Source organism: Nyctereutes procyonoides, unplaced genomic scaffold (genome assembly GCF_905146905.1).
Source record: "Nyctereutes procyonoides isolate TBG_1078 unplaced genomic scaffold, NYPRO_anot_genome, whole genome shotgun sequence".
Lineage (NCBI taxonomy): Eukaryota > Metazoa > Chordata > Mammalia > Carnivora > Canidae > Nyctereutes > Nyctereutes procyonoides.
Genome location: NW_026575140.1, coordinates 36,933,177 through 37,077,355, shown reverse-complemented (window position 1 = coordinate 37,077,355; position 144,179 = coordinate 36,933,177). Strand labels below are relative to the sequence as shown.

Below are 144,179 nucleotides of genomic sequence, written 5' to 3'. Positions count from 1 at the left end.
TGTGTTTATGTATATTTATGCGTGTATGTGTGTGTGTGAGAAAGATTTTTATTTCATTTTATAACAAGATTAGTTTGTCTATCCAATAATCAGCCAGATTACAGGTTGCAGTTAGATGACTGAGATGCCAGAAAGACACCCCAGTCTAGGAATGGTTATGTTAATGGTTGGATACACACGTGTCCTCGATGTGACCTCATTATACAGAAAGTATTAAACGGATGTTTTTGCCACATTGAGAAAATGAGGGAATGGGCTTAAATTCCAGCAAAATAAATTTGGGGCAAATAGAAGAAGCAACTTTTCCTACACTGAGAAATGCTCACCCCTGGATCAAATTGCTAGAAAATGTTACACAAGGTCTCCTGAATAACGACAGCGGCTTGCATTTTTTGAGCAACTTACACGTGCCCAGTAGATGCTATATGCTTTTTGTCCATGGCCTCAGTTACTTTTCTAAACTGTGGGTGGATATAGTCCCCAATTTAGAGACTAAAAAAGACACAGAGATTGAATAACTTCCCCAGCTCTTACATGTTAGAGTTGAGATTTGACTTTTGAGTCTCTTCACTCGTAATTGATTTTAATTGTAAAAAATAGCTGGATATTCGCTCTTTTAAATAGTTCTACATAAATTTGTTAATGGTATTGACTTTCTTTCCCAGACCTCTGGTTGATCTATGGAAATAAATTAGATTTCTAAGTTCCTCTGGTTTAAAGTAAAAATAAAAATCCATTCGATGTTACCAATCTTCAGTATGGGGCTAAATACACAGTTTCTTCTTTAATTGGCAGTTTTCAAAAGGCTATGTGCCAGAGGGATAAAGAATAAACCTTCTTGTCCAACTAGTTCTAGTTTAGCTGAAACCAAGCACTGGTGATTTACTTTCCCAAACTAAATGAATCTTAAAGAAGTGACAATTAAAAGGTGTCCTATTTAACTGCTAGGCGGATGCCAAAATAAATCAGGCAGACATATCTGCTTTCATTTTGTGCTTGAGAGCAAACCCTTGTTGTTTTGACAGTAACTGTTTTTTTGTTTTACTGAGAATGACAGTAGGAAAAACGCCTAGAATAAAAACAGGTTTCATTGAAATCAACCTTCAGAGCTTTGAAAGCTTTTAAAAGGTGTTTAAATTCAAGGGAAATGTGAGCAATGGTGCCTGAAAGATTAGGGGGAAAAAAACTAAACAGATCTAAATGGCTTTTAGTGACCGGTCCTCAGTATTTTTGTGAAAATATGAATCATCACCGCCTCTCTTGTGTTTCTACTTTGTGTCACTCATTTTCTAATTCCCATCTCTAAATCTTTATGCAGCCCTTGAGAAGAAACAGTGCGATCCCCTTTTTACAGCCTAGGAAACCAACTCAGTGATGTTATGGAGCAGCTATCAATGAACAGAGCCAAAGAGCTAAACCAGGGGCTGGCGCAGTGCCCGGGATTCAATTCCCAAGTCCCTCCTGTAATCCGTGGGTGCTTCTGTCTGCAGGGCGTCTTCGATGTCCAAATGCCCATGCACCCGCTATGAAACACTTGGTGTCTTTCTGTATCCAGTTCTAAGTAGCGAGTGTTATATTAGAAAAACCACACCACGTGGTACCCTGACTGATGTACTACAGAAATTGATTCTTAAGTGAAATGACTGTTAGTTGTTTCAAAACAAAGGAGAAATTCAGTTTTATTCTCAAGAACGGTAATGGCTCTGACCCAATCCAATGAATATTTAATTTCAAAACAAAACCCTAGCATTCACTTTATCTTCCAAGGTATGGAGATCTGAAGAGGGAAGCTTTTTGAACAGGGTTTCTGTTCATCCTTTGCTGGAGAATATTAATGATTGCCAAGTAGAAAACGTCCAAATATTCTTGCGAGATGGCAGCCTCCGGTGATTTGGGCCTTTAATCTTCTGAACACCTCTCACCACTTCTGTCACTCAGCTGGGGTCACAGCCTGGAGTGGTGAACAAGCAGGAGGGGTCGGAGATGGAATCCATGGCAGTCCGGCCTGGGATACTATCTACAGGAAAGTGGTAAACTCCTCTTCTTCACAGTCTACTTTTAGTACTTCTACTGTGCCTCCCCATTGGAATGGGGGGAACCCTGAAATCCATCCCATTTCAGATCAGAGGTCACCGACACTCACCTATACCTCAGGACCATGAGCTCAAGAATGTAGGAACTTAATTATTAAAGGAAAGTTGTCTCCTCTTTACCTGTCTTGTCCCCCTCATCAAAAGAGAAAAAGAAAGATGATCCATGCTCACACAGTCCAATGTGCATCCTTTGGGTATAAAGCAGCATCTTAGCATAAACTAAAAAGAAAGGAAACCTTACTCAAAGGAGCCTACTTTCATCAGAAGGGAGGTAGATAATACCAAAGGCAAACAGGTAGATATTCATATTAGTGGTTTTTTTTTTCCCTCTCTGTTGTGCACTAAACTAAGGCAATACCAGGGAAGTAGAGTATTTGACCAAATCTTCACCCTTTGCTTATCATTTGTCCCTCTTCTCACATAAATGGAGCATACTGTCTTTACTGATGAGTCAATACAGAGCAGTTTCCAGAGAGTGGACTCTGAATTCCAAAAGTCTTGGTTTTTGGAATTCTTGGGCTGCACGACTTGCCCGTTGTTTGACCTCAGACAAGTCACTTAAATTCTAAAATTCAGCTTGCTCGCATGTAAAATTGAAACAATAATATCTACCTCATTGGGCTGTTATGAGAAATAAATTTGATAATTCCATACCTGGAACATAGTAAATGCTCAGTGCACATTACCTATTATTACTATCAAAGACAGTCTGATAGCTATTGTGTATTTTTGTACCTAATTCTTTGACTTTATCCTTTATCCTTTCACATCCGTTCTCCCAGCACAGCAACTCTGCTAAGTGTGCAGAATGGCAGTGAGTGATTATTATCTCTATTTTATTGTCAAAGAAAGGCAAAGAAGCATACACATACCTCTTTGAAATTTTTTCACTGGCGAAATTTAAAGCAAAATGTACCATGGATTTATTCATGTAACAAGGAGTTATTAAACACCTGCTGTGTGCCAGGTCCTGTGATAAGCACTGGAGATTCAGAAATTTCTCTTTTAAATGCATACATGACTGTCCTTGCTTCCAGAAGCTCAAAATCTGATGGGGAAAACAGGTTAATAGATGAGTGAATTATACTAGGATTAGTACTGGAATGAAGGCATATGCTAACATTATGGCACAAGGCTATAAAAGTATTGATGGTTGAGTTGGGTCTTAGGAAATGAGTAGGAAGGAGTTCATCAGAGGCAGTGGCAGCAGAGAGGAGGTGTTGGTGGAACTGGCCAGGCCAATGAATATGGTGTGCCTGGAGTGGCTATAAATGAAGAGAGAAAATGACTCATTATTGAAGCTGTTGAATAACACAGAAAAAAAAATGTATAGTTCCTCAACTCATATTTCAAAGCTAGAATAATAAAACATCAAAAAGTAGTACAAATTATAGCCTAATCTTTCTAATGAATAATCAAATTCCTAAATTAAATATTAGCAAATTAAACACGGCTGTAAACCATGACTAAATAAAGTCGATTCTTGGAATGCAATTAATAGGTCAGGAGAGACCGTCTCATCTTAGTGGATGCCAAAAAGGCATCTGATAAAATTCATTATCCTCTTCAGTCAGAAGCTGAATTAAAGAATTCCCTTCACATGGGAAAGAACATCTATGTCAAACCAGCAGTCAGTATGAAATGTAACAGTGAAACTTGAAGGCATTCCATTAAAACTAAATGGAGGTCAAAACTGTCAGCTGTCACTTTTCTTAACATTATTCTGAAATTTGAGGCAGTGCATGCAGCTAATATAAGAAAAACTCAAGTACTTAATATGAGAAAATAATCAGTATTTACAGATTATATTTTCTAATGAGAAATATCTATCAGAAGCTGAAAGAACTAATAAGAGAATTAAGATGATTAGTTTAAAAACAAGTATGTGAAAATAAATATTTTCTATATTGCTATAAATAACATTTTAGGACACTTAATGTTATAAATAGATTCTGTTAATTATAGCAACAAAAATAAAATACCCAAGAATAAATTTAATACTGAAGATGCAAGATCTAGATTCAAAACTTTACAAAATTACAGAACTTTGTCAAAGGGCAGAAAGTAAACAAGTTGAGGAAAGAAGGTTCAACGTTCTAAAAACATCACTTCTCCCTGATTACAGATGGTCCCGATTTATGATGGTTCAACTTACAATTTTTCCACTTACTGGGGTGTGAAAGCAGTACACATTCAGTAGAAACTATACTCCAAGGTTTATTTTTTTCTAAGGTTTATTTATTTATTTTAGAGCATGAAAGAGTGAAGAGCAGAGGGAAAGAATCTGCAAACAGATTCTGAATCTGAAAGCACACAAGCCCAACCCAGGGCTCAGTATCACGACCCATGGGATCATGACCTAAAGGAAAACCAAGAGTCAGGTGCTTAACCAACTGAATCACCCAGGTGCCCCATTTGAGGTTTGATCTTTTTTCCTGGGCTAGGGATATGTGGTAAGATACTGTCTCGTGACATTGGGCGGCTCCCAGTCAGCCACACAGTCACAAGGACAAACAACAAATACAATTATAACCATCCTGTTTTTCATGTTCAGTATGGTATTTAATAAATTCACATGATATTGAACATTTTATTATAAAATAGGCCTTGTGGTAGTTGATTTTGCCCAACTGTAGGCTAATGTAAGTATTTGAGCACATGTAAGGTAGGCAAGGCTAAGCTATGATATTCAGTGGTTTAAGTGTATTAAAGGCATTTTTGACTTAGGATTTTTTTTAAGATTTTATTTATTTATTTATTCATAGAGGCACACAGAGAGAGAGAGAGGCAGAGACACAGGCAGAGGGAGAAACAGGCTCCATGCAGGGAGCTCGCTGTGGGACTCGATCCCGGGTCTCCAGGATCACACCCTGGGCTGCAGGCGGCACCAAACCGCTGCACCACCGGGGCTGCCCCGACTTAGGATATTTTCAACTTAAAATGAGTTTATCAGGACATAATCCCACTGTGAGTGCAGAAGATCTGTAATTTATAACAGCGCAATTCCAATCATCTCAATTCTATATCTCCAATCACATATTCATGTTCAATCATATTCTAATGCATATCTAAAGAGAAAAGCTAATGAGAATATTCAAAAAAGTTAATTTAGCAAGAAGAAATTTATACTATCAAGATCTCAAAACATAAAGAGAATGAATATACTTTAAAATTACTGTTAAAGGGCAAAAAATAGAATGATCAATGAAACAATATACAGAGGCCCCAGAAATTATAATCAATGTGTAATTGAAAGTATTCAGGTCAGTAGGGCTAAAGACTATTCAAATACATGGAAATGGAGTAATAAAGACTGCTAAAAAAAAGTTAGATTCCTACCTCACACCATACTGCTAATGAATTTCCATATAAATGAAATATCAAATGTATATAGACATGAAAATGTATGGGAAAACATTAATATTTATATAGGGGTAAAAAGGCCACCATAAGTATGCAGAAAATACATATTTATGAAAATATGGATAGATTTAACTTCATGAAAATTTATGTTTATGTAAGAAATGCCATAAAGAACATTAAAGGCCTTAGAAAATTAGAAAAATATTTATTGCATACATTATAAACAGACCTTTACTATTCTGAATATACAGAAAGTTCCTAAAAGTTTATAGAAAAAAGTTTATAGAAACATTAGTAAACAATATGAACAAATTATTCCTAAAGGAGAAATTCTGAGGGCTCATAAACAATAGCTAGATATAGAGAGCAACTAAATGTTTCACCAATAGAGAACCCATTAACTGGATGGTGGTATTATGCAGTATTCTTTGAAAAATAATATGTCTAAATAATTTATATGAAAAAATTGCAAAGATACATAAGATTGGATTTGGTTCCTGTTTCTATTAATAAAAGAAGTATGCATGTAGGTGCTTATGTATCCATAGAAAAGTTTTATTATGGTATTCAGAAAACTGCTCATTCATTTAATAAATATCTATTGAGTGCCTGCTATGTTCCAGGCATTGTTCTATATGCGGGGGAAGCCAAGTCCTTACCCTCATCCAGCAATGTTAGGCACATGCTAACCCAGACTGAGGGGCAGGGGGGAATTGTAGGGAGCTTGAGGGGAAGAAGTCAAACTTCTCATCTAGACCTAATTGCACTTTTTGAAATGTTATGTTACTATACACTTTGTGTTTCCAATATTGCTATGGCCAAAAAGTATTTTTTAAATACATAGATAAATTAAGACAAGATAATTTCTGCCTATCAAATTAGCAGTGATTAAAAAGGTGATTATCCCCATCTTGGTAAGGATAGAAGGAAACAGGCATCCTTAAATACTTTGAGTGTCTGATTCAAAGATATTTTTAAATCAAAATCTATTAAAAGGTGCATGATGTTCAACGTGGTGACTCTAAGACTAAAACTGGAATTTATAAGGTGGAAATGCCCATGGCAGTGAACAAATGGATATTAAGATGTTATTCACTTATATAATGAGAAATACTGGAAATCTAAAGTACCAATGCTCTGAGGCGGTCTAAATGTTATATATGTCAAATGGGATGTTGTTCCCAAAAGTTCAGTGATAAGCTCCTTGAAGACAGGAGCCATATTTCTCATGTTTAGCTTCAACATCAAAAAGTAAAAGTTTATAAGTATGGACTATACAGTCATTAAAATAATGTTGTAGAACCTGTATTTTATCCCAAGGTTTCCTATGCCACTTTTTTTATTAACAATTCAGTATAGCAGAGTGTAAAATCATCTATACATTATGATTCTAATTTGGTTATATAAATATATGCATTCACATACATTCATTAAAAAACCTGCAAAAACTCAGGTAGTAGGATTACATATGACTTCCATTTTATCCTTTGTGCTTAAAGTTTTCAATTTTACATTTTCCCTATGATGATTATCATTACCTATTTAAGCATAAAATTTTTTAAGAAACAAGGAGCCATTAGACAAAATATTTTAAATGCAGGCATCATTGTAATGCGTAATATTTGTTGAGGATTTTTTTGTTTCTTGTTTGTTTTAAAGAGGGAGAGGGGCAGGGTGAGAGGGAGAAAGAGAATCTTAAGCAGACTCCATGCCCATTGTGGAGCTTGATCTCACAACTCTAAGATTATGACCTGAGCTGGAATCAAAATAATATCTTAACCAGCTGAGCCACCCAGGAGCCCCATTTGTTGAGTTTTTAATTTGTGCCAGATACCATGTGAACTGCTTTACTTAAATCAGTTCGTTATCCTTACTACAGCTCTGTGAGTTTTAAACTCCTATACTTTGCATTTTACAAATAAAGGCAGTAAGTTTAGAAAGAAAGCACCTAGATCACAGAAGCAGCTATTGGAAGAGCTGAGATTCACACCCAGAGTCTAACTCCAGACTTGTTTCTTAATTACACCAGAATGACTCTTCACTTAGCATCAATACAGAAATTACCCACTGGATTTCTCAGAGGTGACTTGGTAATGTTGGACAGTATAGAGAAAAGGGTTTGGAATCAACACAGCTGACTCAAACACAAGCAATTTTTCACTCTGCACTTCAAACCACCCTAATGAAGTAGTTGCTAGAGATCTATTGATCCCCTTCTCAAAGCTGATCTTTGGATGAGGTTTGAATGACTCACGATCTTCTTTTGAATAGGCTCGAAGAGGCCAGAAGAAACACCCAGCAGCCTGCCCTGCATGCATGCTTCAAAAAGGTGAGAACAGTCTGGGGAGGGCTGGGCCAATGTGCATATTGCATAGCCAGTGGGTGCTATGACCGACAGCAGCCACAAAATTCCACTGTGAAACACCAAAGACATTTTAGAGATGGCAGCAGTGAGTGAGTTGGAAGAGGGCCTAGAGGTTCCTATTCCCACGTAGCCATAATCTGCCTTTCTTCTCATGGCTATCCTAGGCCCGTGATCACCACCCGGGTCTCTTTGCCTCAGAAAGCCATGCCATGATCAAGGGAAACCATCTAAATTAATCTATGAAACCCATAATTTAGGATTTATAACTTCTAACCACACTATTCTCTTTATTTAGCAGGTGCTCCTTATTTTAGTAAATATAAAAATTAAAAACATAGTAAATATTAAATATGGAAACATAAAGCTTTCCTAAGTTTGCTTCTAATGCTGCTCTCTCTGCCACCCTGTTTTGCCATTAGTTGTTTTTTTTTTAATATGACAGTAATTTTAACATTACAGAGAAAACAAACTATTGACCATGCCCTTCCATCTTTGTTCCTTTCCTGGAGAAAACCAGTTATTCATTCAGCCTACTCTTCTAGAGTCTTCTAGGTATTTCCCCTCACAAGAGTTGACTACAGAAATACTTAGTTTTATCTCCTAGGTGTTTGCTTTTTAAATATATAAACATTATGCTATGCCTGTAATTTGTTTATCTTCACTGAACCGTGAACTTGGAATATCACCTTTCATCTACATATAGATGACTCTAGATAAATGCATATGCACATGTGTGTATATGAAACAGGCACAGTGTTCCTATGGTAAAGCGCACAAGGCTTCAGTGTACAATTCACATCCCAGCTGCTCAGTTCCGTCACCTAGTAGCTCTGCGACGTTGGGTGAGTTAACATCTCTGAACTACCATATTCTCATCCATAAAACAGAGATGAGAATATCATTGTAATGAGGAATAAATGAGCTGGCATCTGCAAAGTGCCTAACATATGTAAACTCTGGATTCATGTCTGTTAAGTATTAATGAAGCGTCTGAGGTCCACAGCTGGTGAGGAGCAGAGGTAGATTTGCTCTCGCAGGTCTGCCTGGCTGCTGGTGCTCCTTACGGTCCCTTAAAATCCTCTCTTAGAAGCAGGAGTGGTCACCAAGCCCATCCTTCCCATGGGAAGCAGAGAAGTGATTTGAAAGTCAACTGTGAAATGAGCCAGTGTGACCTCTCCTTCCCTCCTTCCAAGGCTCTACCCGAACCACCCCATATGGCTGGGTTCTCAGCCTCACCCTTTCTTACAGCCCCAGTGGGCTTCTCCATTGCAAGGAAGAGTAGGGTGGGTGTGGTTATCCCAGTCCTTCTCCTGTAGAGTCAGTTATCCTCAACTGGCAAGGTAAGAAGTGCTATGTGATCCACCATCTCATCCTCCCCGCGCCCCCCCCCCAGCCTTTACAGGAGAACTCAGACAATTCCACTTTGAGCACATATGTCCATCTGTCCCTTCTTCTCCATCCCACTACCACTGCAGGATATGCCTTCTAAATGGTCACCTTGTCTTTCCTTCTAAACTTAACAATGTCTAATAAATATTAAGCATGGCTCTGCCCATTTACTCCATTCTTCTAAGGACTTCCATGGTTCCATGTTACCTGTAGAAGTAAGTCCCAATGAATCGAATACTTCTACCCAGGCTTTCAAACAGACAGGGAAGAATTAAAATTACAATGAGTGGCAAGATTTCTGGAATTTTGTCATGAAGTTATACCCTGAGCAGTTGCTGAGTCTCCTCCTTAAATGTCCTGGAAGCCTCCTGAAAGTTTGCACCACCCTACTCAGCCCTGAGCCAGTTCTGACCACGAGGCAATTTATTAGCAGTTGCATTCCTATCGGCAGGTGGGGTTTGGAGCTGGCTTTGCTGCCCCAGTCACAATGGATCTCGTCCACCCCTGCCTGGTTGGATCCTGGCAGTGGGCACCCAAGCCCAATAGTCAGGTTTTAGTTACAATATCTGATGCCTATCCCAGTGCTGCAAGGAGACTGGAGTCCTGCCACAGTGCCAGCCAACAGGCCTACTTGGGCTTCTGACATACTCACCCAAGCCAAGCCCTTGACCCCACCAGGGAGACTGGATCCTATCCTGTTTGTCAGAATGGAGGACTGCTTAATGTCTCCCCTTAGTACCCCAGAAATTCCCCTCTGACTCATGACTGAGCTGGGACAGACCACGCTGTCCCCTTCCCCTTGACATGGTTATTTGACCTTGGCCACCAGCACCCTCTGGCTCCTCACCCTCAAACATCTAGCCCAGGAGTCTGTCCCTTGGCCAGCTCATTATTATCTCTACCAGTCATGTGTCCCCACTTTCCCCAGGTCCTTCCTCAGTCCTCCTTATGACCAGGTCTTTTTCCTAGACACTGGTATTTGGGGTGGGGGCTAGCCGATCCACATTGTTATTTTGTTTTCACACAGCCCTATGAGATGAGTATTCTTCACTAGCATTTTATAAAGGCAGATACCAAAATTCAGGGGCAGGAAACACCTCTCCAGATAAATAGTGCAGCCAGGATTCGAACCCCAACCCACAGACAACAAATCCTTTGCTCTTTGTCTACTCTGTGCTTTCTGGGGAAAGTGAGAGTGAGGTGACTGTTCTCCCCCTTCCCGGGACCCACCTGGCTTTCAGAAGGCTCCTTGGCCATGGTTGGCTATGATATCTTTCTCCAATTCTTTCCCATTTACCTGAGCAGAAGATGGGAAGAGCTTAGCTAGTATCTGTTACATTGATGTGTGAGATTCACTGCTAACGATGCCGTGTTCTCTCAGTGGAAACATCTGGCTTATGGATCATGAGAAAAAGGTTTTATCAAACTCCACATGAGTTTACTGAAAAAATCATATTCTAAAAAGCCATCCGTGCTCTGCACTGACAGTGTTTTAGGTGGAACAAGGATAGCATTTTGCAAATGCTGCTATAATTTGCAAACCAAGTGCTGCACTGGAAACCGTCATCTCAAGAAACATGTGCTTTAGCAGATTCATTCTCCGGTAAAAGAAAAGTGACATTGCCAGAGGCATGAAGAAAGTGGCCAATGGAAGTACCTCTGTAATTGTGCCAGATTCAAGTTAATTTCATTGTGGATGCTAGCATTAGCCCGAGGAATAGTAAGGAGTGTGGCAGTGGGGATTTGTGGGGTTGAAAACTGAAGTAGGGAGTCTATTGAGAAAGCAAGCGACAGTTTTGAGAAGAGCCTCAAGATCACAGAAAAAAGCCAGGAGAAAGAGTCAGACTCCAAAATGGGGGTGAACAGAGGACAGCATGTAGACAGAAACAGCTGTCAAAGTCCGAGTACAAAGTGTAGGGTTCAGAATCAGGGGCATTAGGCAGCTAGCACAAGTGAGGACAGGGCAGTGACCCTGAGGGAGCATTAGCCGGCATCTGTGACCCACTTGCAGGAGGTGGTTGCTCAGTACATTAGTGGATCAGTGGGATATATATTTTCATGGCTGGTTTAGATGATGTGAGTGAGTGTCTTTGCTTTCCTAAGAGACAGTAAACCCCTTGAGAGCAGGAACCATGGCCATGCTGATTCCATTTCCCTATACCTCATTCAGTGCCCAGCGCATAGTAGGGGAACAGCAAAGGATGAGAAAAAGGCACAGGCCCAAAGTAGGAGTCCTGGAGTTGATGTGCAACTCTGTGTCTGTGTAGCTGGCTAGCCTTGGGTGAATTTCTTTACTTCTCTGAGCCCCCAGTTTCTAAGTTAAGAGGTTAGATGATAAATGTAATATATTTCCATGTTTTACAATATTCCAAGTCTATACATAAATAAATTAGTGAATAATAAAGGCTGTTTGGACAGGGTTACGACTATTCTTCCTGACAAGGCAGTATCAAAATAGGACTTCTCTACAAGTGCTCTGAATATCAAATGAAGAAGGACATGACCCTCCCCTTGAAAGAGTGCAAGGGCAATTTACACGTTTAATGCAATCCCTATCAAAATACCATGGACTTTCTTCAGAGAGTTGGAACAAATTATTTTAAGATTTGTGTGGAATCAGAAAAGACCCCAAATAGCCAGAGGAATATTGAAAAAGAAAACCATAGCTGGGGCATCACAATGCCAGATTTCAGGTTGTACTACAAAGCTGTGGTCATCAAGACAGTGTGGTACTGGCACAAAAACAGACACATAGATCAGTGGAACAGAATAGAGAATCCGGAAGTGGACCCTCAACTTTATGGTTAAGTAATATTCGACAAAGCAGGAAAGACTATCCACTGGAAAAAAAAAGTCTCTTCAATAAATGGTGCTGGGAAAATTGGACTTCCACATGCAGAAGGATTAAACTAGACCACTCTCTTGCACCATACACAAAGATAAACTCAAAATGGATGAAAGATCTAAATGTGAGATAAGATTCCATCAAAATCCTAGAGGAGAACTCAGGCAACACCCTTTTTGAACTTGGCCACAATAACTTCTTGCAAGATACAACCATGAAGGCAAGAGAAACAAAAGCAAAAATGAACTATTGGGACTTATCAAGATAAGAAGCTTCTGCACAGCAAAGTATACAGTCAACAAAACTCAAAGACAACCTACAGAATGGGAGAAGATATTATTTGCAAATGACATATCAGATAAAGGGCTAGTGTCCAAGATCTATAAAGAACTTATTAAACTCAACAGCAAAGAAACAATCTAATCATGAAATGGGCAAAAGACATGAACAGAAATCTCACAGAGGAAGACCTAGACATGGCCAACAAGCACATGAGGAAATGCTCTGCATCACTTGCCATCAGGGAAATACAAATCAAAACCACAATGAGATACCACCTCACACCAGTTAGAATGGGGAAAATTAACAAGGCAGGAAACAACAAATGTTGGAGAGGATGTGGAGAAAGGGGAACCCTCCTGCACTGTTGGTGGGAATGTGAACTGGTGCAGCCACTGTGGAAAACTGTGTGGAGGTTCCTCAAAGAGTTAAAAATAGACCTGCCCTACGACCCAGCAATTGCACTGCTGGGGATTTACCCCAAAGATACAGATGCAGTGAAAGGACAGGACACCTGCACCCCGATGTTTATAGCAGCAATGTCCACAATAGCCAAACTGTGGAAGGAGCCTCGGTGTCCATTGAAAGATGAATGGATAAAGAAGATGTGGTCTATGTATACAATGGAATATTACTCAGCCATTAGAAACGACAAATACCCACCATTTGCTTCGATGTGGATGGAACTGGAGGGTGTTATGCTGAGTGAAGTAAGTCAATCGGAGAAGGACAAACATTATATAGTCTCATTCATTTGGGGAATATAAAAAATAGTGACAGGGAATAAAGGAGAAAGGAGAAAAAATGAGTGGGAAATATCAGAAAGGGAGACAGAACATGAGAGACTCCTAACTCCGGGAAATGAACTAGGGGTGGTGGAAGGGGAGGTGGGGGGGGTGACTGCGTGACGGGCACTGAAGGGGGGCACTTGATGGGATGAGCACTGGGTGTTATTCCATATGTTGGCAAATTGAACACCAATAAAAAATAAAATTATAAAAATAAATAAATAAAAATAAAAATGATAAAAAAAAAAAGAGCACAAGGGTGAAGAAAGATCAAGGTATGGTAGCTGAGGAATTCCAACCCAGTGTCACGAGTACTGTCCTAAAGATAGTGCTGTGGGGCCAGAAAGGAAGTGGCTTCTCTTCTCAGGATAGTCCAGGAAGGCTTGGTAAAGGAGATGACATTGGAAGTGGATCCTGAAAATAGGAACATGAGCTCCCCAGACAGGTCTAAAGAGAAAGTTCCTCCAGACACAAGGAATGACATGTACCAAGTAGCACAAGTCAGGAAATTTAGAGTTTAATCTATGAACACCCAGGATTTGACCCAGAAGATAATGCATTTTCTCATAAAAGGAAAGGAAGGGAGAGGTAAGAAAATATCCTTTGAGGCTGGGGATACATTTGTTTCTGTCTTACCTAGTTGTTGAGTAACACTCAAGAGCTAATACAGAAAGCCATGAACAGCATGACAGTGGATTTCAGTTCACGTTTAGTCTTTATGGAAAAAATCCAGGAACTAAGGAAGCACTTAAGTGACCACTGTTTTCCTTCTTTATGTTCATGACTTTGCTATTGACTCTTCACGAAGGAAACGCTGATACGTCGGCCCTCAGTGTAGCGGATGGAGTTTGTTTTTGTTGCTTGCTTTTTCTATCCTGTTTAAAGCATCTGAGAAGAGGAGGCAGAGAGTTAAAGAGAAATAAGTGATATTTTTCATATACTTTGTGTGTTGGAAATAAAAAGAAAGCCATAGGTCACACACACACACACACACACACACACACACACAAACTCACACCCAGTGTGAGTTCCAGGAGAGACTTGGAAACCACTCAAACTAAAATTTCCTAATATGAGCATTTCTTCTTTCTTTTGTGCATCCTCTCCTGCTGCCTCCTTCTTACCCACCCTCATTTCTGAGATTGGAAATAGGGGACTGGAATTTGTTTTGTCTTGTTTTGTTTTGTTTCCAGCTATACTGGGGCTGGGAAACACAAATTACAGGTGAACTTTGGAAAAAGACAAATACCATATGACTTCACTCATGTGGAATTTAAGAAACAAAACAGATGAATGTAGGGAAAGGGAAGAAAAAATAAAACAGAGAGGGGAACAAAACATAAGAGACACTGAACTGGAGGAAACAATCTGAGGGTTGCTAAAGGGGAGGAGAGTGGGGGGATAGGGTAAATGGTGGATGGGCATTAAAGAGGGCCATGATGTAATGAGCACTGAGTGTTATATGCAACTGATGAGTCACTAAATTCTACCTCTGAAGGCAGCCTGGGTGGCTCAGCGGTTTAGTGCCACCTTCAGCCCAGGGCCTGAACCTGAAGACCCAGGATCGAGTCCCATGTCAGGCTCCCTGCATGGAGCCTGCTTCTCCCTCTGCCTGTGTCTCTGCCTCTGTGTGTGTATCTCTCATGAGTAAATGAATAAAAAATTTTTTAAATAAATAAATTCTACCTCTGAAACTAATAAAAATAAATAAATAAAGATGAGAAGGTTGAGGCCCAGATAAAGGGAATTACTCTCTCAAGGCCTCAGAGCTAGTGAGTGGCAGGGGTGGGAGTAAAGCCTCAGTCCCTCCACTTTCTTGGCTCAAGGCAATGATCCTCCTAACTTCTCCAAGCTATAGTAGGAGCATCTACATGCTCCCATCAGCCTTTCACAAAGCAGGACACAAGATATGGGCAGGATATGTCCAGAGACTGGGAACTGTACCACTGTGTGACAATTTCCAGACCATTGGCTGGAATCCTGCTCTAGAAAGATTCAAGGGTATTGCTGCCTATCACATGGCTCTTGTTCTTTGCCTTCAGCGCCAACAGAGACTTCCAGGTGTTCACCTGCAGAGCCTTTGGTTTATTGTCATTCCCTGGGACTTTAAAAGTTAGGGTAAGAGGGGCACCTGGGTGACTCAGTGGTTGAGCATCTGCTTTTGGCTCGGGTGTTGATCCCAGGGTCCTGAAGTCGAGTCCCACATTGGGCTCCCTGCAGGGAGCCTGCTTCTCCTTTTGCCTGTGTCTCTGCCTCTCTCCCTGTGTCTCTCATGAATAAATAAATAACATATTTTTTAAAAGTTAGGGAAAGAAATGAGAGAGAGGGAAAGAAAAAAAAAAACCCGACTCCAGTTTTCCATCAACAGAGGAGAACTGAGGTTTGGTGTAAAGCCCTTGGCTAAGATCCTACCTTTATTATATAATTATTATTATTATTATTATTATTATTATTATTATTATTATTATTTTAATGGTAACAGCTAGCATTTATTGATTCTGTCCTTGGCGCCAGGTGCTATGCAGGTGATTTATCCACACAAAACCCCAGGAAGGTTTCATCATCTCTGTTTTGTTTGTGAAGAAGTGAATGGACCATGGGCTTCTTAAACCCCTCAGCCAGAGTTAGACAGTGACAACTCGGCTGCTTTCAGGATTTGAGTACAGATCACTCCGACTCCAAACCTTATTTTTAAGAGTTGTGTGACCTTGAGCGATGCAGGTTCCTCATCTGTGACACGGTGGGTAATAATAAAAATTCATGTTGTGGAAAGACTCACAGAACAAATAAATCAAAATAAATAAAATAACTCCTACCTATCAGGGTTGCTGTCGAAATTAAATGAGTTGATAGGGGAAAGTGCTTTGTAAACTGCCATACACCATACAAATTTTATCATTATTATTATTTCAAAAAATATGGCTGTTCCCATACAATAAAGCAGTCCTGTGGCATATATTTATGACAACATGCCTGAGAAACAATTTCCATTCTGATGGGTTGCCTCCCTATCATGTTATTAAAAGGTTAAGGAAAATGAACAACGGAGGATTAAGATTAGATCTTTCACACATGAAACCACAAAATCAATAGAGCCCCCATAATCCATCCGGTGATAGGAAGAAATATACCTGAGGCACCTGGAACTATTACTCAGAGAAATGTCAACAGGTATTGACAAGAAGTCTGGCAAGACAGCCCTGGCTGCGGCTTGGCAGCTGCCTCCCTCACTCTAGCGCCCTCCTGGCAACCTGACACTCAGACTCTGCTTTCCAGAAGGGCCAGCAGTGAGGGCTCTGGGGCAGAGGGATGATTTCCTTTCTCCCAAAGTTCTGCAGAGTTGATTTTTCTGCAACTGGATCAGAGCTTGGGGAAAATGACAGCCTAAGAAGCACCGTGGGGACCATGTGATTACACCTTTTTGCGGTCCATGTGAAGCCTAGTTTCTGCGACCTGCTGTGATCATCCTTATGCTCTGATGGTCATTATCACTGTCATCCTTATTCAGTAGTTAGAGGACACCAATGTTCTTCCGGGACACCTGTGGGATTGGGGCCACGGCTGGAAACTCAGAGCGAAGAGTTCTCCTCTGAAGGTTTCTTCTTTCTGCTCAGCTGGAAAGGGATGCCTGCAGACCCAAGAGAGGACAGAGTTCTGGTGAGTGTTCTGGTCAGGCTTTCTGTCTAAAGTCTGAGATTTGGCTAAGTGGCCAATCAAAGTCTGGCCCTGGGGTGCCCTAGGTTAGAATGACCTGTTGATTGACCCACATGGTTGTTTGATTTCACATCCACATGAGCCCCTCGCCCCATCCCAGTCGTGGATAGGGCACTGTAGATGGTAATTTAGTAAGAGTTCCAGTGGGAACAGCAGCAGATACTGAATGCCTCCTGTATGTCAAGCACAGGCATAGGAAGTTTGTACATATTACCTCTAGTCCTTCCAACTCCCATACAAGTACTGTCCTCTCTACTTTATAATGGGGAGGGTCAGAGAGGCAAAGAAACCTGCCCACAGTCACCTAACTAATGAGTGACAGAACTGAGATTCCAGCTTAGACTGTGGTTCCTACAACACCCACCCTCTGCCCACTCTTTGGCACTGCGTCTCAAAAGTAAAATTCCTCAAAACAGAAGCAAGTGCTGCGATTGGGTCCCAAACATTGGGCAGAGCTGACCTCTCACCAAAGGGACAGCAAAGTATAGGTGCTCATGGGTGGTGGAAGTAATGGGAGCAGATACCAAAAAGAGCAGAGGATCTGAACAGATTGGAGAGGGCTGGGACGCTTCTCCAGGGCTTGGAAAGAAGCCCTGCCAGCAAGATCCGTATGGGGAGGACAGGCCAGACTTGGGGGGGCCCATTTAGTATACCTTGGAGCCCACTGCAAGCTGTCCTCACAGCCTCTGAAAACACAGGCTGTCAGATATAGGGGTGTAAGACAACCTAGCCACTCTCTCTGCAAGCATCTGAACACCAGACAGCTGGTGGCCTGCCTCTTTAAGTCTTTGGGAGCCGGGCTCCAGGCCTCACCTACTTCCAGGTTTCTATGGGAATCCAGGTGACTCTGCTTGAATGCCTGGATGCTTGGGCTTGCCCCGCCTCAGTGAGTCTGCCTGGATCTGAAAAGTCCAGGTGCCCTGTCCATAGGACGTGGTGTACGTATTGTGCAGATGAGAACTGAGCCTCAGATGGGACACACATGGTGGCATGCAAGTGGCAAGAATGAGTCCTGAGTCCCATTCTCTAGTGTGACTCCCAGAACTTTCCCTCCCAGTCCATTCTGCCTCATAGAAGAATCTCAAAGCTGGCACCAGCCTCTAGGCATCAAGTGGAACTCCACATCTTAAAGGGTCACCCCTCTGTTTCACACTTTTCTAGAGAAGTCCTTGGAGTTCAGGGTCAGAGTCTAGACAGGAGAGGCCTGGGGCCTAAAATAAACCCCTATACTTGATATAGAAGCTGAATAATAATAATGACTAATGTTTATAAAACGTACTCATCATGAACCATGAGTTGTTCTCAATGTCTTATGTAATGTTAACTCATAATCTCCAGAAGGGCCCTAGGAGGTAAATGCAATTAGCCCCACTTCCCAGATAGGAAAACTGAAGATAAGCATCCCTGATACAGAAGCCCACTGCTATAGACTGAATGTCTGTCCCCCACCCCCCAAAAGTAATACACTGACAGCTAATCCTCAGTGTGATGGTATTTGGAGCTGGTGCCTTTGGGGCATGATTAGGTCATGAGGGTGGAGCCTTCAGGAATGAGATTAGTGCCCTTATAAAGGAGACCCCAGAGTGCTCCCTCATCCTTCCACCATGTGAGGACCCAGAAAGCTAGAATATGGCAGTGTTTGATCCAGGAAAGGGGCCCTCATCAGACACTGAATCTGCTAACACTTGACCTCAGACTTCCAGCCTCCAGAACTGTGAGAAATAAATTTCTAGTTTTTATCAGCCACCCAGTCTATGGTATCTTAGTGATAGCAGCCTGAATTGACCAAGAATCCCCCCTCCCCACACTTCTGCACCATGCAGCACTGCTGCAGAGTCTGTGTATCCCAGTGCCTCATGGTGCCCCTCTCAGGAGACGAGGAATGCCCTCATACCTGGCTTATGGGTGGAGACTGTGATGTCAATGGCCGGGGTCATGAGAGCCTCTGAACAGGAGCAATTGCACACCTCAATGAATGTAGTTATTCAAATGTGGGTCCAGAGCTAATAGACTTGTGTACTTAGGATACATAGAAACTTGCAAAGCAGTATCTTGAATAATAGTCAAAACTGTCTATCCACATTCACATAGGACTTCTAAAATATCTCATGTGTACATCAAACCAACATAAAAAAATTTTTCTTGGGTTAGTCAGTCAGTATGACTTAGACACCCAGATGATTCAGCCTTAACATCGACTCTGTGGTTTATCAACCCTGTGCAGGAAGCCAAACTCACGAGGCCAGAGTTTTCCTCTTCAGTAAATGCTGCAAAGTTGCATACTGGCTGCACATTGACAGATGTTAATAGTCCCCTTGTGAAAACAGGGCTATTATTTTGCTTTTGCCCCTCTGGGTGCCAAAATTTTCACATCAATAGGCAGATATAGTAGCCCATCCAAGTCAAATATATAGCTGGAAAGATGTATAAGTTGGAAATTATGAAATTAACAATATGAGCAATAGCAATATTAATAGTTAATATTTATCAAAGTCCTGTTATATATGGCACTGCACTAAGCACCTTGGAAATCCTGAGCAGAAAAGTGACATAACTTGACATGAGGCCACTTACTCAGTGAGTAGAAGAGGCAGACATTCTGGCTGCAGAACTTGTTCTCTTAACATGTATAGAAGGAGAGCCTAGAGTCACATTCTTTTTCTACCACACGGTTAAGCCAAAAACATGTAGAACGACCGATGGGGCTGGTAGGCTGTGGTTCTGATGTCAGAGCTGACATCTTCTTCAGCTAAGGGTACAGGCTCTGTCCAGGTAGGACCAGGTATCCTGCTTTAGTTTGCTTTTAATCTGTTGAACCACTTCAGAATGTCCCTGCTCTTCTCTCTCATGCCTTGTCTTAAAATTGGCATCATTTCCATGCGTTGGGGTCTTTGAACCTTTGAAGCAATATCTTGGCCTTTACACCTGCCAATTCTCAAAGCCCATTCTAAGTCCTGATCCCAAATGAAACTAGAGGTGGTATTTCCCTGTGGGTGGTGCTACAATGGTATATCTAAGCCTCTAATCAAAAGGCTCTGCCTATCTCTGTGAGCTGTATTTTTTTAGCAGCAGAAGTTAAAGAAAGGTGCTTCTAGACTCTTTTAGGGAGAAAGAGTCTATTCCTCATTATAAGACTTTTGTTAAAAAAAAACCCATTTCATGTTTTTTTAAAAGATTTTATTATTGAGAGAGAGCAAGTGAGAGAAGGAGAGAGAGAGAGCATGAGTGGGCAGGACAGGGGGGAGAGGGACAGAAGGAGAAACAGACTTCCTGTTGGGCAGGGATTCCAATGCAGGGCTCGATCCCAGAACCCCAGGATCATGACCTGAGCCGAAGGCAGAAGCTTATGAGCCACGCAGGCATCCCAAAAGCCCACCACCTCATTAAACAATGCCACTTCCTAAATAGTAGTAGCTGGTCTCCAAAGACGGTTCCCAATGAACCACCCCTCCCTATATTCATACCCTTGTATAGCTCCCCCAGCACTGAATCTGGGCTGGCCCTATGGCTCACGTTAGTGGGTAGAATGTGATGGGAGTGGTACTATAGCTAGCTTCAGGCTAGAGCCCGAAGAGGGTCTGGGAGCTTCTGCTTTTATGCTCTTGAGAGCCCTGAACTGCCATGTAAGAAGTCTGGCCAGGCTGTGGAGAGGCCTTGCAGAATGGCCACCTGGGAAGGAAGAGGCCCTGGGGAGGACCAAGGCCATAATCACACTGTCCCAGCCAGACCTGAGCTGTCCAGCTTCCCAGCTGAGTCAACAAATGTCCAAGTGGTCATCTCGACCACTCCTGTTGTGCCACCTTCAAATTCTTGACCTCCAGAATTGTAAGTAATAGTAAAGTAACTGATGTTTTAAGCCACTAGTGTTGGGATTGCTCTTTGTGGCAACACCAGAGAGCAGAAATGCTGTGTGCTACTATGTAGCATCAGCAGCTCAAAAGTCTGTCCATTCAGTCACTTTGCCCGTTGGTTTGGGGCTTCCAAGCACAGGGGAATTTCCCAGAGTTCCCTCCCCACCCCCAGTCACCCTGCCCCCCCAGTGTCATCAGGGAAGTGTATTTTACTACTTAAAGATATTCAAGCCATCATTTTTGATATAGGCATAATTACCTGTGTTTATTTCCTCTATGAAACCAGAAGCTCCATGTGAGCAAGGAGCCACAAGTTCTGTTTATCTCTGTGTACCCTGTTTTAGCACAGTAGGCACCGAAATATATACATATTTGAATGAATACATGAATTGGTGTGACATTCAGAGTAGCCGAGGCATACAGATTTAAAAATCATTCATTTGCCAGGCTCAGGAGTTTAAACTGATCTGCTAGTAAGTGAATGAACAGATGAACAGGGTGGCTTAAATTTCTTATTTGCCACAGTTAATCCACAATATCAATGCAACTACATAATCCATCGAGTTGTTGAAAGTCCCCCAGGTAATTAGTTTCTTGGCACTTTGCCAGATGGAATCCCATTTCCCCTCCTCACACATTTCTAGCATTCCTAGAAGTATCTGACGCAGAAAATGAGCGCTCAACATTTTATTTTTAAAGAATTGCCTGTACTTTAATATCACAAAAATGGGCAGCTCTGAGCTGAACTCGAGGTGTTTCCTTGCCCGTGCCAATGATGTCAATGAGCAAAATGAGGTCAGTAAAATATCCTAAGACTGTGGGAACCAAAAAAGCATTTAATAGAAAATATAGTGTACTGTGCCCCAATATTAAACAGGTAATTATATATAGACATTGAGAACCACAGGGTGGCCTGTGACTCATCTGCCTTGACAGCATGTGAATCCTAAACACACCATTGCTTCATGGTCCATGTCTGAAAAGTTTTCCCCATTTGGGGGACCCCACTAAAAGCATGTTTTTCACTACAGTCATGGCCCACCTGTCTTCTACTGTTTCTTCTTTACCCCTTCTCCTCACACGTACTGTGTGGTCCTCTCTGATCAGCACTCTGGTCAGTGACCGAGAGCCAAGCAGCAAGCCTACTCCAGGCCCTTGATCCCTAGCACCAAATCAGATTGCACCTAAATCTGGTCTCCCAATTGTATTTGGCAATTGCATCCCAAATGACAGAGGCAAAGCCTGCAAAGTCACCTCTCAGCAAGCTGGCCGACCCTCACCTTGGAGCTCTGCGGGCCCCTTCTGCCTACCTGCTCTCTACAGTGCTGGTCATCATCATCAGTGCTGCTCTCTTGTTTTGCCGAACTGCGTGATGTGCACTTAGTATCCCGTATCTATTCTTCCCCACTTAAAGCCAGAGGAAGTTTGTATCTATACCATAGACTATATTCATGTACATACACAACAGGAGAAGCAGGGCATCTGCATGTCTCCAGGGAGAAATACACATCCATCCTCACATAGAAAGATGTACAGGATAGAGGACACAGAATTCTCATGTCTGTCAGCACAAAGGACAGATGAAACCCTGAAACATACAGTGAGCCTCCTCTGCTAAGGAGACACTGTCTTTCTGCTCTCCTCCCCGCTCCCCCCCAAACTGTCTGCTGTATCCTAACATTAGCTACTTGCATGGCTGTTGGGAACCTGAGACTCTTTCAGTGAATGTTTGTCGATTCCTTGGGGTAGGGAACGGAGATTGTGAGGACGGTGTATTGGTGTATTCGTTTGGGTAGTGCTAGCCACCGGAACAGGAAAACCCTGGAATGTCAGCAGCTGGAACACAAGGGAGGATTGTTCCTTACAGAGGCATGCTGTAATGAGCAGGGAGTGCGAGTGCGGAGGATTCTGCTCCATGCAGTCACGCAGGAGCCCAGGCTGCCAGTTCGTCTGCCCTGTGAACATGGGCTTCCAAGGTCGCCCTGGCATCAACATTCAGCAGGGCAGATGCAGGGAAGAGAGAAGGTCAGGTGTGAGGCCTAGAAAAATCATGGGAGTGGGGGTGCCAGGAAGTGCAGGGTAGCTGGGTGCAAGGGAAGGTGTGGGGCAATCCCTGGAGGGCTATTCTCTTTGCCACAAAATGAGGAGACTCTTCATTTTGCTGGCCATCTTTCTTTCCATCTTATTCTTCCCATTGTAAATAAAGCCATCTTCTTTTCTCCTTTGGGTTATTTTTCCCCAGTTAGTCCTCTGGAGGCCTCGCTGCCCACTCAACTCACTCACACTTCTTTCTGGTCCAGGTTTGAACCATAGTGGTGCCCATACCCTGCCATGGAGAAGGAGCTCCAGCCCACATGACCTCCTGGAGCAAAGTGGTCATCACACAATTCTGCCGTGGGCTCTTTTAAATCAAGCCCCCAAGCCTAAGGAAAAGCCTGCAGTGAAAATCCTGGAGACCGACCAGGGGATCCCAGAAATGATTAGGACTCTGAAACAGTAAGATGAGATAAAGCTTCCCTCCCCGCCTCCCTGGGGTCCAGGGAAGGTGAGCCCGGAAGATGAGGAAGTCGTATGAAGGGGGATAAGCGTGGGCACTTTAATCCACAGGACCGTGAGTGACTAAGGAGGAAGTGGGTGACGTGGGAGCAGTGCTGCTCTGAGCAGCTACCAAGCTCTGCCCTGGGGCCTTCATTTACTTTCCTTAACACAAAACCACAATCTCAGTCATAATGACCCCACCACGTGCAGAGCAGCATCCTTTACAAAGCCCTTTACAAATAGTGTGTTATTTACTTCTCTCCCCAATAGAAGGCAGATGGTAGGTGCACGCCCTCCTCTCCAACTCTGCTGGCACTGCCCCGGCTCAGGCCTCCAGCTCTCTCAGTGGGCTGTCTCTCCGCCGGGCTCTCTGCTCCAGGCCTCTCCCTCTCACTCACCTTCCCAAACTGCAGCAAGAGCAGTCTCCTTCCCCTCCCATCCCGGAACCCTCCAGTAGCTGCCCTGGCACTTAGGATACAAATCCGGCCCTCCGTGATACGACTCCTGCCTGCCTCTGGTTTTTTTCTTCCTACGACTGAGGCTGAACTCTGAGCTCCCGCAACACCAAGTGGCTTACGGTTCCCCAAACCCTTGTATCTTGAGTTTTCTGGCCTCTCTCCCTATGAGAGCACCTGCCCTCCCCTTGGGTCCTTTGGTTTGCTGCCTCCTCCTCACCCCTGATGGGCCAGTTCAGACATCACATCCAAGAAACCTTTCCCAGGGACCACATGCACGTGCACACACACACTCAGATGCACACACTCTCACCCTTCCATGCATGCATACACTTGGCTGTGCCCAGATTATACATGCAGGGCTCTGCTACCTACCACTGCACTTATCGCCCTAGCGCCCTGATGTATTACTGTGTCTGTTTCTCTCACCAAGTTGTCAGCTCTTATGTGGAAGGTTTATTACATATTCATCTTTAGACCCAAGCACCTAGCATTGTGCCTGCCATGTAGTAGGCTTGCAATAAATGATTATTGAAGCATTATTTCAACAAGCCTGCATTTTAAACTAGGGAAACTACTGCTCAGAAGGCTTAAGGGATTTGTCCAGAATCTAAACTAATAAATGGGAGAAATGAAATGCTAATCTAGGTCTGTCTGCTGCCTCTAACACTTCCAACTACTCCACACTGCCTTCCAGAGGGAACCCACAACTCCGTGAGCTGAAAAAGTTATGTCTCTGGAGAGAATTTTTCCTTTTTGTTTTGTTTTGTTGTTACCCCCTTTGAATCTTAGATTTTTTTTTTAATCTGAGGAGAGCTATGGGCTATTTCCTCAGAAGAAATGTGCATACATACACTCGAAATTTTGTGTGAAACATGAGTATAATCAGTCAGAATAGGGTAGCTGTTGCTGCAGTAACATATAAGCCACAAGCTGTCAATGACATAATACAACAAAAGTTTAATTCTCCATCGTAAAGTTCTCTGTGAGCCAGCAGGGGCTCTTCTCCATCCATTGAGTCAGGGCTAGAGGCTCCCTCCACCATAAGACACTTATCTCAACACACGCTTCCAAACCACAAGGATGAAGGAGGAGAGAAACAAAGGAGGCACAGTGGTTTTTAACTGCTTTAATGTGAAAATGGTGTGTGTTTGTGGTAGACGCAAAATACCCACAAATTCCTTCCAACCTTGGATGCACATCCCTTTTCAAAGTGACTCTACCTTTCCTCCTGTCAACAGGTATGATCTGTGTCTCTCTCTCTTGAATGTGGATCTGGCCATTGCTTTGGTGAGTGGGACATTAAGAAACAATTCATGCAGAAGCTTAAAAGGCACTGTGCCTTGGAGCCTATCTTTTCTTGCTGTTCTTTGGAACCATGAGATCACCATGAAGAAGCCTGAGTTAGTCTATTTGGAGACATATCCATGGCCCATAGATCCCATAGCTTCAGTCAACAGCCAGCACCAGTAAACAGACAGAGTGAATCCTCAAGCAGGTAAGGCCATCCTGTATCAGCCAGCCCCCTGCCAACCCACCAGCTGGCTGAGGTTACAGCAAGACCGGTAGAACCACCCAGCTTAGCCCAGACCTACTTGATGACCCAAAGAATTTTGAGCTAGTAAATGACCATTGTTTTAAGCTACTGAGTTTAGGATTATTTGTTATGCAGCAAAAGCAAACTAATAACAAAAACAGGTACTGGGGGTAGAGTAATGCCATAACAAAACCTAAAATCTGTGGAATTGATTTATGGAAATGGAAGACAGAAAATCAGTTATCGAAGATGGGAAAAAGCAATGATCTGTTAATGGACCCATAGACCTGAAACTGGATTTCTTCATAAAATTTAAAGGCCTGGGGACACATCATCCTTTTTGAAAGCTTTCTCTTGGTGAGACAAGAGAGCTACGGCCAGAGAGTGGTGAGGTGCGGTCATTGTGCTGGGCCTAGATCCATGCTGGAACTTCCTAAGAGGAGGGTAAAGTCTTGGAATTATAAACAGAAGAATTTGGGAGTCAGGGGAAAAAATAAATATTTGCTACCTTGGAATCAGTAATGGAACACTATCCCAGAGGCATGAAAGGTGACACTTGTTTTTAGCCTATTGTCAAGATCAAACAAGATGATGTATGGGAAAAACTGTTAGAATGCTAAGACCTGCCCATGAAAAACATGTTTTATCACCACAACCTGAAGGCACCATCCTCCTGGCCTGATCTCAGGTGAGCGGCACCTGAAACCACTAGGGGGCGCCGTGAGGTGGGAATTCCAGAAGACCTGTTGGAGCCAGCTAGGAACCAAAGAACCCCAGGAGAGTCACTTGGAAGGCTTTCTGGAGAAAGTGACATGAGTATGAAACATAAATAATGAGTCCTGTTTAGCCAAGTAGCACACAGTCTGGGGAAAAGGAACAGCATGCACCAAAAAAAAAAAAAAAATCTGGCAAGAGAGAGCACATGAGTCATTTAAGTCACTGCTCTCTAAAATGTGCAAGTTTCTCTGTGAGTCCAGCAGGTTGAGGAGGTGGAAGGGGAGCCTTATCTTGTAAGGATGTGGCTTCTCTTAAATGCAGGCAGGCACGGGAGAAGACATGGATCTTTCTTGAAATGCAATTTTCTGCTTGTTTACAAATGATTAACTACCACAATCAATCGTGGCAAAGTTCAGGTCACTGCATCCATTGGGACAAGAGTGAGATAGTGCCTTGTGCTCGGGGTAATGATAACTGGGATGCACATAGGAGGGTCTGACAGCAGAGTTTGTGTTCTGTGTTCTGGACCCAATTAATGTGAAGGCATGGCCGCCCTCTGGGGCTTTCCATCTGTCCCCCCCGCTGATCTTCCTCATCTGCATTCCCAGCCCCAGCTGGGCTCCTCTGGCAGGTGTGGTGGGATGGGGAGCAGGCTGGCACTCAAGAGTACTCCCCCCTGTGTCAGGAGGTAGGTTAAAGCCTTAATGTTTTATACATTCAAACCCCAAAACCTCATAAAGTAGATATTAATGGATTATCATCTCCACTTTTCAGATTAGAAGACAGATTGGGTACCTTGTGTAAGGAAGTCAAATGCACTTTCTCCCAGCCCATCCTCAGGCTCCCTCCTGTCTCCCCCCACCTCGAGTCCCCTCGTCTACACCTGCAATATTAATAGCAACGGGAGGGTCATCCACCACATTTATAAAGCCCCATATGGGCTGCGGATGCCAGGTCCGTGCAGGTTGGACTTTAATCTGTTGATTCTGGGCAGTCAGTGATGGTTTTCAGGGAGCTGTGTTTGGGAGCCTTGGCCATTTGCACATTGCCTTCGAGTTTGTGCTGTGCTGCTCGCAACCCCACTCCAGGGCTCCTTGCCACAGGCAGGCCAGGCTCACAGTGTCCACCCTGCAACCACAAAGGTGAAGACACCCATCCTCCTTCGGCTTGCGGGTCCTCTGGGAATCATTCCTAGAGGTGTTGAGGTGCACTTTTGCTTGGATTCGGCCATGGCAAGAGAGCTTTAGGGGACATTTTTCTTTAATCCCATTTAAGGGGGAGGCTACAGAGAAATGACCAGGCAATCAGTGTGTTTATTCAGAATAATGAAAAGTGGAAGGTGAAACTCCCTTCTAGGCTTAAATCAAACAGTTTGGTCCACCATACATGAATGGCACCTGCCTTTGCCATGTTCAGCCTTAGAGGGAGGACAGTGAGTCCCCCCTACCCGTGACATGGGAGAGGTGATAGGTGAAGAGCAGTGGTGTTTATGGAACTCTTTTCAGATTGCTACCACTCATGCTTGTATGGGGGTTACTAGCAAATGTGGGAGACACACGTGAAATCTAGCAGTACCAGCCACATGCTTCACTTCCCAGAGAGGTCAGGGATGCTCTCTGTTTCCCCCTAGCTACAGTGAAGTTCCACGTAAGTTATATAGGAACACCACCGCATATTTGGATAATTATTCTCTTATAGCTAGCATTTTTATAATGCCTACTTGTGAAACATTTTCATATCTAGTATCCCATCTGACTCTCTCAACTCTGCCAAGTAAGCATGGTCCTCCGCATTTTACAGATGAGGAAAGAGAGTCAGAGAGAGCCAATAAAAATATATCAGTTTACTCATAGAGAGAGCACATAGAATATGCCAGGCACTCTTCAAAGCGTTTTAGGGGCACCTGGGTGGCTCAATCAGTTAAGCATCTGCCTTTGGCTCAGATCGTGATCCCAGGGTCCTGGGATGGAGCCCTGCATCAGGATCTCTTGCTCAGTGGAGAGCCTGCTTCTCTCTCTCCCTCTGTGCACTCTCTCTCTCAAGCAAATAAATAAAATCTTTAAAAAAAAAGAAAATTAAAAAAACAAAGTGTTTTAAATCTTGAAATTTATTTAAATTTCACAACAACCTGTGAGTTGGGTACTATTAGTCTTCTTGTTTTATAGATGGGGTAAGTCAAGCTCGGAGAGGTTAATGATTTGCCATGGGCCACACAGCTAGTGAAACATACCAAGAGAACTGGAACTCAGGTAGATAGGTTCTAGGGCTCTACGGCCTCTCGTCAAGTTGCTCAAAGTCACAGAGCTAGAAAGAGACAAAATGCAAAGCTTGGCTGGACTTCCCACCCTGCCTTCCACATCGCAGTAACAGCTCACATATCTGAGTGTTTAACATGGGCCCCTTCGACTCACTTTACCTCTGTTATTCTAGTTAAGCCTCACCGCTTTGCATTTGAGGAAACTGAGGCTTCGATGTAAAGTAACTTGCCCAGGTCAGCTGAGGTGGCTCAGCGGTTTAGTGCCGCTTTCAGCCCAGGGCGTGATCCTGGAGACCCGGGATCGAGTCCCATGTCAGGCTCCCTGCATGGAGCCTGCTTCTGCCTCTGCCTGTGTCTCTGCCTCTCTCTCTCTCTCTCTCTCTGTGTCTTATGAATAAATAAATAAAATCTTAAAAAAATAAAATAAAGTAACTTGCCAAAGGTGACAAAGTGAGCAAGTGGCAGAGAAAGGATTTGGACCCAGGCAGTCTGGACCTTGAGCCCCTCATCCTCACTAATAGCTTGTCCTCTTGGCTGCCTCTTCCTTGTGTAGAACTTTCCATTGTTCTCCCTGGTGTCCAGAGTCATAGGTAAGTTTCTGTCCGTACAAAGTCTAAGGGGTTTCCGGTCACTGTTGATTTTTTGTTTACTTTGCTGACCTGTTTGCTCTATGGGGACAGAAGCTGACAGCAGTGCTCCCTGCGTGGACCTTTCATGAACCTAGGAGCCTCGGCAGAAGCTCGGTCTCATACTGAAAATGAAGACATCTTGGCTGCAGGGGTGGAGGGCACTGGCAGAGCTGATTCTTCTCTGTGCTGCTCTGGGCTGCCTCAGTTTACCTGGCTCCAGGTAAGTGACGGTTACACATGATTCCCCAGTCAATCATGTGACAGGGAGTATAAAGCCACAGAGTGCTGACCGCCTCTTTGTCGAGTGCCTATTGAATAAGGAACATCTCTTGAAGCAGTTTGCATGCATTTGATAAAATATCAACAACTCCCTTGAAATTATTGTGGAACCAAGCATCTGACTTCAACAAAAGTGCCCAGAAGAAACTGACATGTTTGAATGTATTTTGTCACGCTGAGAAGAATAGGATACTTGTTCTGTGTTCTGAACAAAGCCCCGGTGTGATTCTTTATGCAAAAGAAGGTTTGTTGTGTATGGAAAAAAGAGCCAATTCACATCAATGATTTTAATTTATGGGAGGGACTCAATCTATCTGCTCATCAACCCAAATTCTTTGGGTTCTCAGGTGCTCTTGCTCACCCACTGGCGTTCTCTCTCTCTCTTTCATACACACGTACACACACACTCCATATGTTCTCAGCAGATAAATGCTAATTGATTTATTTCATCATTTTGTTAACAGGATATAGAACAGGCTAAAGAAATTATCTGAGTGAAAGGTCAAACTTGAGCTTCAGTGAGACAAGTGCCAGTGACTTGGCAGTTGGGGGATCTTCTCTACATGAAAAGCCCCTACCATGAATGCTGAAGCACTCAGGTGTCCCAGGCCACCTTGTGAGCAACCCTCTGGGAGGAAGGACTGTTAGTGCTATTCCTTTTGTTCATTCCATAAATGTTTCCTGAGCACAACCTCCCACTTACCGTGAGGAGCACCAGTACCCATTGGACACACGCCTTGGTCTCAGCTCTGTTTAGCACTCAGCTGCCACTGGGCACTGTCCCTAAGACCAGGACGGTGAGTGCTCACTACGCATTGTGCACTCAACAAATAGTAACTATTATGATTGTCAAGAATCTCAACTTGGCCCCAAGAAGAACCAAGGTTACCAAGGCCTTCCTTAGGTGCACGCACTCTGTATACACAGAGAAGGGTTATGGACCCGAGGAAATGTGTCTGGAATGGAGGGTTGAAGGGACTCATAGCAACCCTGCCCACAGCAGTGACCCCTGCATGATACAGAGATGAGTAAGCCACAGAGAGCTCGTGTTCTCATGGAGAAAGCCAGCACATGAGCACACTCTATGTGTACTGTTGCAAGAGAAGATACAGGGACAGGTGGGAACCAAGAGAGGGAGTGACCAGCTCTATTGGGCATGCAGGGTATGTGGGAAGGCTTCTAGAAGATGGGGTACTCGCACTGAATCTTTATATATGAATAGGTGTTGTCAAACGGCCAAGGCAGTAGAGGGAGCTCCAGGCAGAGGAAGCACCACAGACAAAGGCATGGAAGTAGGACAAACGTGGTGTGTCCCTGAAGCTTCAAATCTATTTCAGGAGGCCTTGAGCACAGGCCACAGTGGAGTGCCACCAAAGTGGGAGTGAGCAGGGTCAGAGCAGAGAGGACCAAGAACACTAGGGTGCTGGCTAAGGAGCTTGACTCTTACCCTCCCAGGCAATAGGGAGCCATTGAAGGGTTCTAAGCCAAGGAGCAACATGATCATATTTATGTATTAGAAGGTTCACTCTGACGTAGGAAGCGGAGGTAGGGGAGGGTAAGTAGAGGCCCTGTTCAACCCTCCAGCCATGTCCAGAGGTGGATATTAATCTCATACTTAACACGGTATAGAGTAGCAAAATGATCCTCAAAGAGAGGAGGAGATTCACTCATGCTCTGTCAGTCTCAAACCAGGTGTGGTGCTCGGCCCCTCCCCGTGATTTCCACTGGGCACCCCTGCAAGCAGCAGGTATGGAAGAACAGGCTTCGGTTCTGAAACAGGAGAAGCTGAGACCTCCCTCCTGTTAGCTGAGAACGGTTTCTTGTCTTGAGTTCCTCTTATAATCTAGCCAGATGAAATCATCACACTGTCACCAGACCGGTGGTTTATTTATTGCCACTCTGTGCCAGGCACTGAGCTACATGAGCTCTCATCCCTCACGGCTATCTGGGGTACGTGCTGTTGTTTACAGTGTAACCGAGAGGAAAAGAAACTAAGATTGAGAGATAATGTCATTGTCACAAGGCCACTTACTTCATATGTAACAGAATATGGATTCAGATCCAAGACTTTTTCTGGTTCCAGAGCTCCCGTGTAACCCTGCACCATTCTACCCCTCAAGTGCATTATCCCCTCTCGTTGTGTATCTGACCTACTGGACCTCCATGCCCTTTCTCTGTCCCTGGGCCACACATTTGTTGCCTTGAGATGTTGCTTTAAATTTCACGCCTACAATGGCAACTGACAGAGAAAGGAGAAATTGAAAATCTGCCACCCAGAGGCTGCCCCTTCTAGCAAAGAGAAAGGATGCTGGTTGCAGAGGGGATGCAGCTGCCTAACAAATTGTGTGTGACAAGAAAGTTGTTGTGTCAGGGCATTTCTACAGAAAGCCAAAATATATTGACATACCGCATCTATATAAGCTGATGGCTTGCAATTTACTGCTGACCTAATCCTGCCTTACTCGGTGGATCCATCTTTATTTTGATCAGAAACTCCTGTTAGAAAGAGAGTAAGAGACAGGGACCCAGTGAAATATGTCCTGATGTTGGCAGTAGCATTCCACACACCTCGAGGAAAGGCACATCCCTGCCATTCCTTATGTAGAGGGATATGTTCCAAGAACCTGTAGCAGGGTGTTTATTGTAGTATTATTTGCAATGGAAAAACAGTGGGAAAATATAAATGTCCTTCAAAAAAGAAAAAGAGTAAATCGAATGCAATTTATGTCCCTTTACCTAGATAAAGATCTCTTTATGAACCAACGAGCATTGGGCTCAGACATAGAGATTGACAAAAGCATTTTACACAATGATATGTACAGTAAGAGTAAAGCATACAAAAACAGTGTTCTATGTCGCACATATGGATAGATACATAAAAATATTTAAAGGATTCAAGGATGTGTGTAAATTCCTAACAATAGTTCCCTATGAAAAGGAGGAGAAGGAAACAAAACTGGGACTGGTATCACAAGCAGATGTGAAATGTATAGGGTTATTCATTTTTATTTAAAAAAAGAAAGACTAGAGGCACCTGGGTGGCTCAGTTGGTTAAGCATCCAACTCTTGATTTTGGCTCAGGTCATGATCTCAGGGTTGTGGGATGGAGCCCCTGCATTGGGTTCAGCTCATCAGAGTCTGCTCAGGATTTTCCCTTTCCCTCTCCCTCTGCCACTCCTCTGCTCATGCTCTCTCTTTCTCTCTCCAATAAATGAATGAATGAATGAGAGAGACTTGAAGGAAATATACCAAAATGTTAATAATTGCCAATCCTGTGTTGTGAGTACATGAGTGTTTATTACTTTATTTTCTGTACTTCTCTGGGCATGTTTAAGTTTTCAACATTAAAAACATACAGAGGATTTTTTTTAATTTATGATAGTCACACACACACACACACACAGAGAGAGAGAGAGAGAGAGGCAGAGACACAGGCAGAGGGAGAAGCAGGCTCCATGTACTGGGAGCCCGACGTGGGATTCGATCCCGGGTCTCCAGGATCACGCCCTGGGCCAAAGGCAGGCGCCAAACCGCTGCGCCACCCAGGGATCCCCATACAGAGGATTTTTTTAAGAAAGATTTTATTTATTTATTCATGAGAGACACACAGAGAGATAGGGGCAGAGACACAGGCAGAGGGAGAAGCAGGCTCCATGCAGGGAGCCCGATGTGGGACTCGGTCCCAGGACTCCAGGATCATACCTTGGGCTGAAGGCAGGCTCTAAACCGTTGAGCCACCCAGGGATCCCCCATACAGAGGATTTTGAATGACAGAGTCAATTCAGCGAGTCAAAAGTCCATCTAGTTTATTTCTGTAAAAATCCATAGGCGTGAGAGCCATTAGCTATATCCCTACACAGAGGCCAGGATTTAAAGATGCGACTTAGTGCCAGCCTTTCTTTTTTTTTTTTTTTTATAAATTAATTTTTATTGGTGTTCAATTTACCAACATACAGAATAACACCCAGTGCTCATCCCGTCAAGTGTCCCCCTCCGTGCCCGTCACCCATTCACCCCCACCCCCCGCCCTCCTCCCCTTCCACCACCCCTAGTTCGTTTCCCAGAGTTAGGAGTCTTTATGTTCTGTGTCCCTCTGCCAGCCTTTCTTTCAGATTTGCGTTTTGTGGGGCTAACAAACCACACACATCCCAACTGCTGTAATTTACAAACAACTATTTACGCAGCTGATTACTTCATTATATTGCCACCTCCGTAATGAAAATGGGGCACAAAAATGAGACATCCGGTGGCTCTAACTACTTTTTACCAAGTTCCTTCTGTAAACGATCATCTTGCCTATTAACAGGCTTTCAAATCTTAGAGAGGAAAATAATTGTGACTCTGAATAGTGTGTGTGTGTGTGTGTGTGTGTGTGTGTGTGCACTCCTGTTACTTACCACCCCGTCTCAATCGTGGCCCAGAATTGGGTTGATCATTGCTGAAAACACAATGTAACTGTTTCTGAGTTGAAACAGGAAGAAGGTACCCTGCCGAGCTGTCAAATATATACTTAGGAGAAGCCGAATCACAGACAGTATTGTTTTGTCAAGCCTGGGCAAATTAGTAGATAAGAGCACATTCTGAGCCCCCCCACTGGTGTTCAGCATCCTGCCTCAAGTAACCATTTTAAAGCATCCACCTGTGGTTTCCAGGAGAGTCTTTGACCTTTCGTTAAAGATCCAACTTTACTAGGCAATTGATTTTTGCTGGTCTCTGGGGCGGTTGTGGAGATGGATTTCACTGTAGTTAATATTATACTCTTTTTAGGACTTTTGCCAAGTGAGAATGTATTGTTAATGACCTTGTCTGGAGTGATGTACTATGTATTTGAGTCAGTGGAAGCTCTGTGATGCTCTCCCTAATGACTCAATCTTGGACACAAGGAGGGAAGAAGCGTTGCACAGAGAAGGAGGGCACCGGTGGAGTGGATGCTGGCCTGGTTCCCGGTTTGGGGAAACGGTTGCAGAGGTTCTAGAGCCCAACAGACCTCAGCTAAGACCCCCAGACCACCACGAACCAGCTGTATGACTCTCGGGCATTTCCCTCATCTGTCCAAGAGGCAGTGTCTTCTCACATTGCTGTGGGGACTCCGTGAGATAGCACAGGTCAAACTCCGTGCTCGGGTCTTGACACGTCCTGGGTGCTCAGCAAATCTGTTTTCTTTCTCATCTCTCATGCCTTGGAAAGGAACACAGATGACAAAGATCTTACAGTGTTATATGCTCTCCGATGGAAGAAAAGCAAAATCCTAATAATACACCCATCATGTTACACGTGGGGAAACTGGAGGCCTAGACAGATTCAGTGACACGTTCATTTATTCATTCTACGGAATGACCCACTGAGTGCCAGGAACTCAACAAAAAGGGTTCCCTTACTTTCTGGGCGTATTTCAGGTCTCACATCACTTGACTGCTCCGCAGATGTGACACTGTCTGCCTGTCTCCCCACCACCCACCCTGGCCTCACCTATGCTCCCACCCACTGCCCTCTGCTGCCTGTGCTCAGGACACCAACCTTTCTTGGTCTGCGGGTGGTAGTGATGTTCCGCAAGGACTTACCCTTGGCCTTTGTCTCCTCTCAAGAACAGTCTCATCTTCTTCCATAGCTTTGCACGATCAGATCCATATCTCTGGTGAAAATCTCTCTTCTGAGTGTGAACCCCACGTAGGAACCAATTGCTGAATACTCTATACAGGTGTTCCATGAGCACCTGGAACTCAGCATGTCCCAACCACATCTTCCCCGACAAGCCCTTTTGCTCCTAAACGGGAAACAAGCATCGGCTCGAACCCCGTCCTTTCTAATGCCTTCCTATTCCACCTGGGCAGTGCCTCATATACCTGTCCTCCCCAAGTGCTCTCCTCCAGATGCTGCCATGGTTCAAGCTCACATCACTCGTTGGTGCTACTGCCAAGAGGCTCTTACCTGCTTGCCCCACATCCAGGCTCTCCCCACCCCTGCCCAGGCTCCATACTGTAGCCCCTAAAAAGCAAAGCTCTGGCCATGGGGCCTGCATGCTTAAAAACCTTGCCTAATGGATAAAGTCCCAAAGAGCTAAGATAGGAGATCTGGTTCTCTTTTCCCATTCTAAAACAAACTGAGACTTCCAGAAGGCAGAGTCCGTGTTCTCTATGTCCCTGTGTGCCCTGTAGCTCAGTACCCTGAATGTTGTTTGTTCTCAGCCAATGTTTCATGGACTCTTAACATGATAGGATGCCTTAAAGACCATCTAGTCCAGGGGTGTCTGGATGGTGCAGTTGATATGCATCCAACTCTTGATTTGGGCTCAGGTCATGATCTCTGGGTAGTGGGATCAAGCCTGGCATTGGCTCTGTACTGGGCATGGAACCTGCTTAAGAGTTGCTCTCTCTGTCTTCCTCTGCCCCTCTCCCCTTCAAAAAAAAATAAAAAACAAAACAAAAAACAAAATACCATCTAGTTCAAACCTCTCCTTTCCTTCGGCATAACACAAGACCTGAAGAGAGGGGGGATTTGCTTAAAGTCCTCTATCCAGCTGTGGTTGTATTACCTGCATATCTATAGCAGTTTAGAGTTTATAAAGTGCTTTCATATGTACTTTCTTAGTTAATCATAGAAAAAACCTTGTGGGATAGCTGTAGTTCTCCCATTATATAGATGAGAAAAAGTGGAGCTCACACAGGTAGAAAAAGCACCCCAAGATCCCCCAACTGCTGATCTTCTGCTCTGAGCTCAGTACTCTTTCAACCATAGCTAGCCAAAATATAAGGCACTTATGGCTGTTCAGTAACTGTTTGCTGGATGACTTAACCTATACTTGAATGATAAACTACTAGCCTCACATAATTGAGCAAATATATATTTACTGAGTGGGTGGGAGGGATGGTTGCATGTATACTTAATTCCCTTCTGACACTTGACTCTGTTTTCTCATGATGATCTTGTAGAAGTGAAAGGCCACAATCTCTTGAGTCAAACGCAGTCAATGAGAGCCTTGCCAAGAGCAGACTAACACGGAGTGTGGATGTCATGCTGATGCCTATTGATTGTGAACTCTCCAGCTGGTCCTCCTGGACCATGTGTGATCCCTGTCAGAAGAAAAGGGTAAGTACTCTGGCCTGGGGGGAGCTGTAAGCTTCAAGAAGTCCTAGCTCTCAACAAGATTGGCTGGGGCAGTGCTGGCACATGGTAGGACCTCGATAAATATTGGCTTATTTAATTCATAAATTCTGTTCCTCTGTGCTTCCAAGTAGTAGATCCTTTCTTCGACCTTCCAGTTATTTTCCTAGCATATCTCTCCTGGCTCTTGTTAACAGCTTCCTTCTCAGACTTACTGCCTCCAACTTTGCTATTTCAATGCATCTTCATTGTGCAACCAGAGGAGCTATAAAAAATGCAAGTCTGGCCTGTCTTTTCCCAGCTTGAAACCATTTGAAGTCTACACATGGCCCTTAGGCTCAAATCCAGACTCATGACATTCATGGCCTCCAGAACATAGACCTGGCTGACATCTCTATAAAACGTCCCCTGCTCCAGCACACAGAACACTTGTCTCTCTCTGACCACTTCTCATGCCCTCTCTGCCTTTATTCATGCTGTTTCCTCGGGCTGGAGTGACCTTCCCCATGTCCATCACTGGCTAACACATACTCATGATTTGAAATTCTTATAGGCCACCTCTCTGAGCCTCTCCTTGACTTCTCAGCCATATGCTCAGTTAGATAGGCAATCTCTGAGCTGTAATAGCTCTGTATTCTTCCTGTCACTTACTTTCCCTTAATTATTTACCTTTATGTTAAATGGTGAGCTGTTAAAAGTTTATTCAGTTCTGTATAGAATTCGGTGTAGTTAAATTTCTGGAACATAATGGGTGCTCCATAAATGTATATTGTTTGACTTCATGATATTTTATGACACCTCTGTAAGAAAGGGAAGACAGTTGTGACACTTTCTGTGAGGCAGATGAGTAAAACAGACTCAGAACGGGTGGTTTGTCACATTCACCTGGTAGCAAATAACAGGCCTTGAACTCAGCCTTCTGGCTTCTTGCATGGTGTTTTCCCATAAAACAACCTCACAACAACAAATAAACCACATGGTCTTTGCAGTATTTGTTATTCAGATTCCCTTGTCCTAAGAGAGCTGACCCAGGATCCCAGCTGTGGGCAGAGCAGGTATGTCAGAGAAGAGAGAACAATTGCCATTTCCCCAACTCCTCAGGACATCAAAGCATCCATGGGCTAAGACCCTAATGAGGTTGTGAAAGTGAGCCCAGGACAGTTAACTGGAGCTTTGTGAAGATTCGAGCTGGATCATTCCATTCCCAAAGTGAGCTTTATTGCTGAAGTTATCAACATCGATCCAATTATCTGTATAATTGCTTCATCTGCCCCATAAACCAGGAAGACTCAGTGTGAGTCAGCCAGCCAGCCAGCCAGAGCTCTTCACTCGGAGCTTGTTACGTGCTTGCCCTCAGTGGACATCATCACTCTCTGCAGGGTCACTGGCTGGAAGTATCAAAACCTTCCAACTGGCATTTCGAGATGTCTCTTTTCATCATTTCCATGTTCCTCAAACCCATCTTGTCTTTGGTGCCTGGGGCTGGTCATCTAGCATATTCTTTGCAGACCTCATCTCTGTCCTGCCAGTCTCAGCCTTCCAAGAAGACCCTCTGGAAGTGCAAAAGAGCATGGGTGAATTGTTGTCTGTATTTGGGGGTGGGGCAGGATTTCCAGACACTATCCAACATGGTTAGCTAACAACATGGTTGGTTACCATGGCATTCTTCAAAGGGGCTGCTACCTTGGTTTGTATCCTTTTGTTGCACCAGATTCTTACAACTAAGATTTGGAAGCCATCAACTCTGATTGCTTTCCCCTGGGAATTATTTCTCATTGCCTCGTAGTAAAATGCTGAACCTAACCTAACTGAGGTCTGGGAGACCCCGCGTTACCTGTCCCTGGCTATATCTCCCTCCACCCGTGGCCATCTGCCCTCTTGTACCCTTCTCTCCAGCCATGATTAATTTCTTTTTGCATTCTGAAACAAGGCACACTCTAGTCTCTCAGGTTTGGTATAGCAGTTTTCTCCAGATTATTCTTCTCTACCCTCCTCATGCCACCTCTTCCTGTTTACCTGACATCTCTACTCATCTTTGCATCTCTGAGTTTGCATCAGGGATGCCCCTAACAGTTTAAGGAGCAGTCTGTCCTTCCTCAATCATGGCAGCCATCACACTGTGTTGTCACTGGCTGGTGCTTACCAACACCACCACCACCATCTGTGACAACCTCTTTGAGAGCATGCTAGACACCAGGACTATGATTAAAACCAAATAAATAAGCAGTTACGGAATGAACAGGTCCCAGGGTGAAAGGTACAGCATAGGCAATATAATCAAGGATATTATAATAGCGTTGCATGGTGACAGATGGTAGCTACACTTGTGGAGAGCATGATGTATAGAGTTGTGGAATTACTGTGTTATACGCTTGAAACTAATGTAACATTGTCAACTATACTTCAGTAAAAAAGAAAATACAAACAAGCATAAACACCTACCTTTTCAACATTGGGTGGCTCAATTAATGTTCTAGAAATTCAGTATTTTTGGAATAAACAAACAGGAAGTTAGAGAAATATTGGCTGCTAAAAATTATTAATAATAATAAAGAAAAAGAAGTATAAGAAATTGTGTGCCAGCTACGTACCAGACAACATAATTTGATTTCACATATAAATCATATATGTAATTGAAACTCCGTAAACTGTATGTTTAGGTAATTCATTGCCCCTACTCTATAGATTTAACAAAATGAGATCACAGAGGCTAAGTAACTTGCCAACATCACATAACTACAAAGTATCAGAGTCAGGTGCCCCTGCTTTTTCATTTATAAGATACTAAGTAAACAAGAACACTTGAATCAACCCACTGGAGTAATCAAGCTGAGAGACTGTGGTTTTGTATTATTGAACTGGCTACAGTCTACTCACCCTATTGAACTGGTCTACTCCCCTTTGACTCTGAAGCCGGGGTTTTACTCCCATTCAGCAAATCTTTATTGATCACTGGAGCTGCAGAGATCAAAGGCAAGGTCTCTGCCCTCAGAGAGCTCACAGTCTAGTTCAAATAGGCAAGCCAACAGCCAATTGCAACATGGACCCCGGAGTGTACCCCTCAGTTCCTGAGGTCCCCGAGGCTCTGCCCCTGGTTCACCTTGCTCCTCTCTGCCATAGTACAGACATGCCTCCTTGCTCCGGCCCTCTCAGTTCTATGGGGAACCGTGTAACTTCTCTGACAAGGAAGTTGAAGACTGTGTTACCAGCAGACCATGCAGAAGCCAAGTGCGATGTGAAGGCTTTGTGTGTGCACAGACAGGTATAAAGGGATGCAGGAGTGGGAGGGGAAATCTAGCAAATGAAGTGATGAGACCTAATGATGGGGGGGACTGGCCATAGCTTAGTGCTCAAGGTCAGGGTCATATGTCAGGCTGGGAGGCCTCCTTGTCCTCCTTGATCTCTCTTTACATGTATTATTTCACAAAAACAGCCCTATAGAGTAGGTGTTAATATTATCTCCACTGAATGAATTAAGAAATTGAGACTTGGGAAAGTTACTTGCCCAACATCATACAGCAGGTAAGTAGAAGAGCTCCGGTGAGAAATTTGGGATGCAAATTACATTCACTGACCTGAAGGACACCAAAAGTACGTGTGCTGGAATCAGGAATCCTGAGTCAAGTCTCATTTTGACTTTGTGACCTAGGAGAAGTCACTTAATCTTTCTGCATGTTGGTCCTCTCAACAAAAATTGAAAGTGATGTTAGTACTTTATAAGCGTGCTCTAAGCATTAAGTGGCACAATGGATATGAATATTCTTTTCAGCGCTGCCTCTCTCAGAGGCTTGGGGCTCAGTACAGCTTGGAGAACCTACAATGGTTACACAGGTGGTTAGATCATTTATCTCTGAACAGTTTTTGCAGAGATAGTTCTTGACTTTTGCATTTCTGCATAACCAAGTATAGCATAGCCCCTAATATGTGATATAGTCAGTAAAAATTTTTGGTTAAAGGAAGTAAAGGAGAAAAAGGACAGATGGATGGACAGAGGGAAGGAAATAAATAATCATCTGCTGCAGAACTAAGTCAACACTTGTCTTTCCAACTCATTCATCTTATGAATTCAAGCAAACCTATGCCTATTTCTCAAAGTCTGCCACAAAACTCCGAGTATTTTGACCCAAACTATCTAGATGGTTGTTGCAACTCTCTACAGTCACTTTACTCATGTGAACTGTGCTTCAGGATTTTTCAGGAAAGAGAGATTTTTAGAGGAATTTCTAGGGTTTATTGCAAATGCAGGATTCTATGTAATAAATCTGAAAGACTTTTACGGTGTGTCCATGGACTCATTATGGCCAGTGTTCCATGATTCTGACCAGAGTCATAATGGTTATTCAGGCAGGCTTTAGTTTAAGTGCCTTGTAAGAAGTGTTTGAAGACCAGATTGATATTCTTCTGCTGTTAATATTGGTTATAAATGATCAGACACACCTAAAGAAACAGGGTCACCTGTCTTACAGGCTTTATCCCCCAAGAACATGCAAATAAGAAAGGGAGTCAAGTCAGGGGGGTAAGACATTTAAAGGAAGCAAAAGCGCTGCAAATCTTGAATATATAGTCCAAATACTTTTAAAGCTTAAAAATAATCCAAATGGCTATGGTGTTGAAGGTGGTGTTGCTCAGTGGGAAGAATTTGTGATTAGAAATCCATAGTTTCCAATCCTGTTGCAAATATTTACCAGCCATGGGCATTTGGCCTACCCAAACAGTAATTAGAGGAATGACTCTTATCTAGCAGTTACCATGAGCCACTACCATTCCATTTATTCATTTAAACCCCCCAACAGGGGATCCCTGGGTGGCGCAGCGGTTTAGCGCCTGCCTTTGGCCCAGGGCGCGATCCTGGCAACCCGGGATCGAATCCCACGTCGGGCTCCCGATGCATGGAGCCAGCTTCTCCCTCTGCCTGTGTCTCTGCCTCTCTCTCTCTCTCTGACTATCATAAATACATAAAAAAATAAAATAAAATAAATAAAATAAACCCCCCAACAAAGGGGGGTTTAAGAATGGATGACCTCCCTATTTTACCAATGAGCAAACTGAGGCAGGGAGGTCAGGTAACCTGTGGAAGGTCACACAGGTAGCACTGTGCAGGACCCTGCAGGACCCTAGCCAGCCTCAGGGAGAGAAGTCTAGACTTCCCTCCTGTCTGGCCACTTTGATCCTGCCCACACACTTTCCCTTTCCCCATCCTTAATAATCTCCCCTCCAAGTGCATTGGGAAATGCAATACTGGCTTCTTGGGGGGAAGAATGTTAATGCCCTACTGACCCACCCTGATACATGAGGACTAATCAAAGTGGCATGAAAGACCCAGGAGCATGTCTGGCCATAGTTGGTGCTCATCCCATGTTTGTTCCCCTCTTGGCAGCCATGTGACTATAGGTAACACTCTTTCTCCTTACAGGGAGGTGTGTAAACCGCAGACTTCTCTGCAATGGGGACAATGACTGTGGAGACCAGTCTGATGAAGCAAACTGTAGGAGGATTTATAAAAAATGTCAGCACGAAATGGAACAGTACTGGGCAATCGGCCGTCTGGCCAGTGGGTAAGTCACTGTCTTTCTGCTGTATAGATAGGAAGGCACAAAATCAAATGTCAGTCTGCAGGAGAAGAAGGGAGCTGATTTTGGCAGAGTTGCTCCTTTCTTCCTTTCTGAAAAAAGATTGTGGTGTAAGTGGATGCTTGTAGCCGCTCTCTGAAGAAGGCTCCAGGGAGCTCCAGGGAGCTCCAGGGACATGTCTTCAGGAGAGGTACAGGCCACATGGAGGGCTGGGCTAGGAACACTAGGGACAGAGCTGTGTGGAGACCATCCAGGCTTCACGCTGGGGCTGGGCGAGGGGGAATGTTTATTTAACACCTGTTATGTGACTATGTTAGGTGCTTTCTAAGCATCACCTCCAAATCCTATTGACAGCTTTCAGGGGAGGTTTTAATCTGCTTCTGTATATCTAGGCCCCAGCATAGGGCCTGGCCCAGAGGTTAGGCTCCTAAGTTGTTAGTGAAGAAATGGATTTCCAAGATGGGTCTGCAGTCTGTATTTCAAGCTTCTGGGGATCTCTGAGTTGCTCTAATCCTCTAGTGAGATCAAAAGGGACCAAGCTAGCCTGGTGTTTTCCCTGATTTCCTGCCTCATTCTGCAGCTTCTTAGTTTCCAAGAGGAAGGGTGAGAGCCTCCCCTCACATGTACTAGAAGTCATCGTATATGATGCAAGTATGGGGAGAACAGTAACCCTGAGTGGAATTCACTATCTTCCTAAACAAAAATCAAATCTCACTCCTTAAAGGTTGTCATCAGAGAGAGAGATACTCCTCATATGGGGAAGACCTGCTTTCAGGACCACTTCTAAACCAGTGACTATAATCTCCACCTCCTCAATAAGGAAACTGAGGCCTAGAAAAGTTAAGAGAGTTCCTAGGTTCACATGACTAAGAGGTCAACAGAGTGGATATTCCAAGCCAGCCAGACTGGACCACGTAGGAGGAGATGGAAGGACAGATGGAAGGCCCTGGGACCTTGCGGGAGGCACGTTTGTAGGCGGGGCTTCGGTTTTGTCATCTGTAGCAGGAAGTCAATAATATCCTTCCCTCAAGTTCTATAAGGATCAAATAAGCTACTGTGGTTGTAGCAGACAAGCAAAGAGAGGCAGCTTGTGTGGTGGGGAGGATGCAGGCTGGCAGTAAGACCTTGGGCAGGTCAGTTACCCTCTGTGCCTTGCCCTCCTCCTCTGTGAAATGAGCACCATCATCATAATCGATATGTCTTTTTTTAATAATCGATATGTCTTAATGATTAATCCTTATAAGGATTAAATGAGCCAATATTTGTAAGTCGATTACAACAGCTGCCTCCACAAAGTAAGCACATCATTGTACTGGTTCATAAAAATAAACGTATAGACATTGTTATGATGCATGAAACTCTGTCACAGGGAAGAGAGCCTGAGATGATTCTGTTAGGAACAGAACTGAGGCCAGTGTGCAGAAGCTGAGGGAACACAGAACTCCTTCCAACCACACACACAAAAAAGAGCTTTCAGTAGCAGTCAGAGCTGGGCAGGATGGAGGCCTGCCTTGGGAGGCAGTGAGAAATAAAGCTACAGCCTGGATTTTCATCCATTCTAGATAGACATGATGATATCTGCTGCCCGGGGCTTGGCGGGACGTTATATACGGTGATCCGTACACAGAGCCACCCACTGCTGGTCTGTTTTCCAGTTAGCTCCTAGGTAAATGATAATCGTTCAGTGTCTTGTGATGGAGATCACGGAGGATTGAAGAAGGAAACCACCACCCTCGAGGGCACACAGTCTAGTGGGACAAATAATACCAAACATTTATCACAGACTGAGCAGTGTTTGAACACAGTGGGTATATGTAATCCTCACACCATGAAGCAGGAATTGTCCTTGTGCCCATTTTACAGATGATGAGACCAAGGTACAGAGAGGCTAGCTGGTTTGCCCGAGGTCACATTACTAGTAAATGGCAGAAAAGGGATTTGACTCCAGGTGTCTGGCCCTGTTCTGGTCTGTTCATGTTCTTAGCTATTTTGTTAAGCCATTCTCCTAAGCTAACGGTAAAGTACAGAGTGATAACTCCTTGAGGGGGCAAGCACAGCAAGTGTTGGACGTCCAAGGCAACAACAGAGCTCAATCTTCAAAGACAAGAAAGAGATAAAACAGTGAGTGGCTGCAAAGACGTTCTGGGTACAGGGAACAGCACTTCTGCAAAAGAGAAGGAACAGAGCACACTGGTGGAAGATTAAGCATCTCCAAATGGCTGGGACTAGGGTATGTGATCGTGGTCGGGAAGGGCCAGAGGTGAAGCTGGAAAGCTGGTTTGGACCAGGTACTGGGGACCTTGAATGTATAGGAGACAAGTATCTTGAAGGTATAGGAGACAGATCTCCTCCACCGAGGATTTGGTTTCATCATGAGGGTCTACCAGTCAAGATTACATAAACCGATGACCCTAACCTCTCCCCCCTCTCCATGCCTTCCCTGCAGGGTAAATCTGTTCACCAACAGTTTTGAGGGCCCAGTACTCGATCACAGGTATTACGCCGGAGGATGCTCCCCCCATTACATACTGAACACGAGATTTAGGAAGCCCTACAATGTGGAAAGCTACACCCCACAGGTATGTGACGGCCAGGAGGCCACTGCTGGGGCAAGGGAGGGAGCGTGTTCTAAGGAGCCAGCTGGCCGGGAGTCGAGGCTCTGCCCTGCAGCCTGCTAGCTGATGAGCGTGGATGTATCACTTCTTCTCCTTGAGCTTCCATCCTTTATATGTAAAATGGACAATTCCTTCCTCTGGGCATTGTGGTGAGGCCGGCGTGCCACGTACAGTAACAGCAAGAGTTGCAGCAGCAGAATTATTTGAGCAACAGCATCAGAGCTGCTGGAAGACAGAAGTAGAGCTTCGGATTCAGAGACTCACAGACTGGGTGACTGTGCAGGATAGCACCCGAGTAACCCTACATGCTCTGAGCCTCAGTTTCTCAGTCTTTACATTGAGGGTTGGAAGTGTTCTGCGAGGATCAGTGAGACCACGTGTAGAAATGCGTAACACATGCAGCAAGCCCCTGGCTTCATGGTGAGTCCTCAGGAAATGTAAACCACTTTCTTGTTGCTGCCAGTCCCCATCTATTAGAACCAGCATTCTGCGAAGCCTCTTAAATCCAGACTGGCTCTGTCAATATAAGCCTGTGCTGCTATGAACATGCAGCACTTCAACGCAATATGCACAGAGAGTGGGGTTCGGGACACAGAACACACATACACACTGGAGATCCAAAGGAAGGACGTGAGTTCCAGCCTTACTTTGGGCTGAGATCCTTCTCCATGCTGGGCCTCCTCCTCCTCCTCTTCTCCCCACCCATACTTGGTGGCAAAAAAAAAAAAAAAAAAAAGCCCAGGGATGAGCACAGCCTGCCCTACAGTACCCACTGCCATTCCCCTCCTTGGCCTCTACTTTCGAGAGAGGATCTCAGCGCAGCCATTTATCATCACAGTTGAAATAGCCCCTGACCCTGCAGGACATACATCATAGGTCTTCCCTCTGCAGAGCCAGTGGTTTCGGAGTGTCGAGTCAGGCACTGTGTGTGTTTTATACACATAGATTCAATCTTCAGAACAAGCCTAATGGGAGGAACAATCATCATCTCTGTTCTACACATGAAGAAATTGAGGCATACAGAGGTTAAATTGGTCATCCAAGGTTGCTCAACTGGAAAACAGTGGTGACGTGTTCCACTTCAGGCCACCTTACCCCAGGCCACACTGGGAATCACTTCTCCCTTCCTCAGCAGCTGAGTGTTACGGGAACTGCAGGCAACCGGCAGCTGACGTGTATGAGTGGAGACCCTTGGGGACTGGTCCCTCCAAGGCCATCCCACCAAGGCCATTTGGGAGCCCCCCTGTGCACAGAAAAATGCACACTGATTTTTGAGCAAGCAGCTCTTCTAAGTTCTCTGGAAGGCACTTTCCTTCCATGCCATTTCATCCCTGCTGCACCCCCTTTGACCAGGCCTCGTCCACTATCAGCTGCTCTTCCCTGATAGCCTCCACACTGGCCTGTCTCTCTGACCCTAGATCCATTCCTTCCAGTGCAACCTCTGTGTTATCCCAAAATGATCTTTTGGAGGCTCAGCTATGTCTATGTTGGTTCATCTTTGGATTAAGTCCACATTTCAGAGCCTCTAGTAATGCAGAAACCTCAACATTTTTTTTGCCAGCACACACCCTCACAACACCTGTCCCTTCCTCTCACTGTTGCGTCTTCTGGGTCAACCACACTAGAATCCCTGAACTTTGCAGAATGCGTCCTCTTCTTTCCTATGTGACTTTGCCTAAGCCGAGTCCCCAGGCCAGAGTATTCTGCATTTCTACCAGCTGAAACCCAAATCAAGCACCCACCTCTGAGTATCTCCCACAATCTCTCTCTCCTACTGGATTGGGAGCCGTAGGGCTGGGGCCCCAGTTGGCCTTCAGGTTTCTGTATCCAGAGCCTCTAGTTGGAGAGCCTTACACACAGGAAGAGTACAGTGGAGATCTGTTGACTTGTATTGAACTGATGTGAGTCAAATGAAATGAGACATTCTCTTTTTTCCTCCTTTAGACCCAAGGCAAATACAAATTTGCACTGACAGCATATGAGTCGTACTCAGATTTCGAACATAACATCACAAAGACAGAAAGAAGCACGTCCAGTTTCAGCTTCGGTTTTAAAATACCTGAAATATTTGAATTTGGCATTAGCATGGCAAGTGATAATGGCAAACATTTTATTAGCAGAATCAAGCGATTCTCTCACACCGTAAGTACCCTCTACTGCTCTCTAATGTACGTATTTTTATTATGTATGTATTTTTCCATTTGAATTTTCATGCCTAGATGTGTCTGTGTTCCCCATTACTACTAAGCCTCATAACCAGGTATATTTCTGTGGTCTTGAAAATCTCACACACACAAAAAAAGCATGGTCTTATATGGACTTACTTTTTAGAAAGACCAGGCTGAGGCATATAGTTACTTTCTTCTTCTATATTTATGTTCTCTCCCTTTCTAGTGAGCTTTATCCCATGGTTTTCTTTTTTTTTTTTTTAAAGATTTTTTTAAACAAAGATTTATTTAAGAGAGAGAAAGAACACACAGAGGGGCAGAAGGAGGGGGACAAGTAGACTCCACAATGAGCCCGGAGCTCCATCCTATGACCTGAGATCATGACCTGAGCTCAATTGACTGAGCCACCCAGGCGCCCCCACCCCATCATGGTTTTCATTAAGCTTGAGATTGTAGCTTTTACAGACCAAATCATCTCTGGAGGTATTTCACCTCCAGCAGTTTAACTTTTATCCTAAATATTCAGCTGAAGTCCCCCTCCAGAATGTCACCCAAGACCTCTTCTCCGACCTCTTAGGGCATCTGGTAGAGTCAGCCACACCATCACACACCTGTTCCCCCTGCTTGCCTGCTGCTCCTCATCACTTCCCTTTCTGGGTTCTAATCTCCTCTCCTGCTCTTTATTTAATTTGAGGCCATCTTTTCTTCTTCTTACCCTTCAGCCATACCAGGTGACCTCTTCTGTTCACCCCACACCATCACAAGGGCAAACTGCACCTTCATCGCTGCTTCTGGCCTTTCTGTTACATTCTGACCGGCACTGTACACTCTTTGGGCATCATTACCTGGATGACTCGTGGACATTCCAAAGCAATCTCTTCCTCCCAAATTTTCCACGCTAAATAGCATTTGTTCCCTTCTACTTTTCTAGGCTAAGCATTTCTGAATAGTATTTCACTCTCTCTTCTCTTCATTTCCACATTTTTTGGCCATCAAATCATTCAGTGTCACTCTCCGATATTTCTTAATCTAACTCTGATTATATCTTAACTAGCCTAGATCCTTGCACCTTTTGCTTGGTCTCCTCAGGGGTCTCCTGTCTCCCAACTTGCCCCTTCAGATTTATGTGCTGCCAGAAAGACACTTCTACAATCCTAATCTAATCATTAGATTAGGGGGCACCTGCTCCCCCTTGCCTTTAAGATGGAGGTCAAAGCCTGTGAGTTGGTGGAAGAGGAGTCATTAGGGGGGCACCTGCTCCCCCTTGCCTTTAAGATGGAGGTCAAAGCCTGTGAGTTGGTGGAAGAGGAGTCATTGAACCGGGAAGTAAAGGGATATGATGTTGGAGAAGCAGGTGACAGGCAGCCCTGAGGAACCTTGAATTCTTGAGTGAGGAAGATGCATTTTATTCTCTAGTCCCTGAGCATTTTCAACATGGGTGCAATATGTTAGAAAATTAATCTGAGTGGAACATGGAGGAAATCAAGTCATCTATAATGATTCATATGAGGAAAAAGTGATGAAGGGCTAAGAAATCTCTGCTGCTGAAATACCAACCACCAGAAAATGAGTAGTAAACTTTAACAAGATTGTTATGGTCTTTGCATGTTTTTCCTTATCTGTGCTCTGAGCCATTTGGGGGCACAGGCTGTTTCTTTCATCTTTAGACTTAGGATGGCACTTAGTAGGTGTTTAAGACTGAAATATAGGGTCGCCTGGGGGCTGAGTGGTGGAGCATCTGCCTTCGGCTCAGGGTATGATCCTAGGGTCCTGGGATTGAGTTTGCGTCGGGCCCCTCACAGGGAGCCTGCTTCTCCCTCTACCTATGTCTTTGCCTCTGTGTGTGTGTCTTTCATGAATAAATAAGTAAAATCTTTAAAAAGGAAGACTGAAATATAGTGATGAAGGGTGGGACTGATGAAAAGGAACATATTTTGTTGGGAGCAAACAAGGATGCCATCCGTTTACTCCTTCCCTTTCTCCTGCTGCCCGCCCTCTCCCCACCTCTCTGATTCAGATAGCCAGTTAGAGCATGCTTAAGTGTTCTGAGCACTTTAGTAGACTTAGGGCTAGAGACAAATACATCCTGATTCTTCCCTTCAGGCTCACATTCTAGGAAGAGAGGTAAATGTGTATGCAGATAACTAATTCTCAAGTTTTTTTTTCTATCAGTAGTAATACAGCATGGTATGCGCTCTAAGGGAAATATAAGCAAAGTGCAGTGGCATCCTGGAAAATGGAGTGGGAAATTCAGAGATGGTGCCATGAAGGCAGCAGTAGCTGAGCAGGTGTTTAAAATATAAGTAGATGGGCATCAAGCAGAAGGGCATTTAAAGCAGAAGGAACAGCATGTGCAAAATCATATTATGAAGAGAATGGCAGATTTGGGAAAAAATGAGAAGTTGCACAGATGTTGATGTATGGTGTAGGTGGTGGAAAATAGGAAAGTATGGGAAGAATACTTCACTGCCAGGGGACAGAGTATGAATTCTTGTGTTCACAGTGAGGGAATGGATTTTATTCTGGAAACAATAGAGAGCCAATGCAGGGTTTTGTTTTAAGCCCAGGGGGCATTGTAATACAGGTATACCTCAGAGATATTGCAGGCTTGGATCCAAACCACTACAATGAAGTGAATGTCACAACAAAGTGAGCTAAATGAATTTTTTGGTTTCCCAGGGCACATACAAGTTATGTCTAAGTGTACAGTAGCATTATGTCTGAAATAACAATGGACGTACCTTAATTAAAAATACTGCTGAGAATGCTAACCATCATCTGAGCTTTCAGCAAGTCATAGTCACTGATGACCATAACAAAAATAACAATAAAGAAAATGTTGAAGTATTGCAAGAAGTACCAATGCGGGGCACAGAGACACAAAGTGAGCAAATGCTGTTGGCAAAAGGTGCCGATAGCCTTGCTTGATGCAGGGTTGCAAAAACAGTATCTATGAAGCACAGTGAGACAAGACATGCCCATAATACTCTTAGGGTTTTAAGACATCAACTCTGATTGGTGCATTGAAAGCAGGCTAGAGAAAGAAAGGAGATTGGTGGAAAGGCTTTTCTCAATATCCAAGCGAGAGATGAAACCTACAATATTTAGAAAAACCATGAACAGACCACTGCTTAGTTTGGAAGGGTAAGAAAGAAGGGAGAGTTGTGAGTCTCTGGGGCAGGACTAGAATTAAGTGAGGGGAAGCCAGGAAGCAATGAAGGGCCTGGGCAGTAGGCACCATGGGAACGAGCATGGCCTTCTAGAATAGGCAGGTCAAACTAGCAGGAAGTTTTAAGACTGGGGCAGAATGTGCCTCATGGACATTTCTCACTCTTAGCTCTCCTTCCTTATACACCCCAGTATAAGAAGCCCCCCTCACTTCGTATTATACTAATACCTCCTGGATGCTTGCACTTCACCTAGCATCACCATCTTTTCAGTCTGGTCCCCACGCCAGGGGTCACCAAACTTTTTTCTGTAAAGGGCCAGATAGTAAATAACTTAGGCTTTGTAGAGTCTCTATCACAGCTCCTTAGCTCTGCCATTGTAGGGGGACAGCAGCTATGGACAGTGCATGAATGAAAGGGCATGGCTACATTCCAGTAAAACTCCATCTGTACCACCAGGTGCGCAAGCTGTAGTATGTTGACCCATCATACTGCAATGTCTGGCCTTCCTGAAGCACCACTTTGACTCTTTCTTGAGATGCCTTTCTTCAGAATTTGAAAAGCATAAACAAGGAGGCTGCCTTTGCAGACAGGCAGACCCTGTATCCCAGCAGAGTGGGCCCATGTGCACCTGCTGCTCCCCGCCATGTCTGCTTCTGGCTACCTACCCTTCTCATTCCCTCTTTGCTATTGTAAGGAAGTGAGTTAAGAGCAAGCTCTCCCAAGCTGAAAGGACATCGGAATATTTATGAGAAATGAAAGCTCGTCAAAGAGGCCGTCTTCCCTCAAGTATCCTCAAGGAATCATAAGAGTGATGACCCCAGGCCAAGAACGTTGGATGGTATTTGTAAAGTTCATCTTCTCGTTCCAGATTCCTAACTTTAAAGGTCTGGTTTTCCCATGTTGGTATTTCATTTAGAAAAGCACATTTCTGCACGCGCGCTCTGACCTTGAAGTAGCACATTACAAGCTGAAATCCAGAAGCCTCATGCTCCATTACGAATTCCTTCAGAGAGTCAAGCTGCTGCCCCTGGAGTACAGTTATGGGGAGTACAGAGATCTCTTCCGTGATTTCGGGACCCACTACATCACAGAGGCTGTGCTGGGGGGCATTTATGAATACACGCTCATTATGAACAAAGAAGCCATGGAGAGAGCAGGTACACGGCCCAGGGGACTATGGCTTTGCTGCTGGGGCACACACAAGCTCTGTGAGGTTGTGGAGAGAGGCTTCCCTTAGTTGGTGGGAGAAGAGTTATAAGCTCTGCTCCTAGTTCCCTTCTCCCTCCCTGGCTATAGTTTCACTTGCAGTTCTCCCCTTGTCATAACCTGTTCATGTCGTCCTCCTACACCCAAACCTGTGTCTGGGGGTCCTCTTTTCTACAACTATTGTATCTAGACAACAGCGTCCAGCCTCATGGCTTTAAGTGCCTTCAACATATGGAAAACTCAACAATATTTCCACCTTGACTCTCTTCCCTGCACCCAGGAGCTTACATCCACATGTCTCCTTGATATCACCATTGGAATGTCCAATGACCATCATAGCTTTACCATGTCCCGAAAGTCAACTTTTGCTTTTCTTTCCCAAAGTTGTGTCTTCCATACTCACCCACATCTCAGAATGGTTTCACCATCCAGCCAGTGGCTCAAGCCAAAAACCTAGGAATCAACCTTGACTGTATTTCTTTCCTTCCAGTCAATTAGCAGGTCCCATCAGTAAGTTTGAGGCGAAACCCAGGATTCTGCATTTCCAACAAGCTTTGACATGATATCAGTGCTGTGGATCCATAGACCACATTTTAAGTAGCAAGGTCTAAGGTCACAGATTATTAAAATAGCCTCCAAACTAATATTCACCTTCCACTGTGCCTCGACAGTCTCTTCTCCCTACACATATAATTACAGGACTTTCCACTCATGACCAACAACAGGCATAAGGTACGACTCCTGCTTCCCAATCCAGTGTTCTCTCACATGGCACTTGCCAGGTGACATGACTTGGGTCACACAGTTGACAGTGGCAGAACCAGGGCTCAGTTATAAGTCCATTATACTTGCAAGAGGATACATGGTATATGATGTATGTACATTTAAGCCCATGTGGCCTGAGTCTCACTAAGGTCGAGGATAGCTTCCTCCATACCACTGGTTTCAAAAGAACTTTTCATCTTTCCCCAGACTGCTTCCTGCAGAGGGACTCGGTCATCAAATTAATTGGGGAAACATATAATGGATCCCACTTTTAGCATTCCACAAGCCTTCTGCCATAAAATGACCTCTCCACCTCCTCTAAAACAACATTGGCCACACTTACTTGACTACAGAAGCACTTCTTCTCATAATACTTACTAGTACAAAAATTACAAGATATATTATCATGAGATTTGTATTTCAAGGAACATGCTTTGGGGGAAATACTGATGTGCACTAATACCACTGGACAGCCCAGTAGTCAGAAGTGCTCTCCTCCCCTTGCCTGGCCTCAGAGTGCCCACAAGTCACACCTGAGTTCTGAGCAAGCCCAGGAGAGGAGGATGCTTTGGGGAGGACTAGGGAGGAACAAGAAGGAAAGGAGCCAAGAAATGAAGAGAAATTGGCCCCTTCTCTTTGCCAGGTCCTAGACCCACATTTTAAATGCATCACCTCAATTAATTAATGAACAAGCTCTCTCTTCTATAGCAAAGATTTTAAAAGAGTGGGTCAGGGTAAGGGGATTCAATTCACTGGATCAATCCCTAGAGGTTCGATAAGGAGCCACATTTTTAGGAAGTGACTCTGAGCACTTCTGCTCTTTGGAGGGGAGCAAAGAGCCTCAGAGCCTCTGAGGATCCTAAAGGGGAAGCTGGTGTAGATTCCTCATGAGGTCTCCACCCTGGTGTCAGTGGATACCTGCATTGCAGTCACCAGGCTGGCCACCCTTTTACTTGAACCTGCAACCCTGGGGGCCCCATGACATCCAGAAAGAGCAAGGCCTTTGGAATTGATGACAGGAAAAGGGACAGGGTGAACTACCCCAAGGTCATGGGCCTCTTTCTTGCTTCCATCAGATTACTCTCTTAAGGCTATCCAAACCTGTGCCCAGAATGATTTTAAAATCGGTGCTGCCATTAAGAAGATCTACGTCAATCTGGGTGTGTCAGTGGACACGTGCCAGCATATTCTGAGGGAAATAGGAGGTGAGTAGCAGGGGTTTGTGACTTCTATGTACATTATCTTTCCCTTCCTAACATCCCCAGAACTGAGTCTCTCTTTAAGCCAAAGACTGGCTATTCTAAGGCATTTCAATTAAAATAATAATTCATTCAATAAAACTTATTTAGCTCCTACTATATTCTGGGCATACAGAAACAAATAAAATTGTATTTCTACCCTCATGGTGCTCACCTGAAGCAGGCATACAATTAAAGATGCCATGATGAGACAGCAATAAGCACCAAACCTGGTCTGGAGCATCAGGACAGGCTTCCTAAGGGAGGGAACATTGAGATTGCTGCTCAAAGAGTAAAGCAGCAAGGTTGTGGGGGTTTTTGTTCTTTTCTTTTAAGATTTTTATTTATTTATTCATGAGAGACACACAGGGAGAGAGGCAGAGACACAGGCAGAGGGAGAAGCAGGCTCTCTGAGGGGAGCCTGATCCAGGACTCGGTTCCAGGGCTCTGAGATCACGCCCTGAGCCAAAGGCAGATGCTCAACCACTGTGCCACCTAGGTGTCCCAGCAAGGTTGTTTTTAAAGCAGGAGAAAAATGACAATGGGGCTTGAGAGTTGGCCTGGCTGGAGGTAACAGGTAGGGGTCAGGAGCAGGTGGAAGAGGTGGGGGAGGCAGGTGAGGAGACTAGTCCTTACCTGAGACAATGGGGGGACAGACTAGAAGAGCAGGCAAAAACCTAAGTCATGTACTAGAGCCCACACGGCAGGGGAGACCAGCTCGGAGGGGAGTATCAAAGCCAGGGTGTAGGGATCCCTGGGTGGCGCAGCGGTTTGGCACCTGCCTTTGTCCCAGGGCGCGATCCTGGAGACCCGGGTTCGAATCCCACATTGGGCTCCCAGTGCATGGAGCCTGCTTCTCCCTCTGCTTGTGTCTCTGCCTCTCTCTCTCTCTGTGACTATCATAAATAAATAAATAAAAATTAAAAAAAAAAAGCCAGGGTGTAGCACCAAGTGTCTGGGAGCAGGAAACCTGGAGGTCATTCAAGGGAACTGGGAATCAACACAGCAAGTGGAGTAGGAAAGAGAGGCCAACCAGCAGGGACCCAGTCCCTGACCTCTGCTGCACCCTGAGCAGCAATCCTCTACCTGTTCCACTTACTCAGCTTATGCCTTGGATGGTACATGGAGAGAGTTCCACAGCTGAAACAAAACAAAATAAAACAACCAAAATTTAACTACTGGTCTAGAACAATCCCTTGCCTTTGTGAATGATATATGGTTGATATTGTTTATTTGTTCATTCTGGCTGGGTTGCAAGATATGTCCTGTAAGAGAGGCGTCCATAGAATATAGGTGCTCTTTAAAGAAGACTCATAGGGGCACCTGACCGACTCAGTCAGTGGAACAGACAACTCTTAATCTTGGGGTTATAAGTTCGAGTCCCATGTTGGGTGGAGATATGACTTAAAAATAAAATCTTTTTAAAAAATTTAAAATCTAAAAAATTAAAAAGACTTGTAAAGTAACATCCCACGCAGGTCACTAGATGAAACATTGCCCAGGACCCTGGAACCCTTGCTAACTACAGCTTCTCCTCCTTTTGGGAGATAACATCATCCTTGATTCTATGTTAAACACATCCTTCCATCTTACCACCGTATGTGTCACTAATAAATACAGCTTAGTGTTGCTTGTTTTTGAACCTTATATGGATGGAATGTAATCTTTTCAGTTCTGGGTGTTGGTTGGTTGTTTTTTTCATCCAATATCATGTTTTTGTGTATAACTATAGTTTCCGTTGATACATGAATGTAGCACTTTGTCTTTGTCCATGCCACTGTTGAATTTGGGTTAGTTCCTGTTCTGAGCAAGTGCAATCACTGGGGCTGTGAATATGCTTATGCAGCAGTCTGGTACACACATGCAAAGGTTTCTCAGGGAATGCACCAGGAGTGGGATTTTGGGTTGGAGATGTGTACTTTTTAAGGACTAGTTCCTACAAAGCTTTTTTTCTAAAATGGTTGTACCGCTATACACCCCAGTCAGCAGTGTACAAGACTCCCTCTCCATGGTCCTCAGGTATTGCAGGCTCAGGGCTAAATGGTCACTTGACACCACTTCTTTTGGCATCGGGTACATGAACAAATTAGAATGGGAAGGACTCACTGATTCGATTCAGGACTTTCTAGGAAGCACCGTGAGAAGTCAAAATAATAATCGTTTTATCCTAGACACCCTTTAGTGGATATCTATCACATGCAAAGCCCAGCCTTTACAAATTTCCTACCTCTGTTATTGCATACAAAGAAGAACTATAACTTAGAGCTACCTGGATAGGCCTTTTCACCCCTAGTGCCTAAGATTTCTTATCTGCAAAATGAGAATTAGATAGTTCTTATTTCATAGTGAAGATAAGTGAGTTAATACATGTACAACAATTAGATTACTGGCTGACACATTAGTAATCCATAACCCATATCCCTATCATCCTATTCACACCTCTCTCTCTCTCTCTCTCTCTCTATATATATATATATATATATATATATATATATATATATATATCTGTCCATCAGCTGTCTATCTTTCATAGATTCAGTGTTCAGTGACTGGCATTTAGAGATGCCCCTTCCTTGTCCTGCTCCCTTCCTTGTCACTTGTGTCCTATGTGATTAGCTGAGCTGCCTTTTGCTCCTCTCACCATGAATTCCTTGACAGCAGGAATGCATCTTGTCTACTGGCACTTGCAAATGAGCTTAGTGAATATTGTGGTAATTAGGTTGTTGGTTGGGTTGCTGTGCCAAAGTAGATCCCTTGACATGCCAGGTGCCACAATGCCAAAGAATCCCTTGACATGCCAGGTCTCTGTGTCCATTCCAGACAGAAACAAGAGGAACACAATGGTGGAGGACTTGGTGGTCCTTGTACGAGGAGGGGCAAGTGAGCACATCACTACCCTGGCATATAAGGAGCTGCCAACAGCGGACCTGATGCAGGAGTGGGGAGATGCGGTACAGTACAACCCAGACATCATCAAGATTAAGGTACAGCTGGGAAGCTGCTCCACCCACCCTTTCCTCTATTCAGAAAACAGCTTTTGAGGGGCTACTAGGAACCAGGGTATGGGATACAGAGCTCACTAAGACCCACACCCTAATTTCAAGGCACACACATTATAGTGGATAATATATCTGGAGTGGACCGATTGCAATATACTGTTCAGCATGAGCTAGAGAACCGTGAGTCTGCCTTACTCAAGCCCCCAACTTGCTAAAGGAAATTAACCATCAGCTTCTAATTCCAGCTTCTTAAGTTGATAATGTTTCCATTTCATCAGAGAATTGCTCATTCCATTATTTATTTATTTTAGCATTCATTCATTCAACCAGCAAATAGTTAAGTTCCTGCAATATGACAGGAGCTAAAACACTGGAGGAAAACACAAGGAGCTCTAAGGATGAAGCATATGGTCTGTGCTGAGCAGTAAGACACATCCAGGCACAACCGTCTTACAGGACAGGGTAATACCTCATGGAGATCACTAACATTTCGAGCACCACTGGGTTCATAACACTCTGCCAGTGGCTTTAGAAGTGTTATTTCAATCTAATCCTCATGAGTCTGCAGATTGCATATGTTGATCTCCATTCTGTGGCTGATGAAAATCAAATTCACGAAGGTGATACATCCGTCTGCGGCTGCTTTAGAGCCTCCATTAGGTCTGGACCCAAGTGACCTCTTGCCTCCCCTCCAGACTTTCCTGTGGATTTGGTGAATAAAAACCACCTGTCATCCACACAAGAGCAGTTTTGCAAACTTAAACTAAATAGATGTTTGCTTGAACAGGATTGTCCTAAATAGCACCAAGAGTGGGTCCTTGCCTATGGGAACTTCTGCACGGTGTCGGTGTTCCATCCTTGGCCATCTTCTTCTTGTGGTTATCTGTACTGTCATGGGTTGTCTGGCATCCACCCCCCACCACCCCCAGAGATTTAGTCTTGCCGCCAAGGAGGGACAACAAGGGACTGGAGCTCTTGACAGAAGGCTCTGCAGTTCCCAGCCCTGGCAGTTGCCCATGGTGTCTTTACTTGTATGTCAAATACATAGTTTCTATGGAACAAGAAAGCTGCCATTCAAATTCTCTCCTCTGCTGTGTGTTCCATAGTGACACTGTCAGTGTCACTATGTTAACGAGCATCAAGGAGGATAAAGTCAGCTGTAGGTTGTAGGCAGCTCCAGAGAAATCTGGGATTGGCTGTTGGTGTAGTGACATCACTTGGTATCACAGAGGGGCATGGGAATGAACAGAGCTCAAGGGAAAGCAGATCCCTGGCCTTTACTTCTCACTTCTATTTTACCGGCAACTTTTTTCTACAACTGAGACTTAAGAGAGTTTTCCCTGGTTACCCATCTAAATAGGTTGGATATGCCAGACTGGGCTTTGGGAGTGTCAAGTGCCAAGCATGTGGTATGATATGGTGTGTGTGTGTGTGTGTGTGTGTGTGAGAGAGAGAGAGAGAGAGAGAGAGAGAGAAAGAGAGAGAGAGAGAGAGAGAGAGAGGGAGGGAGGGAGGAAGAGAGGTAGGGCAGGTTACCATGCTAAACATCTTGATCAGACCTGCAAACAACCTCAGAAATACTACACTCTACCAAAGGCCAGTGACTTCCCGGCCTGCATGTGATGTAGTGGAAAGTATCACAGGCACTGTCAGTGCAGTGTTGTGAAGGGCTGTGTGGGCTATCCAGGGGAAAGCATGAAAGAATCAGAAATGTTTCCAGGAGCCGGGGAGGTGAGATTACTGAAGGCTTTGAAACCTTCCCTTTGCAAGTCTCGGACCTGAGTTGGAAACATACGTTCTGGGCATCCCACTCTTGCACACACTCTTTCTGGCAAGAGAAAACTGCAGATGGCTTCATATTATCTCACCATAATTCTCTGCAAAGTCAGCTCACCAAATAGTTGGAGGAGTGATTGCTTTCCAGGATGGCAGAGGCCACTGGGTAAGCCATTCCTAGATACAGAGAGGAGTGTTGGCCAGGGTTACATACATAAACCATTCTGGAAGATGGAGACTTGCAGCACGATTCCCATAAGAGCGAGGTGGACAGGAAAGAAGAGCACCGAAGAGCCCACTCTTAACTGTTTACTGGTAAACTCTAGACTCAGAGAAATGGCTCTTTGCTCAGGGTTAAAAAATAGCAGTGACTGTCTTGTAAAGAGAGTCCCAAACACAAAAGGTTGAAATTACATTGAAGATGCAGGAGACCAGCCTATATAGAAAAATGGAAAAATAAAAGTAAATTTTAGGATGCATTGCTTTGTGATAATAATGAGATTTAAGAAAACGAAGAAGTTAGGAAGTAAAAAATAGAAGCTGAGATAGTGAGCACTCATCAGATGAAAAAGGAAGTGGCTGACTATAGGAAACCACAGGCACAAAAGCAGATGAAAGCCTACATTGGAAACTGTAAAGAACAGAATTGACACTGCAGAAAATTGAGTCAGTGATGTGGAAGGTGCCATAAAAATGTTCTTATAGTGTAGAAGCCAAAGACAAAGAGATTAAAACAATGATGTAAAAGAAATATGATGGAAAGAGAGGACAGAAGGAGAAATCTAAAACTCAAGGACTTCTTCCTGAGAAGGGGACAAGATTAAATTTGAAGATGCATTAATTCTGGATGTAATAAGAGAGACTTACCGGAGCTGATAATGCAACATGAAGAACTCATTGAAAAGGAGTCAAAAGTACGGAAAACAAAACAATACTGAAGCACATCCTTGTAATTTTTTTTTTTTTACTTTTAGAAACAAATCTAATCCTACAAAAATAAAAGTTGTACTGGTCTTAGAATTCTTCAAAACACTAAATGCCAGAAAGACCTAGTGGAGTGACAACCATGATTGTGAAGGAAAGACTCATAGCCCAGTGAAATGGTCACTGATGGATGAACAATCCCAAAGACATTTTCTAATTAGTAAGGGAGTCACATAAAGAGTTGCCAGAAAGGGACACAGAACATAAAGACTTCTAACTCTGGGAAATGAACTAGGGGTGGTGGAAGGGGAGGAGGGCGGGGGGTGGGGGTGAATGGGTGACGGGCACGGAGGGGGACACTTGACGGGATGAGCACTGGGTGTTATTCTGTATGTTGGTAAATTGAACACCAATAAAAATTAATTTATAAAAAAAAAAATAAATAAATACAACTGTTTTATAAAAAAAAAAAAAAGAGTTGCCAGATTTGGCAAATGAAGATGCATGGTGTCCAGTTAAATTTGAATTTTAGACAAACAATGGATAACTTTTAAAGTATAAGCATCCCCCAAATATTTCATGGGAAATGCTTGTACTACACAATTATTTGTTGTTTATGTAAAATTCAACTTTAGCTGGGGCATTCTGTATTTGACTGGCAATGCCAGTCACAAACTCTACCATCCAGGTACATTTCTATAAGTAGTCAGGGTGGCTAGGTTGTGGTCTGAGGTCCAAGCTGATGGAGAAGCTATTGTACAGAGCTCAGGCTTTGCCCAGGGTAGAAGGAAAAGATAGAGTTGTGAATGGTGCTCATATAGAGGCCAGGAAAGCCTCAATTATGCTGCAGTGAGAAAACTTCCAAATCTTAGCAATTTAATATAACAAAAGTTTGTTTCTCAATCACACAACATGTCCAAAGCATATTAGGGAGGGGGCTGTTTGAACTGCCCCTCAGGGATCCAGGAGATGGAGGCTTTATGTGATCATGTGCTCCCGAAATCACCAAAGCAGTGGTAAAGGAAGGGGAAATGTCACCTCACTCTGCTCTGAAAGCTTTACCCTCTGCTTACTTTCCATTGCTCAAAACAAGTCACGTTGTAAACCTGCCCTTAAGGATGTCAGGGAATGGCATCCCTGCTATGTACCCAGAGAGAAAAGCAGCTGATCAGTTGGTAAGCAGTGATAATCACACCTTTTTAAAGATGTGACCATCATACCTTTCTAAAGCAATGTACTCACAGATTCTCTAAAGGCAAATTACTCTGCCCAAAAGAGGTTTAAAATACAGATGTTGTGGTAACATTCCATGCTAAGATAATGTCGGACTTGGGCTCCTGATCTCACCTCCAAAAATAAATTCTGAATTCCAAATAAGGAAACCATGAATAATAATTAAGTGGCAGATGACACACAAATAAAATAATTTTGCCACAAATTAAATCCTTAATATGTAAGGAATGAATGATACAATTTATACAAAAGACACATTTCAAAGGAAATAGACAACTTTCAGAACTACAATGGTGAATAAATATGCAAAGTGTTTCACTTTTCTAGGAATAAAAAATTAAAGTAACTGCATAATGTTTTTTACCTATCAAGTTGATAATGATTAAAAATCTACAATACTTAGTGTCAATGAGAGTGATGAGATGGGCACTTTTATAAAACAAGATGAGAACAGAAGTTGATACAACACATTAGGAAAAGAATGTAATTATACCGATAATATTAGAAATGTTTATAGTTTTTAATCCAATAGTCTTAAATGCAATAATCAACTAAAGGAATAATTTTATTTTTTTAATTTTTTTTAAGATTTTATTTATTTATCATGACAGACACACAGAGAGAGAGAGAGAGAGAGAGAGGCAGAGACACAGGCAGAGGGAGAAGCAGGCTCCATGCAGGAGCCTGATGTGAGACTCGATCCCAGGTCTCCAGCATCACGCCCTGGGCCAAAGGCAGGCACTAAACCACTGAGCCGGCCAGTGATCCCCCTAAAGGAATCATTTGAAAAGTTGCTAAAGATGTATGTATAAAAACATGCCTTCTTTTATGTTGTTTGCAGTAGCAAAAAAAAAAAAAGGAAACAGGGGCATCTGAGTGGCTCAGTGGTTGAGCATCTGCCTTTGGCTCAGGTCGTGATCCTGGGGTCCTGGGATTGAGTCCCTCATCGAGCTCCCCTCATGAAGCCTGCTTCTCCTTCTGCCTGTGTCTCTGCCTCTCTCTGTGTGTCTCTCATGAATAAATAAATAAAAATCTCAAAAAAAAAAAAAAGGAAACAGACATAGTAACAGGGGAAGAGGTGACTACATTGTAGTCCATCGATACAACAGGGTTCTATCCAACCCTAAAAAATCATTTTATCAAAGAATATTGAATGGCATGGGGAAATGCTCATAATAGGATATTAATTGAGGTAATGGAAAACTGTGCTTTCTTATGCCACCGATTTGGTATAAATATCTGTCCATTTAACCAAAAATATACACTGAAAGGACACAAACCACAATGCTAACAGTTTGAATCCTTTTCTTCCATTTACTGACTGTTTGCCTTTGGTATATCCATTTAACTTTTCTGTGTTTGACCCTTTTCATCTGTAAAATGGGGCTACAAAAGACTACCACCTCATAGGATTGTTGTAAAGATTAAGTTAGATAATGTATGTACTTGGTTCAGCAGCTAATAACTGCTGCCAGTGCAATGGTTAGTTATTATCATTAAGAATGGTGATCACCTGGGGAGCCTGGGTGGCTCAGTTGGTTAAACATCTGACTCTTGATTACATCTCGGGTCAGGAAGTCAGGTTCACGAGATCAAGCCTTACATTGGGCTCCATGCTGGGTGTGGAGCCCGCTTGAGGATTCTCTCTCCCTCTCCCTCTGCCCTGCCCTCCAAGCAAAAGAATGGTAATTACCAGGGTCCATTACAGGGAACTGCATGGAGTTTAATAAGTAGTGAGCACCATCCTTTTGCCATGATATGATAAAGTTTTCACAAGGGCAAGTGTGCTTAGGACCCAATGGTCAATATGAGTAGGTAAGACTGTGTGTTGGGGGAGAAATAAGGAAGAGAGAGAGAGAGAGAGAGAGAGAGAGAGAGAGAGAGAGAGAGAGAGAGAAGTGGAGAAAAGAAGGAGAAAGAAAGGAGGGAAAGCCCAGCAAATGAAGGGACAATTATGCCCTACTGACTGAGAATAAAAAGGCAGCTGGGGAGTCTGGGAGGTGCTGCTCAGTCCCAAGGCAAACTGCAGTCCACAAAACTTGGAGAACACTGACATAGAAATTGGAAATCGGAATAATTAAGCCATTTTTATCAAGAATTATTATAAACTAGTAAGAAAAACGACCGCTTTGGTTCAGAATCTTGGCAATACTGTTGCATGAATTCTTTGACTTTGTTCAAGTCACTTAACCCCATCTGAAAACAAGGCTAGTCATTGCTACCTTGTGAGGATGGAGTGGGATCACGTTTGTCAACCACCAGCACAGCTGCCGGCACACAATTCACGTAGGAGGTTTATTCTGGTTTTGCCACCGACTTGCTCTCTGTCCTGGAGCAAATCTCAGTGCTGGTAGGAGAATGCCTGGGGGGCTAAAGGCAGCCTTTCAAGGTGCTGTGGCAGGAAATGCAGATTGTTGGAGGAGCTCACACTGGTGTACAGCAAAGCCCCCACTTCTCTACCATCCCTCCCCCACATGTGGCCAGCAGGCTGGACGGTTCTGCAAACCGCCTCTGGATCAATTCATTGACCACAAAACGGTTAGACAATGGGACCACCAAGGGACCTTGCTTTGCCCACTGGAGCGAAGGTCAGCGTCAGATGCATTAAGAAATGGAAGCAATTTTCTTCCCACTGGAGGCTTCTATTAGGCATGATTGCCTGCATTTAGACAGACCCTAAACTCTCCAGAGCTGGATTAGGGCAGGATCACAAACAAAATCTGGAGAGGAACCTGGCCCTGGAGCTGAAAGTAGGGCCAAGAGGCTCTGAACATTTTTAACTGCCTCTTTGCACTTTGCCTCAGGCTTTTCCTAGCCTGTCAACATCACCACACTGGCCTGTGACTTCCTCTTGTGGAACACTGCCATGCCCAGGGGAGACCAGCATCACTCTCTCTTTGTCTACATGTCTCCTGTCCAGCTCCTCTCCCCCGGCTATTGCCTTGATGAGGTCTCCCATCCCCCATTCATTCTCCCATCCACTTTTATTAGTTGTTCTCACTAAGCTTGAGGCTAGAGCCCAGAGACACAGGGCTGAGCAGGATACAGTCCTAATCTCCAGCAGCTTACCTTCTAACTCAAGAAGGGAAACAAGGAGATTTCAACACATTAAAAAAAAAATTAATGACCACAAAGGAGCAAAGAGAATTTGTATCAGATGAGCACTGGACTGTATCCTGAACACTTCATGGTGAGAAGGTGTTCTGTGAGCTTTGGAGCTCAGGAAAGGCTTCATGATGGTGGTGTTTGCATGATGTGAATGATTTTGCCAAATTTGGAGAGGGGAGCGATGTTGGGACAAAGCTCCATAAGAGTTTCAAAGAGCAGCTTGAAAATCACTTCCTCTCCTCCATCAAAGACAGACTGACCACCTGCTCCTCTGCCCCCATTCCAAGTTTGCGCTCATGCTCTAACTGCGATGGTGTAAGAACTTGTTACTGCGTCTCTTTCCCTCTGGATACCGAGTTTCTTGAGAATGTGGATTTTATCTTACTCATTCCTTATGCTTAATGCTTGGCACTTAGGAGGTATTCACTAAGAGTTGACCTGAACTCGAATGAATTTATTTGTGGATATTGAGTGGGATGGGACAGCTAGAGGATGGAGCATCCACCTACATACTGGGGCATCCAGCCAGTTCCCGATCAACCCACTTGTCTCCATGCACCGGCCCTTTGCTCACCCCTTTGGAACCGTGCTCCATCCTTCTGTTGGAGGTTTTCTGTTGAAATCCATGCCTTTCCTCTCCCCAGGCAGAGCCTCTGTATGAACTGGTGACAGCCACGGACTTTGCCTACTCTAGCACAGTAAGACAGAACATGAAGCGGGCTCTGGAGGAGTTCCAGAAGGAAGTCAGCTCTTGCCGCTGTGCTCCTTGCCAAGGGAATGGAGTCCCAGTTCTGAAAGGTACCATTTCCAGGCAGCTGGTGTCTCTGTGGAAGACATCATCTGGAGGGGCTGATGCTGGGGGCCAGAACATGTCTTCAAATCCACATACCACCCAGGGTATCTCCAGAAGAATTCTAGGTCAGTCCCAAGGTCTCTATCTGGGGTCCGAGAGACTATCATAAAGCCCTCTTTATTTTCTCAGAGGGAAAAAAAAAAGAGCCCCCTGGCCACTCAGAGCCTCCTAAACTGACCTCCTCCACTCTCATTAAGCATTAGAACTACCTGATGCCTTCAGAGCTACTGATGCTCAGGCCCCATCTGGATCGTGTGACTCTCAAGAAGGCCCCTCATCAGGATGGGTAAACCATCTCCAAGTAGTTCTAATCTGCAGCTGGGGTGTGACTCACAACTGCTAAAGTCCCACAACAAGGTGGCATGGGACCAAGTTGCCCCCACACACACTCAGGTGCAGCTCAGGTACAAAGAGCACTATGTGCCTCTAAGGCAGACCCCAGCCCAGGCTGCATGTGAGAACCACCCGGAGAACTTTATCACAAACACAAAGTCCTAGGCCTCAACCCAGAACAGCTAAAGTGAATCACTGGGACTGGCCTTTGAAAAACCCTTCCAGATGATTGCACCGTAGAGTCAGGGCTGAGAAGCTGCTCTACAGCTGAATTCACTGGCACACAGGATCCATGATTTCCCCAGCTTACAAGCTAGTGGGAAAGCTGGGCCTGACCAAAGAGTCACACTGAAGTGTACCAAGCATTACAACAAGTGTTATTCTATTTCCTAAGAGGACAGAATGTGGGCAACTAGGTCCTGCTGCTCTGGCCACCAGAATACCTAAGTTCCAGTCACAGGGGACACAGTAAAACCCATCTGTCCTTAGATGTCTCATCTAAAGACAGATGGTATGATGCATCACAGGGTATGATGCACACTCACTGTGCATCACAGGGCAGCCCATAAAACCGAAGGAGCAGGCTGAGACTGTGAGGTCTGTAACAAGGGGTGGGGATGGATGTGGGAAATCTCTCTGGGCCAAATAAGAGGCCCTGGGCAGTGCGTGTCCGACCAATACCTGGTGAGAAGATTGGGGGATGGGAGGGAGGATTGGCAGCGAGGATGGGCCACTTGAACTTGATTCCTAACTTAAGGGCCATATCCAGGGCCACTGCAATGGACACAGCAAATTTGGCATTTGCTAAGCCTTGGGACCTTAAGCTCCTGTCATGATGGCTGAGGAAGAGTCCAGTCCAGCATAAAGCCAAAACAAGGTGTCATGAGCAATTGGGTGCAGCAGATCCCCACCCGGGGAGGGTCCAACCTGGACTTAGCCTATGTGGACAGAGCCAACTCAACAGAGGGGACACAGAGACCTCTTCCCAAAAGAGACTGAGACTCTTGGACAGAGTGGATAGGAGCAAAGCAGACATAAGTGAGAGCCTAAGGCTGGGAATTTCTGCCATTGGAATAGGGACACCTAAGTGGGGATGAAGTGAGCAAGAAGTCGGATCAGCCCATCAGCCCAAGGGCTTGATCTAGGTTTTGCTGAAATCCCCTTGTGTGAGAATTGGAGCCACCTGAGAAAGTGCACTGGTATGAGGGAGACTGTGAAGGCAGAGACTGGGGTGTTCATGGGCCTCACCTAGAAAGGATAATCCTGCGAAAGTAATCTGTGTGATCCAGATGAGAGTAGCTCCAGGATGACCTGTTGCAGATTAACATAAAGAACAACTTCCAAAGGGTCAAAATTGGCCAAAGATAGGATGAGACATCTAAGGACAGTGAGATTCCCCCCACCCCCACCCCAACACTAGGAGTGTTCAAGCAGAGGCTGGACAATTAAATGCCTCGTGGTTAACTTGAGCACCAATGACCAGGGGCCTCAGTGAACACTCACATCACTTGTGATGCTAGAAACTTACCATGCTGGGTGGGTCAAATGTCAGCTCACGAGTAATTCTCAACCATGCTGTGTGATTCCCCATGATGGCAATAAATGCCCTTCATGAGCAAAAGGCGCTCAAGGAAGGAGGAGGTATCCTTGGCACTAAAACCATTCAACTAAATGTTTCTCCTACTTTAATCTAATGGCACAGTGTCACCACTTTGCTGTGGAGGGCTGAGCTCAGGAGTTGTGCTTCACAGGGTATGATTCACACTCACTGTGCATCATCTTTTCCAGAATCACGCTGTGACTGCATCTGTCCTATTGGATCCCGGGGCCCAGCCTGCGAGGTCACCTATGAGAAAAGTAAGGAGACTGAGAGTTGGTCAAAAAAAAAGGAAAATCTAGGGAATTCCAGAGGATCATTCAGAAGGACATCCCCAACCTGGGGATGTCAGGTTGGGAGCTGGGTGCTATGACATTTGAGATACATCCTGGCTCTTGATTTTATATTTTGTTGTTCTCACAGCCAAGAGTGCTTCATGTCACAGGACTATTAATGCGTGGCATTTACAAGTCATTTCTTTGAATCATTCTGGAATGCTTACCTTCTTTTTTTTTAAACTGAACTTTTATTCAACCCTCAAAATCCAGCACAGAATCACCTTCTTTTGTAAAAGTTCTAACCCTCTGCCCCTGAGTAAAATTAGTGAATTCCTCCTATGTGCTCCCGTAGCACTTTGAACATATGCTTTTATAGTACTTAGTACATTATATTTTGGATTATGTGTGTCTGTCTCCCCTATGTGTGTGAGCAGAGATCATGTTCCATTTATCTCTGTGTCCCCATGGCCCAGCATAGTTCCTGCTCAGTGGTAGCTGCTGAATTAACCAATGAAAGACTGGACTATCATCAAGATCCCTTCCAGCTCTCAAATTCTTTGGCCAGTTTATTATCTGAGTTCTCAACATGCTCCCTTCTCTTCCCTTCCCTCCCCTCTTCTCCCCTCCCTTCCCTCCCCTCCCTTCCCTTCTCTCTGCCCGCCTCCCCTACCTTTCTCTTTTCTTTTCGGTGGTACCATTAAAAAAGGAAATGACACACCCAGTAGAAACAAGGAGGCACTGTACTGTGTATCGGGCACCTTGCTGAGTGCTCAGACTCAGCATGGGTTGGGGTTTCATCTCTATCATTCAGTAACTGTGATCTTGAGCAACTTAAGTGACCTCTTGGTGCCTCAATTTCCTCATCAGTAAAATGGAGACGACGATACGAACTACCTCCTAGAGCTGTCTTGAGTTTCTCATGAAACATATAAAACCCTTGGAATAATGCCTAACACATCATAAGGGCAAAATAAGTGTTGGTTAGTTTGTTTTAGGGAAAAATGAACAGCGTTATTTTGTATTTTACACATATCAGATCCTTTTGGTCCTCACAATATCATCGCAAAATAGGTACCATCCATATCCCCACTGTACTGATGAAGAAACTGAGGTGTGGTGGGTCACTAACTAGTTTCCTCAGTGGTTGCACAGTGAATGTAGGACCCCAGGTTCAGGCCCAATGGGTCTATCACAGCCTTTGCTTTCAACTCCTGCCTGCACTATTCTCCTCCCTAGTGAAATGCTCAGGATTGTCCTGACCCACCTCCAGCCCTACATTGCAACCAGGCCCCACACAGTGCTGTGCCCCCTGAGCATGTGGTGCACAACCATAGGATTTCTTCTGGTTGGAGGAGACCTTGGACACCTACTACTGTAGGCTTCTCATTTTTCCAGTGGGCAGGCCCAGAGATACTAAGTAATGCATGTGGAATTGTACTGCCCATCAGAGGCTCAGCCAGACACATGATATTTGTGGTGGATGGAATCAATTACATGTCAATCTTATCAATAACCAAAAAATCCTCAAGGTAAAGACAGATGTCAGGGAGGGGAGAGTGCATTGTTTGTTATTATTTCATATGACACACAACACCCACAGATAGATAGATAGGTAGATAACAGAGCTGCCAGGTTATACATTGACAAGTAAACTACCCAGCATCCTGTGGCTGGGAAATGACTAAGTGAATGAATGAATGACTTCATTCAACAGATGTTTACCAAAGGCCTCATATGTGCCAGCTTAAGTGCTAGGGTTCAGTGGTGGGCAAATCCAGTCATCCAATAATCATGGAGACTGCTGTTCAGAAAGAAAGACCTATATCATTTGAATTGTCTCTGAAATACATTTAAAGTTTTAGTTGTAACTGCTATAAAATGCTCAAAAGCTTGAAATATTAAGAATTGGTGGGGGGTTAGAGGACTGAGATCTGGAGGGTAAATGGGATTGACCAGATGAACAGAGGAGGAAAGAGTATTCTGGGCCAGGGAAACAGTATCTGCAAAGGCCCCGTGGTGGAAGGGAGCATGCAAGTACAGTGGTGTGCAAGGACAGCTGATAGGAGGGAGATCAGAGCTGACTCCCAGAGCCTTTTGCCTTATAGGCCCCACCCCTCCATAGGGCACCAGGGTGTAACAAGGGCTAACTAATGTTCACTGATCTTTCTTCTTCTAGATGTCCCCATTGATGGGAGGTGGAATTGCTGGTCAAACTGGTCTCCGTGTTCTGGAGGACATAAAACAAGACAAAGGCAGTGCAACAATCCACCTCCTCAAAATGAAGGCAGCCCCTGCTTGGGCCCTGCTTCAGAAACACTTAACTGTTAAGGAAGAAGAGCTTCTTGTAGATACTTCTGTGGGCTGCTCACTGCAAAAGCTCTGAGCTCTTAGGAACTCTGGCCCAGATACCTCAAACCAGTTTCCACCTGGGGCCGGCCCAAGGGTAGAGGACTGTACCATTCAGGTTGTTTGAAATAAAGCTGTTACTTGCAAAATGCACATTGATTTGAACAAATAATGAGTTAAACATAAACTAAAGGTTCCTTAAAGGCTTAAGAATCTTGGAAATGCTCACTTCTCTCATGTGTGTAGTTTTATGCCTCTCCCATGTACTAACCAGCCAGGAACTGTGCTAGAGTTGTTCACACTGAAGTCCTACTATCCAGCAGTGATAGGCACAGAGTAGGTACCCAGGAGTGAATCAGTGAATGGCTATTCAGTTGTTCTTCCATTGAGGACAACATGGTCTCATTCAGTGACAATGGTGGTGACTACGTATCGAATGATTACTATGCCAGCCACACTGCTCAGTGTTAATTCATCCCATCCTCAAGCCGGCCTTATGAGGTGGGTGCTGTAGGAGCCCTATCCAACAGCTGAGGGAACTGGGGCCTCGACAGCCAAGTGGCTTGTCCAGGGTTGTGCAGTTAGGAAGTGGCAAAGCTGGGCTGCAAGCCCAGGCGCTTGGGCTCCGGAAGTTTAGGATGTATGTGTAGTTTATGTGTAGTTTAGGTGTATGTGTGTGGTATTGACAGTCTTCACCCACTGCGTCCTGAGGAGGGTGAGCCTGGCTCCTCCACTCCCGTTGAGGCTGAGCAAAGGAAGGGCGAGGTTGGGCATGTCTGAGGCAAGAGTTCTGGGACAGAGTTCAATTATTGTGATGTGATCTGTGCCCAGAGGATGTCCTGAGCTGGAGAAAAGAGCAAGGGATACTGATCACTGAATGGAAGAGGAAGGAAGGAAGGAAGGAAGGAAGGAAGGAAGGAAGGAAGGAAGGAAGGAAGGAAGGGGGAAAGGAGGAAGGGGGAAAAGAGGAAGGAAGGGACAGAGTGGGGAGGGAGGGAGAAAGAGAAGAAGGGAGGAAGGAGGAAGGAAGGAAGATGTAGTGGCTGGAAGAAGGAACATCAAGGGAAAGTTCAATTTGATGGGTCGAGCAATGAGCAATGTGCACCTTCCCCTACCTCTGTACGTCTCACTTTGCTCACTTGTGCTTTTGTCCGAATCCCACCTGGGTGAGGGAGGTACTTGAGCAGAGAGAATAAGAGGGCAGTTTGTTGATGTTCAAGTCACTAAACACCAAAATACTTTGGTTTCTTAGACTGAGTCAAGGTGATCATTCAGGCTTTCTTGCTCTCATCCGTTCCATCACACTGAAACAGCCCTTAGGATCTGTTTGTTTTTGGATGCTCCCTGTCTGGTTGCAGAAGTTCATGTGAGTTTTCAAAATCAAATTGGCCCGGGGGGCGGAGCGGACAGTGGTTGAAGGTGAATTGGTTCATCCTATTCTTTTTCAACCAATTTGTTTTCAGCCGTGTCATCTGCTTCCATTTGCCTCTGGGCTAGGTGACTGGTGCCTAAGACCTTCACACATCCATGGCACCAAAGTGTGGGTCACGGCCACCCACCAGTCTGGCCCACCCGGCCATCTGGAGTCGAGTCCATAGAAGAATCCGGAGCCCAGTCCTGACCTCTGGGGGTTGTTGCAGCAAGCATGTGGGTTCCCTGCCCTGTCCCCTCTCTTGTCCCCCACAGCCCTGCCCCTGAGCTGATGGGCCTGGGCTTGTTTGCCTTGATATTATTGCTTTGCCGTCTGCTGTTATTTCAACAAGCTAATTCAATAATGTTTTATCTCTTTCATTATACCGAAGCTGTATAATTTTCTTGAGTTATAATCTATCTTCTTTTAAGGTTCCCCAGAGACGGGAAAGAGTGGTTCTGTCTTTGGTTGATGGGAGGCTCCCAGGAAGCCTGTGCTAGCACGTTGAAGCCAGCGCTGCCAAATTAAATTCTGAATCTCAATCACAGCCACCGCTTCTAATGGGAAATTTAAGTTGATTATGGAGATGACAGCCCAGGTTCACGTTTATTGCATTTAGCAGAAATTGTTTATCCTATTAAATACGGTCTTGAAGGAGAAACAATTGAATTTTGGAGTGCCGGTGAATACCCGGGTGACGCCCAGGTACTGCTAAACTGTGTAATAATTATATTCTTATTTGTGGGCTGAACTTCCCCTCGTGCCTCTTTTTGCAAACAAATGCATTTAGGAGGAGGCTGAAACACAGTGTAAGAATTAAACAAAATAAATGCAGGCTGTGTTTTTGGCAACCCTCGGCAACTGTAGCTCAGCTGGCATACCCGGGACAGAACTGCAGTGTCCGTGGGGCACAGTCCAGGTAGTGTAGTTTGGCAGTGGTCCTGGAAGCTTGAACACGCCACCAGATACCTGGATGTGGGAGAGTTTTGCATCCAAGAGCATGAATCTCTGAAACGCCATGAGCGATGCTGTGCACTTGATGTCGGGGCGGGGGCTCTCCACCTCTGCTTGCTCCCTGTGTGACCTTGGCCTAATCACATAACTTCTACAGGAATAATCATTATTATAATTATTTTAACAATAGTAATAATAATAACAGCTGCCAATTAGACAGTGCTGTTCAGTTTATGGAGTCTTTTAACCTGCATGATCTCAGTACATCTTTATCTGAATTTGATGGGGCAGAGATATTAATACAATCATCAGGTGATGTGTAGAGAGAGCTTCACAGGGAAGCAAGATCCTTACCATGAATGGGCTCACTGTGGAAGTCAATGTGGGCTGCTGAAGCTGGGAGAAAGAGCATCTACTGATGCTGAATCCAGAGGCACATGCCATCTTTATTTTAAAGACTTTGGCCTGTTCCCAAGCACTTATTTGAAAAGCTCTTGGGAAAGAGTGGGCCTGCAGCAGAAAGCCCTTGGGACACCAGCCAGGTCTCCCCGGGGACCTTCTGATTAGCCTCGTGGTGGAGAACTATTTTGTTTTATGGATTGAAGATGTCTTTAATGGCATTATGTCTCCTTGCCAACATCTCTAGGCTTTGAGGACATTGTGTTATAATTTACTCATGTACCATCTCCTAATCTTTCTCAAATATAATGTCCGTGAAGGAGGGATGGTATCTACTGCACTTTGAGATCTCAAGTACCCAGCGCAGTGCCTGGCACAGCAGGCAGCAATAAATCATTGTTGCATGAATTAATTAACTACAAATAGGAGTGTGAGTGGGCCGAGGGCAGAACGTTCCCAGGCTGGTGAGAAACTTGAGTGAATTCGTGGCACATGATGGCAGCATCATGAAATTTGGTGTACAGCAACCCAGAGGGAAGGGACAACCCCCATAGCAGTGGCTGGGGGAGGCATCCTCAGCCAGCTTTGTGGGCAGCAATATAAAAGAGTTAGAAAAAGAAGAGAGAGAAAAACAGATTGGGGCTGATGATCCTCAGGTAGGGGTGTCAGTGACACCCGCTGGGGACCGCCAGAAACCTTCAGGGCAACTTTATTGAGGAAGAGAGCAGAAAACTCTGCAACCATTGGTGGGGTGAATCTAAGAAGCACATTTCGAGTGGATGCCAAGCCAAGGCTCCAGGGGGTTAAAGAGGTGGGAAATGCCTCAGCAGGTAGCAGAGGTGGGAAATGAACAAAGAGTAACCCTCTGAACATGTTGTCTTCTGGTATTCTGCTTCCCCCTCATTTTTTCCTCTATGGATTCATTTGAAACGTGGAACGCCCACCTAAAAACCCAACAGCCACACACTGGAGTAGCCCCCACCATAAGTCTTTGGGATTCCCTGTTTATTGAATGTTGCTGTCACAAAATCAGATTTTTCTGTATAGTGTTTTCCTCTTCGAGCTATCTTTCATGAATGGCAGGCCAGATTCCATACAGAGGCATTCAGAAATTTAGAGTTTACTGAGCTGCCCAGGGAAAGGCACAACCTCTTGGGCCAAACTGGAGACACAGAGGAAGAGAAGGCGAGTGCCCTGGTTTATGGGAGCGTGTGCTCTGGTGCCGCGCTGCCTGCCTCTGAGGCATTGTCTGGCTCTGTGGCTTATTAGCTTTGTGGCTTGGTGCAAGCTTGGTTCCCATCTGCGTGCTTTCATTTCTTCATCTGTAAGATGGGGATGGTTACAGCAGCAACCTCCTCTGGCTCGGGGAGCATGTGTGAACGCGCACAAAGTCAGCACTCCATAGTTAGCTATGTCACTGACGTTGTTGTTTCTGGGGATTCTCAAAACATCAACAAGGGCAGTGGTTTGATGGTTCGTTGGTTTGTTTTTTAAAAGTCATTCAAGACTACTCTAAAAACATTTCAGCGCTAAACCCACTATAACCATGAGAACAAGAAAGATGTAAAATCGCTTAGCTCCTAGGAGATGTCTTCATAAAGGACATGGAAGGCTTTTGTATCCCAAGCTCTGGGTTATTAAGGGAAAATGTAACAGCATAATAACTAATATTTGCAGAGGGCATTACCAGCTACAAAGAACTTTCACATACCTAATCCAGCTTAATCCTCTCAATGGCTACAAGAGGAAGAATTTATTATCTGCCTTTGACAGGTGATGAGAAGGAGCCTCGGAGAGACTGAGCAATTTGCCCAAGACCACACAGCTGCAAAGTGGCAGACCTGCCTCAGTCTCATGGCTGCACCCCAGCTTCTTGCCACAACAGAAGCAGACCCAGCTGCATTATGCAGCAGGTGCCTGACCACCTGCCCACTGCATAGAAGAGGTAGAGAGAGGCCCCCAGTCTGGCATCCTTGCAGCAGGGAAGCAGAGCTGTTTCGGAGGACTTGCAGGCAGACAGAGGTATAAAACTCAGTGCCACCACTTCCTAGATGAGTGGTCATGATCAAGTCACTTATCCTGTGTGCCTTGGTGCCCTCATCAGAATATGGGGCCAGGGGATCCCAGAGTGGCTCAGTGGTTCAGCACCTGCCTTTGGCCCAGGGCCTGATCCTGGAGACCTGGGATCAAGTCCCGCGTTGGGCTCCCTGCATGGAGCCTGCTTCTCTCTCTGCCTGTGTTTCTGCCTCTCTCTGTCTCTCTCTCTCTCTATTGTCTATCATGAATAAATAAATAAAGTCTTAAAAAAAAAAGAACATGGGGCCAGTCGTCCTCATGGCACAATGTGAGAATTGAATAACATGGCATGACCAGAGGGACGGCCATCACCCAGGTGCATGGCACATAGCCGCTGCTCGACCGCCTTTCCATTCTTGGGTGCTAAACAAACCCTGTCTACCATCTGCCTCTTCTCACCCTGCCTAGCATCTGTCTCTTTTGGGGGCATGTAGGTTACATTTTACAGAAAGGAAAAGAGGAAGAAACAGGGATTACATTTGTGGTAGGAAATTCTTGGAGGATTGTCAAAGAGAGTCAAATGGCTGGTCTGACATTCACCTCTGTGCGGGAGGCCGCTGCAGCACCCAGGCACTGCCATTATCCGTGGTTGCACCCACCGGTTATCTCGCGTCTCCACCTTGCAACCCCAGGTGTTCCTTCATCCATCACTGGCCATTGTCTGGTATCCACTCCTTCTTCCCCCCACTGCCTCCTGCCTGACGGGCCTCCTTGTTAATAAGCCAGTTTGTTCATATCCTGAAAACTATCTGATTCTGGTCCCTTTTATCCCAAACACCATCCATCCATCAACTGCTGGCTCTACATGCTTGGTTAGGAAAATAGGAATGGAGGAGGGAGGCGAATAATAGATAAAACTTCTTAGCTGCTATCTCTAAAGAAATAGAATGGATAAATAGATCCATCAGACATGTATCATGCCACTGGACAGCAAAGTCCATTTGTTAAAAACTGGTTAGGCGGGAGGATTTATCTCACATTTTAAGCTGCTAATGTAGAAGGGAAGCAGTTTCCTTTATCTCTCCCAGGGGAGGGGAGAACCCCCAAGGCCACTAATGCAGAATTTTTAACTCGATTTGATGGGCTTTTCTTCACTAAGGTTGAAAAGGTGGTCTCTGTCTCAAGTTTACACAGCCTCTTGGAATGGTGTGGGCTCTCCTCTGATACACCAGGAGGGTTGCAGGACCTGGAAGTCCTATGAGAATATCTTCCATGGGGTTCTCTCCCACAAATTCTTGACCTTACATGCTAAGGTCATTTTAGAGCCCTTGCTTCTAGCACAGAGGGACCAGAGAGAGAACAGCATCCAATAAACTTTGACTAGGAATCTCCTATGTGCCTGGCACTATGCTAGGTACTGAGGTTCCAAAAATAAAGATGAGTTTCTATCTGCTCTACAAATGCTACTAGGTGAGGGAGACAGACAAGTAAGCCATAGTGATAGACTGGAAAGTGCTGGAATACAGAGCCATAGGAAGGAGTGGCACCTGATGAAGTGCAGGCAAATGGGAGGGGTCGGACTTGACATCTAACCTCTAGCCTGAAGATTACTGGCAAAGAGCTAGGAGAAGGGGGAGTTGGCAGGTAGGGTGCTTCATTCAGGGTAGTATGTGCAAAGACCTGCAGGGGACAAAAAGCCTGAGATGTTTGAGGAACTAAATGGGAAATCATTCATTCAACAAATATTTGTTGACCCCCCCCCCCCCGCCATTAAGGACAAATGCTATTCTAGGCACCTTGGATCTAGGCATGAAAAAATTTACGTATTAATGGGGGAGGCATACCAAGCAAAACAGAAGATAAGCAAATCTATAATCTCCGGTAGTGCTAAGTGCCGTACAAGAAAAATAAATAGGACTAAGGCCCTTGGAGGGGTAATATTTGAGCAGAGACTTGAATGAAACAAGGGCATGAGTCTTGGATGAGCTCATTTAGTGGATGAGCATTTCAGGCAGTGGGGACAGCAGATGCAAAGGTTCTGAGGCATGAGAGAGCTTGGCATGTGTGAGGAACCACAAACAGGCTTTCATGGTTAGAGCAACATGATCGAGGGAAGGAGTAAATAGAAGAAAACAAAGAGAGCCAAAAGCTAGACGTATAGGGCTTTGTACATCCTGTAAGGGCAATAGATTTTTAGTATAAGTCGCTCATAGAACCTAAAAAAGGAGCTGAAGATGGAGTGGCATGTTGGCATCAGATCCTAGAGAACCTTATGAATCCAGTTAAAAGCACTTGGGCTCTGGGGTACTAACCACCAGGAGTGCCCGAGATGAGCACAGGGAAATAACAGGGAAGTGGCATCTACAGAAATTTCCCCAGGACCAAGCACCAGCTGCCCTCAGGAAAGGCTCAGTGACCAAACCAAAGGTCTGAACTCAGCAGTCCCCAGCCTGAGAAGGACCAGCATCCAAAACAAGGAGCTGAGCAGTAAATTGCCACCCCTGCCACCCCACCCCATGGGTTCCCACCCCTGTGACTTTGTACATGCTGTTTCCTCTGCCCTTTCTCTACCTTTCCCTGCTTATCTAACTCCCACTCATTTCCTAGACTCCGCTGGCGATCCTCTCCTCCTCCGGGCTGTCCTCCCTGCTCCCCCAGCCGGGCTAGCCCCCGCAGCCCTCTGGGCTTCCCACTGGCATGAGACCTGTAGCCATCCCTGGCCTCCTGCACCAGACTGGGGTTCTTGCAGAGTCAGAACCACATCCGATTCACTTCTGCATCTCTGGCACTTGGCAAGGGGCCTAGCACCCTGAGCTCCTCCGGGTGCTTTGCCTATTTCCCAAGCGAAGGGGTAGCAGCCCTGATTGCCTTCATGAAGGGGGGTGGCCTTCGCTAATGCGCATCACATCCCCTTCCCTTCCTGACTCCCGAAGGCTTCATTTCTGCAGCGTGGTTTTTGCAGCCTATCCTTCCTCTCTGTCCGTTCTCTTCACCCTAAAGGCATATACAGTTCAGAAGAGATTCATTGAGTGAACTCTTTAGATCTTCCTCTCTCTCAAAGAAGAAAAAGCGAAAAGAAGCCTCTCCTTATTGCTTCTCAGTCTGTCATTAATTTACTTTCCAAAAGACACCTTGTCAAGCTGAAGATTATATCTTTAAGCCGTGTTTTTACATCTGCTACCTATAAAGCCGTAGATTATAGGTCTCCTGAAAGGACCTGAGGGAAAATACATTTGACGAGCTTTATGCCTTTTGCTTGGCGAGAGCCAGGCATTCTTGAAGAGGGAAAGGCACTGATCTGGGGAGGGGTTGCTGCCTCTGAAACTGCCCTGCCAGTGTATTGTGATTTCTGAAACTGCTGGAGATGCAGCATCCTTGGAGGTGGGGGGCAGATGCTGGCCCTGGTTCTCCGGCTCTGGCGACAGGAAGGCGGCATGGCTCAGATGGTGGTTTTGGCTCACAGGTGATCCAGGCACCTGCTTAACCCTAGCGTTGTCATCTCCCGCCTAGATGACTAGATTTACCCCAGAAGGAGCTTCCTCGCCTCTCCCCCGCAGCCCACACACCATCCTGTGAGTCCCCGCACTGATGGACATCACAGAACGAAGGTGGGGAGCACTGGCCTGTTGCACTGCATTCAAACCCTGGCTGACCATGAGGCTCAGCCTTGCCAAGGCTCAGTTTCCTTCGCTGTGACATGGGACTCATAAAGCAAACCCGAAGAGGTCCCTGGTCAGGCTTGATGAGATAGCACAGATAAACCCCACTGTGGCTGCCCTTTTGGCTTTGTTACACACCTGTTCCCATGAACACGTGATGACTCCTCGACACGCAAGGGTTCTCAGCCTTGGCTGCTTGCTTCTTTCTTGTTTTATTGAAGAACAGCTTTACAACTACTGATGTTTGGCTCTTACCCCCAGACACTTGGATTTAATGGGTCTGAGGTGCAGCCTCTGGACATCAAGGTTTTTAAAACTCCCCGGCTCATTCTACTGTGCAACTGAGCTTGAGAACTACCGTTTTCAGACCCAACTTGGATGTGCTCTGTAAATTGCCCACCCGGCCTCAGTCAGTTGCTAGCCTGTAACTACCACTTCCTAGTAAATAATGAATGGAAACTAACTACTAATGTAAACTGACTTTAAAAAGAAAAAAACAAATTAATGACAGGATGAGAAGGAGTAAAGGAGTCTTCTTCTCTCAGATGGAAGATCTAATGAGTTCAGAAATGAAACTTCCAAACTATATGTTTTAATTAATGATAGTAACAATAGTAATAATAAGGGTGATGCTAATAATTCCATGTGTGACAGGCACTGTGCTGTTTTATATGACATATTTACTTTCACCTTCTTCCCCACTCTCCATTCCCAATACATGTGCACCTCCCCCCTGCAAGATTCCTTCTCACCTTCAAATTTTGTTTTGCATGCCAAATTTCTATCTTAAAGGCCTCTTCCCTCTTTGCCTAGTTTATAATCCTTCAAGGTCTAGGTCAAGCCCTGTTTCATTTATAACACACAAGGGAAGGTGAATCTCTCTCCCACCTGACCTCCCTTGGCACTTATTTTGGCATCAACTTAGACATTAATACCCTGCATCCCTGACACGCCTTCTAATTGTTTCATGTATATGTATCCTATTATTACCCTAAAAAGATGGAGGATTCTGGAAAGATAGGGAGCACCAATAAATGTCAACCTACAAATGTTTTTGTCCCTATGGGAAATGCAGGTTTCACCACCGAGGAGCTCCCAACCTATAGGAGAAACTTGGAGGTTCAACAGAAAAGTCAGCATGACACAACACATTCTCTGTCCAAGATATGACTGGAGTATTGTGGGGATACTGAGGCAGACTGGTGTGACTGGCTCTCCCACAGGTGGCAGGGAAGGCGCACGGATCAGCATTGGTTGGCCTCTCCACATCCACGCTCCAGTCTGGGGAGCTGACTACTATGGACCACGTTTTGGAACTGACTCTTGAGCTCAGCTCTCACTTCATCCAAAGATGCTTGGATGGTCTCTCCCAATTCAAGGCTCAGCACGAGACTCTGGGGAGACAGTGCTGAACCAAACAAAACTGAGCTCTCCTGATAACTATCTCAGGGGAAGCAGGTCATAAAGAGTCACAGGACCTATGGCAGCCAACATAGAATGATGAATTGTGAAAAATGCAACAAAGGAAAAGGCTAGGGGACCATGAGAAGCTAACTGGGGGAACTGTGTTATTTGTGGTAAGAACGTAAATGAGAGAGATTAAGTGAGGGAATAAATGAAAATACTGTTGAATCCAGAGGAAGGAAAATTGAAGGCACTCACGTCGGTCCTCATTTTTTCCTCATTATTTCAGTGGGTCTGCTTATTCTACTAACTAGTAATGGGTCTTTGAATGAGCAAATATTGTAATCAAAGAACTGAAATCATTCTCATCATACTTTGTTTTATTTGCCATCGATTGTTTCAGCTACATCTGCTGGCCTCAGACCTCTAACATCCTATAAATCCCTCTATGGCATGGATTGAGATCTCTCTCTTGGTTTGGGATTTTTTTTGGGGGGGGGTGCTCCAAAGTGCTGTGAGCAGGACTGAGCCCCTAGTTAACGTCCAGCACCCAGTTGTTGATCGACTAGAGTCATAGGGCAGTTGGTTGTAGACGGCTGGTCCTGGGCCTGGCAGTTGGCAGGACAAAGAAATCCATGTTGATTCAATTTTCCCTCAGCTGAAAGAAGTCGTTATCCAGTGACATCCACAGCATCTGTGCCCAGGGGCCATCAGCAAGCCTGGGTCTGCGCTTTCCACCCTGGACACGAGGCACCTCCATTCTGGGGTGCGGGGTTGTTGCACTCTCTCTTCCTCTCCTGGGTGCCTGCTCTGCAAGCCGACCAGGAGCTCCAGCAGCTCCAGTGACCATCGGCCTTGGCTCCTGCACAGATTATTTCCCAGGGGAAGAGGAGGTTAGCATACAAGAAGCAGCTCAGACTTTATATAAGGAAGGAGGCCCATCCCACTACCCTAGAGTGGTCTGCAATCTGTCCTTGGGGAAATGCCTGGTGTAGCCAACCAAGACCTCTGTGCTCGCCGCCTTGCACTTAATTTGAAACTCTGGATGGAGTGAGAAGAGGCCACTGAGAGCCCATCTCATGAAATTGGAGTGCGCGCTTCCATGGAAGATAGATAGCAGAGTAAGGCAGGAAGGCATGCTTCTCTGAAGGAATGACACAGAGCCACTGGAGGGTCTGAAGAGCAGAGAGCATAGCCCAGCCAAGGATTCAGACAAGGGCCAGCCTGACAGCCCCGTGGAGTGGCTTGCTGGGCTTTTGTGAGGGTTTGCAAGTCAGACTCGCTCAGACTCTTAAGGTGGGGCCACAGTGGGTGACAGAGTCTCCGCTCAGAGCATGACAGCACAGGCACTGATCATGGGTCACCTCTGGAAATCCAGCTCATGCAGTCCCTTGGCCTGGGGCTGCTGCCTTCCTCTGGCTCTGTGCCTTGGGGCAGGCCCTCTCTCAGCCTGAGTTTCCATTTCTGTAAATGAAACAGCTAGGCTAATCTGGTGGGGGTTTTCCATCATTTTTTTTTCATTACTGGTTTTCCCCCCTTAAATGAAATCTTATAAAAGCCCTAATATGGCAGCCAGATGAAAGTCAAGCTGTTTTATTTGAAGCTGGGGTGTCTATCAGGTTTGCCCTGCTCCCCTGGGGCAGCCCCTAAGACCACAAGTTTTCTCAAATCCCAGTGTGAATATCACTGGATTAGATTATCTTCAGGTCCCTTCCAGTTTTGTAATTATACTCCCTGGTGAGACAGCCACAGCAGGATTCTCTGCTGCCTCTGTGACTTGGTCCCCATAGGCAAAGGTTTGCAGGGAAAATCCTTAGGGACCAATGTCAGTGGGTCTCCATGGTGGCTGACTTCCCAGTCTTAGATTTCCTTACTGAATTAATCTTTGTCACGCTGAACATTCAGTCCCCAAGGCTACCTGATGTCCACACAGTGTTTGTAACAAGGTTAATGGAATACCTGTGAGCTGCCTGCAATTGACTGAATGTAATCTAGCAGGAGAAATGGGCTCTGAGGAAGAAGACCCATCCTCTGAGCCCTGTCATCACCCCTGGGTCATTGGCATCATGTCCCCCTTCCCCAGGGCCCATTGTGTGTACAGATGACTCAGCATGGCTGCAACTGAACCCAGCATTGGACCATTGAAGAGACATAACTAGGTAACCCACACTCCTTCTTCCTCTCTACCTCTGTGATCTTGGACAAGGATCCAAGGGATCCAAGCAAGTCACTGGTACTGCGGGCACATGCCATAGTGTAATTACTGAGGCAGGGTTAGGCTAATGACTATGAACCAGGACATTACCTTCTCTTCCCACCCCCAAAATAATGGTCAATGCAATCATCTCAGACTCTCTGCCCTCATTTCTGAAATTTCCTGACTCTGACTCTCAGGATGTACATCAGTAAAATGTAACAGTTTAGAGCTTGTGTCCTAGCATGGGTCCACCCCCCTGGGTCCAAATTCTGGCTCTGACACTCCCCAGCTGGATGACTTTGAGCAAGGTATGTCACCTTCCTCCTGTGCCAATTCCTCCTCTGTGAATTGGGGCTAGTAACAGAACTTATTCTTGGAGGAAGAGATGAGTTCATGCACATGAAGTGTTGGGATAGCACCTGGCACAGAATAAAGGTTAGTTATTCTTTCTGTCCACAGACCTTTGGTCCCTCTGGAAAAGCTGGCTGGCCAATGGGGCGAATGAGGGCTGAAACCCAGTCCACAGTCTGCTTGAAAAGTAAAGAAATCCCTGGGCCCTAGAGCTGATCTGTATCAGACCCAAAAAGTTTCATTGTTTCTTTAACCACCTGTCAGGTAGTGCTTTTTTTTTTCAGTTTACATGAGAAGACTATGCCAATCTCTGCCCCAGTAATTAGTCTACTTGTTTTTTTATTCTCTGCATCCTTCTTCGTAAGGACCCTTGGATTCACTCACCTTCTTGGCTCATTCCTCTCAGAATTCCTCCTGTAGGAGGATTTAATTTGCACTCCCTTCATCCAGCAAAGGAGGGATTAAGACAAGGCACCAAGCCAAGATAGATCTTCTTCTTCTTATGTATCATAATAGAGCCTGACACATGTGTTGGCTAGTGTGTAACATCAACACAAACTGTGAGAAAGGTACTGATACTAACCCCATTTTTCAGGGGATTCTCAGATGAAAATTGGCAACCTTGGTATTCAGAGGCCTATCTGCCACCAGAACTCTGCTACCCTGCTTCCTGTTTAGATCTACTCCTCCAATGAGGAAATTATAATGCACCATAAGCTCATTTTAAACCCAGGCTTCCACCCCATCTTACCATGGGTATCAGCGGTTCATTTTATGGACCTCAGAGTAATACCTTAGATATACCTCTCCAGACTTCCTTCTTTTTTCCTTCACATTGTCTATAATGCACTTGCCAGTTGAGACCGATTTATACATTGTGTCCTTGCCCTCATTCCACGTACAGTATAAGCAGCTTTGCATGTGTGGAAAATTGGAAGCTTAGAGATTTGGGATGAATTCTTGGGCTAGATATTCTTGAGGGTCAGAGGAAACTTAAATGAGAGTGATGAGCCCCAGAGAAAAGATACGGTTGACGAGGATCTCACAGGAAGTTAGGGAAGAAGTAGTTGGAACTCACATCCAGGTCCTCAGACTTCATCTTTAAGGAATATGGAATTCTAACCCTTGTTTGAGAGCCTTCTTCCTTCCCTGGTGGCAATCGGTTCATGCTATGCCATGATACATTTAAATCTCACTTGCCCCAGCCCTTTTGGGTTTTGCTCATAATTCCTTGCACTGTAATGCAACTACTTAATTCTTGTAGTGAGTTGAATTGTGTACCCCCAAAGATGCGCTCAAGTCTAAATACCATCCCGTCTAAAGGTGACTATATTAGGAAATAGAGTTTTTGGAATAAGTCATATTAAAATGAGGCCATGATGGATTAGGGTGGGTCCTAATCCAAAGAGTAGTTTTCTTTTTTTTTTTTTAAGATTTTATTTATTTATTCATGAGAGACACGCAGAGACAGAGAGAGGCAGAGACACAGGCAGAGGGAGAAGCAGGCTCCATACAGGGAGCCCGATGTGGGACTCGATCCCAAGTCTCCAGGATCAGGCCCTGGGCCGAAGGCGGTGCTAAACCGCTGAGCTACCTGGGCTGCCCCAATGAGTAGCTTTCTCATAAGCAGAGAAAACAAGAGTTGTATGGATGAGAACACCACGTGGAGACAAGCAGAGATTGGAACGACACATCTACCAGCCAAGGAATGCCAGGGATTACCAACCACCACCAGAAGCTGGGAAAGGTAGGTCTACCTTCAGAGCCTCCAGAAGAAATCAACCTGGCCAATACACCTGAATTTTGGATTTCTAACTTCCAGAAGTGTCAGACAATAAATTTCTGTTTCTTTAAGCCACCCAACTTGTGGTGATTTCTTATGGCAACCCTAGGAAACTAATATATCCTTCCAGAAATGAATCCTATATCCATCTACACCTTGGCAAAATGAAACAAAACAAAACAAAACAAAAAACCCACAGATCTCATCTGAGAGAGGGTCTTGATAGCAGGGAGAAAGCATAAGCACCATTAAAGCAAAGAGGTGGAGTCAGCCATAAAACTCAGAACACAGGTTCCTAGGTCAGGGGGCAAGAGGTCACAGAAAGGAGAGGCTGGGAACCCCAAAGATCCTTTCTGTGCTGGCCCCTCTGAACTGGGCCAGGCTCAAATCTAAGTATGGACCTGGGGCACCTGGGTGGCTTAGTGGTCAAGCATCTGCCTTCAGCTCAGGTCATGATCCTGGGGTCCTGGAATTGAGTCCTGAATCAGGTTCCCTGTAGGGAGCCTGCTTCTCTCTCTCTCTCTCTCTCTCTCTCTCTCTCTCTCTCTCTCATGAATAAATAAAAATAGAATCTTAAAAAAAAACAAAGAAAAGGATGCACGGGTCTTACCCTTTTGCTCCATTTGCTCACAGGCAAGGCCCTTGCGACCCAGCGGGCACTGACACTTGCAGCTGGTGCCCTCAAGGATGGGCTTCCCATTGTTGAAGCAGGGCCCGCAGCGGCAGGCATTGAATTCCATCAGGTACTGGTCCAAGGCCCGGTGCAGGTTCTGGCGTTTGGTCTCCAGGGGCCCCAGGGTTGTATGTCGTAGCACCTCATGGATGGGCTGCATCTGTGGGTGCAGAAAGAACAGAGAGCCCCTCCCTGGGTCTCCAGCTTCCCAGAGCCCGAGAACTGGCCATCAAGCCTCTGGAGGGTCTGCTACATGCCAGGCATGGAACTAGACACTCAGTTCTATCCCACTGCGTTGAATCCTCACAGCCACTCCTCGGAGCAGGTACTAAACTCCGGAGACTCCGAGTGTTTGAGTGACTTGATCAGGCTCAAATTATTAAGTGCAAGAGCCATTCTGAACATGGGCCTGCTTATCTCTGAAAGCTGCAGTCCCCCAATCCCAGAGAAAGAGAGCTCAGCAGCTGTCTATGCCAACTCATCTGCCCCCACCAGTACTTTTACAAAGCAGGGAGAGTGTAAAGTATTTATTATGTGTGATGTGCTGGCAATACTGAACACTTCTCTTTTCGGTATAAGTGTGGGGAGGTTGGGGGGAAGGGGTCATTTGCATTTGAGGCACCCATTCCAGAAATGACTTATAACCCAGCAGGTTTCCTAACCTCAGTATGACTGCATTTCCAGCTGGATAATTCTTTGTTGGCAGGGGAGGGCAGTCCCGTGCATTATAGAATGTTTAGAAGTATCTCTGGCCTCTACCCACTAGGTGCTGGCAATAACTTCTGGTTGTGAAAACCAGAACTTCTCCTGACATCGCCAAATGCTCCCTGAGGGTGAATCGATCCCTGATTGGGAAGTAGTAGGTGTGGTAGAGAGCACTGAATCTGGAACCAGAAAATCTGGCATCGATTGGATCTCAGCTCTACTAGTTCCAGCTGTGTGATCTGTCAGGTCAGAGCTTGCCTTCTTCGTCTCTAAAATGGGAACAAAACTCTCACCTTCCTTTAATGAGAGGATGAAAGCTGATAGATGGGAAAGGTCTATCACAGAGTGAAAGTTCAATAAATGCTGCTCACATCCTAGTTATGAGGCCTAGAACTCTTTCCTGTCCATCTTTAAACCTGAGCCTCATTTTCTATAAAATGGAAATAATAACCTACTTCCTAGAATTCTTATGAGGATCTAAAGAAGTAATGAATGAGAGATACCATTGCAAAAGGGAAGAACAGTATAAAGTAAAGCACCATTTTTATTAGTTAGGTGTGATGATGGGGGAAAAAGCTGAAATTTTTCAAATTGCATGTACATATGGTTGTCTTCAGCATGCTTTTAAGGCTATATATTTTAACGTAGAATCATAAAATGAAAGCTCCTTTGAAGATCTCTCATTTTATGGGACAGTAACCTCAGGCGCTGAGATGGGAGTGATTTGCCAAGCTTGCAGGGCAATTCAGAGATAGGACTGAGCCACACTGCAGCCATCTCACTTCAGAACCAAAAGTCAATAGAGGGCACTTGCAGTAGCCTTGAGTGGATTCCTGGTAATGTGTACAGAAAGACCCATGACAAACAGACCTTGGCTTGTGCTCATAGGTTGCAGCTGAGGTCACCAGCCTGGTCACTTCAGGACTGGATGGGCTGCCAGCCAAAGGCAGACGACCACTTACTGGAAGTTCAGGAAATTTGGCCCCATTGTTAGGCGGTCAGTGCAGAATGGGCTGCCCTGTGACTCTGGTTAAAGATGACTCAATTCCAGGGAAGGTCAGGACCATTGAGCAACTTCCCCATGACCTTCCAGCAGAGCTCAGCACTCAGTGCCTTGTCTCTCACTCCTCACTCCCAGAATCCACAGGAAGAGGAAAGGGAGCATTCCTTGGGAAGGGCAGGTAGAAGCTAAAAGGAGGTTGGGGTGGAGAAAAAGACTCCTAGAGCTTGAAAAGATACTGGCCATGGTTTTGTTCCCATTTTACAGATTCAGAGAAAGCAAGTGGTATGATGTTAGCGGCACAATATAACATAACTCAGAATAATATATAACATAGCACAACATCATACATTAACACGATTCCTGTATTCACTCAGTCTAAGTAACTGCCATAAATAAGTGCTGCTATTTAAATAAGTGCTAAGCTATGGGGATATGCAAATGAGTAAGACATTGTCTCCACTCTGAGCATCAGGTTCCCAAAAGCCCCCTGACTGGCTTCCTTGTCCATTGTCTGTCTGCCTGTCTCTCTCCCCAGCCCTTCAAGTCACCCTTCATATGTCTTTAAGCATCCTTCTTTTGAAACACGGCTCTAGCTGTGTCACCTTCCTGCCAGCCCCATTCATGCATCAAATCTGAACTTCTCAGGAGGCAGCATGTATTGTAAAGAGATCGTGTATATTAGAGTCTGTTGAACAGAGCTCAAGTTGGGCTCTGCCATTTACCAGCTATGGTATTCTCACTTAGCTCCCATCAACGTGTTTCTTCAACTGACATTCACTAAGTACCCTCTACTCTCTCCCTAAACCCGTGATGTAGCATTTTATTATCCCCATGTTATAGACCAGGAAACTAGGGCTCAGAAAATAAAGTAGCTTGTCCAAGGTTATACACTGAAAAGGTAGCAAGCCAATGATTCAAATCATCTTTCTCACCCCAAACCTAGGCTCTCTTTCCCTAAAGACAGTATTTGGTCTTCTCCAAATCATTTATATCAGACTTGCCCTTGGAAGCTTTGCTCAAGGCAAACACAAAGTTCACCTCTTGCCCACAAAAGTTTATATATTGCTCCTGATATCAATTTTACACTTTTTGCCTAAAAGACTAATAGCTTGATGATAGCAATTTTCAGACCCTATGTGAATTACAGGTGCGTGAAAATGGTCCCTTACTTATTGGAGAAGAAATGAGATCAGGGTTAATCCACCTGACCTCTTTCTTCATAGAGAGCAGGGTGAGATAATAGACTTTTGTTTCAAATGTTGGTATGTCTTTTAAGAAAAAGAATGTATCCATACCTGGGATTTAAAATATATGTATAAAATGGCAAGAGTCCAGAACAAATGGGCAAGAAAACAATAATGTTACTTAAAATCCCCAAATACAACTCTTTTCTTAATGGACTACCCTTGCCTATGTATAGAAATAGTTTGATGACTGGTAGACAATCCATCTCCTCTGCACTTTGATTATAATTTTATTGCCTTTGTGAGGTTAGGCAGAGTTTCTCAACTTTAGCACTATTGACATGTGGGATCAGATAGTTCTTTGTTGTGGGAGTTGTCCTGTGCGTTGCGGGATGTTTAGCAGCCTCCTTTGTCTCTACTCAGTAGATGCCAGTAGCACCTTCTTATAGCTGTGACAACTAAAAGTGTCTCCAGACACCTGCCAGATTTCCCCAGAGAAGCAAAAGCAGTGGGAACTGGTTATGAAGTCCCAAGATCTGAGATCCAGGCAGTTACATATAAGCTATGTGACTATAAATGGCTCATTGGTGGGGCGTCTGGGTGGCTCAGTGGTTGAGCGTCTGCCTTGGGCTAGGTCGTGATCCTGGGGTCCTGAGATTGAGTTCTGCATTAGGCTCCCCGCATGGAGCCTGCTTCTCCCTCTGCCTATGTGTCTGCCTCTCTCTGTGTCTCTCATGAATAAAAAACAAAATCTTTTTTTTAAAAAAAATGGCCCACTGGTGACTTGAAGCCTCAGGTCCCTAATCTTTTCCATGGCAAGACTCACATCTAGACAAGAGGTTCATTATGATGAGGGGATGGGAACCTTTAGAGCAGAGGCAGCAAATACAGCTTGGGACCACAGCTTGTTCTCGTACGTCTTTTGTGCTAAGAATGGTTATTATGTCTGTCAAAGTTTGTATAAAAAGGAGGGGAAGAATTTGTATGACAGAGACTGTATGTGTGTCACAAAGCCTAAAATATTTACTATCCATTCCTTTACAGAAAAAGCTTGCCAACCCCTACTTGAACAAATGTAACTTTAAAGTCTTTTCTGTGTGGATACAAGTTCCTATATTTTAATGTGGCCTAATTCTGAAGAAATTCTGGGACTACTAGTATAAAACTGGGCTCTGCCCAGATATAAAGCTTCTGCCCCCAGTGGTCCTGTGGCCTGGGTTTAAAGTCACGCACTCCCAATAGTCAGGCATGGGGTAGGCCAGCAGATCAGTGTGCCGTTACATTTAATCTTGTTCTTTGATGGGCTCATAATAAGAAATATGAAATGATCTGGTCTGCTTCACTTTCATTCCTCATGGACGTAGAGTTTCTTCAAGTGCGAAAAGACTTACCTCAAAATCAATAACAACAGGATTATACTTTAATGACCTCCCCCAGGAACGGTATGTAATGGTGCTCCTCTTTCCAGTCAAGCCAGCACCCCAGCCAGAACTGCCACCTCGCACCAGAGAAATGATGTCTTCCACAGCTGCGGTCAGCCTGTGGCCTTCTGCCATCAAGAAGATAACTGCATTAGTTCATTTTCCAAAAAGCCAAAGGACTGGTCGGTAGGCTCCACTGCTCCCCTTAGAGCTGTCTCCTATTCTTCTACCTTGCTCAGTTAACTAGCAGAACAAAGCAGAGGAGCAGGACAAAACCCTAGAAATGGACCCATTAGAGCAGACACTGGAAGACAGCCCAGCCCAGCATGGCAGAGGGAAAGGATGAAAGAATGGAGTTGGAGTCATTCATGCATACATTTATTCCTTCATATGTCACATGTTTCCTCAGTGTCTGCTGCCTACCAATGAGATTCAATTAAATATCAGAGGTCCTGTGACAGATGGGGCTCAGAAGGGGCATGAGGAAACACATACAAACTACAGTGGAGGAGGGAGGAGAGTGGTCTAGGTGAAAGGTGTAAAAAAGTGAATGAATTTTTATAGATAAATGGAGAGAGGAGGGAAGGGCATCACAGAGGAGAAACAATTTGGCTTAAGACCCTGAGGCATGAATAGCCTAACACGATCGGTGTAACTTGTACCTGTTTCATATCTACCTCATGCACTATACTGTAATCCGTTTCATCATCCCTGTGTCCTCTGTGTCTCTCACCTGAAAAAAAGGTACTCAATACATTTGATGAATGAATGCATGCATGAAGACACACTGACTTGTTCAGGAACTGCCACAAAATATCTGTGTACAGTCTTTCTCTAATAATTGTTCTTTGACCTTGGTGACTATATTTGTCCCTCTCAGAAGCCTTGTTTCTTCCCTCTGGACTATAACATGAGGGACCTTCATCTCAACAGTCAACTACCCAGGTTCGGTCTATACATTCCTTTCATCCCAGTTCGTTCTTTCATCTTTGTCAAGTGCTCGAAACCTAGGAGAGGGTACTTTCCAAAAACCACATATCTCTAAGGTGATCTCAGCCCATGATGAATTCAAAATAGAGCCACAACAGGCGATTGGTTTGGGATATTTAGCAGCTACTCAGTGTGACCATTGACTGTAATGAAGTCAGTTGAGGGGGAAAATCATGTTCATGCCCTGAGTGTATATCCAAGGAAAGGTCTAGCTTCTTTTTGGGAGACCCATTACTCAATACTTACTAGAATCGCCACCTCCAATATTTTCACAACCTTTTCCTTCTAAACTTCCTCCAATTTTCATCCAGTTTGCATAGTCATATTCAATGCCCACAGAAATTCCAAAGCACTTCTCGATATCTCTGCTGGTAATATCTGCAACAAGGCGATGGAGAGACACAAAATGCTGAGGTGCTTCAAGACAGTGAGTGGAGAACAACCATCCACAGCAGTTGTAACTTCAGTTTTGGAGTCTAAGAGATCTAGGTTGAGAGCCCAGTCCTTTAACCCAAGCTCAGTGTTCTCTTCTGTGTGACTCACGCCCAAACAATTCTTGAAATGAGGAGAATGTGTACTGCACATACTAGTTGCTCAAAAGTGCCAGTTCCCTTTCCTTTGCACATTCTTCATGGAGCCTCCTTGGGGCAGAAATTCTGCTTCATCCATCCATATAGCCCTGTGCCCCTTGCAGTAACTGGCCCATGATTGGCACCATTTTCACTGTCCCATTTTGCACACAATGCCTCTTCCTCCCTCCCTCATCGTTCCAAAGTCTACTCACGCTCCAGTTCAAATATCATGTTCTCCATGAAGCAGATTTATTTGGATCAGAATGCTTCCTTCTTTTTTCAGAGCTATCAATGTATTTCAGTCAGGCATGAATGATCATATTTGCACAATTATTTATTTATTTATTTATTTATTTATTTATTTATTTATTTATTTATTTATTTTTTGCTTAGGACCTCTCAGTACCTTGGAGAGGTCAGAGTACTGTTAGAAGATGGATAGATCTCCATGGGGAGTCAACCTGACTTCAGGCCCCATGATAACTGAGTCCCACATTAGCTATCTCTATACTTGTCTACATCTGGGGACCCACGGAGGAACCTGAATCTTGTAGATGAGGAACATCATCCTCAAAGCTGTAAAATCATTTTATCCCAATCCCTCACTCTGTACACAAACAAAGCTGGGTGTCCAGCCCTTCGTTGGGCTGGCAAGTAAGGCTAGAAAAATGGACTAGAGCAAGGTCCTGACCAGAGTCCAGCTTTATCTGTGGCTCAGGTTTTCTGAAGGTTCTGAACTGGAGTTTGCATTTTTGAACTATCATTACTTTTAACTACAACTATACAATAATTATTACCAATCCCTGCATTGTTATGGCAACCACAAGGAAAAAATAATTTAGGTCAGTTATTCAATTGAGCTAAGGATTAGATCTAATCTTTTCAAGGGAGTATTGAAGAAGCAAGTTTATTTGCCTGCATCCCCATCAAACTACAAACTCTGTGAGGTCAAATATTTGTGCCTTATTCACCGCTCTCTTGTCAACATGGCAGACAGTGTCTGCTGTGAAGGAGATGCTCCCTAACTATTTTGAGAATAAGTAATTGATTAATGAAAAAAGTGAGCAAATACATATACACCATGAGTCCTGTGGTATGGGCTTCTGACAGAAAGAATCTCAGGAGTCAGGAATCCTGAATTCAAATTCCAGTCACTTAAATAAATGGATGAAGAAATCGTGGTGTCTGTGTGTGTGTGTATATATATGTATATATATAATATATAATATATATATATATATATATATATAATATCTTTATCTATGTATCTACAGCTATATCTATATAATATAATGTGCCACAACCAGGTTCATGGATGAACTGGGAGGATGTCATACTACATGAAGTAAGCCAGACACTAAACAAAAAAAAATGACATGATCTCATTTATAGGTAGACTCTAAAAAAACCAAATAAATATATGGAAGCAAAGAGTAGAAAGGTGGTTGCCAGGGGTGCAGAGGTGGGGTAAGCAGGGAGATGCTGGTCAAAGGAAACAAAGTTGCACTTATGTAGGATGAATAAGTATGAACATCTAATGTGTTGCCTGATGGCGACAGTTCATCGTATTGGATAGAACACTGAAAATTTGTAAAGAGAGAGGTTCCAGGTGCTCTCATCACATACACACAGGCAAAGGAAACTATGTGAGAAGATACGTTAATTAGCTGCACTGCAGTAATCATTTCCCTTTGTATATGTATATCAGATCTTCATGTTGTATACTTGAACCGGGTACAAATGTTGTATTTTTCAAAAGTAAAACTAAACAAATCTCAGTCACAAGCACCCTGTATGAGCTGAGAAAAGGCTGGTGGTCACACTGGGCTTGTTTCCTGTTTGCAGAGACAGGGGCTGGCTTTGTCCCTCTCTAGACTCCCCTGAGCCACACACAACTCCAACCCCATGCCTCTGTACACTCTTCTGAATCACTCCAGGGCTGGAAGCGCCTGGAAGGGGATGCTGCAAGGTATGAGCACCAGCACTCAGCATCAAGCACAGGGCTTCTCCTGCCACTTCTATTTGAGTACTTTTAATTGTTAATGCATTACTAATTGAGGAAGATTGAGCATATTTAATTGTTTTGATTAAAAAATGCTTCACCAGTGATAAACAAGAGTGGGGAAAAGGAATTCACAGGCAGAAGCCAGAGTGATTACAAGGAGAATGACAGTGGAGGGCTGCCTGCTTCCAGTGACAGGGTAGGCTGATTACAGGGTGGGAGGAGGTGGTGCTGGAGAGCACCCACAGAGCCCTTATGCTCACACCGGGTCTGCACAGCCTGCCATGTGCGGGGGGAGTGGAGTGGGGGGGGGATTCCAGTTCCAGTTCAATTTGAGCAGCACTGTTCAACTGCAAAGATTTGCCTTGCAAGGACACCAAGGTAGGGTTTCAGCCAGCAAGGGAAGGTCTGTGATTTAAGAATCATAGGATGTGAAAACTTCAAGCATCCTTGGACACCTAGCCCACACTCCTTATTTTTAATTGAGATGTTCTCGGTTCATAGAGGTGAATTATCTTTGCCTAACTAAGATCATATAGGTAAGAGATGGTGGAGCTGAGATTCAAATTCAAGTCTGTTTCACTTAGAAGCCTGTGGTATTTCCATTAATTGCAGTTATCACATCAGACTAGAGAATTCTGCTATCAGAGAGAAAAATTTTGTAAAATTTGTGTACCATCCCTATCACGATGTGTGTTAGGCAGTGTAGACACTGTGAATTAAATAGGAATATGATGTAAATCTGAATAAGGTCTTGTCCTTGAGAAGCTAGCAGGTTTGGGACAACATACTAAACAAAAGCTAAGGTGTATCCCTAGAGTTGCCTGTTTCAATATACAAGGGTGAGAAAGTGGAGTCACTCACCAGAAGCTGTAGGGGAGGCCAAATCAGAGCTGTCTACAGAGGGCCCATGGGAAAGCAAGACCAGGAGGCTGGGGAGGGGCCTAGAGGGTAAAGGGGGAGGAGGTAGGGGGTAGAGAAGGTCTTACGTAGTGCCCAAATCCAGGACTTGAAACTGGTATCAGAAGCCAAGACACAGAACCAGAGACTTCTTGCTTTCAGCAAGTAAAGAGCAGAAGAGGAAGAGGAGAGAGAGAGCAGAGAAATGTCTGGAGCAATTGTGTGCACTTGCCCAGATGGGTGTGGGGCATGAGTGGACTGACTACACAGCTGAAGTTTGAAAAACATGGGAGTTAGGGGTGCGGACCCTCCACTCAGTTGAAAATCGAAGTATAGGGGATCCCTGGGGATCCCTGGGTGGCTCAGCGGTTTAGCGCCTGCCTTCAGCCCAGGGCGTGATCCTGGAGTCCCAGGATCGAATCCCACATCAGGCTCCCTGCATGGAGCCTGCCTTTCCCTCTGCCTGTGTCTCTGCCTCTCTATGTGTGTGTCTCTCTCAAGAATAAATAAATGAGATCTTAAAAAAAAAAAAGAAAATCCAAATATAACTTTTGACTCCCCCAAAATGTAGCTACTCTTGATGGGAGGCCTACAGTTAACATAAATGGTTGATAAAAACATATTTTGTGTTTTATATGTATTATATGCTATATTGTTAAAGTAAGCTAGAGAAAAGAAACTTATGAAAATCATAAGGAAAATACATTTACAGTACTGTATTTATTGAAAAAAAAATCCATGTATAAGTGGATCTACACAGTTCAAATCCATGTTGTTCAAAGGTCAACTGTATTTATAGAACCAAACAGTGATCCACCATGGCTCTACCCCATCCCATCAGGCTGGATTCCTTAGATGTCAGCTTTGGACCCGTATCATACTGGCATTTGTTTTGAGAGTTTGACGTTTCCCAAACATGGCTACACAGTGAGATTGTCTGGAGTGCTTATTAAAAATACAGGTTCCCATGTCCCACCTATATCAGTTCTAATTCTGTATTTCTGTGTAATCAGCAATCTGTATTTAAACAGATAACCCAGATGATTCCTAGTCAGCACATCTGGGGCCAGATATTGGATACCATGGTTCTACAGCAAGCTCTGGTGGCTCATCACAGAGCACTGGCCTCCGCCCTGTCTCAGTCAATGTCTTTGTCAATGCCTTGGATATGGACTTAGCAGCCAGGCTCATCACATCTACCCAGAAGAAGTAACTAGGAAAAGCCAAGGATCATTCAGATAAAGAATCAGGATTCAAAAAGCCCTCAAAAGGTTTGGAAGAAAAAACAGACCAAGCATGGCAAAATGAGGCTCAGTTGGGAAAGCTGTAACATCCTTCCCTGGGGAGAAAATACCATGTACAAGCATAATAGGGAATGGGCACAGCTTAGGAGAGCAAGAGAAAAGGCTGTAGGGTTTTGGACAACTTCCAGCTCCGGAAGACAATGAAGCCAGGTGAAAAACCAGGAGGAAATTATAATCAATAAAGTAAAGGAGGGGATAATCTCACTCTCTTTGTGTAGCTGAGAGAAACCTAGAGCCTGGCACAAAGTTCTGTAGTCTACATTTTAAAAAGGAAATAAGAAAATAAGACATTCACTCAACACTATTCAGCCTTAAAAGAGAAGGAAATCCTGCCATATGCAACAACATAGGTGAACCTTAGGACATTATTGTAAATGAAATAATCACAGAAGGACAAACATGCATGATTTCACTTATATGAAGTATATAAGATAGTCCAACTATCAGGTGTAAGAATCATGGTTGGCAGGAGTTGGGAGAGGGTGAAGAAATTCAAAACCGCATGCTTTGGAAATGTTTGAGGGGATGGGGGATGTTCACCTGAACAACAGAGGAAAGATCTCTCTTTAAGAGAGATCAGTAGAACTAGATTCAGCTCTCTCCAGAGGGTTGTCTTGAGGAAGAGGAATTAGGCTTATTTGTGTGGCTGCACGGGCAAGAACTAGGAGCAAAAGGGCAAAAGCTACAGGAAAATAGATTTAAGCTCAACATAAGGTAAATCATCAAGATGGCCACAGGCCAAGGAAATTTGAGTTGTCTCATAAGGCAGTGAGCTCCCCATACTGAGAGGGTACCAAGCTGAGGCTATTTGCCTGTATGGAGCACAGTAGAAGGGTTTGAAGAATTGACCAGTGGTCTTTTAAGGTTGCTTCTAAAGCCATGAGATTCTGAAACTTTGCTCTCAGTGAGTTCACAGGCAAGTGTGAAGAACCGGAAGGGCATGATTACTACTCAGTGTGATGAGAGCTGTGAATGAGGCCAGCAGAGGGGACTCTTCCTTGGGGGTCAAAGGATATAGAGGCAAGTCTGAAAGGATGAGTAGAAATTAGCCAGACAAAGCAGAGACATTGAGAGCAGAGGGATGCCATGTGGAGGCCTTGCATCCCTAGCAGCAAGATTCTGCTCGGAAAAGCCAACCCGACCTAAACTCAAGAATAGAAAAGAGAGATGCCAATCAGTGTAAGAAGTACTGGGACCCCCTGGGCTCCTTCCCACTCTAGTCTGGACCTGAGGAGAGCTGTTGTGATGCCCAGCTGGCAGACCAGGAGCCCAGAAGACATGTCTCTGGCCACCATGTCTACTGCTTCTTTCCCACCTGGTCTTGTCTGTGGTACAGGTGTTAGAGCTGTTCTCCTGCCTCTTTGGAGAGGCTGCATCAATGTGGCGGGGAGGCAGAACCAGGCAACTTGACTTCCAAGGTGCCAGAGCGCAGCAAGTCTGTCACTTCTCAGATGAAAAGCATCAGATAAAGGGCTAGTTTCCAAAATCTATAAAGAACTTATTAAACTCAACAGCAAAGAAACAAACAATCCAATCATGAAATGGGCAAAGGACATGAAGAGAAATCTCACAGAGGAAGACATAGACATGGCCAACATGCACATGAGAAAATGCTCCGCATCACTTGCCATCAGGGAAATACAAATCAAAACCACAATGAGATACCACCTCACACCAGTGAGAATGGGGAAAATTAACAAGGCAGGAAACAACAAATGTTGGAGAGGATGCGGAGAAAAGGGAACCCTCTTCACTGTTGGTGGGAATGTGAACTGGTGCAGCCACTCTGGAAAACTGTGTGGAGGTTCCTCAAAGAGTTAAAAATAGACCTGCCCTATGACCCAGCAATTGCACTGTTAGGGATTTACCCCGAAGATTCAGATGCAATGAAACGCCGGGGCACCTGCACCCCGATGTTTCTAGCAGCCATGTCCACAATAGCCAAACTGTGGAAGGAGCCTCGGTGTCCATCGAAAGATGAATGGATAAAGAAGATGTGGTTTATGTATACAATGGAATATTACTCAGCCATTAGAAACGATGAATACCCACCATTTGCTTCAACGTGGATGGAACTGGAGGGTATTATGCTGAGTGAAGTAAGTCAATCGGAGAAAGACAAACAGTGTATGTTCTCACTCATTTGGGGAATATGAATAATAGTGAAGGGGAATATAAGGGAAGGGAGAAGAAATGTGTGGGAAATATCAGAAAGGGAGACAGAACATAAAGACTCCTAACTCTGGGAAACGAACTAGGGGTGGTGGAGGGGTTGGAGGGCGGGGGGTGGGGGTGAATGGGTGACGGACACTGAGGGGGACACTTGACGGGATGAGCACTGGGTGTTATTCTGTATGTTGGTAAATTGAACACCAATAAAAATTAATTTATTAAAAAAAAAAGAAAAGCATCAGGTGGAAAACAGCAGGTGTAATACACTATTTATCTCTTTGCAACAAACAAATGCCATTCAGGTTGCTGTGATCTATCTGCTATGTTGGCTTTGCTACATTGGTTGCCCCCAAAGACAGGCTCAGAAGGACAGGGAAGATTCATAGAATCTATTTCATGCCATGATATTGGAAAAGATGATTATTTAGCTCAGAAGTGTAGGCTACTGTTTATGCATTGAGATTCATGCTCCTTCCCAACCACCTAGGAATAATAGTATAAGTACCTCTGTGCCTTTCAGATGCTGTTTCCTCTCCCAGTCAGCTCTAGAAAGTCTTTCTTCTCTCCCAAGGGCCCAACTCTGTGTCCCTCATGGTATCTCTGTGCTTCCCTCCAGCATACCCTATTGTTAGTTTCTTGGTCTATTCTTCCAATTCGGCAATTGCTGGTTTCTTGGTCTATTCTTCCAATTATACTGCAAACTTATAAAATCATCTCTTGGGTTTACAGGTCTTGGCACAGAGCCTAGCATGTGACAAGACCCCAGGAGTGCTCAGGGATGGGCTGATTCCAACCAATCTAGACAATACCTCTAAATGTTTTTGATAGTCTCAGATCTCCTTTTGGTTGATGATGCAAATCACATCTTTGTAATATCTCACAATGGATTAAGAGATGATATTTTATAAACCTTCATCTTCATTATCTCATTGGAGGCTCACAACAATCTTAGGGAGCCAGGAGGATTTATCCATTTTGCTAAGAAAAGCAGTAATTGTGGTCAAGAATGTGAACTCTCGAGTCAGAGTTTTACATTCACATTCACTATTTGTGGAAGTTACCTGAACCTCTTTGGACCTTATTTTCCCCATTGGTAAAAAGGCAGAGATAGTTTCCACACACGAGTCTCTAAAACCAGCATCTGACACAATTAAGTGTTCGACAAATCTTAGCTACTATTAAGTTGCTTGCCCCAAATTGTGGTTGCTTGCCCAAAATGCAGTGCATGCTTCGTTTCATCACCTCAGTGTTAACAGTGCAGAGAAATGTTCCTCATGTGGCACAAGTAGCAGTAGCCTTACCAAGTCCCCGGTTCCATGATCACCTCATTCTACAAAGTGGCTCAGTGAAAGGAATCCATGCTCCCAACAAGCAGCATTGGGACTGCAATCTCAGATGTCCCTCCTGACTGATAACAAGTATCTTCAGGGACTCTGGTTCTTCTAGATAATTTTGGAGGTATATATATATATATATATATATATATATATATATACACACACACACACACACACACACACACACACACACACACACAAGAGGCAGTATAGCTGAGGGGGCTGATGTGGCCATGATAAGAGTCAGTATAGCAGAGATTTTCAGTCCTTCTAGAATGGAGACTGCTTGAACTATAATTCACCTTTGCACACCTACTGTCTGGGCAAATTATTTAACCTCTGTGTGCCACAGTATTCTCATCTGTAAGGTGGGGGCTCTCCTGGTGTCTGCCTTGTAGGGCTGTCTGTGGTGCTAAAGTGATTCGAGCTGTACTGTGTGCAATGCTCGGGATGATGCCTGGCTCAGACCCAGCAATAACAGTCAAATATTACTATTATTACTATTGCTGTGAATGCTACAGCGTACAAAGACTGGGCTGGTTGTCCCTGCTACTGAACTTGGAAAATCAGAGAAGGGTGGAGACTGAGGAGTTTGTCAAAACAGGTTTTCTTAATCCACATTCTGCAGTATATATTGTTAGGCCACGAATGAGTGAAGATTAAGAGAAAAGCCATATTTGATAAGGACCTATTATATGCTAGGCAAAACTTTCCCATAGGTCATCTCATTTCATATTCACACATTTCTCCACAGCAGGTGCAATCATTCTCATTTTTAAGCCAAGTAAACAGAAGCTTAGATAGTTTGAGTCACTTGCCTAAAATTATACAGTAAGTAAATAGTAGAACTAGGATTGAACCAAGGTCTGTGTCCAAAGCCCATTTTGTCCATGCCATATTATGTTACCTACAGGAGAGAGAGCTAAGGGTGGCACTGGGGGTAATTTTGACAACATCATGCCTTTTTCCCCTTTAAGGCTGGGGCTGTTTCAGTGACAGAGGTAGAAATGCAAAATTAGGACAAGATCAGGAGTATGGTGCTGAGAGTGTCTCAGTTCCAAGTGTATGCAAATGACTTAGGGGGGATGGGGACAAAGCCAAGACACCAGGAGTCTGTCAGTCAATCAATACCATCCATCACCTTGAAGCCTGGTTGTCATGGTAACTGGGGATAAAGCCTGGAGCCTGTTAGAATCTAGTGCCTGTCTGTTCAGGGTGACTGGTTGGTTAGCAGGCACAGCAAAAGACCCTCTGGGCCAGCCCAGACTGTTGAGCCATAAATATAAGACCCTTCACATTCAGATTCCTGCCACCCTACCCTCTGCCCTATCCAATCCAGCCCAAACTTTTTAGGACTCTACCCTGACACTACAGAGTGTAGGAAAGTTCCAGAGGAGGCCGAGCATAGATGGGCTTGGATTCTGAACCTCTCTTGCTAGAAAGACACTGAGCCTTTGCTATAGACCAGCCTCAGCCTATGGGCAAGCCTCTGGGGACACATCATCAACAAGATGCATGATGGAAGTAGACAGTAAAGTGTGATAGATCGAACTAAATCCCAAGTCCCCTGAAGCACCTAGGAAGTCTCCCAGGCCATGGAGACTGGAAGGGTCCTATCTAAGCATAGGTTAAGAATGGATAAGCAGTAGCCAGGTGAAGAAGAAAGGGTATGGTTAGGGAAACAGAAATCCAGGTAGAAGAAACAGCGTGTTTCTTCTTATAAAGCCCCAGGGGGAAATGAGGTATGATTAAGTTGAGGGACCAGCAAATAGCTCAGTACAGCATAGCCCATAGCTAGGGCTGAATGGGGCCAGAGCATGCTCCCTTGAACACTGGCCATCTCCAGGGGCAGGAACCCTCCTGTGCTCAATGGTCACCTTTGCATGGCTCCAGCAGCTTACCATTCTGCAACTTGTCATCCTCTCTGTGGCTCCCTGGAGGCCAACACTGACTGCATTTCCACCTACTAATGCCATCACTCTTCCTGCCATAACTCAGCCGCAGGATTGCTCTCCTTAATGCACTGGCCTCAGGGGCAAGCCCTCCACAACAGTGTGGCCTTTGGGTGAACCTCGACTCTGGTCTCCTACCACTCACCCACTCTCATGAGACTCCCTTCACCTAAAAAGCCCTAGCTCCCTTCTCCGTCAGGCAAGCTCCTACTCCTAATTTTTGGAAGGTTTGGATGTCTTTGCAGTCTAGAAAAGGGGAGGGGCAGAAGGGGTGGGTTTATTTCTATTTGAGCATTTTCACATTGTATAATTCCTGGTGCCCAACTAACTGCATATTTCTCCAGGGCGTGGAGCTGTGTGTTTCATCTCTTTGTCCCTGGAAATCATGGGTTCTCATTGACTGGTTGAGTGGTTGGGAGGATAAATGGAGGGATGGGTGGGTGGATGCAGATTAGATTAGAAGGATTCTCCCCAGAGATTAATTGTTTGCTGCCTCTTAATTTGGGTAACAAGGAAAAAAAATGTTGTTTTCTACTCAGTACCTTCCTGAAAGGGAATTATAAGCAAACAACAACAATAATCTATAAATGTGATGGAAAATATGAGAATTTGAGGGACTTAAATAACACGTTCATCCCACCCCAGTCACTCCCCACATACAGCTTAGTTATTTGGGCTGCCTTTGTCTCATTCTCTAAATGGAATAAAAAATGCACAGCCCAGGGGCCCTCATTCCCCCATTCTACTGTTTCTGACAGACATCACTAATTGATCACAGCACTGTCAGGCTCAGCCCGTCCTGTGTCATAATCCGCTGGCATTTGCTATTGAAACCAGCTGCCATTACTGGCCTAGACACTTTTTCTGTCTGTCAAGGCTCTGAGGTCCACTTCTTTGAGTGCTGCGATTGCCAGCACACCATCCTTTTTCCCGGCTCTGTCACTGAACCTAAGCTTCAGAACAGACAATCACAAGCTGGGCGATTTAAGGCTTAACAATTCTCCCAATAACAGTTCCTAATCAGCCAGCCAAACTGACCCCAAACTGCATTTAGGAAAGAGTATTGAGCATAATACTCCATTAGTTATTTTTTAAACCTGATTTAACCACTTTCAAAGCTATTGCAAGCTGTTTGATGTTTTTTTTTTAAAGGAAGAAAAGTGAAAAAATAAAAATACAAAGGTAAATGAAATAAAATATCCAGATAGACTCCAAGAAGCATGGAGCTGGGAATAAGAATCCTTGTGTCAGACCTCACCCTGCTCCTAGCCAGCGGTTTCACCTTGGACATGGCATTCTACCTTTTCCTGTTTGTAAAATGGGAACAGCCATAAAACAGCTCAAAGCATTGCTGAGAGGCTTGAGTGAGAGGATATTCTTGGAGGCACTCAGTGCTGCCTGCCACAGACTCAGTTAGAAGCCAGGGAACATTCCATCTTTCATTGCCATTTGGATAAACTATTTCATTGGATGAGACTTTCCAGCCTTTCTTAGCAGTGATTACTTCACCTCCCTCCAGCTTTTTACCTTGTCTGCCTTCCTGTGATTGTTAATTTTATGGGCCAATTTGACTGGGCCATAGCTGTGTCCAGATATTTGGTCAAACATTATTCTGGATGTTTCTGGGAAAGTATTTTTGGATGAGATGATCATTTAAATCAATAGAGTAAAGCATTCATCTTTCGATGGACACCGAGCCTCAGTGTCCATCGAAAGATGAATGAATAAAGAAGATGTGGTTTATGTATACAATGGAATATTACTCAGCCATTAGAAATGACAAATACCCACCATTTGCTTCGATGTGGATGGAACTGTAGGGTATTATACTGAGTGAAGTAAGTCAATCGGAGAAGGACAAACATTATATGTTCTCATTCATTTGGGGAATATAAATAATAGTGAAAGGGAATAGAAGGGAAGGGAGAAGAAATGGGTAGGAAATATCAGAAAGGGAGACAGAACATAAAGACTCATAACTCTGGGAAACGAACTAGAGGTGGTGGAAGGGGAGGAGGGCGGGGGGTGGGGGTGAATGGGTGATGGGCACTGGGGGAGGCACTTGACAGGATGAGCACTGGGTGTTATTCTGTATGTTGGCAAATTGAACACCAATAAAAAATAAATTTATTATTAAAAAAATAGAGTAAAGCAGATTGTTCTCTGTAATGTGGGTGGGCCTCATCCAATCAGTAGACATCCCAAATAGAACAAAAATGCTGATCTTCTCCTGAGTAAGAAAGGACTCTTGCTGTCTGCCTGCCTTCAAGCTGGGACTTCAGCTTTCTTCCTGCCTTTGACCCACACTGAAACATCAGCCCCTCCTGGGTCGCAAGCCTGCCAACTGCAGATCTGGGGACTTGTCAGACTCCATAATTGGGTGAATCAGTTCCTTATAATAAATCTTTATATCTTATTGGTTCTCTGAAACCAGTTAGTTAGAACCCCAACTGATATATCTCCCAATGCTTTCATTATGGCCACTGATGTTTTTCTCTATTTAAAGTAATGAGATATGCATGTATAGTCGATGGAACACACCAGATGGTATTTTTAATATTTTTTTACTATGCTGAAAACTAAGCAATACACTTTACTCCATGATTCAGCCCACATACATCCAGATAAAATAAGTTTTAATATTTCATCATACTTTAATGCACTCTGATATTTTCCATCCTATTTCCCTTTATTTTGTTTTGTTAAATGCTGATAATGACTCACCAGCTTTCTTTTTTTTTAAGATTTTATTTATTTATTTATGAGAGACGAGAGAGAGAGAGAGAGAGAGAGAGAGAGAGAGAGAGCCAGAGACATAGGCAGAGAGAAAAGCAGGCTCCATGTGGGGAGCTGGATGTAGGACTTGGTCCCAGGGCTCTGGGATCATGACCTGAGCCAAAGGCAGATGCTCAATCACTGAGCCACCCAGGCGTCCCCCCACTAACTTTCTTTTACAATCTACTAATGGGTTATGACCTGCAGTTTGAAAAATCCTAGGCAAAACATCTCTGAGACATTATAGAATGTCAGTTAATATCACAGGTTCCTGAGTTTGATCCCTGGCTCCACCAGTTAATGGCACCATGACCTTGGGCCAAGTTATTTAACATCACTGAGCTGCAGTTCTTAATTTGTAAATTGGGGATTATAGCACCTTCTTCACAGGTCTTTCTTGAGGATTAAATGAGATAGTATGTTTAAAGTGTTTAACTCAGTGTCCACCACATAGTAAAATGCTCAGTAAATGTTGACCATCTTGCCACCTCTGCTAGAGGCTAAGCCTCTGATATACGGTATCAGAATAAATAAGAGAGTATATGAGGAAATATTGGGAGGGATAAATACTTGGGCAATATACAAACTCTATACCGGAAGATGTTGATTCAATACTAACTGAATCATGTTGAGTGATTTCCTTAGGCTCTTTGTACCTCAGCTTTCTCTCTATAAAATTGGGGAAAATACTAATTCACCTCCTCATAAAGTAATCTGAAGATTATCTGGAATATTAGATGTGACTATATTATACTTTACCAATATTGGGAGTTATTATGTGTAAGTATATTTATTAAAACCAAATATTTCAGTTAGCTCTAAGTGCAGTGAATTTTAAAAAATAATTCTTTTTAGGTAGTAATCAATTTGATTGTCCATAGGATATATCATTGCTGACTATAAGTAGATGATTATGACAAAGAGAAATCCCATTACCTTTTATGCACCCTTGATGAGAGGAACCATGTTGGTATCTAGACAATGTGTACTGTGTTTGTGTGGTTAATAAATGTTTGTTGAGTGAAAAGCTGAAGGATGAATAAGTAAAGGAAGGGAAGGAGAAGGAAGGAAGGGAATGTGGAATTACAATTGACATCAACTTTAATGAGTTTTAGTTGTTTCTGTGGTTTTTTTCTACACTGTAAGTTAGGTGGTAGACCAGCTGGTCCAGGGACCCTCGCTGGAAGGTGATGATCAATGACGGAGAGAATGTACTGTGCTCTTGCTGGAAGGGTCTTTCCCAGGGTCACTTATCTGGCATCCATCAAGGGGAGGAATGATGGAACACAGGCCCTGATTTGGGCAGAGTTGTTAACACTTTGAAAGATAGTGATGAGAATTCAAAGTGACCTTGATGAATGGGAGAAGCAGTCCCTCCAAAACTGGATGAAGTTCCAGGGACAGAAATGAATGACCTTGATCAAAAAAATAGGCAGGTGAGGGAGAAGGCATGATTGCTGAGGCTCTAAGTCTACAGCAAAAGCACTGGCCACTGCAGGCTGGACACAGTGATAATGATTTCCTTTCCATTTGAACAGTGTTTCAGAGCTGACCAATTGCAGAGAACGACGAGATAGGTTATCTTGTTATCCTTACTTTGCAGATGAGAGGGCAGTTAACATTATAGAGTTAACTGAAAAGCTGGGAATAAAATAAAGCATGTGGTAATAGTAAAAAACCCATCATAGTATAGCAGCAACAGGTCACATTTTTTTTTTAACTCTTACTATATGCCAGGCCCTGGGCCATGTGCTCACATAGTTTCATTTCATATTCACAAGAATCCTGTGAAGTATGTACTATCATTGCCTCATCTAGAAGAACAGAAAACTGAGGCATGAGGAGGATAACTAATATGCCTGAAGGTCACTTGGCTAATAAATGGTGGAGGTGAGATTTGAATTCAAGCACTCTGACTCAGAACCTTTTTCAGCAATTAATATTTATTGGGTGCTTGTTAGATATTTTCTGTGGATATGTTCACTCATTCCTCATAACTTCTCTGCGAGATGAATGCCATTAATACTTCCAGCTTACCAAGCTAAGAAATTGAGACTTAAAATGATTAAATAAGCTGCTCATGATCATACAGCTGGTAAGTGAGAGAACCCATGTGTTCAACCACTGTGCTACACTACGATTAGCCTGAATCAAGGGGGACAATATCTGACCACTTACCACCAAAGATGTAGTTGGAATTATTCTCAAACACACAAACCTTGGTTATCATTCCAATATGGGCCTTGAAAGGCTGAGGTTTAGGGAAATTAAGTACCCTTGATCACAAAGTCATGCACTACTGACTGGTAGAACCAAGATATACACCCAGATGTGTAGACATGTCTGACTCCCAAGTTTAGGTTCCTTGTTACCATGTCACTAGCATATGTTTTCCTTCTATAGTCCTTGATCACTTGCCCTTACAACCTACTGACCCCATGTACAACCGTAATCCATAATAGTAACTGCTGGTTGGACAGTGTTTTACTTATCACAACGCTTTTAAAAAATATTATCTTGGGACGCCTGGGTGGCTCAGCCTTTGAGCATCTGCCTTTGGCTCAGGGCATGATCCCAGAGTCCCAGAATCTAGTCCCACATCAGGCTCCCTGCATGGAGCCTTCATCTCTCTCTCTCTCTCTCTCTCTCTCTCTCTCTCTCTCTCTCTCTCTCCCTGCATCTCTCATGAATAAATAAGTAAAATCTTTTAAAAAATGATTAATAAAAATATTATCTTGGGTAATTCTTCTAACAGCCTTTAGAAGTGGTTTATTGTCCATATATTAGTGATGGGAAAATAGACTCAGAGACATAAAGTATTAGCTTTTAGATGGCAGTGCCTACATGGAAAGCAAAGATATCTCAATTGGAAAAAACATTTTTACTATCACACTGCCTGCTGGCTTTTATGGGGCCAGACAGTGGTGTTGGTTTCCTTCACAAGCAAAGCAGCAATAGAAGTCATTTTCTATAATGTCTTTGCAGAGTCCTTTCCATATGGCCAAAATCCATATAGTCATGAACCTTTAGAGAACCTTTAGGGCCATTCATTTACTTTCTATTCCAAGCATATAGTTTCCATTACAGCTTCCCTGGTAAAGGTATCCAATCAGATTTACTTAGGTTCTTAGATTTGGATAGGAAACTCTATTTCCTATTATGATTTGAGAGACAAAAGACACAGAAGCTGAAACAGATGTGTCAGGACCTATCTACATTAGCCACAAAACAGGAGTCCAGAGCAGACCACTACCATCTTTGTCCCAAAGGTATTTATGGAATATCCACTAACTTCTGATGCTTTTCTCATGTAACACATCAACATGGATGGAGGGAACCGGCAGAGAAAACATAGCATAACCTGGTAAGCAATAGTTGTGGGAATGGAGAGGAAGGCCCAGAGTGCACATACTAGGGAGGTGACTAATGAGACATATGAGAAGAGAGTAAGAAGTCATAATTATTCCCAGGTTGTGAGTCTGGACAAAGGAAATTGGATAAAAGGGAAATAAGTCTGAAGTATAATTCAGAGTAACTCGTGTATTTTTCACTTACTTGTGATAGAGCTTTTAGCCTCAGTTCCTTATCTGTAGAAGTAAGAAAACCTCTCTTCTTGCACAAATATTTGGAAGATTAAGTAATAAGATACACAAACAGCCAGCAGATATAAAAAAGATGCTGGACATCACTAATCAGGGAAATGCAAATCAAAACCACAGTGAGATATCACCTCACAACTGTTTGGATATCTATTATCAAAAAGATAAGTGATCACAAATACTAATGAGGATGTGGAATTAAGGGAACCCTGTGTAGGACACCTGGGTGGCTCAGTTGGTTAAGCATCTCCCTTCAGCTCAGTTCATGATCTTGGGGTCCTGGGATTGAGCCCTGCATTCCCCATTGCTCAGTGAGGCATCTGCTTCTCCCTCTACCTCTCCTCCCTCCGCATATCACTCCCCTGCTATCGTGCATGGGCTCTCTCTCTCTCTCTCTCTCTCTTCCCCTCTCTCACAAATAAATAAAATCTTTTTAAAAGGGCAGCCTGGGTGGTTCAGCAGTTTAGCTCCACCTTTGGCCCAGGGTGTGATCCTGGAGACCCCGAGTCAAGTCCTGAGTCGGGCTCCCTGCATGGAGCCTGCTTCCCCCTCTGCATGTGTCTCTGCCTCTCTCTGTCTGTCTCTCATGAATAAATATATTTTAAAAATCTTTTTTTTAAAAAGAAGGGAATCCTGTGTGCTGTGTGCTGTGTGTGAATGTAAACTTGTACAGCCACTATGGAAAACAGAATGGAGACGCCTCAGTTAAAAATAGAACTACGTATATGACCCAGCAATCTGACTTTTGTGACTATGTCAAAAGGAAATGAAATCATTATCTAGAAAAGATATCTATACTAACATTTTCACAGCAGCATTATGCATATTAGCCTAAGTATGGAAACTGTGTAAGTAAAACAGATCAATGAATAAAGAAAATGTGGTACAGATAAACAATGGAATATTATTCAGCCTTTAAAAAGGAGATCCTGTCATTTGTGACAACATAGATGAACCTGGAAGGAATTATGGTAAGTGAAATAAGGCAGACATAGACAAATGCTGCATAATGAAACAAAAAAAATCAACTTCATAGAAACAGAGATCAGAAAAGTGATTATAAGGGCTGAGGGTGGGAAAAATAGGGAGTTGTTGAAAGGGTAAAAACTTTCAGTTATAAGATGGATAAGTTCTGATATATAACCTGATGACTGTATTATATAATTAAAATTTGCTAAGAGAATAGAACTTAATTGTTCTCACCAAAAAAATAGGTAAATATGCAAAAACAGTGTGGAGGTTATTCAAAAAATTAAAAATAGTTACCACGTGAGCCAGCAATTCCACAACACTGTATCTACACAAAGAAAATGAAAATACTAATTTAAAAAGACATAGGGACCCTGATGTCTTTTTGATAATAGCCCTTCTGACAGCTATAAGGTGATATCTCATTAGGGTTTGGTTTGCATTTCCCTAATAATTAGTGATGTTGAGAATCTTTTCTTGTGCCTGTTCGTCATCTCTATGTCTTCTCTGGAAAAATGTCTTCATTTTTTTTCTGCCCACTAATTTTTCTTAAGATTTTATTTATTTATTTAAGACAGACACACGCACAGAGGCAGAGACATAGGCAGAGGGAGAAGTAGGCTCCCTGTGGCAAACCTAATGTGGGACTCGATCCTGGCACCCCGGGATCACGCCCTGAGCCAAAGGCAGATGCTCAACCACTGAGCCACCCAGGTGTCCCTTTCTGCCCACTTTTAATTGGATTGTTTATTTTCTCGTTCTTAAGTTGTATGAGTTCTTTATATATTTTGGGTATTAACTCCTTATCCAGATATATCATTTGCAAATTTCTTCCCCAGTCAGTATATTGTCTTTTCATATTGTCAAGGTTTTCTTTCACTGAGCCAAAGCTTTTTAGTTTGGCCTCATCCCAATTGTTCATTTTTGCATTTGTTTCCCTTGCCTTTGGAATCAGATCCAAAAAATTGCCAAGACCAGTTGCTTGCTGCCTATGTTTTTTTCTAGGAGTCTTATGGTTCAGGTCTTACATTCAAGCCTTTAACTATTTGAGTTGATTTTTGTGTATAGTATAAAATAGTGGTCCAGTTTCATTCTTTTGCATATAACTGTCCAGCTTTCCCAACACTGTTTATTGAAGAGACTTTTCTTTCTCCATTGAATATTCTTGCCTCCTCTTTCATAAATTAATCGTCCATGTATGTGTGGGTTTATTTCTGGGCTCTATTCTGTTCCATCGGTCAGTATGTCAGTTTTTATGCCAATACCATACTGTTTTGTTGACTACCACTTTGTAGTATAGTTCAAAACTAGGGAGTGCAACACCTTCAGCTTTGTTCTTATTTCTCAAGAATGTTTTGACATTTGATATCTTTGTGGTTCTGCATAATTTTTAGAACTATTTGCTCTAGTTCTCTGAAAAAAAATGTCATTGGAATTTTGATAGGGACTGCATTGTATCTGTAGATTGCTTCAGGTAGTATAGACATTTTAACAATATTCTTTCAGTCCATGAGCACAGAATATCTTTCCATTTACTGGTATCTTCTTTTCTTTAATCAATGTCCTACTATTTCAGAGACTTTTACAAGACCTGTACACTGAAAACTCTAAGACATCCTTTTATTTTTGATGCATGTTTTCATGCTGCCTTTGAGGGAGAAGCATTTTATCTAAAGGGACACATTAGGAGAAAACAGTCTTGTGCATCCTCTGGGGTGAACCCAGAGAGGATCTGAGGCAAACCCAAGGACAAAAGATTCTTCCAGGGCAAACCAGCCAGTGTGTTCACTTAATCATTCCATACCAAGCTCAGCTCTTTGAGGACATGAACATACACCACATGGGGTGTTTCTTAGAAACAAGCACTTTATAGAATATAAATATTATTATTTGATATGGATCAAAGATACAGAGAAAGAGACAGTAACAAAGAGGAAGGACAGAAAGAAAGAGAAAGAAAGGCACGGAAGAGAAAGGGAGAGACAGAGGATGACAGAGACAAAGAAGGAACTAGAAAAATATCAAACATGGCAAGAAGAGCATGCATGATTCGATTTGTCAAAGGGAAAGAAGGTAGATATTTTTGTTCTTTGTAGGTTAATATGTAAATGGAATTCTGATTTATTAGCGGTCTCCAGCAGATGAGGTGATGATTAGCACATTTCCATATTTATAGAAAAGCAACACTAACTTTCCGGATTTATAGAAAATCAGCTCTTCACAAATAGCAAATTGTGCTATTATCGACATATGGTTTTCTATAAACAGAGCTGAGGTAATTATCCCTGGGACAATTTGTTGGTGGGCTCCTTTTGAATATTAACCACATTGGAAGCCCATTTCTGCCTCACAGATTTTAAAGAGGAGGGGCCATGAGACACCCCAGACAATTAATTAGTAATCCAACACCAAAGACAGAACCCAAATGAAAGGCTCTACCCAGGACCACATGGTGGAAAGACCATAGGTCCAGGGCTCTGACGCCAGCTTCCTGCAGCCCTGGGCAAAGTAATTAACCTCCCCGAGGAGCCTCAGCATTTATGGGATAAAACTGGGATACTACCAGCCACCACGTGTTGTCAAGAAAACTAAATGAGAATGAGGTTCAAGTACCTGGAACCTAGTAGGTCCTCAACAAATGTTAACTGTGTTTCCTTCTTTGCATTTTTTGATGATTCTAAAAAGACCCACTTGAATTACTTGAATTAGTTTTTCAAACTCCTTTTTTATATTGATCTATTGTAAACTATTTGTTTTGTATCATGATTCCATACATGTATGTATGTCTTTATTTAACTGGAAAACATTTCTTCAAGCAATAACTTCTATTCACTACCTCTAATCCTCTGTGATATTTTCTATTCTCTCCTTTGTTGCTATTATTTAAAAAGTTGTTTGTGATCCATACATTGATTTTAAGGCCTGCTATTAGGAAGGCAGTACTCTGCTGCAAGAGGATGGGGACCATATTTAGATTTGCTCACCATTGTATCCGTAGCACAGACACATAATAGATAGCCAAGAGATATTTGAATTATAAAAGAATAAATACATGGATAGATGGATGAATTAATGAATGACTCTAACCAGGAATCTAAATTAATGCCCTCTTTCAAACTCCATGTCTTGTTTTACATACTACGTACTAAGAGCTGTGCTGAGTGCTAAAGAGATAAAGAAGTGTCAGACATAATCCTTGCTTTCAAAGATCTTGCTATCTTTATGAGAAAAATATTATAATTTGGAAAATTATCTTTTGAAGACTAAATAGTGTGAGGTTTATATGAAGGTGCTGAGGGAAAGAAATGGACATTTTGAGCTGGTGCAGTCCGGGAAACTTCTTGAAACTGGGAATTTGAATTTAGCTTTGAAATATGGAGAGATCTCTTAGCCTTTTACTCACTCATTGATTAGGTCAGTGATTCTCAAACTGTAGTGAGCATCAGAATTACCTGGAGGGCTTGTTAAAATACAGACTGCTGGGTCCTCTACCAGTTTCTGATTTAATAGGGATGGGAGCCTGAGAATTTACATTTCTAACAGGTTCCCAGGTGACGCTGATGCTGCAGTTAGAATCCACCCTTCAAGAATCACTGTTCTAGCCATTCAGACTGAGACCATGATGGCTGTTGATGCTGTGTTAAGGAGTTTCGCTATTCAGGATTTTAGGCAAAGAAGTGATATTGTTTTTTGTTTTTTATTTTATGTATTTTTATTTGTTTATTTATTATTACATTTTTAAAATTTAAATTCAATCTCCCAAAATGTGGTATAACATCCAGTGCTCATCCCATTCAGCGCCTTTCTCAGTGATATCATTGTATCTGTACAATGAAAGATCATTCTGGAAGCAGTTGTTGAGAATGGATTGCAGAGGTGAGCCTTCCCCTAGAGACCATTTATTTTTTTAATATTTTATATATTTATTTATGAGAGACATAGAAAGAGAGAGGCAGAGACAGAGGCAGAGACAGAGTGAGAAGCAGCCTCCATGCAGGGAGCCCCATATGGGACTCGATCTTGTGGCTCCAGGATCAGCCCTGAGTGGAAGGCAGACGCTTAACTGCTGAGCCACCCAGGCGTCCCCCTAGAGACCATTTAGAAGCCAATGCAGTGATAAGTGACAGGTGAGAACCCAGCCTACCACTGGATGGGTGGAGGAGACGGTTGGGGGAGGGGGTGGTGGTGGCAGGTATGAAGGCTAGTCCAGAGCCAGAATTGAAGGTTCTCTGAGATCTGCAGGGGTAAACGAGAGGAGGAATATGGGATGACTCCAGGTTTCTAGCATCACTGACTGATTATATGGCAGTTCTATTAACCAAGGATCTATATTTATAACAAGTTTTAACATTTTTTAAAGATTATTCATGAGAGACATTGAAGGAGAGACAGAGACACAGGCAGAGGGTGAATCAGGCTTCCTGTGGGGAAGACAATGTGGGACTTGATCCCAGGACCCTAGGGTCACACCCTGAGCCAAAGGCAGATGCTCAGCCACTGAGCCACCCAGGCATCCCCAAGGTTTAACATTGTAAATAACAAAATCCCAAATATTATTTATTATTATCAAAGAGGTAATTGTAGTGCAATAGAAAACACATAGTCTTGGGGAGCCAGACAAGTCTGAGTTCAAATACTGTTTGTGATGCTTCCTAGGAAGTCATTTCACCCCTCTGGCCCTCAGTTCCCTATAAATAATAATACTCTTAACTGGGGTGTTTACTACAATGTCCTTCTTGGTGCTCCTCACCCTGTTCTGCCCCCAGTCCATTGTCACCTCCACAGGTCTCTCTGCTCTGATTACAGCACTGCACAATGCAACCTCCTGCACAAATATTAGGTATGTTACCTTATACGGTTTTCTCAAATGAGATCATATGTGGTTCATAGTCAGCGCTCAGAAAACTGCAACACCATGTGTTGGCCACTGTGTGCATAAAGCTGCTGTTCTACTTACGTTGTGATTCCATTTCTTCTTTGTCAAGCACCAGGATATGTTCATAAATGCCGCCCATTGATCCAGACGTTATGTAGTGAGTGCCATAGTCATTGATGAACTTGGCATACATGCCATAATTGTACTGCTCCGGAAGTTCCATTAATGACTGCAGCATGCCTTCATCCAGCACAATATTATCTCTCCTCATCTTAAAATGAGCAGTCTGCACCTTTGTGAAAACTCTGAGGAAGCTATATTTCTGCCAACAACCACCACCATGGAATAAGGGAAAAGAAGAAAGAGTACACATTTTATTACATGGCATGATGTGAAAGGCAGCATTTAGGAGCTATGGGAAATATGTTCATATATATATATATATAGGGAATATATATATGGGAAATATGTTTATATATATAAACATATAAATTTATATATAAACATATGACTATATATAGTGACTATGTCATAAACTTATGACATATATATATAAACATATGAACATAAATACACATAATGAAGTATTATTCTATTTTACAGGCATGTATTAAACACCAGGATGTGCCTGGCTGCCTCTCCTGTGCCTGCATCTCTGTTCCCCCTACCCCTGTTCAGGTCCCCTTCTCAACTCTCAACTGGGTTGATTACTGCAACGCACTCCACGGTGCTGCTCACTCTGTTCTGTCCCCAGTCCATTGTCACCTCCACACAGTTCCCTGCTCTAATTACTACATGGCACAAAGCAACCTCCTACACAAATATTCAGTATCCATGAAAAATTATGCTTAGGAATATTTTTGATGACATGGAATGCCAACATTATTTATTTAGGGAACTTACTGAACAAGTAAGAGCCTTGCATTAGTCAATTGCATTATGCTAGGAGCAGAGGACATCATCTTGAATGACATAGACCCCTCCCATCATAGAGCTTATGTTCTAGTGGTAATCTTGTACTGTTAAGTAATAAAGTGAAGCAGGCTCCTGGGATAATAAAAAAGATAAGAATGGGGTAATATTGGATTGGTTTAAGGGAAAGGGGATCAGGGTGCCTAGGTGGCTCAGTCAGTTGAGCGTCGGACTCTTGGTTTTGGCTCAGGTCATGGTCTCAGGGTTATGAGATCAAGCCCTACATCAGGCTCCATGCTGAACATAGAGCCTGCTTAAGATTCTCTCTCCCCCACCCCGCCCCTTTCTCGTTCAGGCTCTCTTGCCCCTCTCCCCCTCTCTCTCTCAAAAAAAAAAAATTAAGAAGAGGATCGTGTATGGCCATTGCTTCCAAGTAAACCTTGATCCAAAGTGATAGTGAAATTTTGAAAAGGCCACCTGCTTTGAGAAAAGTCCACATGACCATGTGATAGCCAGATCTCAGAACCATACTTTCCCTTCAGAGCGACAGCTAACTTTGCTTGTGGCAAAGCTCCCAGATGTAATTTATATCTGTTGATAAGTTAATTTTCATAACTGTATTGTCATCATCCAGAATAATGTTTTGAGCTCCAAGTAAATCTACAGCTCTGGTATCAATACTGTTGAGGCTTTTGGTAAACTTTTAATCAATTCAGTAAATATTTACCAGATGATTTCTCCATCTCTGTCACTCCCTACTTTCCCTTCCCATCCTGTGGGTCAGCTGGTTGAAGTCTTTGCAATCCCAAATTTGTGTGAGGCAGTCTGTCATCTCTAGGCCTTTGTGCAATGCTGTTCCCTTGGCCCAGAACATCCACTACTAACTTCCACCTCACTTCATTGGGACAGCCTGTACTAGTCTTTAGATGCCAGTTTTTTAAAAAAAATTATTAAAAATACAAAAAAAATTGATGCCAGTTTAGGTGGATGTCCGTTCCTCAAGGAAGCATTGCCCGGTCACTTAGGTTAATAGGAAGTTAGTGGTGAATGTCTGATAAATAAATGAATGATTGATAGAGCATGCCAGTCCTCCAATCTATTCAGAAAAGCCTGGCTTGCTTTAGGATGCTTCCAAATCTAGTTCACAGGGCCTGGCTGTTTCCCTTTAAGCCATTACTATTCTAAGTATTTCCCTGTATGCTCCAGGTAACCATGAAAAAGAATGGGGTGAAGCGATAAGAGTTCTACTCTTATCATTTAATTTTATTCCCTTTGTGATGATTCTGTGTCCAAAAGCGTAATAAGAAAAACAAACATGATTACCACTGATCAGACATTTCCAATTACACAAGCAAGTGCAGTTCAATTACTACTGTACTTTTTAATGCAATTAAGGTAATACATGTTCAGTGCAGATTATGGAATACTGTTTGACACAGGCATTATGCTTTAATACCTTCTTATTATACTTCTTTAACTCATCCAAGGATGAAGAGTTTTGTGAACTGGATACACCCACATCCACCTTTACAGAGCTGTCTGTGAAGCTCACACCCACAGTCACTCCGGTCGACACAAAGTTGTTATTTTTTACTTTAGAAAGAAGGTCATGTGCATCATCATATAACTCTGAAGAGAATCTAGTATCTGCCAGCGCCTGAAAAGAAGCAAACAGATGTTAGCTTTGTGCACATAAGTTATATTACAATTTGTGCTTCATATTTAAATCTTTGTTCTGTAAAATATCTCAAGTTGCAGATTATTATAAATAATTACTTTAAAAGGCTACTCCAGGCGTCAGATTGATGCTCACTCACTAAAATACCAAAAATACAGCAGTTAGTTTAGTTATTGCTTAGTGGCAGTGCTAAAAAAATTTATTTTTAAATACACACACACACATACACACAACTCATGATTCTGATAAAATGCTATATTGTTTGAATACAGATTTTTTTTTCCAGCTGACTTATCCTTCCTGTAGGGGAGATCACCTATCTCTGCAATGGAGATATCCAGAAAGCCACATCTGGGTGCAGATCTGGGAGGAAAGGGTCAAGGAAGGAGAGCAGGTGGTGGGAGTTGCAGGCAAAGTATGCTCTAGTGCTGCCCACAAATGCAGGGTTATTTCATTCCAGGCACACGGTAGGGTTGCACTTCTCTTCCAGCTTGAACAGAGGCATGGCTTTGTTCCTGGCCTAAGCCAAGAGAGTAAGGCTTAAGCACAAGTGGTTAGCTCTGCAATCACAGAAGCATGTGTTGAGATAGAACCTCCATTAGTTTGGATCCCAAGTGTCTGTGATGATGAGTTCCCCTTCCACCCTAGGATAGACATGTAGCATAGGGCCACTGCTGCTTTAAAGCACTGAGACTTCAGAATCCTTTGTTGCCACAGCATAGCCTAGTCTGTCTTGCTGGACACATAAGCCTCAGACTATCTTCAAGGTTAGGGAAATGGCATTGTCTGTGTCTTCCAGCTCAGCTTACCATAGGCTTGATGGTAGCAGTGCAAGTGGGGTAGGGAAGTAGGGGTGGAAGTGGGATGGGGAAATAGAATATTCCAAAGCAAGGAGTGGGGTGGACTTGTCCTGTCTTCAGTACTTTTTTCTTGAGAAAGTTGGGGGAGGGGGAATGTAACTAGTAATTGTTCAGAATCCCTGGATCCTACCATCTCTCTGCAAAGAAAGAATGCATATGACTATATGCATGTAATGTGTATAATCTGTCTTTCCTTTTAAATGACTTATAGCCAGGCTTCATTGAGATAATCTGGGTTTGAATCTTGTCTCTGCCACCTACTGCAGCATACCTTTGGGCCTGATACTTTATCCCTCTAAGTCTCTTGGTCTTTTCATATCTGAAATGGGGCAATGATAACATATACCTCATTGTGTTTGTGAGGATTAAATGAGACAATTTGTGTGGAAGTGTATGATCTGGTACATGTGAGCAACCAGTGAAGCTGTCTGTGTAGCTATCTTACCTAGAGGGTAAGGGGTACAGCAAGGAATGGTTGGGAGTAGAGGCCCTGGAGCTGGTCATGAGCCATGTTGCGCTCTGAGCGACCAGAACACCACAGAATTTTAGAGATGGATGGAATTTAGGGATCAGCAGCATTTTGCAAGCACTTCTCAACAGCAGATCCCTTTCTTTAAACAAAATCACATATGGAAAAAAAAATCACATATGGAAAACCAAGATAAGAAAGTTATCAGAGAAAGACAAACACCATGTGATTTCACTCAAATGTGGAATATAAGAAACAAAACAAATGAACACAGGAAAAAAGAAACAAAAAAAAAAGATTCTTAAATATGGAGAACAAACAAGTGGTTGGCAGAGAGGAGGTAGGGGGAGGATGAGTGAAACAGGAAGAGAGAATTAAGAGTGCACTTAACCTGATAAGCACAGGTATCCTGTGGGGCTATTGAATCACTATACTGTACACATGAAAGTAATATAATAGTGTATGCTAACTATACTGGAATTTAAAAAAAGAAAGAAAGAAGGTGATCAGTGGGGAGCTGCTCTTGGTGAAACTGGGGGCCTTGGGCTCAGAACCCTACCCAGACACCTCCTGTCCTGATCCCTAATTTACATGGCAGGAAACTGGGCCCAGGGAGGGGCAATGATCTGCTCAAGGTCCCAAATACTTATATTCTACAAGAGCACAACATGGAAACAGGCCTTATGAGAACTGAACCCGGGATCTGTGTCATTGATTATGGAATGGAGCCAAGATGTAGCAAGTGGATGGTCACATTTCTGTCCTGCCTGTCATTGGCCCTGCCCTCATTGTCAGTGCCCTCCAGCATGGAGCATGCATAGGGGCAGATGTCAGGGGAACTTCAGCCGCCAGCAAGCTCTATGGCAACTAGAACCTTCCAAATCAAGGAGTCCATCTCCATCCACAGGCCTCTCTCTCCCCGCCCCCACCCTCCAGTAGCCTGTGAGCACCCCATGCAGACTTACCTCAAAGTGGTACTTGAGGAAGTTGTAGGGTTTCCGGAAGTACTTCTCATCCTCTCCATAGTAGAGACGCTCACAGGTGGGGTCATATCGAATCTCCCTCCATTCCCCATTGTATACTGTCTCACACTGGCCCCCATAATACCTGGGGTCATACACATGCTGAGCTTCTTTCTGGGTCAGGATATTGTATCTAAATCAAAAAGGCAGATAGCTTCTGGGAGAGAACACTGAAAAGGCCAAGATAGCATAAACTCTCTTCCAGAAGACGTTATTGCTGGTCCAAGCAGTGGCTTCTCAGACTTGGTTCTGGGTGGAGCCCTCGGGTTCCTCAAAGTACCTTAAATTCCACTTTGGGTAACACTGGAAACCTCAGTGGGTTCAGCTGGGCCCCAGTTCCCTTTGACCAGAGCAGCTGACAGCTCTATCCTTGCCTACAACGATGCTCCCACAGAGAAGGTACTCCTAAAAATTTGTTGTGTGAGTTACAGAATAGGCACAATTATCAGAAATCCAATAACAGAGTCCAACAGGTTGAACCCATATCCCAGCTCTGCTAAACCTCACTATGTGACCTTGGGCAAATCATTTAACCTCTCTATGCCTCAGTTTAGTCATTTATAAAAAGCAGTTAATACAGCTGCCCTCAGAGAGTTAAATATGAGTTACAACATACAAAGGAACCAGAAAGTACTTAGCATATATCAAATACTGAATAAATGTTGCTATTGTTATCTTTATGCTGTTTCAGAAAAGCTCTGCTGGTAAAAAATAGATTTGACATGTTGACTCTCAGTACCAAGTTGAGACTCTAATCCTCAGAAAGGCTGTTGTCTTCAAGGTGGCATGGAACAGCAGAGGGTGTGATTTGAAGATCATGGAGACTCCTGTTTAATTTCTAGCTCTGTCACATACTAGCTGTGTGAATCTGGACACATTCTAGATGCTTTCTGAAGCTTATTTTCCTCATTTGAAGAACAGGCATAATAAAACTACTTCTCATGTTTTTTGTGAAGTCTAAATGAGAGTATTAAAGTAAAATGGAAAAAAAAGGGAAAACAAAAAGTAAAATGGAAGCAAAGTTATAAAACATATTAGGCACTCCACAAATGATACTTCCTCTCCTCTAGCCCAATACCCTTCCAGAAACACTTTCCTTCACTTCACCCTCTGGGAGGCATTTCACATCCATCTGCCCAAGAACTACATTTTAGGCTATAGATGACTGAACTATATTGAGGCATGAACAGTGTTACACAGATGAAAGAAAGCCTTAATCTTCTACAAAGGAGAGAGTTAACTGAACAAAACCATTTCAATTTGGCTAAGAGATCTAAGGCCTAACAATCAAAGCCTCTTCTGATATAGATAATAAAATGCTTGCTTGTCTCTGCCCTTCAAACTCCTATGCAGCCTTTTAAACCCAACTCAAACATTGCCTCCTCTATCTGACCTTCTATGATTATCCTGGACAGAGTATTGTTGCTTCCTCTGTGTTCTCATGGCATTCAGTGATTGCCTTTGGTATAGCATTTGTCATATTTGCTCGTTCCCTCAGTGAAAAGGCACAAGGGCAGAAGATGAGCAGGGGGTTAACTATGAATAATACCTGCCTCAAAGGAATAAATGGATAATTATAGAGCACTTGGCATACAGTAGAAATTCAAGGTATGTTACCTTCATTCTTCACCTCCTCTCTCCATCTCTTTCTTCATATTAATGGAAGTGATGTGGTAATAGCTATGGTGAATTGAATACACACTCTACCAGACATTCAGCATTCATTAACTTTCAACCTCATGACAATTTGTAAATGCAGAAATTGAAGCTCAGGAAAAGTAGGTAATTCGCCTGTAGTCACAGCTAAATTTTTTTTTGATACAAAATCTGGGTGCCTTCCCTTTACTTTGCCCCCTTACTTTCCTTTTTGCCCATTAAACATGTTTCTGCTTTTAGCTTATAAATATAGACTCTCTAGTGAGCTAAACAAAAATTCAAAGAAATAATTACTCCTAAGATTATAATTATAACCTCTAAGCATATGAGGTTACTAAGCCATGTATATTTAGAAAAGCAGATTGCAGAAGACCCAGTGAAAGTGAAAAGACAGAGAGAAATTCCACTTTTAGGAAATCTGTGCAGAAATACTCACACACATACAAAGAAAAGGTACAAGGATGTTCCTTGCAGCATTGTTTATAAGAGGGGAAAATGGGAACAAGCTAATTATCTTTCAATAGGAAGTAAACAAATATATTTTCATGTATTTATACTATGGGAGAAGAGTCAGCAACTTTTTTTTATAAAGGGCCAGATATTAAACATGGGCTTTATATAGCCCATGGGTCTTTGTTGCAAATACTCAACACCCATCATTGGGGGATGAAAGCTGTGTCCCAATAAACATTTATTTACAAAAATAGGAAGCAGCCTGAATTTGGCCTTCAGGCCAGTTTGCTGACCCCTGCTATAGAACACTATGTTTCTTAGAAAAAGACAGTAGAAAATGGGGGTGGAGGGAACCTTCAAAATATACTGTTAAGTAAAAATCAAGTTACACACAATATGTATAGTATGATCACATTTATGTAAAATATACTTATGGGTATCATGTACAATACTTATAGGCATATCTTCCATGCATTGTATATTGTCAGTGTATTTTTTACATGATCTGAAAGTCCTACACCAAACTGTTGACGGGCGTCAGTCAGTTCCAGGGAAGGAAGTAGGAAGAAGTGGCCTTCTGGGGTACAGATTGGGGAGGATGAAGGAAGACTTTTGGTTTTTACCACAAACATGTATTACTTCTGTGGCAATAAATAAAAATTTAAAAACTGTGACATCCTTAAATTAAAAAACGAAAAAAGGACACCAGGAAAGCCTTCTGAGATCTTGGCAGAATGAAAAACTCAAAGTGTCAGCTATTGGGAGTGGAGGTGGGGCCATTGTGTTGATGTCGGTGTTCAGTGTGGGCAAAGCACACTTGGGAAGTGTATTCAAATGCTCCTTTGAATCACATGAGAGCAAGATCATGGTCTTCAACCTTTTTGCCAATAAGGAGGGAATTTTTTTTCAAATTAACAACTCACCATTTCATGCTTCTCCTCTATTTACCCGCAATCACTTTCAAAATAAACAAAATCCCCTTTTATTAGTATTAGGGGCTGAATTGTGTCTAACATTTAGATGTTGAAGTCCTGGCCCCAAAACCTCAGAATTTGACTGTATTTTGGTGAGAGGGTCTTTACGTAGGCAATTGAGTTAAAATGGGGCTGTTAGGCCCTAATCTAATATGACTGGTGTCCTTATAAGAAGAGATTAGGAAGCACCTGGGTGGCTCAGTCAGTTAAGTGGCTGACTCTGGATTTTGGCTCGGGTCATGATCTTGGGGTTCTGGGATTGAGCACCCCTGTGTTGGGTTCGGTGCTCAATGGGTAGTCTGCTTAAGAATTCTCTCTCTCTCTCTTCTCCTGCGTTACCCCTGCTTGCATGCTCTATCTCTCTCAAATAAATAAATCTTTAGAAGAAGAAGAAGAAGAAGAAGAAGAAGAAGAAGAAGAAGAAGAAGAAGAAGAAGAAGAAGAAGAAGAAGAAGAAGGGGGGAGAGGAGGGGGAGGAGGAGGAGGGGGGGAGAGGAGGGGGAGGAGGAGGAGGAGGAGAAGAAGAAGAGTGCCTGGGTGGCTTAGCTGGTTAAGCATCCAACTCTTGATTTCAGCTCAGGTCGTGATCCGAGTCCTGGGATGGAGCCCAGTGTCCCTGGGATGGGCTCCCTGCTAAGTGGGAGTCTGCTTCTGCCTCTCCCTCTGCCCCTCCCCCCATGCTCTCTCACTCTCTCTCTCAAATAAATAAAATCTTTAAAAAGGATAAAGAGATTAGGACCCAGACACACATGGAAGGAAAGCCATCGATGAGCCAAGAAGAGTGGCCTCAAAAGAAGCCAATCCTGCCATCACTTTGACCTCAGACATCCAGCCTCTAGAACTATGAGAAATAAATTTCTGTTGCTTAGAAGCCACCCAATGTGTGGCATTTTGTCATAGTAGCCCAAGTGGACCATCACGCTACCTCAGAGGGCTGCCTCATGGGATGCACTGCCAAAGGATCCTCTTCTGTTCTCAAAATAATACTGGTGATGGAAGAGAAACCATTCTGTGTCCCCAAACAGCTGGAAGGCAAGACTCACCCCAAGGCCGCACTCTCTGAGCCTGGAATGGGTTCATACTGGCTGCAGTCATTTTCAGCCACCCTGACATCTTCACAGTCATCCTCATCAGAGCCATCAAAGCAATCCTTATCTCCATTACACACAAGGTGGCGTTTCAGGCAGCGACCTAAGAGAGAGGAGAGGCTGTGGGAGCTTCTCAGACTCCTCCCTCTCCCCCGTGACCCACATCCAGAGTCACCACATCCATCCCACTTCCCAAGCAGCCCCTCACCCCTCTTCATCTCTCTGTCCTCTGCCCTCCTTCCACCCTGTTTCCTACTCCTAGCTCCCACTCCCAGCTCAGGCCCCGCAGCAGGCTCCCCTCTAAAACTCATCCTCCACGTGGCAGCTCCAGTGATCTTTCTAAAATATCAGAGTGGCCATGTCATTCCCCTGCTCTATATCCTTCCATGACTTCCATTCCTGTTCTTCCAAATGCCACAGTATGGCCCTCTGTTCCCTACCAGACCCATCCCCTATCTCTCTTCCCAAAGCCCTGACCTGCAATCATTCTGCACCCATTGCCAGTCCTTAAATCCCTGTGTGTGTTTGCATATTCTTTCTCCTCGCTAATTCATTGCTACTTTCTAAGTCTCAGCTCAAGTGCCACTTTAAAGCCTGTTCTGACTCCCCAACACAGTTTGGTCATTCCTAGCCAGTGAGAGCCATTGACCCACGGGCCTATGCCCGTTACACTGGCAATCACACAGTATTGTCTCCTTGTAGGTCTACGACTAGACCTGTGACTCCTTGTAGGTCTCACTCCCAAAGACACTAGGGCTACCTCATTGTCAGGCACATTACCTTTTCATCTTCTGTGTCACCAGCAGGTAGCCCACTGCCTGGCACATATGTGCCCAATCAATATTTATTTAATGAAAGGATGAATGAGTGAATTAATTTAGAATTTAATCAATGGATGTTCCTACAAACTTATATCAAAATTACTTGGGATACTGGGTGGGTTGGCTTAAAACGTAGCTTCCTGAGCCCCACCCCAAACCTACAGAATGACAGCCACTAGGGGAAGAGCTAGAGAGTCGGCATTTGAACAAGCTCCTGGGTGACTGTTTTTGCACATTTAGTTTGACAGGGCACAGCTGTTATCCCACTGGAATGCTACTCACCTGTCTCCTTACACTGGAAATCCTGTCCACACTGTGCTTGGTGTAGACAAGCTGTGGGACTGTGACAGCTGGCTTGATCCCAGACATCACCACTGCAGATGGTTCCCCCAAACTTGTCTGGTTGCAGGAGGCTCCGGTATCGGTACTAAATCAGATTTTGAACCAGACAGATTCACTGTCTATCAATCAAACAAGATTTGTGCAGGCGGGTCTCGGCTCAACATAAGGAATAACTGTCTGATGATTGAGAGCTGCCTAAAAAGCTGTCTTTTGAGGGGATGGGTGTTACTAAGTGGTGTTGTTCAGCCAGGGGTGGCACAATAACCAGTGGGAATGTTGAATAGGTCCTCCAAAGATCAAATGAAAGACTTGAACAAAATATTTCTTTTTACTTGTTAGGAAGGACCTTCTCTCCCCACCTCTTCAACCAGTTAGTACCTATTCATGTTTCATGATTCCCAGTGTACCTCCTCTACATTTTTTATAGTTCCCTGTGCCTCCTTCTCTCTTCCCACTTGTCATCCCTGGTCAACTTATTTGTTTATTTACCTTTCTCACTAGTTTAAGAATAGTTTGCAAACAGGGGATGGAGTGGCAAAAGGAGGACCATGTCTTATTTGGTTTCACACACTTGACACTTAATCTATGGTCATGTACGTGAGAGGTACTTTTATAAGATGTTTGTTGCTTTCCCTCTGCAACATTTCTTCTGGTCATGGCATCCTCTTTCCTTGGGACATATCTCATATGGTTCGAGTGGCATTGATATCACCCCCTGAGTCACAGGAATGTGTGATCCAGGCCGGATCAACCAGGGTACCACATCTGCCAAATTGCAATGATTGGCTTTGGGATCATGACTCAACCTTAGAGCAATCATTATTCTCTCAGAAGATTTTCTTGAACTATTGGAAAAGACAGTATCTTTTTTTCTGAAGTTACTAGGAACTGTGGGCATCAAGTGGTCATCTAGCCTACTAGGTAGAAAGAGCCCATCCAAGAGATAGAGACATCATTTGAGTCCCTGGGTCCAGCTTTGACTGCACATGAACAAATTCTTGTTCAAAGAAAGACAGAAAGAATAAAAATGCATACCAATCTTGGAGCTCTATGGTTTCATGATACTACTTTCTATATGGTGTACAGCTTTGGGCACTAATGTAGAAGAAGGAAGCTGAGCACTAGGATATCCAGAGAAAAATGAAATTCCATCCCCACCTTCAAGAAGCTTAGCGTCAAAAAAAAAAAAGAAGCTTAGCGTCTAGTTGAGAAGATAAAATAGTTAACATAGGAAACATGCTGAATGGAGAGCTCCATATATTCTGCCGCCTCTTGCCTTGGCCCAGCCTACAAGCTTTTCTTTCAAAACTGTTCGGAACTAAGTAGGAAAGCAGTGGTTTGAACAGCAAAGAAAGTGAATTCCTAGCCTCTTTCTTTCTTTTCTTTCTTTCCTTCCTTCCTTCCTTCCTTCCTTCCTTCCTTCCTTCCTTCCTTCCTTCCTTCCTTCCTTCCAGTATAGTTGGTGCACAATATTACTTTAATTTCAATTGCACAACAGAGTGATTCAACTTCTCTGTTATATGTTCACAAGCATAGCTATCACCATACAATGCTGTTACAATACCATTGACTACATTCCCTATGCCGTACTTTTTATCCACATGACCTACTTATTCCATAAATAGAAGCCTATATTTCCCACTTCCCTTACCCATTTTGCCCATCTTCCCCATCCCCAGCCCTCTGGAAACCATAAATTTGTTCTCTGTATTTATAGGTCTAGTTCTGCATTTTGTTTGTTTGTTTGTTTATTCCTGAATCTATTTCTTACTTGCTATATAAAGTATCAATGCCTGATACTTTGTGCTTCAGTTCCCAAATCTGTAAAATGAGGTGGTTGATCAAGATGACCTCACCAATTACAGTTGCTAATGATTGTTTCACCTGTTCCCTGTAGGTGAAAGAGCATGAGCATGAGAATTTAGACTGACTGGGTTCACAGAGTCACTTACCAATTCACCATAAGCAAGCCACTTACCTTTTCTGAGTTCCTGTTTTTTAATATGTAAAGTAGATGTGATGACCCTTCACTTTGAAAGGGTGTTGTGAGAACTAAGTGAGAGAATGTGTGAGCAAAGCACCTAGCCCTGTGTCAGGCATATCATTGGTGCTCAATAAGAAGTGCTCTCCCCATCATTATCAGTGGAGTCTTTTCCAGCTGATTCCAGTGGGTGCGTGTGAAGCATGCAGTTTCCCCTCTCTCTCCTCTTGCCTACTTTTGCCTCTGCAACTGCTCAAGAGTAAAGAGACAGGAGTAGCAAAAAAGGTGAAAAGCAAACCTGTCCATTTGCCTTTCCTGCCTCCCAGTTAATAAGAGTGATAAGAGATTTGTAAACTTAATGGGAAGAGATTAGAATTAACAATCAGTTTGGGAATATTAGGATATTTTAATTCTCTTCCCACATCTTGCCAAGATACGGTATGTAAAGCGCTACTCAGCATACTAATATAGAGCCAAATTTTGTCACTCTTCATAATGTTCATCCGAGTTTTAAGAACTGCAGTTACCAACATGATGATGGCTATATAGCTACCATTTATTGAGTGCTCACTACTGGCGGGATACTTCACATTCTTTATCTCATTTAATCCTCACAAGTTGAGGAGGTTAAAGACTATTCTGAATCCCATTTTTAAGCTGGGTTGGAATTCCAGTTCTGCTGCTCACTCTCTGTGCATCACTAGATAAATTACTTAACATCTCTGACCCTCAGTTTTCCCATCTGTAGAAGGAGAGATAGGAGAGTCTTGTGAAGATTAGTGATAAGACTTGTATAGAAGTCAGCACTTGGCCTGTTTCCTGGAGTGCACTCATTAGTAATAGTTATCAACATCAGCATCATTTTTGTAGCCAGCTGTTGGGCTACTCCAGAAGGATTTATGACTGAGTGGGGATTGGATTAGATAGCCACTAATATCATTATGATTCTTCACAGAGTTCAAGGGGAGGTAGTAGAGTGAAGTGGTTAGGCACATGGGCATTTTCGAATCCGACTGACCAAGAGTTAAATCTAGGCTGTGTCTCTATTGGTGACCTAACCAAAAGGGCAATGGTATCTTAGAGTTAGGCTGTGAAAGTCAACTAAGACAATTTACTAAAGCATTAGCACAGTGCCTGATATATAAAAATTATTTAATAAATGGTAACTATAAATGCCATTATCATCCTTCTTGTGGTTTCTGTATTGGAATGCTGGTACAGACACAAGGTTCATTCCCACTGAATTCCCATTTTCTGGGTTGTTATCAAATAATGAAGACATTGTGCTGCAGAGAGGTTGGTGCAGATACTCCCTTAGAGACTTCTCCGTGCTGGTGCCTGTGTTGGTATCATTAAGACATAATTTTCTTTTCTAGCTGGTTGATAATGTTTCTTTCCAGAAATGCACATCTTTGGGTGATTTTGAGAGGGAGAAAAAAACATTAATAAGAAGAAACTAGGGTGGTCTTTCACTTAAGTAATTAACAGAATTTAATGATTTTAAGGATTATTTTAAGGACACATATGTTGGGGTGCCTGGGTAGCTCAGCTAGTTAAGCATCTGCCTTTGGCTCAGGTCATGATCCCAGGGTCCTGGGATTCAGCTCCAGGTTAGGTTCTGGCAGGGAGTCTGCTTCTCCCTCTGTACCACACCCCACCCCCACCCCCCGTGTTCTCTTTCTCTCTCCCTCTCTCAAATAAATAAAAGATCTTTCAAAAAAATAGACACATATGTCTTTTTGAGTAGTGAAAGGAGTAATTCAATTCTGATCTAAATAGTAAATCATTCACCTGTGATATCTGTTATCTAAGCTGCAACACAGGACAAATATATCTATATCTATCATCTATCTATCTATCTAGATATAGATATAGATAGAGAGTTTAGAATATATAAGAAGTTAATAATGGCCATGCAAAGAAGTCAAATCCTAGTCCTTGAAAGTTGTAAATGTTACCTTATTTGGAAAAAGGGTCTTTGCAGATATTATTAAGCTTTTTGAAATGAAGAGATTATACTGGATTAGCCAGGTAGGCCCAAATGTCCTCACAGTATCCTTATAAGGGAAAGGCAGAGGGAGATTTAACACAGACATACAAAGTAGACACACAGAAGAGGAGGAGGTGATATGGCTGCAGAGGCAGAGATTGGAGCACAGAGATTGGCCATAAATCAGGGATTGCTGATGGCCACCAGAAGCCAGAAGAGGCAAAGAACAGACTCTCCCCTAGACTCTCCAGAGGGAGCATGGCCCTACCAAACTTCTGGCCTCCAGAACTGTGAAAGAATACATTTCTGTTGTTTTAAGCAACCCAGTTTGTGGCAATTTGTTACAGCAGATTCAGAAAACTAACATAGGATATCAAAGCAAAATGAGATTTGGGAGCTAGATATTTTTGAGCAGTGCAGTCTAGGAATCTTTGGCATATCTCAGAAACAAGAGAGGCAGAATAAATAATTTCAGGCTTAGAAGCTGAATAAACTAGGTCCAAATTGTGTTTCCACCTGTAATGATTTTGAATTCCATGTGATTTTGAACAACTCATCAAGCCTTCACAGAGTAGCCCTATACCTAACTGAGGAGCAGGTCTGGAGGCAGGAGAAAACACTCTGGAGAAGCTCAGGTGAGAAAAGAGCCGGTCTTGATTCAGGCAGTGGAGAAGGGGACATGGCTAGTTAATTATAAAAACAGCTAAGAGTTACTGAACATTCACTATATGCCAAGGTGCCATGAAAAGCACTTTGTATACCTTACTCATTTAACTCTCATAGTAACTCTATGCTATAAGTACTATTACTACTTCCATTTATAGATGAGGAATCTGAGGCATAGAGAGGATAAAATATATGCCCAAAGTAGCACAGCAAATAAGGTGCAAAGCCAGAATCTAAGCTGGAGAATCAGTGCTTAAACACTTAGACTTGATAGTAATGTGCCAATAGACATGCTTTAGGCAGTAGTATACCGATTGAGAGAGGTGGGAGCCTGGAGGCATCCTACCCTGGGCTCATCCAGTAAAGGCATGTGTTGTCTGTAAAGATCTTAAAATATAATTAAACAGAACAGAAGTTATTCTGCCTTTTATTATCACCATGAGCCAGTAACCCCTGAACAAGGTCAGAATACTCCTCTCCGAGTGCTCCCAAAGTTCCCCTTCCCTTGAGATGCCACTGGGGTTAGTGGCCATTTTGGACCATTCAAAACCATTTAGGTGGGCAAGATAGACTCATGTGCATTCATTGGGTGTGCCAGCCTTTTCAGTCTGTAAACGTAGAATCCTTAGGAACATTCTCTGGTTTATCTTGGCTCCCCCATGCGTCATTAGCCCCTGTAGATGATCATCATTGGAGGCTAACAGATTGACCAGGACCCAGAGAGACCATAGAGATCAGTGTGTCCATGTCTGAATGGCCACCTCTCTGCACACAAAACATAATATACATTATCTTTTGCAGCCTCACCCAGTAATGGCTTCTAAACAAAATCAGAAAAAGTTCTACCATCCAGGTATCCATGGCTCCCAAATACCTATTTCTAGACCTGATTTCTTCCCAGATTTCTAAATTTATAGACCTGTTCATCTCCATTTAGGTGCCTAGTACACCATTCAAATATTAAATAATCCAAAACCAGTCACCAAGTTCTTACCTTTTTGTCCTGACATGGAAAGCAATCTGTCCACTCTGACCAGTTGCTCAGTTGGCAGGGAACTGCTGTGATGGGGGCACTCTGAACAGCCCGACTCACTCTCCTATAAAGAGGAAGGACGTCTGCTTCAATTTTTAAAAATTTTATTATGATCATTTTTAGTGGTGTTATAAACTCAAAAACATCTCTTAATATGAATGTATCTTATTAATATGAAAACAGATTAATTTTTCCCCAGCTTTTTTGAGGTATGAATGACAAAAATTGTATATATTTTAGATGTATGATGTTACGGTTTTATATACATTGTGAAATGATTACCACAATCAAGCTAATTGATACATCTATTTCCTCACATATTTATCTCTGTGTGTGTGTGTGTGTGTGTGTGTGTGTGTGTGTGTGTGTGTGCATGTCTGGTGAGAACACTTAAGATCTACTCTCTTAGCTAATGTCAAGTACACAGTACAGTACTATTAACTCTGGTCACCATATTGTACGTTAGATCCCCTGAACTTACCCATCTTATAACTGAACGTTTGTACACTTTGACCAACCAGTTTGTACTTAACAGTCTGTTGTCCCCCTTTTCTTTTTTCTTTGTTCATTTGTTTTGTTTCTTAAATTTTACATATCAATGAAATTATACAGTATTTGTCTTTGTTTGGCTTATTTCACTTAGCATTATATTCTCTGGATCCATCCCTGTTGTTGCAAATGGCAAGATTTCATTCTTTCTTATGGCCAAATACTATTCCATTACATATATATAATATAAATAAAAATTATATATAATTTTTAATGCAATATAAATAAAATATTAAATATCAATAAAATAATATAATATACATTATATATAACTTTATAATTATATATAATGTATATTATATTTATAAATATATAAAATATAATAATATGAATATAAATAAAAATTATGTAGAATTTTATATATAATATACAATTTTTCTATGATTTTATAATGCAATTAAATAAAATAGAAATATAAATAATCAAATATAAATTATATATATTTTATGATATAATATAAATTTTATATAATATATCCTATTTATAGATATATAAAAATATATGTATTATATATAATTATATAAAATATAATTATATGAAACCAACATTCTAATCCATTCATCTATTGATGTACACTTGAGTTGCTTCCATATCTAGGCTACTGTCAATAATGTTGCAATAAACATTGGGGTGTATGTATCTTTTCAAATTAGTGTTTTCATTTTCTTAGAGTAGATCCCCTGTAGTGTAATTACTGGATCATATGATAATTCTATTTTTAATTTTTTGAAAAGCCTCTGGGGGATCCCTGGATGGCTCAGCGGTTTGGCGCCTGCCTTTGGCCCAGGGCGCGGTCCTGGAGTCCCGGGATCAAGTCCCACATCAGGCTCCTTGCATGGAGCCTGCTTCTCCATCTGCCTGTGTCTCTGCCTCTTTCTCCCCCTATGTCTATCATGAATAAATAAATAAAATCTTTTAAAAAAATGAAAAGCTTCCGGACTATTGTGCATATTGGTTGCACCAGCTTGCACTCCCACCAACAGTGTACGAGGGTTCTTTTTCTCTACATCATCACCAACACCTGTTGTTTCTTGTGTTTTTTATTTCAACCATTCTGACAGCTGTGAGGTGAGATCTCATTGTGGCTTTGATTTTAATTTTCCTATTGATTAGTGATGTTCAGCATCTTTTCATGGGTCTGTATGCCTTCTTTGGGAAAATGTCTATTCATATCCTCTTCCACTTTTAATTACATTATTTAGTTTCAGTTTTGAGTTGGTGTTGGGTATGAACCCCTTATCAGATAGATCATTTGCAAATATCTTCTCCCATTTGGTAGATTATCTTTTTCTTTTTTTTTTTAAGATTTTACTTATTCATAAGAGATACAGAAAGAGAAAGAGGCAGAGACACAGGCAGAGGGAGAAGCAGGCTCCATGCAGGGAGCCCGACGTGGGACTCGATCCCGGGTCTCCAGGATCACGCCCTGGGCTTAAGGCTGTGCTAAACCGTTGAGCCACCCCCACTGCTGCCCTCTTTTTCTTTTCTTGATGGCTTTCTTCACTGTGCAAAAGCTTTTTATTTTGGTGTGGTCCTAGAAGTTTAATTTGCTTTTGTTTCTCTTACCAAAGGAGACATATCTAGAAAAATGTTTCTACAGCTGATGTCAAAGAAATTGCTGTGTATTCTTTCTTCTAGGAATTTTATGCTTTTAGGTCTGACATTTAGGTCTTTAATACATTTGAGTTTATTATTGTGTGTGGTATAAGAAAGTATTCCAATTTCATTCTTTCACATGTAGCTGTCCAGTTTTCGTAGCACCAGTTGTTGAAGAAATTGCCTTCTTTCCATTGTATATTCTTGCCTCCTTTGTTGTGGATTAGTGGACCATAAAAGTGTGGGTTTATTTCTGGGCTTTCTATTCTGTTCTGTTGTTGTATGTGTCCATTTTTGTGCTAGTATCATACTGTTTTGATTACTGCAGCTTTGTAGTATATCTTGACATCTGGAATTATGATATCTCCAGCTTTGTTGTTCTTTTTCAAGACTGGTTTGGCTATTTGGGATCTTTTGTGATTCCATGAAAATTTTAGGATTATTTGTTCTAGTTCTGTGAAAAATTCTGTTTGTGTTTTGATAGGGATTACATTAAATCTGTAGGTTGCTTTGGGTAGTATGGACATTTTAATAACACCGCTCTTACGGTATGCAAATGTGATGCTGGAGGATTTATATAAATTATCTGTTTTAATTCTATATCAATCCTATTATGAATCAAATTATCCTAATTTTAGAGACACAAGTACAAAGGAGAACTAACTTTTTGTACATTAATTTTGTATCCTACAGTTTTACTGAATTTATTATTACTTTTAATAGTTTTCTGGTAAAGTCTTTAGGGTTTTCTATGTATAGTATCATGTCATCTACAAACAGTGACAGTTTTACTTCCTTCTTACCAGTTTGGATATGTTTTATTTCTTTTTCTTGTCAGATTACTGTGACTAGGACTTCTAGGACTATGTTAAATAAAAGTGGTGAGAGGGATCCCTGGGTGGCGCAGCGGTTTGGCGCCTGCCTTTGGCCCAGGGCGCGATCCTGGAGACCCGGGATCGAATCCCACATCGGGCTCCCGGTGCATGGAGCCTGCTTCTCCCTCTGCCTGTTTCTCTGCCTCTCTCTCTCTCTCTCTGTGACTATCATAAAATAAATTTAAAAAAAAAAATTAAAAAATAAATAAATAAATAAAAGTGGTGAGAGTGGATATCCTTGTCTTCTTATTCCTGATCTCAGAGAAAAAGCTTTCAGTTTTCACCATTGAGCATGATGTTAGCTGTGGGTTTGTCATATATAGCCTCTATTATATTGAGGTATATTCCCTCTAAACCTACTTTGTTGAGAGTTTTTAATCATTAATGAATTTGAACTTTGTCATATACTTTTTCTACATCTATTGAGATGATTGTGCAATTTTTATCTTTCATTTTGCTAATGTGGTGTATCATGTTGATTGATTTGTGAATATTGAACCATTCTTGCTTCCCTGGAGTAAATACCACTAGAACATGGTGAATGATCCTTTTAATGTGTTGTTGAATGTGGTTTGCTAATATCTTGTTGAGGATTTTCGCATGTGTTCATCAGAGATTTTTGCATCTGTATTTTTCTTTTTTGTGGTGTGTTTGTCTAGTTTTGGTATCAGAGTAATGCTGGCCTTGTACAATGTATTTGGAAGCCTTCCTTCATCTTCTATTTTTTGAAATAGTTTGAGGAAAATAGATATTAGCTCTTTTTTAATTTTTTGGTGGATTCACCTGTGAATCCATCTAGCCCTGGACTTTTGTTTGTTGCGAGTTTTCTGATGACTGGTTCAATTTTATTAGTGACAATCAGATTTTCTATTTTTTCCTGATTTAGTTTTGGAAGATTGTCGATTTCCAGGAAATTTATCCATTTCTGCTGTTTTTCAATTTGTTGACATACACTTTTTTGTAGTAGTCTTTTATAATCCTTTGTATTTCTGTGGTGTCAGTTCTCTTTTTTCACTTCTGATTTTATATATTTTGCTTCTCTCTCTTTTCCTTGGTGAGTGCACCTAAAAGCTTATCAATTTTGTTTATCTTTTTGAAGAATCAGGATAACTGGCAACATTTTTGAAGAGTCAGAGTAACAGAAAGCCTGGTGGTTAAGAACATGAGGTTCAGGGTGAGAGGACTGACTTCAAATTTTGCTACCTGCTGACTTTGAAAACTGGAGCAAGTTACTTAACACCTCTGAGCTACAGCTTTCCCATCTGTAAAACTGTTAAAAATAACATTACCTAATGGAGTTATTGAAAATATGTTAAAATGCTCATGAAGTATTTGTTAAAGTTGGCTTTTGTTACAGGCTGGCTTTTGTTATTAAGTGCTAGGATATTACATGGATTATCTCATCATTTAATCTCCATAATGATTCTAGGAGGTAAATATCATTAGCTCCTTTTGTATATAAGAAAGCTGAGATTCTAAGAGCTAAGTAATCCCAGAAGTCATAGCCTAAGGGGTGACAAAGGTAGAATTTGACCTACTTGGTTTGATGCAGAGCCCATGTTCACTTCCCCATCATGTTGCTGCTTCCTCGTTTTACAACTCAGCCAAAAGAACTGAGAGAGAGCCTTGCTCAGGATAACACAGGTAGAAGGTAGAAACTGGCCTATCTCCAAGGCTGTGTTCTTCTTATTACCCCATGCTGCCTCTGAGAGGTGAGAGAGCTTGTCCAGATCACACATGGTGAGGTGGACAAGCCACAAGCTTGCTTGGCTCCAAGCGTGAGCTCCTCTCCATAGCATCATTGCTGCTATTTCAGTGTTAGAGCCTGGTCAGCCCACTGAACAAAGATTGTACGAAGATTGTCTGTTACCACCAATTTTATCATAACTTCTGAGAACCAGGCAGCCTCTGCTGTGACAAATGGCACGATTATCACCCTAGTATAGGAAAAGGGTGCTTCGAGTCTCATGCTAATTATTCCATGAGCTACTAGTCATGATGAATGGTGACACCCAAGACAAGGAGCTATGGGCAAAGCAATACTCGTCTTTAACACTGGTTTTCAAACTTGGATCCCAGGACTCTTTTACACTACATATTACTGAGTAATCCAAAGAGCCTTTGTCTAAGTGGGCTACATCTATTGATATAACTTTCAAATCAAAACCGAAATATTAACAATATGTATTTTTCTATTTAAAATTGCAATATCAAACTCACTACATGTTACAACATATGCCATAATTTTATTTGGAAACACATTTCTTAAGAAAAATAATTAGTGAAAAGTGTGTCATTGTTTTACATGTTTGCAACTGTCTTTGATGTCTGGGTTAGTAGAATACAGTTAGATTCTCATTTCTGCTTCTTCATTCAATCTATTGCTTTACATTGTTTTTGTTGAGACCTATAAAGAAAATCAGCCTCGTAGACTTATGTAATTGAAATGTTACATAGTTGAGAAGAATTTTAATAGTCTTTTCAGACTGGGTATTCTTCTTTGACACTATACTACAACTTGATAAGTGGTAATTTCTTAAAGATTAGTTGCAATGTTGAATCTGAAAGCATGTCAATGAATATTTTTGCACCCTGTTACACTGAAGTCCATTGATCTATGTGTACTTTGAATGGATCTGGCACTCATACATGACTTTTGTAACACCAGGCATTGGAAAATTTTTTTAGGCATTGGAAATTTGGAAAACAATGGTTCGCTATGTATATCTTAACAGAATTAACACATTTCCCTTTCCAATATAAAAAAGGTCAAATTTATTAATATCATCAGTGATCTCATGAAGCTCAATAGATGTGTTTTCCAAAATTATAATTTTTTTGAAAGCTCAAATCTTGTCATTGGTAACAAATAATGTTATTTGGTTTCCTTGAAGTGATGACTCTCTCTCTGTTCATCTTTGAGACAATGTCTGCCAAATAACTAAGCCTGAATAACCATAGTTTGGCAGCTATTTTGTCAAGTAAAAACAGTGTTCCAGGAAAAAAAGTGGTTGCTTTGACTTACAATTCAATAATTGCTTTTTTTTCAAAACAACTACCATACTTCATTGCGGCAGAAGTTCCTAATGCATTCTCCCTATTTTATCACATGGAATATTTAAATAACTTGTATTCGAAGATTGAAGTGGGTTTTTTTCAAAGATTGAGGTTTAATAGAATTAATGATTTTGACTCTTTCGTGAGGGACTTTTTTTTTTTTAGATTTTATTTATTTATTCATGAGAGACACAGAGAGAGAGAGGCAGAGACATAGGCAGAGAGAGAAGCAGGGTCCATGCAGGGAGCCTGATGTGGGACTCAGGATCATGCCCTGAGCCAAAAGCAGAGACACTCAACTGCTGAGCCATCCAGGCATCCCCATGAGGGACTTCAAAAAAAAAAAAAAAGATTTTATTTATTTATTTATTTATTTGACAGAGAGAGAGAGAGCAGGAGCACAGGGAAAAGGAGATTCCCTGCTGATCTGGGAGCCTGATGTGGGGGCTCAATCCCAGGAACCTGAGGTCATAACCTGAGCCAAAAGCAGATGCTTAACCAACTGAGCCACCTTGATGCCCCAAAGAGAGACTTTCTTAAGTAAAACTTAATTTCTTTCCTATGAGTTTGAGGCCATTGCCTCGATTTGTACCAAGACCACAGTATTTTTATCCACCATAACTTTTGCATCATCAGTGAAAGTATTAACACAGTGAAAAGAACAAATGTCTTAATGTTATTGTGATATTATTTTGAACTCACATACCCTCCCTCTGAAAAGATCTTGAGGACTCCCTGGAGCCTGCAGATCATACTTTGAGAAACTCTGATCTATAAAATGTTACTAGTATGTAATGCCAGTGCTACTATCCCTCCAAAGAAAATTTTTAGTGCTCAGCTCACAATCTTCCTCTCTATTCCAATTCCTTCCATCACCCTGGGAAACTCGGTCATCCCCATAAATGAGCTATCCAACACTTGCCCCTCGGTCACTCCATTTCCTCACCTCCAGGGAACTTTTTCCTCACTTCACTATCTTCTGTGGTCATATCCTTGTCCTTCTCACTCTGAAACAGTTCCTCTTCTAAATCACTAATGCATGAGTTATCTGTGAATAGTTATCTGGGGACTCTTCTCCTGTATTATATGCTCAAGGATTCCCAGTGCCCTTTTATTTGGATGTCTTTGGGGCTTTTACTTTCTTGACACCTAAGCTTTCTATCAATAAGATCTCTTCATGGGCACCTGGGTGGCTCAATGTTTGATTGAACAACTGCCTTTGGCTCAGAGTGTGGTCCTGGAGTCCTGGGATTGAGTTTCACATCAGGCTCCTCACAGGGAGCCTGCTTCTCCCTCTGCCTATATCTCTGCCTCTCTCTGTGTGTTTAAAATCTACCAAAAAAAATCCTCTCTTATTTTCATTTCTCTTTATAACTAGTTTTTTTCCATGATCTATCATTTTAAATCTATAACTATGTCCTAAGTTCCTGGACTCCATTGTTCCCTTAATCATGTCTACCTACAAAACCCAATCCTAAATGAATCCAACTATCTACCTCTTTATCTGGCTAACTCCTAGGCATCTTTCAATGTCATCCTAATCGTCAGTTCTCTAGGGAAGTATTCCCCCCCCATATAATTTAGTCAATCTCTGAACATCTTCTCAACACTTAATTATCACACTTGTAATATTTGTCTAATTTCTGTCTTCACCAGGGACAAAAAAGGAAAAGAGGAGGGAAGGGAAGGGGGAAGGAGGATGGAAGGAAAGAAAGAAAAGAAGAGAAAAAAATGAAACCAATTTATAGGAAATAGAATGACATTGTTTAGAAACTTATTTGAACCTAATTTCCAGTTAGAAGCTAATTAAATAATCCTGGTAGCCAGACTTTCAAATGGCTCAAGATTCTGTCCATATGTCATTTTTCTGATAGATTTTCCAAATAATAAAAGTTTGAAGTATAGGAACATGGAGAAAGACAGGGTTCTAACCATCAAAAAGTGAGTATAAGGCATAAAGTGAAGATTTGGGAACAGAAAATGACTCCAGCATTAGTTTTGTATCTCACTATGAAATTGTCAAGATAATGTCAATGTAAGCCCACAGAGACTGCATTATGATGTCAAAATGGAAGAAAACTGTATTAATGCATGAAAGCAACAGCCTAGACAGAGCAATGCTCTGTTGCTGTAGCTTTAAAAGCTTTGTGACATGATGTCTAGACAGAAGAACACATAGTAATGCTATCACTGAAACAAGAGTACAGAAAGTACACAAGGACCATTCATTAAGTCATTATAGGGCTCCAACCTTTTAACCAATATCAATATGTCCAACATTTTCTCTTATCATTCCAATGAATCTTTTTAAATTTAAATTATGTATTTATTTTATATTTTTTTAATTTAAATACAATTTGCCAACATATAGTATAAACAGCCAGTGCTCATCCCATCAAGTGCCTTCCTCAGTGTCCATTCAATGAATCCTTAATTGTAGTTTATTTTTTGCTTATTATAAAAGTAATACATTCTCTTTAAAGAGAACATAAAGGAAAAAAATACCCCCAATCCTACCACCATTAATATTTTGTTGCATTTTCTTTCATTCCATTTTCATAATATAATTGAGGTCATACTGAGTATTACATTTTACATCCTGATATTCCACTTAATACTGTACCAGAAATGTAAACTATTTATGATGGCTACACATGGTTTCACTTATCTAACATCGAAAAATTAGATTATTGATTCAGTGTTTCCATATTCTAAGTTCTTTCCTGAAGATACATCCTGTAGAATGGAATGGCTAGGTTGAAAGATATAGGTGATTTTAAAGCTTATGACACCTATGGCCAAATAGCTTTCCAGAAGAATTGTATCACGTATCATTTTTTTATTTACTTAGAGAACCATGGATAAACCTATGATCTAGGAAATCTTGGCAAATAGTTTTAAAGCATCTCCAAAAATAAAAAATAAAAAAGTGCATCTCCTAGCTGCTGAGAATCTACTCAAGTAATAACACATTTAATACAGAGCATTAAGAGTCAGGAGTCTTTCATTATAATTTTTAGTTTACATCTACTTTGTTATGACACTGTGAACAAGTTTCTTTACCTATATGGCTTTTAGGCTTTTTTAATCTATAGAATCATCACAAGCCAACCTAGTACCATGGCAGGATTTCTCAAAGTATGCTCTGTGGAGTGCTCAACCTGGGGGTTGGAAAGGAAGAGAAGTTACATGGTCAAATACATTTGGATAAATTGCATACAAGATGCTACTTTTGTACATTTAAAATGCAAATATTGAAGGCTCTGAGAAATCCTGCATTCTAATTTGTACAACTGAGCACTTCCCCATTTTTTAACACATTGTTTCTTTTTTCATATATCTGTAGGAGTGTTACATAGTTGCGGACACATCTTTACGACACAAAGTGGCTTGAAGTCCACCAAACATGCATTGCAATCCAGTTTCTGCCACCTACTGAACTTCAATTTCCTTAAAACTGAAAAACAGGATAATAATAACATGTGAGGCTGCTTTGAATATGGACTAATATCACTTATGTAAAGCCCCAAGCTCAAGCCTGATGTATGTGTCAGTTCCTTCTCCAAAACCTTCTCAACTCCGTATATGAGCATCAAAACTCTCCACCTTCATCAAAAACGTATTGAATGCCTATGCTGTAGAGGGTTGTGGATTTGTGAGATGCTACCCATTTGACTTTTTAAACAGGGTGGCACATGAGGCAAAGGTCCATGAGTTGACCAGGCAACCTGTGAGTCAAATGCTTGACCCTGGCCTGTGGCTACCTCAGCAATTGAGATCAGTAAACAACTAACTGGCTAGAAGGTTAGAAGACCTGACCCTGATTATTGCAAGGGGATCATCTTAATAAGTTGGCTCAGTTTATATTTAAGACTTATTATCACTAATTATATCATCTTAAGGGAGATCCATTCAGTTATTACATGGAAATTACATCATGAAACTGAACTATTTTAAATTGACTTTGAAATTTGGCTGAGTCTCCGGTGACCTCCATGTTGCTAAATCCAGTGGAAAGTTTTCTGACTTGATCTTACTTCTTTCTTTTAGCCATTGTTCCCTTCTTGAAATCGGCCTATCTTGGACAACTTCAGCACCACACTTCCTAGTTCCCTCCCTACCTCTGTGGCCAGTTCTTTTTGAATTCTCCAAAACCTGGAATGCCTCATGGAGTAGTACAGCCTTTCTTTTCTCTTTCTGCTTCTCTCCGGCTTAGAAAGGTGAGATCCATTTCCTGGGCTTCCTGTGACTCAATGCTAATGCCTCCTAAATTTAGATCTTCAACCTAGACCACTCATCTGAAATCCTATTTTCTTATCCAACTGCTCCATTTTAGATCTCCACTAGGTTGGTACTTCTGAGGCATGGCAAGCTTAATGGCTCCAAATCTCAACTCTTAATTTTCTTCTGGGTAGTTTCTTTCTCAGTTTTACCCACATCCAAAAGTGGAACCACTGTAACACGTAGTTGGTCAAGCCAGATAACTGGCAGTGGTCTTTAATTCATTCCTTCCCCTCAACCCCACATCCAGTCCTTTGGAAATTTCTGTCATTTTACTTTCAAGAAAATTCTCAAATACCTTCCCTTCTGCCTACCTCTACTGCCAAAATTCTGATTTAATGCATCATAATCTCTCCCCCACATCACTGCTACGGCCTCCTGTGGGCCAAGACTTCCACTTCAGCTTCCTTCAATCCCGTCTCTGCACAACCACTAGAATGATTTTTTTTTATTACAAATCAGATAATCCCTTTTCCTCCCTTTATGAAACCCTACAGTGGTTTTTTGACTGGTTGGTTGGTTGGTTTTTAATACACATAAACTAAAGTACAAATTCCTCATCATGATGCCAAGGTCCTCTATGATCTGGTCTCTGCCCACCTTTTTGACATCCTCTCAGGGCACATCCCCTACTCTCATGCTGTTACCATCATTCAGTGCCATGAGCACAATGGGCCATTTCCCACTGGAGGGTCTTAGCACATGCCAATCTCTCCTGTTCTTCACATGGCTTCTCCTTACAATCTGACATATATCAGCTTAAATGCCAACTCTAGAGAAACCCCACCAGCCAGCCTGTCTTTAGAGTGCTCTAATATCCTCTATTAAAAAGCTCTATTTGTTTCCTTCATGGTCCTTATCACAGCTTTACTGTAACATGTAAACAACATATAAACTAAACATATAAACAAAATGTTACAGTAAATGTTTTGTTTATATGTTTATCGACTCTATCACTAAACTGTAAATTCCCTGAGGGTAGGAATATTACCTGTTTAGTTGACTACCTAGCACCTAACATACCTGGAGTATGTACTGAATAAATTAATGAAATGAACAAATGAAAAGTATTTATTGTGTGCTGTGTACACACAGAATTCCACACAGAACATCTAGTTCTAGGCATGCTCCAGGCTTTCTTGCAGTACATGTGTAATTCTGTTTCCTCTACATAATCACACCTTGTCCATCTGGCTGAAACTTCCCAGTTAAGCCTCTCTTCCTCTACGTAGATTTCTTTGACCTGCCCACCCTATGTTAACATTATGCCATATACATAACTCCTCTCATACCTTATCTCCATCCCTACACTGCTCGTTCTATGAGGCAGGGATCACAACTATATTGTTCACATTGAAGACTAGTGCTAAAGGTAGTACTTTGCATATAGTAGGAACTCAGTACAAATGTTGGGTATAAATATATTATCTCATTCACTCTTACATTATTTCATTTAAATTTTATAAGAACGCTGTGGGGCGGGAATTATTACACCCATTTTGTAGGTAAGTAAAGCAGATTCATGGGGAGATGAAATAAGCTTGCTTAAAGTTATATAGATAGTAAAATGGCAAAGCAAGGATTTAAATGAAGGCTGTTTGACACTACAATGTTTGCATTGTGTTAGCATTCCAAGATATGCTATGAAAGATTTCTGACTAAAGGGAAAGAGAGTAATAAAAATAATATTCTAGAAGCTTATCAAGTGCCAAGTTTTGTGCTAAGTACTTTATATGAACTCCCCTAACTCCTGAGAAGCACTCATTGAATTATTTATCTCTGTTTTATAGATGAGAGAGTTGAGTCTTAGAGTTTTACTTGCCCAAATTCTGGAGCCACTATGTGGTGAAGCCCATACCCAGTGCCCCTTGAAGTATAGCTAACGATTAGCCACCCTGAACCAAAGTTCCCACCTTCACAAGACTCACTTCTGAGTCACATCTACTATTCCAGCTGTTCATATTAGTTAAAAATTCACGTAGGTTGAGTACATACTGATTTCTAGTTATCTGGACAACCTTAGAAAATAGTCACATACGGGATCCCTGGGTGGCGCAGCGGTTTAGTGCCTGCCTTTGGCCCAGGGCGTGATCCTGGAGACCCGGGATCGAATCCCACGTCGGGCTCCCGGTGCATGGAGCCTGCTTCTCCCTCTGCCTATGTCTCTGCCTCTCTTTCTCTCTCACTGTGTGCCTATCATAAATAAATAAAATATAAAATAAAATAAAATAAAATAAAATAAAATAAAAAAGAAAATAGTCACATAGCCCTGGCCCACGGTACTTTGGTAAACACACTCTGATGCTTATGAAATAAATACAATAAAGAGAGGGATCATGACTTAAACTTCCCAGGATCCATTGCCTTTGTGGCCTATTTAACAAAAACAGTGGTCATCCTCCATGTTTGAGGTCCTTACTCATGTTTCCATCAGCTCCTCTAAGGAATTTTGTTCGTTCTCCATCAGTGGAAATTTTTGGTTGAAAATGTCATATTTTCAAAATGTGTGCTTAGTTAAAAAAAATAAAACTTTTTTTTTTTTTTCTGGTGGGTGAGGGTAGCAGGACTGGTGGAGATAATAACACTTATCCAGCAATTAGAAGACCTGACTGTTTCACTAGGTGGTTGAGTTATTTAGAACCTGTCAAACTGCTTTGTTTCTTCCCTGGTCTTCAGTCAGAGGGTAATAATTACAATAATCTTAGAGGAACATAATGAGGATTAACTGGCCAGTATTCTTAAAATGACTGGCAGAGAGGTCTGGTTGTTACATAATATGCCCCTTCTCTCCCTGGGGCTCAAGTTCTTTATCTGCCACATGAGTGGATTAAACCAGATGTCATCTGAGTCAGTCCTAATTCTAAAGATCTGTGATATAGAAATGATGGGAGCATTAGACAAGAACTTTAGAAGAGTTAATGCACATATATTCCAGTATGTAAGGAGAATGATGAACGTGATGATAAGTGAAAGATGTAAAAGAAGACCAAATGAAATTTTTGAAACTGAAAATCATCACAACAGAAATGAAAAATTCATTGAATGGGTTAACAGGTTAAATACTACAGAAGAAAAGATAAGCAAATTTGAAGATAAAGTTCTAGAAGTTATGAAAAATAAAACAAAAAGATTTAAAAATGCTGCCAACAACAACAAAAAAGAGCAGAGTCTCAGTGGCCTGTGGGATATTGAGCAGTCTAACCAGTCTGCAATTGGACTATCAGAAGGAAAAGAGAGACAATGGGGCAGAGAACATATTTGAATTAATAGTATCAAAACTTTTTTTCTTCAAATTTGGTGAGAAATATAAACCTATGGAACCATATCAAGGTGCATCAAAATCAAATTGCTGACAATCAATAATAAAGAGAAAATTGTAAAAGTAGTCATTTTTTAAAAAATGACACTACACAAAAAAAGAAAGCAGATTTTTCCTCAGAGACTATGCAAGCCAAAGATAATGGAATGACATCCTTAAAGTGATGCGGCAAGAAAATAAAACAATTCACTTAGAATTTTATATTCAACAAAGATATCCTTCAAAATAAGGTGAAATGAAGACTTTTTCAGACCACTGAAAATGGAGAATTCATTACCAAAAGTCATTCTGCACTGCAAGAAATATCAAAGAAAGTTATTCAGTGAAAATAAAAATGATATCAGGAGTGGTACGATATTATTTGAAGGTAGGCCGTGATAAATTAATGATATATATGTAAATCTTAGAACAACAGCAAAAAAAAGCAGAATAGCTAATAAATCATTAGGAATTAGAAAAAACATTAAGTCTAAAAGATAAAAAACAGAAATAAAGAACAAATGGGACAAGTAGAAAATAAAAAGATGATAAACAAATGCAAAGCTATCAGTAATTACATTTTATATATGTGGTATAAATACTATGATTAAAAGACAGAGATTGTTAGACTAGATACTAAAGCAAAATTCATCTATGTGCTATCTACATGCTTTGAAGCATACTTTGAAGTACAAAGAGTCAGATAAGTTAAAATAAAATATTGGAAAAACTCATCATGCAAAAAATTATCATAAGAAAGTATAGCTATATTAATAATAGACTGCAGAACAAAATTGCTATGGATAATGGAAGACTTTCATAATGATTAGGGGGCAAATCATCAAGAAGGTATAAGAATTCGGGATCCCTGGGTGGCGCAGCGGTTTGGCGCCTGCCTTTAGCCCAGAGCGCGATCCTGGAGACCCGGGATCGAATCCCACGTCGGGCTCCCGGTGCATGGAGCCTGCTTCTCCCTCTGCCTGTGTCTCTGCCTCTCTCTCTCTCTCTCTCTGTGTGTGACTATCATAAATAAATAAAAAAATTAAAAAAAGAAGGTATAAGAATTCTAAATATAGATAGATAGATAGATAGATAGATAGATGATATAACACAGTTTTAAAACATGTGAAGCAAAAACTAAAGGAACTGAAAGGAGAAATAAATCCACAAATGTAGCTGGAGCCTGCAACATCACTCCCTCAGTAATAAATAGAACAAGTAGACACAAACTTGAGCAACATTACCAACCAGCTTAATTTAACGACTTAGCACTACACCCAACAACCATAAATACAAACTTTTGAGTGCACATGATATATTGACTAAGAGATCATACTCTTTATCATAAATGAAGAACTGAAATTTGTTTAAACTTTTTAAACACACACGTGCCAAAATGTATTATTTATATAAAATATGTAATGGGGATCCATTGGTATTTGAGACTGGATATTACAACTGATTTTCATCACCATTATTTTAAAATGTTTTTCTCAATCTCATTTTTCTATTAAGAGTTTATAATAAGCAAATGGCAAAGAAGAGCTTATAAAAATAAAAATGTACCTCAAAATTTAAAAAAATTTAAAAATTAAAGTGTACCATTTAAAACGTAAATGTATATCATTTGTTTTTTTCACTCTTACGTTTCATGTAAGATTTTATTTGGGACAAAAAGAGTGCCACTGTTAAATTTTGTAAATGTTTGAAATCACTGACCAATCTTGATGATCCCTGCCAATTAGGCACATTATACATCTGTTCTAATTTTTGTCAATCATCAGAGAGAATGGAAAGACCAAAATATGACAATAATAATCACACAAAACCGCTGGCAGTAGCTTCCACTGAATGCTTACTCAGTACCAGGCATTGTCCTAAGTACTCTCATCCATTTGTTTCTCTCAATTTCCTCCCATTTTACAGCTCAGAACACTTACATAACTTGCCTGAGATCAAACCAATAGAAAATACCAGGGCCATAACTTGAACCTAGTAAAATTATTTCACCATATAGTCTTCCATTTTGAAAACCAGGGTCAGATATACTGGCATTAGATACAAAGACCCCATGATTTCTTATTTCAGCACTTTGTGAAGTATTTAATTGGTTCTCTTTTGCCTTGACTTCAAATTTGCCTCTTCACTGGTCTGTCTTATTTGATAAGTTCATCAAACATCAAGACTCTTTGTTCATTTTCAAAAAGGATTACAATGATAAGCTTTTATAATTAAGAATATCTCAGCAGAGATTTCCTTTACCACCATTCTCTCGCCTTTATCTTCTAATTATTAGAGGTGAATTTTCTGATTTTTCAAAAGCGTATTGGCTTTAAATACAAGTTACAAATTAACTGCTTGTAAAAATGCCTTTCCCCCTTCTGAACTGTTATGTAAAGGAAATCTGTCTTGCTTTAGCATTTAAAAGCAATAATGATTCAAAATTAAATCACTCAACAAGAACTTGAATAAACTTAAAATCTTCAGTGTTTGGGAGATAAGGACTGCTTTTACACTACCCCAAAGCTAAAATTAAGGCCTGTTTAAGCACCACAAAATACTTGATGTAAAACCTGAAGCCAGGTTGAACAATTCAAGGAAATGAAATTGGTATAATTGCAATGTACATATGAAAATATCACTTCCATTTATTACCCTACAGCAAAAGGTAAACATTTTAAGAATGAAATGACCCAGCATCTCTATAGTCTCTTGCCTTTCCCAAGATGATGTTATTAACATTACCTAATTGTATCCTCCTTCAAGCTCTCTGAGATGGGAATTTGCAAGATTCACAAACAGATAAGTAGAGGTTAGCTACCCAGCATTACTCAAGAGAATTATTATTTATTAGGCTGAGTATACTTTATATTCTAGGACCTTATTTCATATTCATTAACTCTAACAAATGAGGCATTATTATTCTTGTTTCCAGATAGGGAACTTGAAGCTCAAAGTGATTAAGTGGCCTACTCCAGATTACCCAACTCTTGAGTATTAGATCTGTGATTTGTATACAGGTCCATCTGACTCCAAGAGCATGCTTTTTTCACTGTCCTGCACTCCTTCAGTGGATTGGTAATGACATGAGAAGGTCACATTCCATCCTAAAGTAGCCTGTTGCAAACACGAAAGTGCCTTATCTCCCCACTAGGTGATCCCTATGTGCAAATTTTGCAGATTTATGGCCAACTCACCGGTTCACCTTCTCCTGAATGGTTACCCCAGGCTGACAAATCATCAAAGATAAGATGAAAAAGGCAGCAGCAAACATGTCACCTACCCTATATTATTTAGAATGAATAAAATTATTCAGAGAGTTGGAGTTAAAGATGTCTTCAGGCTGGGACCTGTAAGATGAATTTAATGTTTGGAACTAACAGAACTCACTCAATTCTCATTGAGATGTGGTTAATTAGTGACTACGGTATTGATTAGCCAAACACCCTAAAATCTCAGACACCAAAAGCCTCTGTCCCTCAGACCTTTTGAAAAGTAATATCCATATGGTTGAGGAAAGGAGGATTTTTAGCCAATACCAGTCTAGCAAAGAGTTCTTATTTTCAAGATGAGGCAAAGCCAAATCAACTG

General features: G+C 42.8%; 2 protein-coding genes across 2 annotated transcripts; one reads left to right on the top strand and one right to left on the bottom strand.

Moving 5' to 3' along the window:
* Nucleotides 1-28,871: 28,871 nt before the first annotated feature.
* On the top strand, nt 28,872-68,539 carry C8B (complement C8 beta chain). Its single transcript, XM_055304598.1, has 12 exons — nt 28,872-29,040; nt 36,029-36,185; nt 39,321-39,462; nt 41,614-41,755; nt 44,217-44,349; nt 46,330-46,527; nt 50,640-50,880; nt 52,771-52,899; nt 55,753-55,916; nt 63,617-63,770; nt 65,947-66,015; nt 68,210-68,539. Exons 1-12 carry the CDS (start codon nt 28,949-28,951, stop codon nt 68,359-68,361), a joined length of 1,773 nt encoding a protein of 590 aa, XP_055160573.1. The 5' UTR covers nt 28,872-28,948; the 3' UTR covers nt 68,362-68,539.
* Nucleotides 68,540-78,580: 10,041 nt separating this feature from the next.
* On the bottom strand, nt 78,581-143,935 carry C8A (complement C8 alpha chain). Its single transcript, XM_055307002.1, has 11 exons — nt 143,786-143,935; nt 126,894-126,996; nt 121,203-121,347; nt 120,055-120,202; nt 115,872-116,061; nt 113,356-113,556; nt 111,069-111,309; nt 88,776-88,907; nt 87,510-87,667; nt 83,164-83,386; nt 78,581-79,084 (listed from the first exon to the last, which is right to left on the bottom strand). Exons 1-11 carry the CDS (start codon nt 143,860-143,862, stop codon nt 78,933-78,935), a joined length of 1,770 nt encoding a protein of 589 aa, XP_055162977.1. The 5' UTR covers nt 143,863-143,935; the 3' UTR covers nt 78,581-78,932.
* Between the last annotated feature and the right edge of the window lie 244 nt (nt 143,936-144,179).

Bases quoted from the DNA above. Each gene is read 5' to 3' on its own strand.
- C8B (XM_055304598.1), top strand. From the start codon at position 28,949: ATGAAGACATCTTGGCTGCAGGGGTGGAGGGCACTGGCAGAGCTGATT. The intron at 36,186-39,320 runs GTAAGTACTCTG...TCTCTGCCATAG, and splicing joins ATCCCTGTCAGAAGAAAAGG to TACAGACATGCCTCCTTGCT. The intron at 55,917-63,616 runs GTACAGCTGGGA...TCCTCTCCCCAG, and splicing joins CAGACATCATCAAGATTAAG to GCAGAGCCTCTGTATGAACT.
- C8A (XM_055307002.1), bottom strand. From the start codon at position 143,862: ATGTTTGCTGCTGCCTTTTTCATCTTATCTTTGATGATTTGTCAGCCT. The intron at 111,310-113,355 runs GTATTAAAGCAT...GGTTGTTGGCAG, and splicing joins TAAAGAAGTATAATAAGAAG to AAATATAGCTTCCTCAGAGT. The intron at 88,908-111,068 runs GTAAGTAGAACA...GCCTTGTTGCAG, and splicing joins AGAAGAAATGGAATCACAAC to ATATTACCAGCAGAGATATC.